Below are 144,179 nucleotides of genomic sequence, written 5' to 3' on the forward strand. Positions count from 1 at the left end.
TCTGATTTTGACCTGATTCTTCCATTAAATGGGGATAAGAGCATCTGCCCTGCTGGTCACCCGCCCAGGGCCTCAAAGGATAGCTCACATGGAAAATGAATGAATCGGGACTCTGTCCATTTGGGAACTTTGCTCTGTAACTTGCAGAGTAACTGTGGGCCCCAAAGAACTTCATCCTCCTGGGGACATTCTGGGGCTGAGCCCCTCCAGAGCCCCTGGGCCCATATCCCAATGATTCCTTTCCAGGAGCTATGCTCTGCCATGGCCTTCATTGACAAAGCTTTGAGAGAATCCCCATGTCACCAAGATGCATTGAGAGAGGGCTGGGAGAGAGAGAGAGAGAGAGAGAGAGAGAGAGAGAGAGAGAGAGAGAGAGAGAGAGAGAGAGAGAATCCTAACACTTAAAAAACAAACCATTGGCATCATTAGGTAAAACAACTCGTGGATTGACCGAATTATTCACTTTTCAATTGACTTTTTAACTGTTGAGTAAACAGATACAACTTCAGAGTATCTCGAAAGAAATATTTTTCCCTACACAAGTCACAGTCAAGGGCAGAGCTAATTCAGACTATATATTGACTCTAGATCTCAGGGCCTGCTTATTTTTAATCAATCTCGCCTTCTTTTTTAGTTCTCCCTAATTTTAATTCTATTTACAGTAAACAGAAAGTATTGGTATCCTTTCATTTCTACAAATTTAAAGGGGCAACTGGATGGCACAGTGGATAGAGGTCTAGACTGGGAATCAGGAAGACGTGAATTCATATATTCATATCCGGCCTCAGCTCTACACAATCATTTAATCTTTGTCTGTCTCAGTTTTCTCATCTGTAAAAGGGGGGATAATAGGCTATCTCATTGGTAGCTATTACAATGATCTGTAAAACTTACTTTTCCTAAAATGAAAAATATGGGGGAGAGCTACTGCTTGGCCTTTAAGCTCGAACCAATGAAGAATATTGGCGTTGTTGCTGGCCCTAACCATTCATAAGTAGGTATTTAAGAGTACTATGGACAAGCACCATATTATAAAAGGAGTTGTGATTAACCTAGAAAGAAGCCTTAGGGGGCAAGCATTTTCATCAATAAATGCCTGGGTTGTAGACCAGAATTTCCTACCAAATGGGTTCCAGAAGTAGTGGCGGGGGGTGGGGATATAGGCAATAGTCACTTTAATTTTAGATCATCACTGACTGGGCTGGTGCTGAACCAGCCAATGACAGAAGGAGGAACAAGAATAGTTCTACCTCCATCCTATAGGCCAGGTGTCAGGCATCACTCTAAAGCTCACAAAGCTATAAAATCATGGAATTTTCATACAGGGAATAAAGTCCGTTACTGCTCCGGAGTTCTTTACTTCCAGCTGTCTCCTGTAAGTAACTGTGGTGTGAATGAGAGAAAGGTTTCTTTCTGGGGTTTTGGGGGTGGGAAAAGTGCTTCCCAATACCTCAGTGTGCTAACAACATAACTGAATTGAACCATAGTTGAATCAAAATATGGGAAAAGGCCTCCATATTGTATGTAACTAGAGGGCAGACAAGGATTTATGAGTAAAGGGAAACAGATTTGGGAGCCAAGAGAAAGGAAAGACAGAGGTAATCAAGTTTAGCACCTTCATCTTACAGATGAAGAACCAGAAACCCAGAGAAGGTTGAGGACTTACCTAATGTTATGTGAACAATATCAGCCTGGACTTGAACCCCGTTGCCTTTGACTCCAGTTATTACCCTCTTTCCACGATGCTTTATTGACTCTAGTATGAGATAAGAGAATAGCCAAGATGAGTTGCAAAATCTATGAAACAGAATACCCCCTCCCAAATCTTTTCTGACTTCTTGGTATAGTCCTTAATATCTTATAAAAAGGTATATAGTATAATAATAATGATGATTATATAATATATGCTATTATGTATATATTATATATTACATATATATTGTACAATATATTAAAATACATTTATTGTAGAGTATTATACTTGATCATAATAGTCTAATTAGCATAAACAGTATGAGAATATTATACTATCTATAACATACTATATAATTTTTTTTTGGAAAGGCAATGGGGTTAAGTGGCTTGCCCAAGGTCACACAGCTAGGTCATCATGAAGTGTCTGAGGACAGATTTGAACTCAGGTGCTCCTGACTCCAGGGCCGGTGCTCTATCCACTGCTCCACCTAGCCACCCCAACATGCTATAATTATATAATAATAGTGTAATAAATCTGGTGATGTCTACGGAATAAAAATAGGCTCTGTTTTTGTTCCTTCTCTGGGTTTGTTTCCCTTTTGTACAAGGGGAATAATGCTAGCTGTACTCTCTACCTTATGAGCTTGTGGGGAAGATATATTGGAAACCTTAATGTGCTTGACAAAGCCGTTATTGACAGGCCCGGGACTAATGTTGTCTTCCCCTTGTTTTCTGCAGATCTTTTTTCTCATGTGTTGTTTACAGAAGCAGCATAAATATTCAAGATGGAAGGGAACAGTACAGAAGTAAATTGTGCTGGTCTTCACCTACCATTTCAGTATACCCTATATGCTATCACATACATTGTAGTCTTCATCCCAGGCCTTCTGGCCAACAGTACAGGTCTCTGGGTCTTATGGAGTTTCATCAGCAAGAAGAACAAGGCCATCATCTTCATGATCAACCTGGCTATTGCTGACCTTGCCCATGTTCTCTCTCTGCCACTTCGAATCTATTACTACATTAACCACCACTGGCCCTTCCCAAGGATCCTGTGCCTTCTCTGCTTCTACCTGAAGTATCTCAACATGTATGCGAGTATCTGTTTCCTGACATGTATTAGTCTGCAGCGGTGCTTCTTCCTTCTCAAGCCCTTCAAGGCCCGAAACTGGAAGCGCAGGTATGATATAGCCATCAGTGCCACCATCTGGATCACCGTGGGCACCGCCTGCATGCCTTTGCTTATCATGAGAAGTGACAACCTGGACAATGCCTCCAGTGAGACCTGCTTTGCTGATCTGGCAGTTCGTCCCATCACCATGGCTTCTTCCATTGCCATGATCACCATAGCTGAACTGGGAGGCTTTGTGATCCCTGTTGGCATTATTGCTTTTTGCACCTGGAAGACAATGAAATCCTTACAGGATTACCAAATGCCCCCCCAGAACAACAGTGAGAAAGAAAAAGCCTTGCGGATGGTCCTGATGTGTGCCATGGTCTTCTTCATTTGTTTCACCCCATACCATCTCAATTTCCCAATCTTCATGATGCTGAAACAAAACCTCTTTTCCAGCTGCTCCTTTAAGAAAAGCATTCTGTGTTTCCACATCATCTCTTTGTGCCTCGCTAGTATGAACTGTTGCCTTGACCCCCCTGGTGTATTATTTTATGACAGCTGAGTTTCGGGATCGGTTGTCTCCCCGTGGCCTCATGAATGCCCTGTCCCGTTTCACATTCAAGAGCAACAACTTTGGCTTTAATCGAAGACAAGATGAGCTTCAAACCATTACATTCGAGCTGCTGGATGACTTCAAGCCACTTTAATCCTATTATGAGCGAGCAAAATATATTCAATTTTGCACATTGATGAGGATTGACTTAGAGACATTGTCAACCACCAATCTTTCTTAGAAAGTACTATTAAAGAAATTCAAAAATTTCTCTCATGTTTACATAAATACTTATATATGTATTGATTGGCGACAGAGAGAATGAGAGAGAGAGAGAGAGAGAGAGAGAGAGAGAGAGAGAGAGAGAATGTGAATGAGATTTCTTCACCTACACATTTTGCATATGATTGCCAGATGACTCTTAGGTATTGATCTTATCACATTGCTTCCCTACTCAAAACCTTCATTAGTTTCCCATTGCTTAATAAAATTTAAACTCCTTGGGCTAATGTTAAGGGTCCTTCATGATTTGGCCCAAACCCATTTTTTTTCAGCTGTATCTACCACCAAACCCTTTCATACACTTGATGTTTCAACCAAACTATACACACCCTGCAATCATATACCTGTCTTTTCTCAATGTCATTCTCTCTAGGTGGAATTCTTTCTTCTCATATCTAGCTAATGAAAACCTACTCCATATTTTAAGAACTCACTTAAAAATTCCACTTGCTCCATGAAGGCCTGCAGGGGATCTCTCCAATCAGAATTAGCCTCATTCTTCCCTGAACCGCAGTAACCCTCTGTGCTATTGCACTTGTTGCCTCATCATTTTTGGCATACAGATCTTGTGTCAGAGCCTCCTTCTTGACACAAATATCATAGGTACACTTTGGAGAACTATCTTCTCTGGTTCATTGCCCCACTGAGATAATCTGGGACCTTCAGCATCTGGCAAACCTCTACCTCGTTCTGGGAATGTTATCTTCCTCTTGTAAGTACAAGGGTTCATGAGCATAGTTTATTTACAGGCTAAGGGAAACAAATAACATCAAAACCCATCGAAGAAAATAATACTCAAAAGTGAGTAATTCTTCTCCCCACTTGCCCTACCCCACCCCCCAACCAGATCCAGAGAATTGGATCTCCTTTATTGCTGACAATAAAAATAGATAAAATTACATTTAAAAACCAAGTCAATATGCAGTCCAAAGAGTGTCCCAGTTTCTATTTGAGTTTGACTCTGACTTCTAGCATTGCCTTCCCTAAGGCTTTGATGAGAGTCCTAGAGATCCATTGTCTGTATGGCCCTTCTGGCTGACTTTGTAAAGTTGCTTTTCATGCCACTCTTAGTGGTAGTCCCTGGTTGTCCGTCCCCAAATCAGTTCCTTTAGCTTATATTTCCTCCAGTTCTCTTCAGCTCCTGGAAAATAGTGGCCATCTCTTTTCCAGGAAACCAACTCTTTTCTAGAATCTCTGACAACCTACTTCATGGGTTCATTTTTGAAAGCTTCTCTTATACCTTGGTTCTGTGGCCCATGAACTGACTGACCATTCTGAGGTCTCAAGGAATCATCTCCTTTTGTACCTTACAAGTTGGTCTCTCTCCAATTTCATGCTGGCCTATAAATGACTTATCAGAGTTTGATATCTTCTCTTTCCCTGCACCCAGACTAATCATCTCCCTCCTGTGCCAGTGACTTTCATGGGTTTTAAAAATGTATGAAAGTACCCTGATCTCTCTCTAATGGCCTCGGTCTACCACCATGCCCTTGGGAACAACTGGGCAGGATTATCCTCAATCCCTATTGCTGCTTCTTCAAATTTTTGTGGCAAAGGGTAGAGCACACACTTTCTAACCATGTAGCTACACACCAGACAAGGAAAAGGATAGACCCTGAAACCTTTGTATAACTCTTATCCATCTTTCCTACAAAATTATAAGGCTGGAACTATGTCTTCCTCGTTTGTGTATTGCCTACTCCCTACCAAGGAGCAAGCACAGTACCCTCCACTGTGTAGGTACTCTATAAATACTTACTGAATGAATGAACAGACTAAGCAATGTTATCATAAACAGAGGAAAGAATTGCAGATTTCTGGGGAGGTAGGCTTGTTCCTCATAAACATATAAAATTTTCATAAACATATTTTTCTATTTTCCTGGGACTTTGAAAAATCAAGGTACAATTCAGAAAAGAAATATAAATTAAGTCTGTTTCTTTTACATATAGAGTCAGTATTAGGGATCTTTGAGATCATCAGGGCCAACCTCCTCATTTGGCAGGTATGGAAAGTGAGACTTGCCCATAGTCACAATAGCTAGTCAGAAGCAGAGCCAGCATTCAAAGTTAAATCTTGAGAATCATGAAGCATCCCCAGGTTTAGTTTCTTTTTTTAAAAAAGATGAGCCTTGGGGGTGGCTAGGTTGCATAGTAGATAAAGCACCGGCCCTGGAGTCAGGAGTACCTGGGTCTAAATCTGGTCTCAGACACTTAATAATTACCTAGCTGTGTGGCCTTGGGCAAGCCATTTAACTCCGTTTGCATTGCAAAAACCTAAAAAAAAAGATGAGCCTTATTGGGTTTAATATTAGTCATTAAAATAATAATATTAGAAGATTTTATAATACGGGTTTATACCAAAGTAGTATTTTAACCAAAGGATTCTATTACTGCCCACAGTTTGAAAGCCCCTCCCCTCCACCATGCTTTCGGCCCCTTTCCTTGTTACAACATGGCTGCCATTTTCCCTTTCCCACTTGATGGGAAACAACCTTTGCTTAGGTTCCCTAGGGTACAAGTAAGCTAACTCTACCTTTGATTTTCGATTTCTGTTCTCAGTTCTCCATATGGAATCCTAGGATCATAGATTGAGAGCTGGGTGAAACTTTAGAGACAAACAAAATCCAGCCCTCTCATTTTACATAGGAAGAAACTGAGGCTTTGTGATTTGGTCACACAGCTAGCTAGTGACTGCCTATGGGCAAAATTGAACTCTGATCTTCCTGCCTCTTAAGTCCAGTGCCCTGGTCATTTTGCCAAGTTGGTTCTGAAACATTTGAATTTTACATAATGAATTTTTGCTTAAGTTTGAGTGCACCTGTTTCCTATTGAAAGAGTTAAGAATTACTTTGGAAAGGGGGGGAGAAAAGATCCACAGGCTACTTTTATCAAAGCATTAAGACTTTGTCCAATTTTCCATTACTTTCTTCCCAGATTCTTAAAGTCTTTTCATAAACCCCAGGAAATTTAAATGGTGAGTCATATCAAAGCCCCCACAGCACTTAACATAACAAGAAATGCTGGTTGTTTTGTTGACACCTGGGGTTTCTGGGAATACATTTTCCCTTGGCTTCCAAGACTCACACTTGCCAGCACAAGTCATTGGTTATTTTTAGTTTTATAAATTATTAAAAATTATACTCCCAGAAGCAGTACTTATCTCTCTAGAAAAAGGGAATGAGTTCCAAACTGTTTTAATGATCTTGAAATGGGTAATTTTCCTCCTTGCTTTTAAGAAAATGGCTGGCGAAACTTAACTTGTTTCTTTCCCTTTGAAAAGGACTCAGTATTCCCCGTTGTGATTGTAATAGACTTTTAGATGTTAATCTTTCTTTTGGAGGCTACTGAAATGGGGAAAGTACAGTTCCTCTAAGCCACCCAGGGATCTGGTAGGTTTACAAATGAGGCCTACCCCACCACCTCTCTGGGCACCAGCTAGTAACTGAAGGAGAGGAGTTATGGGTTTGCTAACTTTGCCACCTTGTGGCCTTATCTTAGAACTGCAGCTTCATACTTCCAGCTTCCTCCTAGGACTTGGGAGAAGCAGCTGATCGATAAGTTTGGACCTTCTTGATGTTACCAAGTTGAAAACTCAGAATGTGAAAGCTGGAAGAATTCTTGGAGGCCCTCTAGGCCATTCCTCTCATCTTATGATTGGCTTCTACTTTACAGCCCAAAGAGGGGGAAGATACCTGCCCAAGATTCCAGCTGAGGTGACCAATTGTTTTTTTTCTTCTCTCCCTTACTATCTCCTTCCCTCTAAACAAAGTTTCCCAGAATAGGACTGAAGCTCAATGTGTCTTTCTATCCCTGCTACACAGGACAGGATTCTGAGCATGGCTTGGTGGTTTTGAATTGGATTGGTAGACCTAAATCCAAAGCCCTTCCTCTGTTGCTTCTAATTCTACCAGAGCCATAAAAGGGGAGAGAATCAAGATGCACGCTCTTTATTAGATATTAGATACATAAATGAAAAGATCTCAGTAGTGGAGGAAGGAAGGGAATAAGCTTATATTAAGCAATATTTGCTGGGCTGGTAGTTAGGTGGTGAAATGGCTAGAGCACTGGCCTGGAAAATAGGAAGATTTATCTTCAGGAGTCTAAATAGAAAGTCAATCACTTCCTGGCTGTGTGACCCTGACCAAGTCACGTCGGCCCGAATGCCTTAGTTTCCTCATCTATAAAATGAGCTGGAGAAGGCAATGGCCGACTACTCCAGTATTTTTGCCAAGAAAATCCCAAAGGAGTTCACAAAGAGTCAGAAAATCCCAAATGAGATCACAGTTAGACATGACTGAAATGACTCAACAAGTATGTGCCGACCACCATGCTCTCTATACAGCTTTCTCTTTACAACTATTATTACATTTGATGCTCACAACAACCCTGACAGGTAGGTTCCACTTTTATCCCCATTTGGCAGTAAGGAAATTGAGACAACTAGAGGTGAAATGACTTGCCCAGAGCCACACGATTCTCATAAGTGTCTGAGACTTGCTTTGAACTCAGGTCTTCTTGCCTCTGAGCCCAGAATACTGTCTACTGTGCCAACCCACTGTCCCTTTCTGCTGTGGTCATTGGACAAGGGAAGGGAAGAGGAAGGAAACAAGCATTTAGAAAGTGCCTACTACATATCAGACACTGTACAATTATCTGATCCTCATGATAAACCTGGGAGGTATGTGCTATTCTTATCCCTGTTTTATAGTTGAGGAAACTGAGGCAGGCAGAGGCTAAATGCCCTACGCAAATTAGTAAGTGTCTGAAATTTGAACTCAGCTTCCTGACTCTAGACCCAGCACTACTCTCTACTGTGCTGCCTAACTAGGCCTATGTGTCCGAACCATCATGCCATAGGGAATGGGGGGGGGAGCTTCCTCTTCTCTCTCCATGGGGGAGCAGCTAATTCTAGAAGAATGAGAAATTGATCAAATTGATTCTCACATAAACTGTCCTTTGAGGTCCCTGAATCTTGTGATGACACCTTTAGTGTTGTCAGATCACTCATTTGTCACTTTGCTTGCATAGGGGACCGACATATCACAGGTGATGTCTTAACTCACACACATGAATTGGATTTCAGTGAGGTAGAGTTAAACAAAGTTATCAACCTCACTCTCTCAGAGTCATCCAAGCCTAGTGACAAGACAGAAGTTAAGATTATTGGTGATAGCTTGGGATGGGTATAACCAACAGGTCTCAAACCCATCAGCAAATTAGGGGGTGTCTACCCCAAGCATGTAAAAACTTCCCCTGGTAAAAAGGGTGGTTTAGAACATTTGTTTCAATTGCCATGAAAGAGACTGAAGCAAGCGCTTTGGCGTGCTTACAGTTTGGTCAGACATCAAAGACACCCAGGTCATCACAGGTCATTTTACTGACTTAAGAAGCAAGCAGAGAACAAATACATGGACTGTGGCTAGAAGTCAGATAGTCCTGGTCAGGTCACCTAAGGGGTAAAACAAGAAGAATTTGGCCTAATCTAACCACAAAGTCTGTCACAAGAGTCAGCCAATCAGAATGGCCTGGGGAACAGAGAGGTTGAGACTGGGTGAGGGAGTGATGGTGAGCTGAGGACACAATTGGCAATCAGTGAAATGTAAGGAAGATGTGAGATCAGGGGGAACATAGCCCTAAATTCTGAGAATGTGAGGATTCTGGGTCTGAAACTGTTGAGGAAAATAAGGGTCCAGAATATATTCTCAAAAAAAAAGGCTATGTCCTGTTCTTACTGACCTAATTAGGCAGTTCTTGTCATCCAGTCTTCCACCCTCATCACACCCACCTAAGCTGCTAAATGCAATTTCCTTCTCTCTGAGATTACAGTAGCTCCCACTGTTATTCAGTCACATCTGACTCTTTCTGAACCTTTTGGGAGTTTTCTTGGCAAAGATACTTGAGTGGTTTGCTGATTGCTTCTCCAACTCATTTTGCAGATACAAAAACTGAGGAAAACAGGGTTAAGTGACTTTCCTAGTGTCACCTAGCTAGTGAATGTCTGAGGTCAGATTTGAATTTAGGTCTTCCTGATTCCAAGCCCAGCATTCTGTCCTCTGTGGCATCATCTAGCTGTTGTCCTATTGCCTTCCTATGCATTTAATAGTATAGTAGTCTATATAATTCATAAATTAGGAAATACGTATATATTGGAAGAAAGGCTCAATTTTTTTTAATTGAAGAAATTCATTTTCCCTGATCTATGGGACATTGTAACAGCCCTTGTTTGACTCCAGGCTTGTTCCCCTGCCCGCCCCTTCTACACATACACACACAGACACACAGACACACACACACACACACACACACACACACACACACACACACAAACACACACACACACGCATACAATCTAACCTCTCTTGTTAATCTTTTGTTCCACTTGTACACACTCTTTGCCCTTCAAATATTCATTCCTTAAGCAAACTCTTCAAAGCAGCCAAACTGGTCTCCAGAACAGGTCTTTGGCTCACCCACCTTGCTACCTTTGTTTACCCTGAAGACCTTCAGTTTGATTCCAAGGTTGATGCCATGCTGCCTTGGTATAGAACCCCATCTGGTGCCTCATCTTGCCACTACATGAAGATTCAATGAGATGATTCATGTGATTTCGGAGGGGTGGAGTTCATTGGAAAACTCTTCCTTGACATTGAAATCTACCATAGTCTATCCATTAGTCTTAGTTTCAGCCTCTGGGGTCAAGGAAAGCAGTACCAGTCCCTTTTCTGCATGACTGCTTCCCAAATATTTAAGGACAGCATCATGTGTCCCCACCTTATTCCCACAGTCTTCTGGAGATTGGGCATTCACAGTTTTAGAGCTGGAAGGAACCTTAGAAATCACTTGGTGATCATCTTACAAAGGAAGAAATTAAGGACCAGAGAAGGGAAGTGACTTACTCAAGACCATGAAACAAGTTAATGCCTAGTCAGGATTTGAACCAGGTCTGAACCACAGTATCACAGATGTGTAGCTGAAAGTGATCTCGAAGACCCTGATTTTACAGAAGAGAAAACTGAGGCCCAGGTAAGTTCAGCAACTTGCCCTAGTTCATACATAGGATCAAAGTTTGGGAAGCCAAAGGGATCTCAGAGGTCAGCTAGTCCAACCTTCCCATTTTACAGATGAGAAAATTGAGTCCAGAGAGGTGCTTACTTGCCCTAGATAACACAGGTAGGATTTGAACCCAGGTCCAAGTCTGATTATTCTCTCTACTATACCACATGAATCTCATATCACCATCTCTACTAATAACTAACATTGCCTCATCTGTCCAACGGGAATGATGATAGTTCCAATGTCCCTGGGTTATTATGAAGTTTACATGAGATCGTTATAAAGCATTGGGCCCTGACACATGGCAGGTGTTATGTAAATGCTAGCTATCATCTTCATCACCATCACTACCATCATCATCATCACCATTATCATCATCATTTGTTGAGCACTTCTTTGATGATACCCACATTCTCTCACTAGATCTTCCAAGGGGTATTGCCAATTACACAGGAGATACCAGATCCTCCCTATTTCTGAGCTACCCCAAAACATTGTTTTGGCTTGTCTTTGTATCTCCAATGCTTAGAACAGGACCTGATGTATTATAACCACTTAAGAAATGTTGTTGATGTAATGATTGACTGAAATTGATTTTCCAGCAACCCCTAAGAAGACCAAATAGCTACTCCCACTTTGCTGCTTCACTTTTCCACAATTGCTTCAAAAGAAGTAAAACTCCACACCCAGAGACTTAGGTCCTGGTTAATGAGGGGTGTTCCCTGAGATGACAGGGAGAGGAGCCCTGTCTGAGACTTTGATGAAATCTTTCTCTAAAGGGTGTGGGCAAGCCCACTGACAGACAACCTATTGAGAGGCTCTGGGGTGGCCATATCCTGGGGGTGGGACCAGCATGGAAGGGGCCCTGCTACTGCCTTCTGCTCTAGCCTAGCAGGGGCATGAAAGCACAGGTTCATGCCTCAAGGCTGATATAGGAACTGCAGACTGGGGGATGGCTGGTAAGAGGCTACAGATACATGCACAATTTTTCCCCCCTTTCCCCAACCTGGGACCTTGGCTCTTTAGCTCTGCTGCTTTTTGCTCAGCACTCATGCTTCCATGGAAAGCCCACTGGCTCTGGAGTAGTCAGAAACTTCTGATCTTACCTTGGAAGTATACCAACTTTATGGTCCTAGACAAATCACTAAATTTTCTTGAGGTTCAGTTTCTACATAATTCTGTTTTTTGTGGGTTCATGGGGTAAAGTGACTTGACCAAGGTCACCCATCTAGTAAGTATCAAGTATCTGAGGTCAGATTTGAAATCAGGCCCTCCTGACTCCAGGACCACTGTGTCACTTACATGCTCAGTTTCTTCCTCTTTAAAATGAAGGAAGTGGATTAAATGGCCTGATCCTCTGATCCCCTTTCTTTTTTTTTGCAAGGCAGTAGAGTAAAGTGGCTTGCCCAAGGACACACAGCTAGGTAACTTTTAAGTGTCTGAGTCCGGATTTGAACTCAGGTACTCCTGACTCCAGGGCCAGTGCTCTATCCACTGTGCCACCTAGCCTCCCTCTGATCCCTTTTCTTATCAGACCCAGTAAAAATGTGGATCTGAGTCACTTTCTGGGAATGAGATGGGAAAAGCAATTTCACCTGCTCTGGGCCTCAGTTTCCTCATCTACAAAGCAAAAGGTCTGATCTTGATGACCTCTTAAAGACCCTTCCATCTCTGAACTGATGACCATAAGTCCTCACTCTTAGTAAAGTGTCACTGGCTCCCAGTGGACTTGCTCACACTTTTTTTTTTTTACTTTTTAAAGATTTTATCTATTTTGAGCTTTACAATTTTCCCTCTAATCTTGCTTCCCTCCCCCCCCACCCCCCACAGAAGGCAATTTGCCAGTCTTTACATTGTTTCCATGACATACATTGATCCAAATTGAGTGTGATGAGAGAGAAATCACATCCTTAAGGAAGAAACATAAAGTATAAGAGATAGCAAGATCAGACAATAAGATATCAGGTTTTTTTTTTTTTCGAAATTAAAGCTAGTAGTCCTTGGTCTTTGTTCAAACTCCACAGTTCTTTCTCTGGATACAGATGGTATTCTCCATCGCAGATATCCCCAAATTGTTCCCGATTGTTGCACTGATGGAAAGAGCGAGTCCTTCAAGGTTGGTCATCACCCCCATGTTGCTGTTCAGGTGTACAGTGTTTTTCTGGTTCTGCTCATCTCACTCAGCATCAATTCATGCAAATCCCTCCAGGCTTCCCTGAAATCCCATCCCTCCTGGTTTCTAATAGAACAATAGTGTTCCATGACATACATTGACCACAGTTTGCTAAGCCATTCCCAAGTTGAAGGACATTTACTTAATTTCCAATTCTTTGCCACCACAAACAGGGCTGCTATGAATATTTTTGTACAAGTGGTGTTTTTACCCTTTTTCATCATCTCTTCATGGTATAGACCCAGTAGTGGCATTGCTGGATCAAATGGGATGCACATTTTTATTGCCCTTTGCTGCCCACACTTTCCAGAGCGACTTGCAATCAGAGTCCCAGGCAAGGCTTCCCTCTCTGTCTAACTAATCAAGGACCTTGTTACTTCATATTGGGTAAGCTCTGGTATTTTCATATTTATCATTGCTCCTAAATTTTTCCCTCAGTTTCTCTGGAGTCCTACTTAGGCTATCCAGGTCTGACTTCAAGCTCTGGTTACCTCATTTTCCCCAAAATGCAAGGTGGAGAGGAGGGCACACATGTGTTGGCTCAGACCCCCGTTGCCAAGTTCACTCTGGAAGGCTTCAGTATTGTTCTGTTCATATCTATAATCAGAGCCTGAGATTGAAAGGAGAAAAGGAAATAAAAAGGGGGGGGAGAATGGTTGCCTGGCTCCCTCTTCCCAACCCCACTTTCCCCTCCCGCCCAACTTTGACCTTGCCTCCTCGCCAGCCTCCCCCATTCACCACCTCAAGAGTGTAGCTTGAGGAGAAGAGGCAGGAAGAGTGTGTGGGAGCACTTTGTACCTGCCAACAAGTGGGAAGGGACTGGATTAAAGCCACCCAAAAGAGGGCCCTTCTCTCCCAACTGCCTTCCCTTCTGTCTGTTTTAAGGCCCCTCTCTCGTTTAGCATCCTCCGGTTCTGCTGAGGGATGCCAATTTACCAGCAGAGTCTAGGGTTGAGTTTCCATGGAAACAGGCCCAGGCTCTCACTTAAATCCCTTTCCTGCATTACCTGTAAATGTGGCTCCCCGGTGATCTCTTCTTTTGACTCATTTGGCACATTTGGTGGTTAGTGAGAACTCTACTTGACTCAGGATGCCCAAATCCAGAAAGCAGTTGGACAGAGTGACCCAGGGGAAAATACAAAGCGTTGCCTAGGAAACCTGGAAGTAGGCGAGGAGAAACTAGCTTCCAAACTAAAGCTCTCTGCCAGGCCCACCTCTTATCACTGGACTGGAAAGCAAGAAAATGACTTTACTTTCCATCTGGCTTTCTTTCTTTTTTTTAAATATTGTATTTGTTTTTTCCAACTACTCGCAGTGGTCGTTCTTACCAATCAATTTTTTTGGTTATGTTCCCTCTCCCCTCCTCCTGACAGAAAGAAATCCGATATGGTCTCTACATCTGTAACCATGCCAAACAAAAGATCCATATTGATCATATTGTGAGAGATCAGATCCCAAACATTAGAGAGGAAAAAATGACATAACACATAAGATGACTTTTAAAGAATTGAAGAGCTTTGGGTCTGCATTTAAACTCCACAGTTCCTTCTCAGGACATGGATGGTATTTTCCTTCACAAATCTTTTAGAATTGTCTTTGCTTATTGTCCTGCTGAAATGTACAAGTCCATTATGGTTGATCATCACCCCATGTTGCTGTTAGGGTGTACAATGTGAATTGTACCACATTAATGTCCACATTAATTCATGTAAGTCTTTCCAGACTTTTCTGAAATCCCATTCCTCGTGATTTCTTATAGAATAATAGTATTCCATCACATACATATACCACAATTTGTTCAGCCATTCCCCAATGGATGGGTATCCCCTTAATTTCCAATCCTTTGCCACTACAAAAAGAGCTGCTGTGAATGTGAGATTTTTCCCTTTTTATGATCTCTTCAGGGTAAAGATCCAGTAGTGGTATTGTTGGATCAAAGGGGATGCACATTTTTACATTTTTATTACCCTTTGGTCATAATTCCAAATTACCCTCCAGAAAGGCTGGATTAGTTCATAGCTCCACCAACAGCGCATTAGTGTCATAGATTTCCCACATCCCCCCCTCAACATTGATCATTTTCCTTTCTAGTCATCTTGGCCTATCTGAGAGGTGTGAGGTGGTACCTCAGAGATGTTTTAATTTGTATTTCTCTAATCAATAATGATTTACAACAATTTTTCATCTGACTATAGGTAGCTTTGATTTCTTCTCCTGTAAACTGCCTTTCCCTATCCTTGGACCATTTAGCAGTTGAGTAATGACTTGGTTTTTGTTTTTTAAAAAAATAAGTTTGACTTAGTTCTCTGTATATTTTAGAAATGAGTCCTTTGTCAGAAACATTAGTTGTAAAGATTGTTTCCCAACTTTTCATATTCTTTTAATTCTTGGTTGCAATAGTTTTGTTTATGCAAAAACTTTTAAAATTTAATGTAATTGGGGCAGCTGGGTGGTGCAGTGAATAGAGTAATGGCCCTGGAGTCAGGAGTGCCTGAATTCAGACCTGGCCTCAGACACAATAATTGCCTAGCTGTGTGACCTTGGGCAAACCACTTTACCTCATTGACTTAAATAAATTTAAAAAAAATTAATGTAATCAAAATTGTCTGGTTTGTTTTTTATAACTTTCATCTAGTTGTCAGAGGATTTCTGTCTCTCTCAGTCTCTGTTCCTGGTCCTTTCTCTGTCTTATCTCTGTCTTTGTCCTTGTCTCTGCTCTGATAACTATATGTTTATGCTTGTGGGAGAGAAAGGATATGGATTTTGGGCTGGGAGTCAGGAGACTCCAATTCTAGTCTCAGCTTGGTTCCTTGCTAGCTATGGGGTTTTAGACAAGTCCCTGTCCACCTCTCAATTCCAGCTTCTTCCTGAATAGAGATAAGGGGCAGAATCTCTGAAGTCCTTTCAAGCTCTACCATTGGATAATTCTTTGGGGGGAAAGGGGATTATTCACCTGGACAGGACAAGAGTGAAGGGGTTTGAGTGAATCTGAAAATCAAAATTGATAGAGTTTAAGGTATAAAGATCAAGGGGACAGAGGAGGCTGATTTAACAGACAGAGCCCAACAAGATCACCACTATCACCTGTGAGTGTTTCTACTTATATTAACATCCCACCTTGGCAGGACCTCAGCTTCTAGGGTGCTGGGAAAGTGATCTGGCCAGTCTGGAGAAAATGGGGACCAGGTAGGGAAAAGGGGACTTGTTAATAGAAGAGAAAAGAAGATAAAGAGAGAGAGGAGGGGACAAAGGGGGAAGGGAAGAAGAGGAAAGGAGAGAAAGCATAAGAAGAGAGAAAAGAAGATGAAGATAGAAGGGGAGAGGAGGGAAGGGGAGAGAAGAGGTGATAAAAGGGCAGAAGGCAAAAGGAGAGAAGGGGAGAAAAGGGGGAGACGAGGAGAGAAGATAAGATGAAAGAGGAGAAGGGAAGAAGAGATCAAAGAAGAGAAGGGAAGAGAAGAGATCAAAAAAGAGAAGGGGAGAGATGAGGATAGAAGACAAAGGAAAAAGGGGGAGAGGAGAGAAGATGAAAGGAGAGAGGACAAAGGGAGAGGAGAGAAGATGAAAGGAGAGGAGAGGGAAAAGAGAAAATGAGAGTGATTACAATGGACAGGATGACTTTAGAAAAACTGCAAAGGCTGCTGCTGAAACCTTTTGCATTCCCCTCCTGTTTCCCACACCATCTCTCACCTCCTGGTGGTGCTCCAGCTCCAGCGCAGCTCTTCTCCTTCCCACCAGCCCTTAGTCCCAGCTAACTGGCAACAAATAGCAGCTTAGGGCTTGGCTGCTCAGGCCCTCCTAGGAGTCTGGATCGTCTCATAGGGGTGACTGGAAAGCCTTGAGGACCCCCAAAGGGACCCACTTTAAGATTCTGCAAAGCTCTTGACTTGTATTCTTTGAATCCTTCCAAGCCCACTGGAAGGCAGGGTCCTCTTATTGTCTCCATCTTAGAAAGGGGAATGGGAAAGCCATGAAATAGCTTGTCCAGGTCCCACATCTAATCAGAATCAGAATGCAGAGCCAGGACCCTCTTGATTTCAGTCCCTGTGGTCTATCCACTTCACTGCCTTGCAGCCTTAATACTGGATTTCAGCACTCTCAGATCAAGGAGCTCTCAAACCTGATCACCCTGGTGTCTGAGAGGCTCCCTGTTTGGTGGAGAGAGAACAGGGCCTGGAGTCAGGAAGACTTGCATTTCGAATCCATCCTTAGACACTTATTAGCTGTGGGTCCCTGGATAAGTCACTTAAGCTCTGTTTGACTCAGTTTCCTCAACCATAAAATGGGGATAATAACAATATTCCCTTGCAGGGTTGTTAGGAAGATCAAATGAGACAATATTGGAAAAATACTTAACACAGTGTGTGGCTCATGGCAGCTGCTATGTAAGTGATTGTTCGCCCTTTCCCTTCTGGCAGCAGCCCATTGAACTTCAGAGCATGAGTCAGAAGAGCCGGATTCTAATTCTGACTCTGCCCTTGCCCGGTGGATGACTAGCCAATCACTTATATAGGAGAGATTAAGTGGCTGTACTATTAACTGCCAGCCTGAAAAAGACAGAAAGGATCAGGAAGGAGATAGGAAGATAGCCCTTATGAGGAGTTCAACTCAAGAGTCCTTGGTGTAGTCCAGTATTAAGAAAATTAAGTCAGGGAGCGTGAGTTCAAATCTCAGTTCTGACCTCTCCTGATTATATGATCTTAAGCAAGTAATTCTACCCCACAGTCGCTCAGTTTTCTCATCTGAAAAGTAAAAGGTTTACAGTTTTGCTGTGGTTGAGTTATTTTTCAGTTGTGTCTGACTCTCTGTTCCCCTATTTGGGGTTTTCTTGGTAAAGATCCTGGAATGGTTTGCCATTTCCTTTTCAGCTCATTTTACAGAAGAGGAAACCGAGGCAAAGGAGGGTCAGTGACTTGCTAGCAAATATCTGAGACTCAGGTCTTCCTGACTCCAGGCCAGGCACTCTATTCACTCCTTCCATGCCACAAAGAGCCAGAGAGGCTTTGTCAAGCACAAGTTATACCAGGCTTCCTTCATTTCCTTTTTTTGGGGGGGCAGGGATGCAAGACAAGTCAATCAAAGGAACACCATAGATTTTAGCAAAATATTTGCCAAAGTAGGGCAGTTAGGTGGCAAAACAGACAGCACAGAATCGGGATAGACCTGAGTTCAAATCCAGGCTCAAACAGGTCCTGGCTGTGTGACCCTGGGCAAGTCACTTTACCCTGTTTGCCTTAGTTTCCTCATCTGTAAAATAAGCTGGAGAAGGAAATGGCAAATCACTCCAGTATCTTTGCCAAGAAAACCCCAAGTGGGGTCACAGAGAACAGAACAAGACTGAGAAAATCTGAACAACATTCAACAAAGTGACTGATGCTGCTTTTGTGGACAAGCTAAAGAGATACTGGCTGGAAGACTGTATGATGTGGTAAATGGAGAAAGAGCACAGAGGACCTGGGCCCCTTAGCAAGTCCCTTGACCTCCATGGGTTTGTTTTCCTCTCTGGAAAATAAAGGGATTGGATCAGATGGCCTCTGAGGGCTAGGAATCTTTGTTCTGAGGATGAGGTTCAGTGATCTAAGTGACTGGACCCCACGTTTTCTACTTCTAAAGAACGAGATCTGAAGTAGATAGGTGACTTCGCTTGTCTCCTCAGTGTTTCTGGGCTGAAGGACATGAGGGCTGTGAACTGTAAACTGTCCAGGGCTATAATATCAGAAGACTTTTGGATAAGTAGAAGTCATCCCAATAAGGTGGACCCACTCAATTAGCATTCTCCATAGGGCAGAGGAAATTCGCCATTGAGGGAGTCAAATAGCAAATCTCAAGCAAGGTCTCCCTCTGGTGACTAGGCTGTTGCCCCACACCTTTTTTCTATGCAAACATATATGGGACTGTGTCTTGTACAGTGGGGCCTTGTTTCCCAAACCCACGGGGAACAAAGCTTCTTTTAACTGTGCTGGCTGGCCATGGAGGGAACCGAAGACATTCCAGGCTCCATGGCATCCGGTGGGCAGCTGCTATCCCCTGAGGAACAGGCCACGGGGCTCTCCCACATAGGAGCTTCTTGCAGTCAGACTCAGAGAAGAGCCAGAGCCTTGGGGGTCCATGGGCCACATTATTTAAGTACCAAGACCAAATAAAGTCCATTTTGAGGAGGGGGAAATTGCCCCTCTCAAATTGGGGAGACCTAACCTAGAAGAAGGGAAAGAGGAATGAGGAAAGAAATGCTGCTCCCCCTTCAACACACCTCTCTTCTACTATCTCCTTGGGGCAGGGTGAGACTTGGGTGACCCTGCACAAGTTACTTCCCTTCCATTGTCCTCAGTTACACTCTGAACTAAAGGGACTGCACTTTCCAAAGACTATCTTCCTTTTTTTCACTTAGCCATATCTAGAATTCTTTTTCCTTTTCTTTCAAGTTCCTTTCTCCGTCATTTTTTTCAACCTAACCCAACCCAGTCTCAGATAACCTGGTTTGAAGACAACAAAATGTAGCTTTTCTGTAGTGCTCATGAAGTAGAGGCAGAGAATGTGTCTCCTCACCCAGGGGTTTTGGGACAAAAGGAATCACAGGTCCAGCTTTTAGCCTCATCCCTTAAAGTTTGGAAATCAGTATCTCAATTGAGTCCTGTTACTTACAGGTGAGGAAATTGAGATTCAAAAAGGTTGAGTGACTTACCCATGGTCACACAGCAAGTGTCAGAGGCAAGATTTGAACAATAATGATAATAATAATAATAATAATTGTTAATAATAATGAATAACATTTCTATGGTTCCTTAAGGTCTACAAAGCACTGTGCATATATTCTCTCCTTTGATTTGAACCCAACTCTGCTTGATGCCAAATCAGCAGGCTGTCACTCTTCCTCTCAAGGACGAGGTTGGAAATGGGAGAATCGTCTTCACAGCTTCCCTTAAGCCATTATCAAGGTTGAGATCCTTGAACCTGAGTTGTTTCTTGTCTGAGGCTATCTCATTGACCCTAGTCTTTAACCAATCAAATCTCTCTCCATCATTAGCTGATTACTTTTACATATGATAGAGGGGATTCTTTATTTCAAAATAAAATTTCTTTTGAAGTCATTTGTTTTCAATCAACAATCAAATGTTCACCTGCATTTCTCAGTGTATCCCTCTCCACACCAGAGAACCACCCCTTAGAACAAAGAAGAAAAAATAGCAACCAAAACAACCACATATTGGAAATATGTTTACAGTATTCTAGCACCCATAGTTCTCCACCTCTGCAAAGGAGGAACCAATGTGCCTTCTCATATTTCTGCTTCAGGGCTGAAAGTGATATTTATAATTTCTCCACATTTTGTGGCCATCCTGTTGCTGTTGTTCTTTCCATTTTCCTTTATATGATCAGAGAGAGGGTTCTCATTTGGAGGCAGATTGGCCTGGGGGCTACTCTGGAGACATTGATTCAGTGGGTGATTCTTCAGACCCCTTCCAGTCCCTCCCCCATGATCCTAAGAGTATATGCTATGGTAGCCACACAGAGTAGACACTTGATCAATCTTTCTGTCTTATTTCCACTTCCTGAAATTAGAGTTTGCATAATAATTTTAATAATCATAATTATTTTAATAATCACAAAATTTAAATAATCATAATAGTAAAATAATAAGAATCAACTTTTTATCACTTTAAGGTTTGCAAAACTCTTTCCAAACATTATGTCATTTGATCTCCCCCAATCCTGTGATGTTGATATGATGATGATGATGATGATGATGATGATGATGATGATGATGATTATCTTCATTTTGTCAATGAGATAATGAGCCTGAAAGATGCCCAGGATCATGTAGCTAGTAAGTGTAAGAGGTAGGATTCAAACTCAGGTCTTTCTGACTCCAAATCTAAGACTCCATCCACTATGCCACCTCCAAGGGATCTTAGAGGGCAGAGGGAGGAATGAATGAAAGAAGGTAGGGAAGGAAAGAAGGGAAGAAGGAAAGAGAAGGAGGGAGAAAAGGAAAGAAGGATAGGAAAGAGGAAGGGAGGAAGAAGGAAGGAAGAAAGGAAGGAAGGAAGGAAGGCAGAGGAGGAAGGGAAGGAAGGAGGAAGGGACAGAGGGAGGGAAGAAGGAAGGAAGGAAGGAAGGAAGGAAGGAAGGAAGGAAGGAAGGAAGGGAGGGAGGGGAGGAGGAAAGAAAGGGGGAAGAAAGGAAGGAAGGTAGAGATGGAGGAAGGGAAGAAGGAAGGAAGGAAGGAAGGAAGGAAGGAAGGAAGGAAGGAAGGAAGGAAGGGAGGGAGGGAGGGAGGGGAGGAGGAAAGAAAGGGGGAAGAAAGGAAGGAAGGTAGAGATGGAGGAAGGGAAGAAGGAAGGAAGGAAGGAAGGAAGGAAGGAAGGAAGGAAGGAAGGGAGGGAGGGAGGGAGGGAGGAAGGGAGGGGAGGAGGAAAGAAAGAGGGAAGAAAGGAAGGAAGGTAGAGAGGGAGGAAGGGAGGAAGGGAGGAAGGGAGGACGGAAGGGAGGGAGGGAGGGAGGGAGGGAGGTAGTGGGGAGGGAGGGAGGGAGGGAGGGAGGAAGGCATTCCAGGAAGAGTCCCACTGCCCTGCATACATTTCTCTGACAAATGGAAAGAAGTCTCCGGTGCCTATTTTCTGCCCTCTGCCCTCTGACCATCTTCCACTCTTAGCCTCCATGGAACAAAATATCCAGAGGAACTTTAAGTGTGGGGGCTGCTTCTGCTCAGCACCATCAGCCACATTTGGGAGCTAACCATTAAGTCTGGGGCATCAGGAGGAGCCTGACATTTTGATCCTAGGAGTGTCCACTGGATCAGGTGCCCCAAAGGGCTCATGTCTGGGCAAAATGGAAGTAGACAACCCCCAAACGATGTCTTGGAATTCCTGGGCAGTGAGGAGGAGCTCAGGCTGGAACTTTTGGAGTCCCGGGCCTAAGGGGCCACAGAGTTTGGAGAACACTGGAGCAATGGGTTAATCTTTCCAGCCAAGAACTAGAACTTGACCTCTTTCTTGTCTTCAACTTGGGAAATCTGGAGGTCCCCCCCAATGACCCACCCCAGAGGCAGTAGGCCATGTTCAAGCTGGTCCCTGAGGAAGGGGCTTTCCTACACCCCAATGCTTTGCCTTGGTCTGCCTCAGCCCCTCCTAAGGATGAACTTTGCTTTGAAAAAAAATGATTATAATGGATGAAAACAGGTGCCATACTGGAAAGGAATGTGGGATGGCAGTTAGAGACCTGCTCTCACGGTGTCTTAGAGGGAGAAAAAGTGGGTGGAAATGCAATCCCCGTGACAGTCAGAAGTCTGAACAATCTTCCCTCAGAAAATACAAATTACAGCATTTCTCCCTCACCCTGGGCCCAGCTGTCCAGTCAAGTGGCCTGTGTGTACCAGTGGAACCAGGCAATTTGTTGATTAATCTTAAAGGATATTTTCTGTAATGCTGTTGGGTAATTCCAAAGAGATTCTGCAAAGTGACAAGCAGGAGACATGGCCTTGGTGAAATTGTGACTTACCCCTAATCCTCCATGAGACGTTCGCAGGGATGATAGCAGCCGCCTCCCACCCCCCAAACTCTTGCCAAAGCAAAAAAAAAAATCGAGGGTACACACACACAGAGAGAGAGAGAGAGAGAGAGAGAGAGAGAGAGAGAGAGAGAGAGAGAGAGAGAGAAATCCAGGAAGGGAAATAGGGGTGGGGTGGGGGTGGGGTGGGGTAAGGGTAGGTATTTCAAGGCCAACAACTCAGTGAAGAAGGTTCTCTTTTTTTCTCAGTACAGGAGGGAGTCCCTGACTGGGAATAAGGCAGGTACTTAAGGGGCCTCATTCCCTCTCTCAGGTCTCTAGGGCTCTCTGTGGGGGTATTTATGGCTGAGGCAATGTCTTCCAGATGGGAAAGTGAGCACCCAGGCCTAGTGAGACCTGGGGACATCCCACCCCCAAGCCCCACCCAAATCTCTCCAAGGCTATGTGACTGTCTAGACAAAGCCAGGTGACCTGGTGGAATTAACCGACAACCAGGATACCCGTAACCTCTGATCTACTAACCAGGCAGCTGAATCACAAAGAACCAGTCGGTTCAGTGTGTAGACACAGTTTGTTCACAGCATTGGTGGGGAGAGGGGGAAGAATCTTAGGGGTCATCTGGTCCAGACCATCTAGTTGGTGCAGTGGAGACAGCAAGGGCTGGAATCAGGAAAACCCGAGTTCAAATTCGACCTCTGACACTGTGTGTGATCTTGGGCAAGTCATTTAACTCCATCTATTTCATTTTCCTCATCGGTAAAATGAGCTGAAGAAGGAAATGACAAACCACTTTAGTATCTTTGCCTTAAAAACCCCAAGAATCCAACAAAGAGTTGGACTGAAAAATGACCAAAACAAAGTCCAAAGCCATCTTTTCTTTTATTTTTTTAAACTAAGAAGGAAATTGAGGTACAGAGAAGGAAGAGGACTTAGGAGTGTAGGTTTTACACCTAGAAGGAAGTTTAAAGATCATTCGGTGTGGAAGTGACTTGACCAAGATCACATAGTCAGTATGATCCATAGTAGATATTGGAACTCAGGTCCCCAGACTCCAAATCAAACTTTCTTTCCACCCTATGTGGTGACTGGGAATTTCTCACATGGTGAAGGGATGAAGAGTAAAAGAACAAAAATCTTTCTTTTCTGATGAGCCGCCAAATGGAGATTTTGTGGGCCCTGAGCAACACGACTCCCAAAGACTGAAACATGAATGAATGAACAAATGAAAAAAAATTAAATGCAAAGCATGAAACCAGGGAACCAGTACATGATTGGTTTTCTGACTTGTTTAATAATCCTTGCAGATATATAAACAATCCCTTTTTAGCTATTCATTTTATCAATAGAAGGCAGCATGGTATAATAGATAAGAGCTGACCTCCGAATCAAGAAGCCCTGAGTTCAAATCCTGCCTCTGACATACATCCTGACTATTTGACCCTGGGCAAGTCACTTAAAACTCTCAGTACTCTAGGTAATTCTCTAAGATTCTTAGATATTGAGATGATGATCTGAATCATAATGGAAGGTAATGAGGGTTATCCCCTCACTCAGTTCTTTAAGCTTTGAAATCAGGTCTAGACCCAATCCAATTTGATCTATAGAAAAAGAATCTATGAACTGTAAGCTCCCTGAAGACAGGAAAAGGCCATATATAGCTTTTATCTAGCACAGTGTACTACTGTGCATAACAGGTCTATTTTTGATTCCCAAAGTTCTTACTTTGGCTCTTTCATCAGTATCTTTTATCACAAGAAAACATGTTTACAAATATTATTTAAATTTAATATTTAAAAAAACAAATTTCTATCATGGTAAAGCAAATTTGCAGCTGCTGTTCCAAACCATCTTCAAAAATGCAAGCTTGGGATGGTTAGGTGGAGCAGTAGATAGAGCACCGGCCCTGGAGTCAGGAGTGCTTGAGTTCAAATCCGGCCTCAGACACTTAATAATTACATAACTGTGTGGCCTTGGGCAAGCCACTTAACCCCATTTGCCTAGCAAAAAACTAAAAATATTAAAATAAAATAAAATTTCAAAAATGCCAGCTCAAAATATTTCTGTATAGAAACTGAAACTTTACATATTTAATGCATGTCTAATGATTGAAGAAATGAAAGTTACCCTACCAAACTATAAGCTCCCTGAGGGCAGGGTCTTCTCCATGTCCAACCCCCTCATTTCACATGTGTAAATTTGTCTACAGAGAGGTGGTGACTTATCCAGAACACATAGGCAATTTGTGACTGAGTCCCAACTTGAATTCACCTAACTCCTAGGCTAGTGCACTAACCACTAGGAAATCTTGTTTCCCTCTAAGTGGTACCTAGTCCAAAGAAAGGAACATTGCTATTATTCCCAACTAACTTTGTCCAGATGAACCAACTTCTTGATTCAATGGTTTCCTTAAGGCAACGGTTTCAAATGCTGTCCTGAAATATAAAATATGAAACATGAAGGGCCTTGGAGGATGCTTTCTCAACCCCTCAGGCTTTAGTGTAGGTTGCACTGTGTGTGTGTGTGTGTGTGTGTGTGTGTGTGTGTGTGTGTGTGTGTGTGTGTCCTTCCAATGCCCCCTCTTCCTGGGGCAGGGGGATAGGAGCCTACTCTCCCAAATGGGCCAGGAGATCCAGGCTCCATAATTTCTGTGTTGTAAAGCATTTGAAGTTGAAGGCAATAAGGGTCATTATAAATAACTAATGGAATGAAAGGCAACAGACAATATTGATGGAACCAATTTGCCCAAAGTCATTGCTCAGCTTCAGATGAGTCTTGCCTGGGCCCAGCTTCTGCACTTACTTAGATCTACAAAGGAAACTGAATGCCAGAGCTCATTTGTAAGTATCTCTGAACTCAGCCAAAAAGACTTTCAACAATGATTTCACTCTTTTGCCTTCCATTTTCGGAGATGTATCAAGATTGAAACCCTCTGGAATCCTCTTGCAACCTTCCCTAATCTCTCAGCTAGAAATCATCCCCTAGGTTTAGTTTCTCATTTTTACCTAACTGTAAAGTGGGCAAGTCTTGTTCAGTTTGGGGTCCTCTCTAGCCTTTGCCACTCCTTAGACTGTAAACTCCTTGAGGATGGGAACGGTTTTCTTAACACGTTGAGTCTCCCCCGTAACTACCATATCACCCCTTGCAATAAATGTTTACTGTATCTATCATATAGTAAATAGTTCTTGGATTCCAGTCCATTCCATTCTATTCATCGAGTCAACTAGAATGCATTAAGCATGTCCTGAGTATCATATAATTTTCATGGTAAGAACACTGGAACTTGAATCAAAGCCTGGGTTTGCATCCTGCCTCTAACACTTGCAATCTATAGAGCCTTGAGAGACAATATTATGTTGGGGATATGTCAGGAAAAAAATGGAGTCAAGTCTTGCCTCTCACACTGACTAGCTGAGTGACCTTGAGCAAGGAATTTCACTTTTTGAAGCCTCAGTTTCTTCATTTGCAAAATGGAGGTAAGATTTGTAAGATCTGGATGTGAAGCTCAAATGAAATATAAGTAAAATGTTTTGAAAACCTTCAAGTCAATTAGCTTAGGCGATTGTCAGTTTTAGTTTTTTTTAATTTATTTATTTAAGGCAATGGGGTTAAGTGACTTGCCCAAGGTCACGCAAACAGGCAATTATTAAGTGTCTGAGGCCAGATTTGAACTCAGGTCCTCCTGACTCCAGGGCCAGTGCTCTGTCCACTGTGCCACCTAGCTGCCCCTGATTGTCATTTTTAAAAATAGTAACCCTTTTCTCTCAATGACCCTGGAAGAGAAGTCCTGACCCATAGGGTTTTGAATTAAATTATCATACCCATTTTACAGATGAGGAAATGAAATCTCACTGAGATTAAGGGACTTGCCTGTAATCCCAAAGCTGGTAAGTGTCAGAGTTGGGATAAGAGGCCCAGGACTCAGTAAACTCCTAGATTCCAGGGCAATGGGAACTAACCAGAGCACACAAACATTAAAAGTTACCCTAGGCATGTTTTTTGGCATAGAAGACGTTTTGGTAGACCTAAGAGGCAATGTGGCCTTGGCGAGGCATAGCAGTTTAATGGAAAAGCCCAGAGGAATGGACCTCAGGAAGAAGAAAGGAAAGGAACAAGCAAGCATCGATGAAGTGCCCACTGTAGGCCAAGGCACTGTGCTCGCTACTTGATCAATACTATCTACAAAATACTATCTCCTGGGGCCTGGGCCTGGCTTTGTTGTGCCAGCCAGCGCAGGTCCCTTTCCCTGTGGACATCAATCCCCACTTCTGTATGATGAGCGGGGTGACCTCAAAGATCCAAAAATTCATTCCCTCCACAATTCTGCCCTAGATGACCATATATAATTAGGATGCTAGCCCTTGGATGCTGGGAGCATTACTGGGTGGAGGCCAGAAGTGTTCTTCTGCCTTGTCCAAGCCACTTGGCTCTAGTCACACTTGTTTTCTGAGTTGTTTCAGCTTCCACAAGGCAACTGAACAGTTTAGATTCTCTCTCCTGGTTCAGGTGACAAGCAAGCTCACTTGGCTGCCCAGTGCCTTTTGGGTACTGTACATAACCGCTGGCAAAAACAGGATATGGCATCACTTCCTTGAGCTTCAGAAGGCTGATTAAAACAAAAATCCCCTAAGAGAATAAACAGCGCCTTCAAAATATACATATGAGGCTAGGCACTTCAATGCTTAGGTTCTCCTAAGGCAATTTGCCCTGCTAACAGATACCTTCAGGGTCAGAAAACCGCTTGAAGAGACCCTCTAAATGCATCCAGGACAATTCTGGTAGAACACCCCAGTCTGATTCTAACCGGGTTTCCTGCCCTGCCCCACCCTCACCCACCTCATGCACAGCCTTTCACGAGTAAATAGCAGAAGAACGTTCTCCCAAGCCCCATTGCAAAGGAACCCAGTCAATCTGCTTATCTGTCAAGCCTGGTCTCAAACCCGGATAGAACATCCTCCTCTGGCCACTAGGGAAATATTCTCCTGCATTGAGGGGAATCTGCCTGCAAAATAAACCAGGATGTTTATATAGTCTAATAAAGGAGGCTCATTAGCTTTTGGGGTTTTCTCCAACTCCAGGGGAGGATGTCAAGGTTAAAAATTCTACAGTTCGTGTCCCACATCATAAATTCTGATGCGAATTGCTCTGTCCTGGGGACACAACCACCTACCAAACCCTTGTCTCATACCCATGATGTTCCCAGCCTGGTGTTAAGATCTATGGGGGGTTCCAAAGATGAGTGACACAGTTCTAGGACCAGTAGAGGATTCATAGCTTAATAAGGGGAGATCAAACCAAAGTTCATGGAACAACAGAAACTAATACAGGGAAGTATAGGACTATAGACTTTGCAGGGATTCAGAGGAGAGAATGATGGGAAGCCTAGTCTAGGTAAAAATGATAGATTTGGAACCAGAAGAGCTGGGTTCATATCTTACTTTTGACTAAGTCACTTAGTTTCTCTAGAGCTCAGTTTCCACATTCAGTTTCTAATAAGATTCTGAGTTTCAAAGTCTTCTCCCTCCTGCCCTTCCCCCCAACCCACCCCCCACCCACTCCAAGACAGCAAGCAATCTGATATAAGCTATACATGTGCAATCATGGAAACATATTTCCACATTAGTCATGTTGTGAAAGAAGAAATGGGGCAAAAGGGAAAAGTCACAAAAAAGTGAAAATAATATGCTTCCATTAAGACATCATAGTTCTTTATATATGGGTGACATTTTCCATCATGAGTCTTTTTGAAAGGGACTCAGTTTCCATATCTGTAAAATGAAGTAATTGAATTAAATGGTTTCTGAAGTCACTTCCAAGTCTAAATCCCATGATCCTAGGAGATCAAAAGTGAAAAGAGCACCAGCTGGGGGGACCAAAGACAAAGAAGAATTATGTCTTACACATAAGTAGCTCATGAGCCTATCTTAGAGTCAATTCCATCATTTCAGTTGAGATTGGTCAACCACATTGTTGGAAATTCACTCTCCTTTTGTCCCCTGAGATACAATAATCTATCAAGGGACACCATGCTATCCTAGGCATGGGTCCTCTCTCCAAGATGCAGATAGTTCCCTACCAGACCTCGGAGATGGTCTTGGAGAACGATTGGAGCTTCAGGATTTGTCAAATAGGTGCCCATTGATTCCAGATCCTGTGACAAACTGGAGCTGCATCTCTTTGTCCTTAACTACATAGGACCTTGGACAACAGACGCACAACTCATTGCTGAATCAAGACACAGGTCCAGGACCTGCTAGAATTTGTCGTTCATTGATGTAGCCTTTGAGAGATCTTAGCTACTTCCATGCTGAATTGGAGCATCTATGAAGGCTGGAGAAGGGGGCCTCCAAGGACCAATTTAAATGATTCTAATTAGTAAATTTTTTAAAAATTGATTTTTCTGTGGAGAAAGAGTGGAAAAAGTCCAAAATGCCATTGGATCTCTGATCTTAACAATGTAAATAGGTCATCCACCCATGTGGATCTATCTATCTGTGGACCTTCATCCATGTCCTCCCATAAGTTCTCCCTAGAGGTTTTCTAAATGAGCTTGGGACATTCCTCTCATCCTCTTGACACTTCAAGGCTACCAGCATATATGCTGCTCCCATATCATTCTTAGTCATCATCCCATGGCCAGTCCATCTTCATTGAGAATGCCTCTCTTTGATGAGAGCCTATGTGGTATAGCAGATAAAGTACTGACCTCAGAGCCAGGAAGACCATTCAAGGTCCAACTCTGACACCTCCTGGCTGTATGACCCTGGGTAATTCATTTAACCTGTCAGTGCTCCCTAAGATTGCAAGTGACCAAAAACATGCCCACTGCACTGATGGAAGGCATTTCCTGATCCAGGAATTCCCCATACCAATGAAAATTATAGGTCCAGTCTCTACTTTATTTCTTTTACCACATCCTTTACCACTTCTCTTGAATGATTCCTCATTTGGCACCTGCTCATTCTCACTGTGCACCTCTCTATTGTCCTGTGTATAATGTCACCTTCGGTTCTTCAGAATACAATGTTTCAGGGCTCACAGTCACACAACATCACTGGAATAGTAATGATGTTAAAAAGATGGCCTTTCACCTAGGAAATAAACTACAGGGTCATGAAAAGCATTGCATTCTTTTGTAAATCCAACTTATTCTCCTCCTCCTATTTAACTGTGGTCCTAACTCATTGTCCACCTATTTATGTATGAGGTTCATGGTCTATCTGCCCAACTGCAGATCAGAGTCAAGATCATAGACATTCTTCATCCACTTTGTTTTCTTAGTGTGGATAGTTAGATCTCACACTTTGGGGGGGGAATTGAGGATCTCATAATACAATCACGACAAGTCATGCCTCAGATGCCATCAAACTCTTCCAGATGAGTATGGATTAAAGTGAATAACTAAGTACACTTCAGCTGAGTGTGAACTAAACTGAATAATTACGCCTCTTATTTCTGTAGTGCTTCAAGTTTGCAAAACATTTAAATCACAGTGACACTCTTGGTTAGGGAACATAAGTGTCAGTAAACCTCTTTTACAGATTTTACAGATTTGGGAACTGAGACCCAGAGAAACAACACAATTTGCCCTCCAAGGTTATACAGCAAGGAAATGTGAGCGCCAACACTGGAACACGGATCTCCTAACTCCGGATCCAATGTTCTTTCCACTATGCCTGCCACGCTGTCCCTCCTTGTCGGAAAACAAGGCGAATCCTTGTTTGAAAAAAAAAGGAGCCAAGGAAAAAATAAAATCCTTTGGACTCATTTGCTTTTTGGTTTTTCTCCAAAGCAGGGAGGCGTTCAAAGTTAAAACCTATAAATTTAATGTGGAAACAAAATTCCCCATAGCAGCCAGGGCCACCTGTATTTACACAGCCCTCCCCAGCAAGACTGCCCAGCATGGGCCAAGCAGCCAAGTCCATGGCAGACAGCTTCAGCCCAGGGAGAGATGAGCCATGGTCTCTGGGATTTAAGTCAATTTGATCCAATAAATATTTATGAAACTCCTACTATGCATCAGGAATCTGAAAGGGCACCTGGAATATAAAGGCAAAAAAAAAATTCCTAATTGAATTAATTCTAATGGGGGTTGGGGGTGGGGTGGAGCCAGAATAACTCCAAAGTCTATACAAAGTGCATTGGCAAAACTGTCATCCACTCAAAGATTCCCAACTTCAATCCACTGGTGGAACTCTCCAAAAATGTGATCTACAAGGTCACCCTTGAAGATGAAATTCAATTAAAATTTGAAAACTCAGCACCTCTGATCTCTAAGTTAAACCCTTGAAATAAGGGAGATTTTATTGCAAGGTAATAAACTGAAATCAAATAAATGCCCCGGAAAAGGGGACGTTATGTTCTTTATGTCAATTCCTGGAAATTGGATTTTTTTAATCCTATAAAAATGACACCAATGGTTACCAAGGTAGAAATTCCATTTCCCCCATGAATCATCCTGGCAAGTCCAGATGCTCAAGGGTCCAAGCTAAAGTAGCAGCTCCTGGGGATGGTGGACTTGAGGAAGCAGAGGGAAAAGCCATTTCCCTGACCCAGAACTGGTAACAGTGACTGGGGCAAACCAGTAGGGACCGTGGGAAGGGGGGCAAATTTCCATGGAGTAGGAGACCACCTCACCATGGTGGGTGCAAGATGGCAGACAAGAAGGTAGAGTGGGGGTAAGAAGTCCCAGGGAGTAGAGCTTCATGGGAACAGGACCCAGAGGGCAACAGTCTAAGTTACCTTCAGAGGACAATGAGGCAAAGTGGAGGGAAGGAAACAATACCTTTAGGGAGGAAAGAATTCCATGATGGCACCCCCTTGTGTCTTGAGCTTGGTATAGTCTACTCTGACCCTCCTCAGCACCCAGACTATGTGAACCTAAAGCCTAATCATGCCAGAAGCCATTAGCCCCATCTCAACTTTAGTCCTTCCAGTCCTTCTAGATCCTTTTCCTCATTTCCCCTGGAGTCCTCTCTTCCTCATGTACTTGGTACCCTCTCCTCTCCTCTGCTTTCTGGGCACCTATTCTGGGGTCTTTTATTCACAATGAGAGAGCAACTGGCAAAGTATAAGGACCCTTGAAGATGATCTAGGCATAGTTTCAGAGCTGCACTCGGCCTCAAAGGGCATCTTGTGCAACCTCCTCTTTGAACAGACAAGGAAATCAAGACCCAGAGACAAGTGACTTGCCCAGGATCTCACAAGTAAAAAGTACCAGAGTTGGAACTAGAACCCAGGTCTCTGGGGATTTTTTTTTTCACTCTCCATTATCTTAAATGGGTCCTTGAGATTTTGTTTATACTGATCATAACTGTTCACTTACAGACAAAAGTCACAACCAAATACTTATCTAGCAAAATGCTTTGCTTGCACAATTTGACCTGGAGGTGGTGGTGGGGGGGATTTCAGACCTCTAAAGGAAAGGCCAGAGCTTGGGATGGGAGAGACAGCAGCCAACAGCTGTGGAAGGAGAACAAGGCTGCACATCAACCTTGGAATTTATTGACTTTGGGGCCAAATTGGCAGTGTCCAGAGACCAGGCTGAGAACAGAGCCTGGGAAACTGGACTCTGAGGATCTGGGCCTACAAGGGACCTTGGAGATGAGCCCCTCATTTTACCAAGGAGGATACCCAGAGCCAGAAAGCTGCAAGAATTTGTCCAGGGTCACATGAGAAGCAACAATTCAAATCCCAAGCCAGGTGCTTGGTCTCCTAGCCAAGGCTCTCTCTCTCTCTCTCCTCAGGATGAGTCTCAAGGCCTTTTGAGGAGGTGAGGGGGGGCCACTCAAAATCCAACCAGCTACAATCCTGAAGGATAGGGCCCAAAGACAGTGTCACAGCCCAGGGACAAGAAAGCAAACATCTAGTGGAAGCCACCAAAACAATTTTCACTTTTTCTTTCTGTTGTGATCTTATTTCCATCATCCGCATGGGTTAGTAAGCAAAGGTACCTAACTAACTTCAGAATGCCAAAAGTCCCCACACCAGCAGCCCAGTCCTCCCAAGGGGAAACAAAGACCTTGCTTTATCAATGGTTACTTTTTTATTTATTTTATTTTTACCAATAACATTTTTAAAAAATTTGCATTTCTTGTAAACTGCTCCCCTGGGACAGGAAGTGGTTAAAAATGGGATCACCAATCAGGAGCAGCCTGAGAATCATCTCCCAGTTAGATAACTGGGGTGTAAAGGCAAAGGTAGCTCTTAGAACAACTGGGTATCAACCAGCCTCCAGGCTACTCCAGAAGAGGCCTTCGAAGCCTCAAGCTGCTAGGAGGAAAGATTCAACTCCAGATCTGGGCCTCTTAACCTAGGATCCATGGGGAGATTTCAAGAGGTCCATGACCTTGGATGGGGAAAAAAAAATATAACTTTATTTCAATCCAACTGGTTCTCTTTCAATTTTATTTTATGCATTTAAAGACATTACTCTGAGAAGGGACTGCCAGTAGGTTTCACCAAACTGCCAAAGTGGGGCCATAAGACAGTGAAGGGAAAGATCCTCCAATAGAATTCATTCTACAATAACCCTTTGTAGCAAAGATGAGGGGTGCTTTAAACCAGTTTGAAGGCAGAATGTTCTTCCAGGTGACAGACTATTTCAAGGAGAGAAGGAAGAGGATATGGGAGGTAGGAGAACCCCCTTAGCTTCCCAGTCTCCTCAAGTTTCTCTCTGGGCCTCTAAATTACCAAGAACTCAAAAGACCATTATTTTACAGTTAAGCAAATTGAGGCCCAGGGAAATAAAGTGACTTCTACCCATTTTGCTCTCAATTTGTTTCTCTGTGGCCAAGGAGAACAAATCCTTTTGCTCCTGTCAAGCCTTCAAATACTTGAAAAGAGTCAGCATGGCCTGAAGCTTCCTTCCAAGTCCACCCCCACTTCAGTTCTCTTCTCCAACTAAACCTCAGACCCTCCAATTAAGTCCTTGCATGGTCTATTCTCCATCTTCCGATTCAAGGTCACGCCTGCTATATTCCTGGTTCAGGATGAGCCAGATGTTCCCTTCGTCAAGCCCTTTTCTGAGGAAGAAGAAGACTGCCATCCAAGGCCAGGACCTCTAGTGTAAATCTCCTGCTCAGTCAGAAGAGGAAAGGGAGGACTTGGTACAACTGGAGCAATCCCCTCCCCCAGTGGAATCTCAGATCTAGAGCAATTAAAATAAAAATAGTGGACAGGAAGTCATAGACTCACAACTCTCAGAGCCCAGACCACAGAGGGCGGCACGTCCAACCCATTCCTGAACAGGAATCCCTTATTCTGCAGCTCTGACAAGTGGTCACCCAACCTCTTCGGAAACAGCCTTTACTACCTCCCTGGGCAACCCAGCCCACTTTTGAACAACTTGGATTGTTAGAAAGTTTTGCCTTACCTTGAGTTAAAACTGTCGTTTAGCAGTTCCCCAGGCCCTTCCACCCCCTTTTCATATGACATGGTTTCTCTTCTCTGGACTAAAGTTCCATCAACAAACAGTAATAATAATAATAATAATAATAATAATAATAACAGCAACAACATTGATGCCAACCATCACTGGCATTCAGATGGAGTCTTCAACTTGGCAAAACATCCCACATACATTTTCTTATGCAATCTGCTTGGGGAAGACTAAGAGAAGGGACTGGCCCTAACTCGCCAGAGTCACCAGTGTTCTTTTTGCTAAATGGATTATGGGCAGAAAAGAGGAAAGTCCCCAGGGGCAGGAGGAAGAAGGGACAGGAGAGTCAGTTAGGCAGCACTTAAAGACTCTGAACTCCAAAGGATGGCTGAGTTACACCAGAGGAAGGACTTTCTTCTCCCATTGTCCATAGTGAGGAAATGCCCCAGAGAGGGGAAGAACCAATCAGTGCTGGTCTAAGGTCCAAGTGGCTTGAGATCCAGGGAGATTGGGGCAGGCTGTTTGAATTGGGGATGTCTGGGAGGATCAGAAAGAGATAAAGAGGGAAAAAGAAAGGGTTGGTGCCCTCACAGGAGACTGCCTGCCTGGAGTTAGGGAGAGTGGTGGGGACAAGCCTTTAGGAGTCCTCTGGTTGGAGCTCAGTTGGCCAGTCAGGAAAATTCAGGGACACTTTCACATTGATTTATATATCACTTTTCATAGATTTTCTCATTTGAGCTTTCTAACAACCCTGTGAAGTAGATGCTATTATTATGCCCATTTTACATATGAGAAAAGTGAAATGGACAAAGCTTCAGTGACTTGCCCAGGGTCACATAGTTGAATATGAGGTGGAATTTGAATCCTAGTCTTCCTAACCTTCCTTCCAAGACCAAAAGCATCCATTGGGTTCACCGAGTTATTCTAGCAACAGTTGGGGGGGGGGCTCATTCTCTCTGGGACAAGCCTAAGTAACCCCCAGACTGTCTCTGGAGAGGCTGGCTGCCATAAGATGCTAGATCTGTCCCTTCTCTGTAGCCCTAAATTAGGACTTCCTTAAAGGGACAGGGACCGGACCCACTGAATAGAAAGCGGCATTCTTTGTTGGACTATACCAGGTCATGCAAGAAGGCCTTTCGAGACAGGAGCTCTCTCTCTCTCTCATACACATATTTCCAAACCAAGAACCATCTGCAGGGAGAAGGCCATCCCCTGAGCCAGGGACCCGAGTGAAATTGGCTGCATCTCTCTGATCTCTAGAGTCGGCTGAAGTTTGCTCCCTGTGGTTGGAGGAAAATGAAATTGATTGGAGGCCATCTGTTAGTTGGGAATATTCCAGTCCAGCTTGGCCATTAGATCTCCCCCTAATGAGGCCACACAGGTTTTCTGTTCTACACAGTCTGTCCCTGTCTTTGAAAACTGGGACTGTTCCCACATACTTACTTTGGAGCCACGTTCCTGGTTGCACTGGAAGAAGAATTCTTTTTGGCAGCAGAGCCAAGGGGCTCATTTGGGGCGGCTCTCAAATTTGTTTTAGATCAAAGGTACTTACTTGAAAACTATTTATTATCAATTGTCTCCTAATTTTTCAAGTTATTAACCTATTTTAAAAAGCCCATCAACTCCCCGATTCATCACAGCTTCTAATAGTTCCAGGCTCACCACGAAGGAGAATAATCTCCCCCCTCTAGTCTGCTCAGTTTGAAGGCCTGCAGGTGCTGGAAACTCAGGAGAACTGACTGTCCAAAAGGTTAATCCTATTCCTCCTACACAGCATTAGAAGGTACATTAAGGACCGGGTTGTTGTTGTATTTTGAATTTCTCCTTTTTTTATTGTGACCTTACTTAGTACTGAAGTGAGGCAAGTCCATGAGACTGCAAATCTCTGTGCTATACAGCTTGAGTTTCCTTTTTAGGATATAATAAGACTAGCCTATGACTTTCCAAAGTATTCCTGCCTGGTTGACATTCTTCTTTTGGACCTTCCTCCTGTTCTTTTCTCTTTCTGCCTCAATGACCTTCTCTTTTTTTTTGGCACCCTCTCCTCATACCCCCTTACTCTCTCACTCATCACATTTGTTTAAAAAACCCAAACTGAAATCTCTTCTAAAAAGTCTATTTAAGCAAGCAAAACAAATCCCCACATTGGTTAGGCCTGGAAATGTACATCTCATTCATTCTGCATCCTGAGTCCACCATCTTTGTCAGGAGATGGGCAGCATGAGGACTTTGTCTGTCAGTATTTTTTTCCGGCCATCTCAGATCTCTTTCCTTTCCCTCTCCTTCATTCCTATCCTCTTCAGACACCCGTTGCTTTTGTCATTCAGCTTTCCATTCTATTCTCCTCTTGATCACTATAGGCAATCTTCTCAGACCTTGGTCTTCCTCTAATGAATTTTCCAAGTTTGAAATTCAAAAGAGGGAGCTTCCTTTCAGATGGGGCCCTGCCTGCATTCACTCCATGAAAACAGCAGCTCTGCGGAGGAGAGAAATGTTCCAGAGGAACTTTGGTTTAGGTGATCTCTTTGAATCTACAAAGGCAGATCTGGGAAGCTTCCTCCTCACAAAGGATCCAGCTAATTCTAGTATGCTCTCGCACCTTGGGGGTAACAATGGGGAAGTCCCCATTTTAACTTCAAAGACAGACTTTAGCACAAGTCTCTGAATTGTCACATTTCTAGTTCTGTCTATAAATTTTAAAAACTTATTTTCTTGCTACCTCACTGTTTAAGGCAATGGGAAGAGGGTTTTGACTCCGGGGACCCAGGTTTACATCCTATCTCTACTATTTTCTTCCTGGGTGGTCTTAGTCAAGTCCCTTCCCCACTTCTGGATCTCAGTTTGCTCCTCTGTAAAATGAAGACATTGATATAGATGAGAAAAGCAAACTTGTAGTTATTTATTAAAACACCTTGCTGCTTGTCCTTCATTTTCAAAGATGACTAATGACATCAGAGGTGATGTCTTGATTTTCAAGTGAATTGGATTTAAATGAGGCAAAGTTACATGACATCATCAGCCTCACTCTCTCTTCCTGAGTCACTGAAGGCCCGTGGCAAGACAAAAGTCAGGATGCCTGGCAATGATCCAGGATGCAGTGAATGAACTTGGTGTCTTTGAGGTCTTGACGTCTTACAAAGTTGGCTAAGTTCTAAGCACTCCATATCACCCTTGGAATAAACTGTTCTCATCCACCCATTCCACCAGGCTGTCTTCAGATGCTTGGAGTAGACATCCTCCTAACTTCCCAACAGACTTGTCACTTTCCATTCACCTGATTTAGCCCTTCTGCCTACCATGACACTGTGCTCTGCAAACACTTTACATGTTCATCTCATTTAATTCCCATACCAACTCTACAAGGTAGGTGCTGTTATCATTTCTATTTTATAGATGAGGAAACCGAGACAAAGAGCTAATCTGAAGTCCGATTTGAATTCAGGTTTTCCATACTCCAGGCCCTCTACTCTATCCATTATGTCACCTGACTGTCTTGGTAAATGACATCAGAGGTCCTGAAAAGCTTCACAAAAATTTATATTACTTTGTAGTACCAACTAAACAAGGTAGAAAAGCAGCAGATGAAACTCCCTAAGTTTAGAACCATTTACTTAGAGCAAGGTATTAGGTTGAAAGATAATTACTTTATGGAATAATTAAGAAAAGAAAAGACTTGGCCCTGGCCTTCATCAGGAGGTCCCAGGGAAATTCAGATCTATGACGGCTTTACCATTCATGGTCCTATTGAGTTGGCTTGGGGCTCTGAGACTTTATAGGATTTACCCAGGGCTCCACTGTGAGAATTTGTCATAGGTGACCTTGAACCTGTGTCCCTCTCTAGAGGGGTCCCTCTCTAGTCACTACCCAGTGCTCCCAAAAAGAAAACCTCTTTTTCTTCAACCTTTCCTTTCCTGATGCTTGTCCCATTCAAGGGTTTCAGATTTTGAAAGTCATCCATTTCATAGACAAAGAAGGTGAGATTTAGAGAGGAGAAAGGACTAGCCCAAGGTCTCATCACTAGGAACACAACTGAGATTTGAACCTGGGTCATAATGTCATCTATTTAGAGCTATGCAAGAGAAGTTGGAATTCTACCTCAGAACTTCTAACTTCTTTTTTTGCAAGGCAATGGAGTGCAGTGGCTTGCCCAAGGCCACACAGCTAGGTAATTATTAAGTGTCTGATGCCGGATTTGAACTCAGGTCCTCCTGACTCCAGGGCCGGCGCTCTATCCACTGTGCCACCTAGCAGCCCCCAGAACTTCTAACTTCAAATGCAGTGCTCTTTTTGCTAAATACTGCCTATTATCATATTCAGTCCTTCAGTAAAGAAAATGACCAAGAATGCAATTTATGTACATGTGCAAACCACTCTGATTAATTTAACTTCTTTTTTTTTTCTAGCTTGACCAAAAAAAATCACTCAGAACATTTTGTGTAAGAGATGCAATAATAGGTTAGTGGGAAGTAGGGAAAAGAACTGACTTTATATCCTGTCTCTGACACTCCCTAGTTCTGTGACCAAGGAGAAATTTTGTGACCTCTCTGAGCCTTGGTTTCTTCATCTGTATAACAGGGATAATACTATCTATTATGTTGACCCTGAAAACAAAGTATAAACCCTTCTTGTGCCATGAACTCCTCTGGCAGGATGGTGAAATCTATGGAAGTATGTAATGGGTTTTTTTTTAAACCATAATTGAAAAAAATGCTAATTTTTGGTGAGAGGTTAACAAAAATTAAGTTGCAATTTTTTTTCTCAATCACGTTTATGGACTCCCTGAAATCTATTGATGAAAGTTGAGGGATTCCAGGTAAAACCCCCCTGTTTAAGAGCTATGAGATCCAAATGAAATCACATCAAGCTAGACTCCTTTGAGTTTGGCAGATTAATTAGTGTCATCCAACTCAAAAGTCTTGACATTTGGCATCTCATTATAATGAAATATGGGGTGTTCAGGGAGTACAAGCTTCTTTGGGGTGAGAGCTGCTGAGCCCTTTTCAGGGCTACTTTCCACCTTTGGCATTCACCTGTTACCCAACTCTCTCTCACCTGTGGCTCCAAAAAGTTATAACATGGACAGTGGCCACATGCTAGTAAACTGTCTCAATAAATGGGCTAAACCAGATTGAAGGACTTCAAACCCATCGATGACCTAGAGGGATGTCTACCCCAAGTATGTGAAAACTTCCCCCAGTAGAATGAGTAGATGAGAACAATTTATTCCAATGACCACAAAGGTGATTGAAGTAGGTTCTGTGGAACACTTAGAGTTTGGTCAGGTATAGAAGATACCCAAGTTCATCCACTACATGCCGAGCCATTGACAGTTATGTTGACTTTTGTCCCACCCCTGGTCTTTGATGATTCAGAAACAGAGTGAAATGGATGATCTTGTGCAACTCTACCTCACTTAAATCCAATCCCCTTACAAGTCAAGATATCGTCCTGTGATGTTATTGGTCCTCTTTGAAAATGGAGGTCAAACACCAACAATAATGTAGATTTTATATCCAGTTCCTACAAAGTTATATATGTTCCACACCCAAGTTCTCACCAGAGGCTCAGGCTTACACAAAAAAGAAAAGGGATTGTATTTGGATATATGAACATCAAATCTTCATCATGGTGTGCAGAGGATTTTGGATTTTCAAAGGTTCAGTCAAGGAAAACGAGTTCTGGTAAGTTATATCATGCTGGGAAGGCTCCTTGCCTTCAACGAACAGTCGACCAGCCAAAGGGAAAGAGGCTTACTAGCTCTAGGTGGCCACGGGGGTCAGAGACTATTTGGTCACAACTCAGGAAAACCTTTAACATCAGACAAGACATTATCTACTTTGATGAAGAGAAGTGAGTATCCTCCCTGATGAAATCACAGCTCCTTGGTGGATTATCTACTTCTTGTCCCTCTCTCTTTTTTGCAGGGCCATGGGGGTTAAGTGGCTTGCCCAAGGCCACGTAACTAGGTAATTATGAGGTGTCTGAGGTCGTATTTGAACTCAGGCACTCCTGACTCCAGGACTGGGTCCTCTCTTTTTTCCATCCATCTTCCACACAACTATTAAAATCACATTCCTTAAATATGACTCTCTCACTCCTCTGCTCATAAACCTTAAGGGCTCCCTATTGCCTTTGAAAGAGAATAGAAATTTTGGGTGGCTAGGTGGCCCAATGGATAGAGCACCAGCCCTGGAGTCAGGAGTCCCTGAGTTCAAATCCGGCCTCAGACACCTCATAATGACCTAGCTGCCTGGCCTTGGGCAAGCCACTTAACCCCATTGCCTTGCGAAAACCTAAAAAAAAAAAAAAAAAAAAGAAATAGAATGGAAATTCCTCAGTCTAGCTTTGAAAGTCCTCCACAATCTGCCTCTGACCTAACTTAAATTATATTTATAAGATGATGGACTATTCCACTTATGTCTAATGTATTGGAGAGAACAAGGACCTTAGAATTAGAAATCTTGGGTTTAATCAAGTTATTTTATTCCCCTGACCTTTGATTTTGCTCATCTGTAAAATGAGAATGGTACTTATCCTCCATTATCCACAGTTGTTGTAAAGCTCAAATAAGAGACTTAACATATTTTGTAATCACATGAGAGATATTTATTCATATGTATGAGACAGCTTAGAGGAGTGTTGGACTTGGAGTTGGGAAGGGAAGCCCTGCATTGGAATCCTGTCTAAAACACTTGCTAGCTGTGTGTGACTCTGAGTAAGTCAATGTAACCGCTCCATGCCTCAGTTTCCCTCAATGTAAAATGGAGATAATGGCACCTTCCTCAAATGGTCATAGTAAGGATCAAATGAGACAGCATGTCAAGCATTTTGAAAACTTTAAAGCACCATATAAATGTTATTATTTGATTTTAATATATCAAGGATCCAAGGCAGTGTGGTGCAATAGAATGAATATTGGCTCTGGAATCTGGAATCCCACCTTTGACACTGCCTGTGTGACCTTGAGAAAGTCACTTTACCATTGAATGCCTCAGTTTCTTTATCTTTAAAATGAGAGCATTGAACTAGTTGGCTTCTGAGTTCCCTTTCAGCTACAACCCTCTTCCACCGACAGAGATCCAGTCCCTGCTGAGTGAGTTTCTGCATCCAGAAGCAATTCCCCCACTGCGACTGAGCCTATCTACATTGAGTTAAACCAATCCTCAGATGAGGACTTGCTCAATCCCTCCTCAAAGATTCTCAGTATCCTAGGGCTTTTACTAATGATAACAATAATGTTTTCCCTTCATTTTCGAAGAAGACCATGACATCAGGGAGGTGACGCCATGACAAGCACATGAATTGGATTGGGGGGGGGGGCTGTGCTCAGTCATCAGTCTCACTTTCTCCTTTAGAGTCATCTGGGTCCAATGGTCAGATATGAATCAGGATGACTGGAGATGACCCTGGATGCAAGGCAATCAGGGTGAAGTGACTCGCCCAAGGTCACACAGCTAATAAGTGGGTCACACAGCTAATAAGTGGCAAGTGTCTGAGGCTGGATTCAAACTCCTGTCCTTTTTTTTGAGGTTTTTGCAAGGCAAACAGGGTTAAGTGGCTTGCCCAAGGCCACACAGCTAGGTAATTATTACCGTGTCTGAGATCGGATTTGAACCCAGGTCCTCCTGACTCCAGGGCCAGTGCTTTCTCCACTACGCCACCTAGCCGCCCCACTCCTGTCCTTTTGACTCCAAAACCAGCGCTCTATCCATTGTGCCATCTACCTGTGCCTTAGGGCTTGTACTCCATTAACATAGCTTTCTGGAGCCTGGGATCAAATTTACATACAGCATAATGAAATTGGGGTAGGTGAGGAAATGAGTGAAATGGAAGGAAGGCAGGAAACTCTAGCGAATGGGTCTATGTAAGATGAACTCTTCTTTTTTAATAAAAACCATCTTTTGATACTTTCTTAAGCAGTCCTGTGAAGACTATCTTTTTCTCCAAACTTAACAGTAGAAACTACGTAGTAGGTTTGGGATCTCAATGTCCCATGACTTGTTCTTTGGCATAGGGAGTTATAGTGGTAGTGTGGGGGCCTATGAAGTTGCTGGGTTAGAGCTGCAGCCCTCCTGATGGCACAAGCCCCCAAGTTCTAGGATGTTCCGAAGGCCCAAGGTAGTCAGACTGGTACCTGAGAGCCTCTAGGCACCTGTAACCTCTGGAGGGTGGGAGAGCTAGGGATCCACTCTGAGTCTCTGATCTAAGGGTCCAAGGGGTTGGAAGAAGCAGACTAGAAGCTGTTTAGGTCCCTCCAAATGAGATTCTAAATCAGTCTTGGGAAAGAGAGGAAATATATTGCTGTCCCCTCAAATTGAGACTCCCTTGAGCATAGCATGGAGTTAGGAGAGCGAAATTTGGAATTAGAGGACATATACTTGTAATCTGCCTCTGCTTCTTTCTCTCTGGGCCTCATTTTCCTCTTCTGTCAAATGAGGAGGCTGGCCTAGAGGAGGTGTCTTCCATTTCCAATATTCTAGGTCCTGACTTAGGGAGCAAAATAGTGCAGCTATTCCCTTTGAGAGCTACTTCTTAGCCATCCTAAGAGAAGTGAAACCCAAAGCACCCAAGGGCTGCTGGGAGTTTGGCGTACCCCACTTAGAGGTTCTGCTCTCTCAGTGGAACATACCAAAATTTACCCAGCCACAGAGCCCATCTCCAGATAGAAGGAGACTGGGCGATACCACAAAACCTTGAATGTGACCACACATTTAGAAGACAATACACTCTGGCCTTATAAATAGAAAAGATAGTTGAGCACCCCCCCCCCTCCAAGTGTTAAGCTGTATGGCCTCATCTCATGGGTCCCAGGGCGCAGCCCAGCCTCATTAATCAGAGAGAGGGAGCTGCCCCCTGGGAAACGGAAATGCTCAACGTGCACTCAGTCTCTTGTAGATCTCGCTCTGACATTTCCCTGCCATGTTTTATAACATGGTAGGAGGTTGAAAGCTGTGAGCTTTTTTTTTTTTTTTGGTGAAGGAAGGAAGGAAGACCCACAGTCCCTCTCGAGCAAAGGAGCCAGAATCGATGAACAGATCAGACTGTCAGGTCCGACTGGTTGTTGGATGAGCCCTTTGGGGAGCAGGGGGAGGACTCACTGAAGAAGAAAACTGAGAGAAGTCGCACGGTAGGCATCTCCTTTCTTTCCTGTCTTTTTCTCAAGATGCCCCATCCATAGGGCCCTGTCCCCAACTTGCTCCATCAACTCCCAGGAGCATTTGAGGTATTTACTCAAGGTATTTACCTTGAGTCTGGATTGACCATGGGGATCATTTCCTCTGGATTTGTCTTAATGGGGTGAGTCTGGTGACTGGGTGACTGCTGAGGGGTAGATGGGCCCTTGGGGAGATGAGAATTTTATAGACTCTTGCGGGGGGGGGGCTCTTTTCTGACCTCTCTCCCAATGGTTCTCAAGCAACTGATGCTCTTGGAACGGCCCTAATGGATTTTCCTCTGCAAGGCAGCCATGTGTGGTCTGAGTATCACATACAGAGAGCTGATGCTTGTCCAAAATACTATGTCTTGGACCACAATGCTGGGGGTAACTACAGGTTCTCTTTTGATCATCTACAGAGTAACTAAAATACATAATCTACTTTCCCAACCATTCTCTTTTTTTTCCAGATTTTTATCCATAATAAAAAAATTCGATTGGGCAAATTCTATTGTCTAGGGACCCCAATCTACATGGCTGAAGCTCCCTCACATCCTACCCTATACGTTGAACTCCTGAACTGTTAAAACTCATTGCTTTGGACAAGGCTATCTGAAGAAATTCTTTGAAAAGAGAGGAGGGTAAGGGTGTAAAGACTAAAACAAACCATTTTTTTATAATGAGAGAGGGGAAATAAGACAGATTCCTGCTGTTCTGTTCTTTGTAGATAAGCTTTATCTATTGGAAGAAATATTCAGCGGGGGCCAAAAAAAGAAAACTCAACAACGAATAAAAGGAATTGAGCTTCAGTTTGCAGCTTGCAAACACTTAAACAGTCTTAATTTGTTTGGACTAAACCTAAGTGTCAGTTTACCAGTTTTCTCAAGAGATTTATCTGTGAAAATTCCCTTTAATTTGAAACCAAATGAGTCAAGTTGGAAAGGATGGGGGCTGAGAGCTGCAAAAAGAGGAGAAGGGTAGATTTCTCCTCATTGGGAGGGGACAATGCTGTATTCCTCCCCACCACCCACAAAAGCACTCCCATACTTCTCAGTTCCACTGTCAACTGGGCCACACCAGAACTGCCGGCTAGTATTTTCTATTCTTGCCTGAGAAGGAGAAAATAGCAAACCTTCATAAATGTGAGTTGTTGCTATTGCTCTGCTTTTTGTCATTGGCATGATCGTTGTTGCTGTGGCTGCTGCTGCTGTTGTCGTTTTTATTCAATTCAGTTAGCAGGGCTAATTAGATACACGAATCAGCCAAAGGGCAGCCACAAGAATTTTCAGGTACATGTCTTAGATATGTGGGAGGCGGATCTCCATTCAGCCCCCATCCCCAAGCTGAGTGTGTGAAGTACCAGTTAGCCAATATTCTGAGTCTAAAAATCAAGCCTCTTAGAGAAAAGGCTATGTCCGGTTGAGGGATGATGCTGAATTGTTTGGTCATTTGACTTTGACAAGACTCCACTCCAAGTAATCTGGTTTCTCATCCCAGCTGTACAACTTCCAACTTTCTGACTTGGAGTTATGGTACCTCCTTTGCCTAGGTCTCAGTTTCCTCATCTATCAAAGGAGAGTGTTGAGCTAGTTGATTTAATAAGGTCCCTCCAGCTCTATGAAAATCTATGAAAACCTTGGAAATAGAACCATCAGGACCTCCTTTCTGTTGGGACCACTGGCTTCTGGTGTTGTATACTACCAAGGGGCATAACCAGGCAGTAGATCATCAAGCCAGTTCCATGACATGGAACAAGTGAAATTCCTATTGAAAAATTGAGCAATGAACAAACTAAACTCACCTCTCATTTATAGGTGAGGAAACTTGCCCAAGGTCATATAACTGTTAAGTGTCTGACACTGGATTTTTAACACCCTATGCCATGCTGCCTGAACATAGGGTTTGGTAATCTGAAAATGTGCTCAGCTCTAGGAAAAGAATTCCCCTCCTAATGCCAATGGTTTACCTAAGAGCCACAATAGGTGTCCTGGTAAGGCGGGAAATAACCCCCAGAGCTTTCTGAGCATCAGATTGGAGATGGAGGTCCAGTAGCCCCAGGAACAATTTCCCATCTTTTGAATTTCAGTATCAATGTCTGCTTGAATGACAGAATAGGTTTATAGCCACTGTTTCATTTCTTCCTCACTACAATCCTTTAGATTTGATTTTGAGAAATACTAAGACCCAAGGAAATTGGGTGACTTGACTAGAGTGAGTTATTTAAGAGAACGAGGACTAAAACCCTGTCATCCAGGGTTTTTAACAACTTATGCCAATGCTGCCCAGCAAGGTAAGCAGAAAATGGCACACAGGCAAGACTGCCTGGTTCCAAATGCTGCCTTACTTCTTGCCTCCTGTGTGACCTTGGGCAAGTGTTTTCCCTGCCCTCGGTTTCATCATCTGGACAGTATGGGTATCAGACTAGGTGACTTCTGTACTTTGTTTCCATTCTCCATCTTTGATTTTCTGATGCTAGTCATTGAGAAAAGTGAAAGGAGCTCATTGTAAATCCCCCTCAGCAACCTCTCCAAATAGGGAGTTTCTCCCCATAGTCTGGTCAATGCAGCCTTCATTCCTATTCATTCATTCATTCATTCACTCATTCATCCAATCTATCCATCTATTCATCCATCCCTTCATCCAGTGAGTATTTATTAGGTATCTGTTGTACAAGGTTCTAGAGATGTAAAGCCAAAAAGGAAATGATGCTTGCTCTCAATGAGCTTCCATTGTTTAGAGTGGGGACATAGATGAATAATTCCAAATATGAACAGAATAAAGTCAGTCATTTGGGGAAGAAGGGCACTAACAACCAAGAGGAGGGAATGAAGTCTTGAAGGAATGTGTTCAGGGGCAGGGTTTTGGTGATGGCAGGGTTGGAGTCAGGTAATCAGGGTTGGAATTCCAGTTCTGCCACTTACTATCTGTGTGAGCTTGGGCAGGTCATTTCACCTTTGTAGGCCTCGGTTTCCTCATCTGTAAAGGGAGGAAGTCAGCCTATATGGCTTCTGATGTTCCTTCAAGGACATCCTCTGATGTCCAAGCTGGCTATCTCTTGCTTCCAAGGTCTGCTCCTATGGCAGAGGTGGCCTTCCAAAGGTTCTGCCAGCAAAGGACTTGGCCTGACAGGTCTTGCCAAGTATCAGAAGCCTGGCCATTAGCTGATGAATTTTTCATGGACCATTACTCATAAAACCAGCTCTGGCAATGTGGAGGGGCTGTTGTCTGTGTCAGAGGAGGGAACTCTTACTCATATGGAACCCCACATGCTGAGGGGGAGGAGATGCCAAGTGCCTCATAATCAAATGAGCAAAGATTGGGAGGAAGGATGATTGCTTCCTCTGCTTGATTCTATATTTATTTCAACTAGCTCTGTAAGTCTGAGATACCCGATTGAGACTTGAGGGAGCAGCCCTATCTCCTCACCAAGGCAGACATCTTCTTCCAAGTCTAGTGGGTTCTGAACTGTCTGACTCCCACACTTATCTTTGCTGACTTTAACTTTGGGTTACACATCTGATAAATGGAGAGCATTAAGCAGCCTGTGGTGGACCCCTAGTCCCTAAGAATTCCCATGAGTTTGACTTTGGGAAATATAGATTGTTTGGGGGCTTCTGGCTGTGTAGAGTCAGAGATCACAAAAGGAAAGACCTTAGAGTTCATCCAGTACAACCTTATCATTTTATAGATGAGGAGATGATCCAGAGTCATTCAGATAATAAGTGACAGGATCAGGATTTGAACCCCAAATTTTAGAGTTTAGAAAGCTCTTTTGTACCCATCCTTTCATTTGAGTCTTATAACAGCCCTATGAAATGCAAGCAGTACAGGAAATATTATCCCTATTTTTAATGGGCAGAAACTGAGTCTTAGAGGAAATGAAGTGACTTGCCCAAGGCCACACAGTTAGTGGTAGTATCAGGACTAGAGTCTAGGCCTTCCCGACTCTACCACTTACTATCTGTGTGACCTTGGGCAAGTCCTTTCCCTTCCTCCAAGACTGTTTCCACCTCAGAAAAATGAGAAGGCTGTTCGAAATTTCTCCAAGGTCCCTTCTAATTGTAACACTGTGTTTTCTGAGACCTCTTCCGATTCTTCTATTTTCTGTTCTAAGGTCTCTCCCAGTTCTGAGTTCATGCTCTAAGATTCCTCTCAGCTTTGACATTTTCTGCCCTTATGTCCCTTCTCTCTATGACATTCTCTTGCCTAGGGTCCCCTCCACTCCTAGTATTTTGTAGTCTATTTCTTGATTTCTTGAATTTTCATATCAACAGATAATGGGAAGTCAGATTGATTGTACAAATGATAACTGGCAAGAAAATTCCTCCAAACTGTTGAAACATCTTTTTTTTCATTTTGAATTAAAAAAAAATAAGATTCCTCTTTCTTCTTCCAGGAAGGCAAAAGCTATTGAGACTAATGTACATTTGGCACTGGGACAGGTCTAGTGGATTAAGTTTAAGCATCAAGGAGCTGCCCTGGACAGATTTGTAAACAAGCCCTCCCCTTCCCAGTAAAGGGAACTGGAATTATCTTTAACACAATGTGGCAATAAAACTCCTTAGAATTTTACTATCAAATTAAAAACTGTCAGCTGTGCAGAAAATGCTGCCGGAAATGAGGTTGGGTTGAAATTTGCCAAGCTCCTTGAAGTGATGAGGGATTATCCAATTCATTTGGTCATTGGAGAAAGAGGAATTGAACAATCCAGGGCAATTAACCACACATTTGTCCTTACTGGGAAGAGGAAAATAGCATCATCATTCTGGACAAAAAAAAAATCAGAGGATGCTCAAAAAAAACCAGATTACAAGTAGAAATTTTGAAGCTTTAAAAAAATCTAGTCAAAGATAATTTCTTGTTTCTTTGATGCCAAAGAGGATCACCTACTTGATTCCATAAGAACTGAACCCTTTGCCCTTCTGGTGACCTATTCTCTTCCCTGCACTTTTCTTCCCTCTCCTCTTCATGGGCCTATAATGACAAAAATTCAATGTCTTGGATGTTACTTAAGCATCTGCTGTATGCAAAGTATTCACCCAGATTCTGGGATCTCAAAGACAAAATGCAAAAACAACCCTGGACCTTGAAAAGCTTATATTCCATTGGAGATTCCTGAGTCTGGGATGGAACCCCTCTACAATGTGGCTCTCTCATCTGATTTCATCTGATTTCTCTTCATGCACTCTCATTCCATTCAAACTAGTCAGTTTGAATCTCCATTGCTTCCTCCTGTAGGATGCCCTTCCCAAATAGAGATATATATCTATGCATGTTTGTTTTTAGCCTGCTTCATTCATGTCTAACTCAAAATGTCCCTGTTTGGGGTTTTCTTGGCAGATACTAGAGTAGTTTGCCATTTCCTTCTCCAGCTTATTTTATACACGAGGAAACTGAGGCAAATGGGGTGAAGTGACTTGCCTAGGTCACACAGCTAGTAAGTATCTGAGGCCAAATTTGAACTCAGGAAGAGGAGTTTTCTGACTTCAGGCCCAGTATTCTATCTAGTATACCACTTAGGTGCTATAGCTGGATAGATGGAAAGATATTGCTATCTATATCTATGAATATATGTCTACATATATCATATACATATATGTGTGTGTATGTGTTCATATATCTATCTATATGTATGTCTGATTCCTAGTGCTAGTACACAGTAGATAATAAATGTTTGTTGAATGGAATTGAATTTTGGAGGGGGAAGATGACAACATGTAAAGAGACAGTCCTCTGAAATAAGGGAACTGGCTCGGGCAACAATATGAAATCTTGATTGGATTGGAGAGAATAAAGACTTAGGAAGACTTGGGAGAAAAGGAATTGCCATATTCTGGGCAGGTGATAATACAGTTCTCTTCTAGGGAGATTGCAGAGGAAATCACAAGGGGGTAGACTGGAGAGACTTTAGAGGTAGGATTAGTAGGAGCTAGTAAACGATTGAATGGGAGGAGAAAGGACCTGTGATCCTTGAATTTTTGGACACTGGAGAATGATGGAGCTATTTGCAACTGGGAGAAATAGTGATAGTCCTAAAAAAAGCAGTTAAAGCGAAATGATAAGGAGTCAAGTTTGGGACCAGTTGAATGTATGGAGGCAGAATGACATCCAGGGAAAGATGTCCTAGAGGCAGTTGGAAATAAAAGGTCTAAAGCTTTGGAGTTAAGGAGAGCTCTAATAATATCGACCTGAGAATTATCTACACAGAGAGAATACTTGAAGCTCTGGGAGTATAAAAGATAGAGAGTTATGGGAGGGAAAAAGGGAGAGGAGGAGAGGAGAAGAGAGGTGAGGAGAGGAAGGGAGAAGAGGAAAGGAGAAGAGAGGAGAGGAAAGGGGAGGACAACTGTAGAGAAGGAATTGCTAGAAGGAATTCTACCAGTGAAACCACCACAGCAGCCCTGAGCTGTCTCCCTATCTCCTTATTGCCTAGTTTGCATGGTGGGGGGGGGGGGTAGGACAAGTGGGGAAAAGGTGTTCCAAAGGTATCACTTTGGAAATGTTTGCAATTGGGCTTACAAGGACAAGATCAAGATGGCAGGGTTGGGTGGGTGGTTTGGGGGCTGCTTGGAGTCATTGCTCAGACTTCCAAAGAGGGGCGGACCAGGAGATATGAGGGACACAGTTAATTTTGTCCAGTTCTGGGCTCATGTAATTAATTGTACAGCTTTGAGAACATTGTGTGATCTGCTGAGAACAGTGCTATTTCTCAGAATAAATAAAGTATGACCCAGGTCATACTGTACACAAGGTAATAAGCATCACTACAGGAGAAATAATTGCATCGCATGTGGAGAAATATTTGTACCCAATTATGTCTTTCCAAAGGGAACGGAAAAAAAAGAATTCTGGGAACATTAAAATGGAAAGTTTCTGTGACATGACCACCGTTTTTTATCTGGCCTTATGATTTTATTGAGGTAGGGGAATCAATCAATCAACAAGCATTTCTTAAAGGTCAGATCTTGTGTCATTAGCAAACACAAAAAGGGCAACAATTCCTAATATCACAAGTCTTATGTTCCATTGGAGGAACACAATGTATATATGCATGGATATCTCCAAAAGCGAATGCCTAGTAACTGGAAGGAGGGCACCAGCAGCTGGGAGGGTGAAAAAAAAAACTTCATGATTATAGGAGGTAGCATTTGCCTTGAGTTTTGAAAAAACTTTGGAATTTGAAGAGGTAGAGATGCGGAAGGAGAGCATTCCAAGCATGGAGATCCAGTCAGTGTAGACATGGAGTTGGGAAATGGAACATGCTCTGGTAGGAACATTAAGAAGGCTGCTTTGGGTGGACCAGAGAGTGTCCTTCTGAAGGGGAGGAAGATACACTGAAACTGAGTTGTGAAACTGTCAATGGGCAACTAGCCTCCACTAAATCCAGGTCTATAACTCTTACCTTCCAATCTCCCAGGATCCCCTGGGGGTACTGACACAGGAAGTGATCTCCCTGCAGCCACACAATGTAGCACAAGGACCTAAACCTAGGTCTTCCTAATTCAAGGCCAATATACTAGGTAGCCTCATGGAGCAAAAGCAGGGTTAATTATCCAAGTTTGCAAGTTATTTCCTGGCTGTCATTTGCTCAAAAAATGTAGCTAAAAGGGCAGGCAGCCAATATCTGGAGGCTGTGAGCAGGCCTCCCCACACCTCCAATTCATGCAGTTCTACAGGTTGAGTTCCCTGGTTAGGAGCACAATCCGAGTTCAGTTTTCTCTTTTGCTAACCCTACCCAACACACACAAACAGACACACATGCATACACATACAGACACACACATATATGTGTGTATATATAATATATATATATATATTATATACACACACACACCCATGGATTCACACACTTTTCTTTTCTTCACTTTTTCCTTCTATGATGCATCTGAGCCCTTGATACATTTAACCAGGATCAGATGCAAGGAGACAGGACCAGGCTAGTGGGAAGCCCCAAGCTAACAACTAGATGGGGAACATACCCTGAAGCTCAAGAAGACTGTCCTTTTATCGGGGTCTGGGAACCTGAATCCAAACATAACCCCATACATGTGCAGACATGCCGCCCTGTCTCATTTTGAGTAGCCCTAGAAGGAGGTGAGAAAAGTTCATTCTCCATCTGTAAAACATCAGGGTCCTTTCAATTTAACAGCCAACAGGATTTAATTCCCAAATTCAAAACTTGATTTGGGAAGCCAGGTTTGATTTTTGGCAAAGTTTCTCTTTGCTCAGTTGAAAATAATTTCTCAGGGCTTGGGATATGAAGGGGCTTTTATTTGCCCACCCAGTCTCCCTGGCACTGCTGGTAACCTTGTCTACTGACTCAGGGTGCCAGCCTAGAATCTGGGTGAAGCAGCTGGCAGCAGCTGCTGGTAAGAGCCACTGGCTGCTACCAAAGGATGGAGAGGAAAGAACTAGAGGGCAGTAGATTACCACAGAAAAAATACAGAGAGGTGATAGAAATAGAGAAGGAAAGGGAATAAGCATTTATATAGCCCAGTTGAGAAACTGAGGAAAACAGACGTTAAGTGACTTTACCCAGGGTCACATAGCTAGTAAGAGTCTGAGGTAAAAGCTTGACTCCCAATCGTCCTGATTCCAGACCCAGCACTCTCTCCACTGTAGCACCACCTAGCTACCCCAAATTAAATGGAAGGCATGAACCCTCAGAGAGATGACTGCTAGGAGCAAGGAGGCCCAGGCCATTGGCACACTTCTACTGTCCCTTCCATTAAGTGTCTCTATGGTTGACCTCTTTAGTCCAAACTTCATTCCTTTTGATTGTACAACCTTATATAGACCAACCATGTGAGTGGCAGAATGCTTCATAGGACCACTGAGTTAGAACTGAAAGGGACCTCAGACTGTCTAATCCAATGCCTTCCATTTACAAATGAGGAAATAGATACACAGAAACAGAGAAAGACTTGTCCAAGATTACACAGCTAGTTAATAGCAGACTTGGAATTTGAACCCATGCCCTCTGACATCAAACTGTCTTCTTTTCCACTGTTCCATGCTACAGATAGCTGTTTTGGCTTGTCTAGATTTCATCTCACTTTGGGAAATAAACTTATTACTTTAGACTGCTTTAATATAACATAGTTTTCCCCTCAGTGACTGGAAGCAGCAGGCAGACCTTACTTTAGTAGGGAACTTACTGGGTGCCTGTGGGGCTGGACCAGATCAGGAAATCAAACAATTATCCAGGGTGGGAAGGCAACTCGGAAGACATTCATCTCAATCTCTTCTGGAACAGGAGTGCCCACTCAATCCCTTGCAGTAAATTAATTATCTTCCATTCTCTATATGGAGACCTCCAGCAAGATGGAGCCCTCTCCCTCTCAAGGAAATTCCTCTTTGCAACCACTCCACTTTGGGACCATCCCAATTATTGGGAAGTATTCTCCTTCCTTCGAGCGGAAATTGGTCTCCATCTAGAAATTCCAATTCAGTTCTAGCCAATGAGCATTTAGGAAGCTTACTCTATGTGCCAGCTGCTAGGCATTCAGGGACAAAGAATGGACCCATTCTTATGCTCAAGGAGCTTACATCTTCAGAGGAGATTCTAACAGTGCACAAAGGAGATGCAATATCATCTACAGGGGAAAGAGCATCATCAATGGAAATCAATCCATGGGAATAGTTGTGGTCCTGCCCCCAGGTTCTCAACTGTATCACCTTCCATCTACTCTGAATCTGTCTTACATAGTTGCTTAATGATCATCTTCCCCATTAGAATGCAAGCTCCTTGAGGACAGAGGCTGGGTTTGCCTTTTCTTTGTAGCCTCAGCCCTTAGCACAGTGCCTGAATACAGTAAGCACTTAATGAAACTTATTGACTCTCTCTCTCTGCCCTGAATTAGGAAACTAGTTAGCCTAAACCACACAAGGAAATGGGAAAAGATTTATGTAAATACATCTTGTTTGAAATCATTCAGAAATGAAGGAGAAGGAGAAACCAAAAAGGAGACCAAACAGAACAAGTCTAAAACTTTCTTCCATATGACACCCCTCCTGAATACTTAAGGACAGCTATCAGGACCCCCTGGAATATTTTTTTTCCTCCAGCCCAAATATCCCCAGGTCCTTTGACTGATCCTCATATGATACAAAAAAGCAGCTAGATGGCACTGCAGTGGATCAAGTACAGGGCCTAAAGTCAGGAAGACCTGAGTTCAAATCCAGCCCCATACACTTACTAGTTGTGTGACCTGGGCAAGTCACCGAGTTTTACTCAGTTGCCTCATTTTTAAATGAACTGGAGAAAAAAAATAGTAAACTACTCTGGTACCTTTGCCAAAAATCCCCAAAATGACTCACAAAGAATCGGATGACTGAAAAAAAGATTGAACAACAATAAGATATGACCCATGGACTCAAGCCTCTCATGAATAAATATTTTTTGGAGTTCCCAAAGAGGAAATAGTTGACTCATTATTAGGACAAAGTAAGAATATAAGATAGAAAGAAAGAGAAAGGGGGAAAGGAAAGGAAAGAAAACAGCCCCAAACTGGTACAATTTCTGAAAAACTAGAAGAAAATGTAGACCCCAAACAAGCCATTTATTTATTTGTTGTTTATTCCTTAGGTTCTGCCTTACAAAAGGCCAAGGACAAGATCTTGGCTTGTATTTTCCATGTTTGTTTTTGTTGATGTTTATTAAGTTTATTTAAAATTTTAAAAGAAAATAGGGACTAAAACAGGCTGAAATAACAAGTATAGATTCACACTGTTTCCCTCCAGTGGATGGACTATTAAGTGTTTCTTATGCCCCCAAGAAAGATGGCCACTGGTCTTATAGAGTATAGTACAATAGAAAGTGCCATACTTGAAGACAAGGAGGTCTAGGTTTCAATCCCAAGAATGCCACTTAGTTGCTGTGTGACTTCACTAAGCCCCTCGGCCTCTCTAAGCTTCAGTTTCCTCATCCGTAAAATAGGAACAGTAATACTTGAACTACCAACCTCCTAGGTGTGTTGCCAGCAAAGTGCTTTGTAAGCTAAAAAGTGTTAGAGAAAGATTAATGGCTTAGGAAAAGATTACGTATCAAAGTGCCGGTCTTCTTGCTTTGTAGAGGTCATAGGATTTTAAAGCGACTGCTAGGAGGGACTTTAGGGATCATGAAGTCCAATCCTTTCATTCAAAAAGGAAGAAACTGGGGCCCAGGGAGAGGAAGTAACTTTTTCAAGGTCACATAACTGGAACAAGTCAAAGAAGTTGGCTTGTTTTTTGCTAATCAAGTGGCTGATTTTTTCAAAGTTGAAGCCTTGTTGCTCCCAGATCCAGCCTTAGGATTTTATCATTGAGTATGGCAGAAGAGAGGATTTCACTCTAGAGAAGAAGCTAGATGAGATCAAAGGGAATCTTTCATTTCCAAAAGAAGTAAGAGGAAGGAAGGATGAGAAAAGTGATACAGAAACAAAAAAAACAAAGAATTGTGCCTTGCACTGTCCCTCCTGGAGATTCTTAATCTGGGGGTTGGGAGTTAGAGTTATAGAAAAAATATACTCTCCTTCATATACAAAAACAGAAGGAGGAGGAGGAGGGGCAGGAAGAAAAGGAGGAAGCATGGAGAAAAAAGAGGAGAAGGAAGGAAGAAAAGAAAAGAGGAAGAAGAGGAGGAGGAAGATGAGGAGGAGGAAGAAGAGGGAGTAAGAAAAGGAGGAGAAAGAACAGGAACAGAGAGGAAGATGAGAAGAAGAAGAAAAAGGAGGAGGAAGAAGAAGGAGGCGAAGGAGGAATATAGAGAGGAGGAGGAAAAAGAAAAGGGACAGGGAGGAAGAGGAGAAGGAAGAAGGAAGAGGAGGAGGAGGAAAAAGAAGAAAATCATTACATTTCTCAGTGCTCTAGGTCCTCAACACTCCCAAGTATGTCAGAATCAGATTAAAACATAAAAGGTAGTACCTAACAAAGTAAATAAAAATGTAGGAGATAATGTTAGCATGTGGTTTTCAAAGTCAATATGCAGCAAGCAGGGTCCTTATGTACAGTTTAGTGACCCGTGTTTCTCGTTGACACCGCTGCTGTAGGCAACTCTTTTAAGACGTAGTTGTACAGCCGAGCTGATCTGAGTTAGTTGAGGGAATTTCCTCACCTATGAAGAGAGAAGAAGGGATTGTGTACTTCTAATGCACCAACTTTTTACTAGGTGCTGTGCTAATCGATTTCCAAACATTAGCACATGTGATAAAAGCATAGGTCTGGCCGACAGTGACAATAACATCACCCCAATAACTACAGGTATTTCTAGCATCTTAAAGTCTCCACAGCACCTTCCCATCATGGTCACCACTGATCTCAGAAACTGCAGAGGAAGGTTGCCCTAAACCCAAGCAGCCCATTCCCAATGGCACACCCCTGTTCATTAGGGAGTTTTTCCTTAGACCAAACAAAAATTCCCTTCCCACTAATAGACATCATTTTTAAGAACTGTAAGTTTTCCAATGTGTCTTCCTCCCAACAGTTTAAGTGCTAGGCAGGTGGTGTAAGTATTATGACATTAGCTCCATTTTCGAGCAAGGGATTATCCATCCTTATGGTTCAGAAAGGTGAGCTGACTTGCCCAGGGTCACAGAGTCGGTGAGCTTTCCAGCTGGGGCTCAGGGCCGGGTCTCCTGACTCCAAATCTAACACTCTTTCCTCTGTTCTACACTAGGGAGTTGGAGGGGGTGGGGGAGCACAGTGGGTGTGCCTCTGTGCAAATTTCCGATCTGTTGCACGCTGGGCTTTATCCATTTAAACACACCCCAGAGAGTTCTGTTGCATCTGTTGAACTAAATTCATCTGTCTTTTACCTGTTATTCTAAACCAAATTATAGTGTAAAACTCATGGGAAGCAACTGCTGCCTTCCCTCCCTCTCTCTCTCTTTCCCTCTCTCTCTCTTTTTTTTTCTTTTAGCTGAAAGGTTTCTTTCAGCATACAGGGACAGCACACTTGGCAAGGCTTATAATGGGGGATGCCAGGGAGAGAGCAAATGGTTAAAAGGTTTGCAGCTGGAGGAGCAAGGAGGATCATGGGAGCATGGTTAATCCATATGCAGGAGAATTGAGAGCCAAGTGCTGTTTATGGTCTTTATGGTCTTGAATTTTCCAAATTGCACACTGAGGGGCCCCATGTTGCTCCAGATTAAAACTGGACTTTTGCCCTAAGCCTGGTAGCCCAAGTCCTTCTACAGAGCCGAATAATTCCTCTACAAGGAACACTTGGCACTTTCCAGTTTGAGTGTTTCCCCCACAATCTAGCATGATGAAATGCTTCTTCGATACCTCAAACTCCTCAAAGACAAAGGCTGTTTCATTTTCTGCTTCTGTGTCCCCAGTGTCTAAACTGGTGTCTGACCCATAGTAGGTCCTTAATAAGTGGATTGGATTGGTTGGACCTACAAGCTCAGTGATTGATATGAGTGTGTCCCCAGTGAGAAAGATCATAATCAATCCATTCTTTTGCTTCTATCTCCTCATGGAAGTCCTATGGTAGGAAGTCCACCCAATTTCTGGAAGACCACCTCTGAGTCTTTTACCACTCTGTAGGTCAAAACAGCTATAGCTCAATCCCTTTAGGATTATGGCCTCTCACTGGCCAATGGGGAAGGGAAGGGAAGGGAAGGGAAAAGGGAGAACAAGAATGTGTATTTGCTATGTATCAGTTGCTATGCTAAGCACTTCACAAATATTTGATTTTCATAACCTATGGGGACAGGTCCCATTATTAACCCATTTGATAGCAAGAAAAACTGAGGCAACTAGAGATTAAATGAATTGCACAATGTCACACAGCTAATACGTGTTAACTCCTGATGTGAATGAAATCCCAGGTCCACTCCCTATCCCTATAGACATATTTGTCCTGAACTTGTGTTTTCTTCAATAAACATGGGAATTAGTTTGGAGACCCCTGTCTCTGATGCATTAATTTCCAGGCATAGGCAGAGGTGTCAAACACATGAGTGCGGAGGTCTCACTCCCATGTGAGGTCTCACTCCCAAATTCAACCTGGACCAGATTAAAATGTAATTGGAGAGGACTGAACAAAATAAACACAAATACAATCAATGAAAGCTAACATCACATTTTAAGACTAAATTCATCTGTGGTCCATGGGGGTCTTTCTGTATGGATTACTGGTCCCTTTCTATTTGAGTTGGACACCACTGGTCTTAGAGAATTGCCTGGGACACAGAGAGATTAGGTGGCTTTCTCAAGGTCATACAACTAGCATGTGTCAGACAGGTCTTAAACCCATGTCTTCTCACCCTGAGACCATGCCTCCCTTTTTGCCTTAGACTGCCCAGAACAAGGACTAAATGAGCCAAAAGATTGAAGATCTTCTTTCAGTAGTTTGTTTCTCTAAAGGACCTGGTATTTCATCAGTGTGGGCACTCCCTCCTTTGGCACAAATCATACCCTCTTTTTTTGTAGGGCAATGAGGTTTGATAATTGACCCAAGGTCACACAGCTAGTAAGTATCAAGTGTCTGAGGTTGGATTTGAACTCAGGTCTTCCTGACTCCAGGACCAGTGCTCTATCCACTGTGCTATCTAGCTATATCATACCCTCTTGATGCCTAAGTAGATTATTTTCATGAACTGTTTGGGGGGGGGGGGGCGGGGATGGCTTTCTGGTGTTGAAATTCTTTAAGGATAACATGGCTAGTCCCTGGCTGGTTGCTAGAATATTCTAGAAGCCTTTCCAGCTTGGTTGAAGCTACAGAGGTTTTGCTTCAATACTGTAGCCTTCAAGAATTTATCTTGAAGGAGGAGACATCTCCATGGTACCACGAGGCATCAGAGGAGAAAAAGATTCACTTATTCTCTTTTTAAAATGGAGTAGAGAGCAGCTAAGTGGCACAGTGGATAGAGCACTACCCCGGAGTCAGAAAGGCCTGAGTTCAAATGTGACCTCAGCCACTTAATATTTACCTATCTTGTGACTTTGAGAAAGTCACTTAACCCTATTGCCTTAAATAAATTTTAAAAAAATGAATTAGATGCAGAAAACCAGAACCTATGCTGCCAGGCTCTCATCTCTAGCATCCACTCAAGGGATGAGCCATTTTAATAGGAATGTCTGAGAACAACTAGCTATGTTTCTTTGGTGTTTATTCAATGGCAAAGATGAATTCAATAGCTCTCAATTCTGTCCCTGTGAACTCTGCTCTGGACTGTGCCTACTGATCTGCTCTGTTTAGGTGGCATCTGGCCAGTCCTCACACAAGAAAGGAAGGATTAAGTACCAAGTTAATTTTCACCTTCTCCACCTAAATTTCCTTTTCTAACCAGAATTAAAATCACAGAATTTCTAAGTTGAAAAAGGAGCTCAAAGTCTCTCTCTCTGATCCAGCCAGTCCTCAGACAGGACTTTCCCCCATACCATCCTGATCGAGGGGTCAGTGACTGGATGGAAAGCTCATTTCCTCTTGAGGTGACCCATTCGATTTGGGGGCAGCTTCCTCAGGAGGCCATTTTCTTACCACAAGGCTTAATGAATTTGCCTCTTTGCAACTTCTATATAGGACATGGTTAACTTCTCTTCCCTTCAGGTACTGAAAGATAACTACCATGTCCAAGTCCAAGTCTGGCCTTAGCATTCCTTGTTCTTTCACTTGTTGATGACTTGGTGCTTAAGTTACAGCATTCCTGAGGCTGGTTCCTTTTCTAGAAAAGGAAGGGTTTGAGATATTTTGTCTCTGAAGTCCCTTCTAGCTCTTGATTGACCATCTTATATGCAACCTTGAACGAGTGACTTCATCTCCCTGGATCTCAGTTTCCTCATCTGTAAAAGGAGGGTGTTGAGATAGATGGTCTCGGAGCTGCTCTCTACCCCCCAATATGGGATAGTCTTCAGATCTCTCGCTATGTTGATCACTTTCTTCTGGATGGGCTCAAGTTTATCAATGGCTTTCCTAAAATGTGTGGCCTAGAACTTAGCACAATTGGCCAGATATGGCCAGACCATGGTGGTACTTCCTGGGCAAGCAGTCAAACAGAGCTTCTTCAGACCTGGCTTTGTGGTTTGCTCAGTGGCTGGGCTGGTGCGGGTCGGGCACACTCTTATAACTCCTTTGCTGGACCCTTCTCATAGGGACAGCAGATTTGAGAAAAGAGCTTTTGTCTAGTTTGGCCTCTCCCCCTGCTCTCACCACTTAGCAGGCACCTGTTCTATATCCATTCCTGTGCCATGTTCTAGAAGATTCAACAAAGAAAGGAGCTTATGTTCTACCGGATAGGCACAGTTGGATATTGCCCACCCTCTCTCTCATGCCTTTCTCCTCCTCCAAGATCCACTCCCCCAACATTATCTTCCCAAGGAAGGCAAAATCACTTACTGAGCTTCCCCAAATGGACCTATCGTCGCCACACACTGGTGATATTATAGAAGAAGATATTATAGAGAAGGTGTCACATGCTTAATAAATGTTTGCTGACTTGACTTAACCTCATAATAACCCTAGGAGGTAAGGGCTATAGTTATTACCCTTATTTAACAGTGGAGAAACTGAGGCTTAGAGATTACATTGACTTTATGATGATCACATAACTAGCAAGATCTGAGGGCAGGTCTGAAGACAAACGGAACACTCTCCCAGCTCCATTAGGCTGTCTCTCCCTCCTCTCCCCTGCTCTTTTCTCTTGCCAGCCTTGGATCCCATGGTCTCAGGGTCCTGATCTCTGTTTTCTAAGGTGAAATTCATAAGGACCTCCTGGTGACACAAAACCTCAACCCAAATAGATGACTCTTTAATGATGGGATTTCCAGTCCAGTAGGGGAGATATTTGTGGGCACAGGGACCTTTTGGTGACCCTCCAATCAAGTCATACAGACTACAGCCTATTCTGTTTGCACATCAGGCTGGGAAAATTTGGGGTACAAAATGTATATTATAACACAGCTGTACTGACAGGCTGCTAGGCCTTAATCCACTCAATCAACAGGCATTGAAACAGCTGTGGTCGTGAGAACTTCCTCCTAAGAAGATTCCTGACTGAGAAAACACATTTGCTGTCCTCCAGTCACAATGAGAGGGGGGGGGGGCTGTGGAATTCTTTTACAGTAGATCTGAGTAGCTGAGAGCCTTGGGAATCACAAGGGACCCTCCAGCTGTCCCATGTTTCAGGGCTTTACCTGTCTTTCACTCTTCCCTAGGCCTTCTCTAAGCCCAGGGGGACTCCTAGAGGCAAGGGGAATTCTTCTCTCCTCCATGTTAGCCAGCCTCTCCCAAACTACCTCCCCTAACCCCCTTGCATCAGGATTCTATGTGTCCAGCAGGTAGTGGACCTGGAACCAGGAGGTCTGCCTGACAATCCTGCCTCAGCTGGGGAACTCCTGGAACAAGTCATTTCAGTTGGAGAGTTTTGTTCTATAATCCTTTGATTTCCAACATAGAAACTTGGGTTGTGGAACTATCAGGGACCTCTGAGATCATCTAGATTTTTAGATGAAGAAAATGAGACTCCCCAGAAATGGCACAGCTTAACCAAAGTGCCAAGCTTGGATTGGAATTCAAGGGTTTCTTGAATCCAAGTCTAGTACTCTCCTAGTGATATGAGCTCTCTTGTCTGAGCCTCAGTTTTCTCATCTGTTGAAAGGGTTTGTTGTGAGAGAAAGAAGTAGGTGGCAGCTAGTTGGTGCAGTGGTTAGAACACTCCACCTCGAATCAAAAAGTTTTCGTTGAGTCATTTTTCAGTTGTGCCCAACTCCTTGTGATCCCATTGAGGGCTTTCTTAGTAAAAATACTGAAATGCTTTGCCATTTTCTTTTCCATTTCATTTCACTGAGGCAAACAGGATTAAGTGACTTTCCCAGGGTCCCACAGTTAGGCCAGATTTGAACTCAGGAAGGTGAATCTTTCCAATTCCAGGCTCAAAACTCTATCCACTGCAGTGCCACTTAACTGCCCTTGAAGGAATCTAGGGATCCTATAAATCAGAGCTGAGGAATAAATGCTGTCTTGGTTCAACCTACAGAAACACTTAGAATCAAGAAATGAGGTGCCCATGATGGGGAATGGCATAAAGGCCAATTGGGCTGGACTATGGAGCATCCAAAGTGTAGCCAGGCTAGAAAAGACTAGAAGGGTTGACTACAGTCAAACTGGGAAAGCTTGCAAATGCTAGGCTAAAGGGACCTCTTGCTGCAAACCTACTGGGTTTGCATCTCCTCATGAAAATGTTCCCATACAATGAAGTAGGTCACATTCCAACGGGATCATGCAGGCTGGGTGCAGATCACTAGTTCTGTGATACTGTCTTCTCTTTCCCAGTCTCCAAAGGGGGATACCAGAAAATGTGGAGACCCAATCCATTGTTCCCCTTTCTGAAAGTGAGCATCTCTAACATAGATGGTCTCACTGTCAGCCATCAGATCCAGGTTTCTTTTCCTATTAATGCATTTGAAAGAAAGAACATACAGAGGGGGAAATGCATTACATTCTGGGAAGGAAAATTCAAATCCATCACTAAAGGCCTGATGATGGGACCAACACAACTGGGACCCTGAACTGGGCAGTGAAAACTGGGTTAGCTCAAATACCAGGTCATCAGTGGTTCACCGATGCCCCAAGGTGGGAGGAACTGAGCAGGGGGCAGAATTTGAAGGGAGTATTATCAACTCATTTTTGTGAGAAAGTGTTTTTATAACCATGATCTGAGGATACTAAATGCTTTCTAGAAGTGCAGTCAGGAGAGAGAAAGAGACAAAGACAGAGACAGAGACAGAGACAGAGACAGAAAGAGATAAAGAGAGTAATCTAATAACCTAGAAAACTTAGAAGGCCAACCTTCCAGTGCTGAAAAAGACAGTCATTTAGTAGCAATGAATCGGCTATTCTGGAAACAACTGGGGTTTGAGGAAGTGGAGTATAATGGATAGAGGGCAGCTCTGAGAGTCAGAAAGACCTAGATACCAGGTCCATCCTGGCTGTGTGACCCTGGACAAGTCACCTAAGCTCTTGCCTCAGGCAACTCTCTAAGACTAACTTTCAGAGAAGGTGCTGAATTACATTTATAGGGGGAATTTCTTCTACTCCAAAGTTCTCTATACCAGTGAAATAATTTGTAGTCCCTATCTCCATATATAGAGATATATACATTTATATTAACCAGTTCATATTTATAAATATACTTTTTAAAGATATTCTACCATTTCTGGGCTGAGTATCATAGATGTATCATGCATACATAGTCTATTTTGGGTCATCTAATTCAACTGAGTGATCTTACAGCATCTTATGACTTCTGGAAGTTGGATCAGAATCTTACAGAACAGAATATTTAGCTAATTCTCTGATTATACAGAGGAAGACATTATAAGGCCAATTCACCAGGACCAGGTCAACCCAGGGTGCTGGATTTTAAGGGTACTGACAGCATGTATAGTCACACACCAGGGAATCACAAAAGCTGAGAGTTGGAAGGAACTCCAGTGACCATCTAGTCCAATTTAATGCATGAAAGGAATGTCTATTATGAGGTTCTTGACAAGAGGTCATCACATCTCCTTGATAGAGGGGGATCCCACCATCCCTCAAGGTAGCCTATTCTACTTGGACTCCCATCATTAGGAAGTGTTTCCTGACAATAAGTCTAAATTTGTTGCTGTAACCTCTCTCCATCTATCCTGATTTTTAATCTTCCAAACAGAACAAGTCTAAGGGAAGGCAGCTCTCATGCCCCCCACCCTGAATTTTTCATTACTTTTCATTCCCAGTTTTTTTCAACTTATCTTCTATTTGAGACCCTTCACCATCCTGGTTGAGCTTAGCCCAGAGTTAGCAAGAATCATCAGTTGGGAGAGGAGGCTAACAGACTATGCGCTGGGGTATTCTTCCTTTTTTTTCCCCCAACCTTGTTCCATTTAGCTAAGGCTAGACTTTGGGCCACCCATCCTGAACAATGTCCTGGAGCCCCAGATGTGAAAATTTGCTATTTTAGCTCTGTTTTGATCATTTCCAAAATCCAAGAATGAACATTTGCTATTATTGAAGCTTTGAGAATAGTTCCCAAGGAGAATCTTTGATTTAGAGCTAGAAGAGACATTGGCAGCCCATTGTCTCCAACTCTCTCATTTGTAGATGAGGGAACCGAAACTGGAAGAGTGACAGCTAAAATGTCTGAGGCAGGATTTGAACTCCTATCTACTCCAACATGGAGGATTTAACGTTATAAAGAGGCCTGAGATAGAATTTACCTCTACTTTCTCAGTTAGAAATGAAATGCTGGTTTTTGATTTCACAGCTAGTGAACAATTGAACTGAGATTTGAACCAAGTGCTCTCTCCCTGACAGCAGATTACATATTTGGGGAAATGGAAGCATGACTAGAATAACAGTTATGTCTTTTCCCACCCCCGGCCCTTAAACCCTATTCAATCCTTAAGAGGAAACATTTATTTGGCTACCTTGCCATTTTTGTATTATCTATTTGAAAAAAAAAAACTTTACATTTTATAGACTCTCCTCATACAAGGTAGAGGCCAGAGAGATTTTGTGGGGGAGGGGGGAAAAGCAGAAGGGAAGGTGTTGTGACCTCTCTCTCTCAGATGATGAGTTTGCCTCCTGGGGAAATCCCCCTACCCTCTCTGCTGAAGGGGTTTTCCTTGGGTAGGTATTTGCTACCATATGTAGGCTATATGGATGGGGTAGGTGGCAAGGTTGTGACCACAATCTAGGAGTGAGGGGGTTCAAGCAAGACAAAAGACTCTAGCTACATATAAAAAAAGAGCAGAACTACTGAGAAACTGTGGCAAGGAGGAAGTAGCAGGTCTGTATTTAAGGATGGTCTGCATGTGGGGGAGGTGATAGGGAAGGAGCATCAAAGATGATTTCATGGTTTCCACTCTGGGGGACTGATAAGACAGTGTTAGCACTGATGAGAGAACAGGTTGAGGAAGGCTATCTCAGCTTAGTTTGAAATAAACTGTTTGGATTTTCTGGCTATCTGTTTTCATTTCCGTCAAAATGACTTGGATAAAAACTCTTAGAATCCAGTGCCCATCAATGCCCAATCAATAATCTAGATTGATTTGATGGTCTGTAAGCCAATGGCCAAAAAGATAGTGAGATGGGTGATGATTGGGTTGTTTGCTATCTTCATATTTATCAGCAGGGTAGCCTAAGTAGGAAAACACTGAATTTGTAGGCAGAAGACCAGAGTTAGATTCCCAGCTCAGTCATTTACCTAGATGTGTGACTCTAAGAAAGATCTTTCCTCTTCTCTTTCAACTTCAATTTCCTCTTGTAAAATGAAAATTGAACTTGATGACCTTTGAAAGTCATTTCAGCTCCCATGTTCTGTCATGTGCAATTGTTTGGTGGCCACTTATCAGAAAAACCAAGGACAGTCCATTAGACCCTATCTTTGGTAAACTAGAGGCAAGAGCCTTCTCTACCAGCAAAGGTGTTATTTGTATTCTTCTGACTGGGAAAGATAGGGATCCACAAATTAAGAAAATTCACTTTCTGTATGGGCATGAGAAACATTTTCCAACTTCCATCCCCTCCTCCCCCCCATTACACCTAGTGGAAGGAAGTTTGGTAGTAGCAGTAGCAGTGATCGGGGACAACCCATCCCAGTTTAAGATTTAAGAAACTGGACTAGCCAATTTCTACTAGTATAGGGGCTCTTAATTTGTGTGTGTGTGTGTGTGTGTGTGTGTGTGTGTGTGTCTGTGTCTGTGTGTGTCTGTGTCTGTGTGTCTGTGTGTCAATGATGAAGTCTATGGATTTTTAAATATATAAAATAAAATACAGAGAATTACAATGGAAATTGATTCCACTGAAATACAGTTCTCAAAAAATTTTTATAAAATCATGGATAAGGGCAGCTTGGTGATACAATAGATAGAGCACTAACCCTGAAGTCAGGAGGACCTGAGTTCAAATCTGGCCTCAGACACTTCCCACTCACTATCTGTGCGACCTTGGGCAAATCACTTAACCCTATCTGCCTTGCATCCAGGGCCATCTCCAGTCACCCTGATTCATATCTGGCCACTGGACCCAGATGGCTCCAGAGGAGAAAGTGAGACTGGTGATTTCACACAGCCCCCTCCCTCCAATCCCATTTTTTTTCCTTGTCATGACATCACCTTCCTGATGTCATGGTCTTCTTCAAGAACACAGGACAAATATCATTACCTTACCGAAATAATTTTTAAAAATAATGGATTGCAGGTTAAGAACATCTGCCCTAAAGTCACCTTGAGAGGCAACAGGATAGAATGGACAGCATTCACTACTTGGTGCTAAGAAGTTCTGGGCTTGTTTATACCTATTTGTTTGCCTGTTGTCTTCCCCATTAGATATGAACCCCTTGAGGGCAGGGACTGTCTTGTGCCTCTCTTTGTATTCCCAGCACTTAATATAGTGCCTTATACATGTAAGATGTTTAATAAATGCCTAATGATTGACTAATTCAAAACCCCTATCAGACACTTACTATTAACTGTGTGATCCTGGGCAAGTCTCAATCTCTCCTGCCTCAGTTTCTCACCTGTAAAATGAAGGCAGTGTACTCAATGATCTCTATGGTCCCTTCAAGCTCTCTATCTGTGGTCCCATGTTCCTGTTCTTTGGTGGGGTGACCAGGTCCGGTCTCTATCTTGCGGAAGAGAGAAATTTCTGGAAAATAAAGCTAAACAATGGGGAAAATTGGCTGCCAGAGCTAATGTTGGCTCCATCAGATTCCTGCCTCAACTCTCTCCTCCTCTTGGATTGGTTAAGTCATCTTTGGGTCATCATGCCATCCTCATGGCCTATCCTTCGGCTAGGCAAGGAGTCACTTCTTTTTATGGAGAGCAGGCCACCCTGATCAAGGTCCTACACTGGCTTCTAAGTGGTTTCTGTTGGTTCTTTTCTTTAAACTCTTTCTGCTTTTTTTATTTTCTCTACTCTATTTTGGAGGTCCATGAAGGAAATACCATTCAAATGTTATACATATATATAAATATATATATATATATGTATATATATATATATATATATATATATATATATATATATGGACAGAGAGAGATTCTGAAGACTTAAGAATGATTTTAAGTTCACTACTCTCCCCCATTTATCTCTTCTGATTTTGCAGAATACTGAGAGTTCGATTATAGATAAAAATGAAGTCCTTCAATTACTTTGCTTTTGTTCAGTTGGTTTAGTCATATCTGACTCTCCATGACCCCATTTGGGGTTTTCTTGACAAAGATACTGGAGTGGTTTGCCATTTCCTTACCCAATTCATTTTACAGATGAAGAGACTGAGGCAAACAGGATGAAGACACTTGCCCACGATCTCACAGTAAGTCAGATTTGAACACAGTAACACGAGTCTTCTTGACACCAGGCTCAGCGCTCTACCCACTGTACTACCCCTAGGTGCCTGTCTGATTTTAGCTAGATTCAAAAATGCAAAGACCCGCTTGAAGCAGGTGAGAAAACACTTTGCATGGGAGATGTTCCTGACGTCTAATTTAAAAATTTTTGCATTTTCATTCCCAGTCACTGATACCAAAGTCAACCTGGGTTCAAATCCTAACTCTTCTACTTCTGTGCCCTTCAGAAAGCTACCTAAACCTCTCCGGCCTCAGTTTCTTTCTGTGTGAAGTGAATGCATTGGATTGGGTTTTCCCTCAGCTTAAAAGTCTCTGATCCTATCAGTAGACCAACTGGGAAGTCTACCCAGAAGCCCCTAGGGAGCCCTAATTAGTCAAGTGGCGTAGGGTCCAGGTCTGTGTTTATTTTTATCCCTTGGCAGATAACTATTGAGGAAAAGCAAATTTCCCATTTTAAAAGACAAGCCTAGTCAGGGAAATAGTAATGTAACCTGCTCACTAGGAGGAAAGGGGGGGGGGGGGGAAGTCTCCCAAAAGTTGGCCTATACCATGGCCCAAGGCCTCCCAAAGGCAGACAACCAGTGATTAAAACAACAGCTGGGAAGTTGCTAAATAAAGTGCTATCATGGGGTTTTACAAGGGGAGTGACCTTCAGACTGGCGACAGAGGTGCTTTTCACACCGAATACCTCTCAGACCTAAGAATACACTGAGCCCCAATGGGCTTGGTGCTTGGCTATTGTCTAATGGAGAACAAAGACAAATGCGCTGAAGAGGTCTGGCAACTCCAGGGAGAAGTTCTGCTCATTAAACATCATTTTTTTTAAAAAAGGAAGTTAAGGCAGTACTATTAAGCCAGAGCAAAGGGTTGGTCCTCAGTTAGATAAGAGAGTTCCCCCATTGGATACCAGTTCCGCTTTTGGAAAGATTACTAACACAAGTAACTTTGGTCCAGAAAGAAACAGAGAAGTTGGAATAATTGCTGGAGTTATCCTCAGTAGTAGGAGTAAGAATAATCAAGGTGGAATAATAATAGTAATAGCTGGTATTTAGCAGTAAGAAGAAGAAGAAGAAGAAGAAGAGATAGTATTATTATCCCAATTTTACAGATGAGGAAACTGGGACTGGGAGCGTTTAGGGGATTAGCTGATGGTTGCACAACTAAGGATCTGTAGCCAGATTTCCAGTCAGGTCTTTCCGAGTCCCAGGTCAGCATTCTATCTACTATGTATTGATAGCTGATTTGTTTCAAATGTTGACATTCATTGGCCGGCATAGTCAGTCTTCTTCGAGACTCTCTGTTCAATTCTTGGTTGGGTGGAAGACGTCGCTGTGTCCCTGCCAATTTCTAAGATCCCCTCTTTGGGAACAGCTGATGACTCGAGGGCAGAAAAGAAAAGGGTTGCTGAGATTTTTGCTCTTCTCAGCTATCTTGTCCACCTCAAAATGGACAGGAGGAATGACAGACATGGACAAAAGGGGGAGATACATTTCTACTTTTGGAGCCAACTGGACAAAAGCCAATGCCTTATACCCAATAGGTTAGCCTTTCTGCTGACCTTGAGTCTAAATAATATCCAGTGACAACAGTTGTCATTAGCTGTCCCCCTCTGGTGCCTCTTTGTAGCATGAACAGCAGCCTGGGTTCTTGAAGGCAATGCCAAGCAAGGGAGGGCAAGCTCTGGCAGGTCCTACTAAATTGGAAAAGTTTTGAGTACAGTCCAGTACTGGACATCTCTTGTCCAAAGTTCAGCCTGGCAAAGTACACAATGCCGCAGCACCAAGATGGCTACAGGACTTTTGAAGATTGCCCATAGATGTGCAAGGAGAAGGGCTAACAGTTAATGCTTACACCATGCATAGGAAGGCACTCTATTAAAACATGGAGAAGTTGTGAGCAGCTATTGGAAGAAGGGTCCCAACACCAAGGAAATCATGGCTTCTTGATGGTTTGAAGCAAGGGATCCAGTGGAAGGAGAACCATTTTTGGACTCAGAGAACCCAAGTTCAAATCCCCCAAAATGTCTGGTGGGTGGTACCCATTACCCAATTTCCAGAGTTTGAGTGGGTCCTAGGATATTCAATGTACAGCACTTTACCTTGCCCAGAGCAAGATTTCCTGAGGACTGTAGATGGGTGAATCTTCTAAACTCAGAGCCCATGAGGTATGGAGAAGAGAGGGGCTAAAATTGGTCCAGTCATTCTCTATTTGTCACTCTATGGTGATATTTGTAAGGGATACAAATCCAATGAATGAAATAGTTCTTGCTCTCAAGGAGCTTACATTCTAATGGGAAAGATGACTGAACATAGAAGTATATGTAGAATAAATGTAAGCATAGAGAAAGAAGTTGTCTTGGAACAACAAAAAAAGGTAGTTCGGGAGAGAGGGCACTAGCAGGCTTCTTGTAGAAGATGATGGTGCCTGATCTGCATCTTCAAGAAGAAGCTGAAGAGTGGGTGTTGGTTGAATAGTATTGGAAGGCATGCCCAGTCAATATTTCCATGCCCAGAAGCAGCCTTTGTGCCAGTGGAGGAAACCATTTGACTTGGAATCAGAAAATCTTGTTCAAATCCTGCCTCTAAGACTTACTACCTCTAGAACAGGGGTGGGGAAACTTTTTTTTTTTTTTGCCAAGGGCCATTTGAATATTTATACCATCATTCACAGACTATATTTGGTCAAACATTTAATTAATTCACCTCAACAAATTGAATTTCAAGTCTCACCTGCAGTTACCCTGGAAATGTCAGATCAATATGACCCATGGGCCAAATGTACCCCATCCCTGCTCTTGAACTTCAGGCAAATCACTTCCATCTCTCTGAGCCTGTTTTCACATTTGCAAAATGAGGTGTTGTGGGGACGATCTCTGAGGGTCCCTTCTAGATTTAGACTTATGAACCTCTGGACCGCTGATTCTAGAAGCCTGGCCAATGGCTTCCTAACAAGAAAGGGTCCAAGTCTCCTTGGTATTCTCAAAGCCTTGCCACTGCCATTGAGTCATAATGTGAGTAACCAGCTGGGCTGATTGCTAATAATGGGGTTCTTAGTCAGAAGACTCAGTGATGGGGGAAGATTTCTGCAGGAGCCAAAAGATGCCATGAGCAGGCACTTGGCTCCAAGAGTCAGCCAGGGTTTAACAGTAAGATCATTGGTTCAGAATCAGGAGACCTGGGTTCTAGTCTCAGCTCATCACCCTTCCTCTCCTTAAGTCTCAATTTCCTTAAACTGAGGCAGCTATGGTGTAATAGGAAAGGCCATTTGATTTTGAATCCCTCCCATCTCTTCTCCTTACTCTCTGTATGATCTTAGGAAATTTTCTTCCCTTCTTTGGGTCTCATGTTCCACATTTGTAAAAATGAAAGTATTGGGGTAGAAAACCTCTGTCCTTTCCAGCTTTAATATTCATTCCATTTCCGTGCAAGTGTGATGACCCTTTAGAACCAGGGTGCTTTGAGAAAGGGTACCTGAGACTTAAAGTTCTGTCTTATGAAGGGGCCCCACCACCACCACCACCTAAGGACCCAAGTGTGGGTCTAAGGTAAAGAAGGAAATGGGGAAATATTCCTATACCTTTGCTTCATTTGTGGATTCCTCTATCTAGTCTCAAAAAGAATGATGAAGGCTTGAGGACCGCCCAATCAGCTAGAGACATCGTGACCAGTCTACACAGAAGCAGGCGAACCTGATATGGCTACACTGTAGGAAGCTCATTTTTCCCACCAGAGAACTTTTCTCTTTTGCATTTCTCCAAGGACTTGGAGTTTGGGGGATAGCATTCTTCTTCCCATTCCTCAAAGCCTGTTCTCTGAAAAGGTTCCAAGCCACAGAATCTCAGAGGTAACCTAGGGTCTTGGGCTTAGTAGGTGCTTAATGAAGACTTTGGGGGTTGAACTGGAAGACCTCTCGGGGTCCACTTAGTCCTACCCATGCCAGGACATCATATCAATCAATGGTCATCCAACCTTGACTTAAAGCATCCTCTTTCATAGTGGGAAAGCTTTTCTTGTTAGGAAACTTAAATCTATTTCTCTTCAGATTCCACTCATTGGTTCCGTTTTTGCTCTCTGGGGTCAAATGGAGCAAGCCTAGTCCCTCTTCCACATGACTGGCCTTGTCCTTATGTCTTCCCTCACACCACCCAAGTCTTCTCTCCTTGAGGCTAAACCTCCCCAGTTCCTTCCACCAAGTCTTGCATGGCCCAGGCTCAAGGCCTTTCCCCTTCCTGCCCTCCCTTGGATGCTCTCCAGAATATCAATGTCCCTCCTAGGCTGTGGCGCCCAGAGTTGAAGCCAGCCCTCCAGCTGTGGTCTGCCCAGAGTAGCAGAAGACAGCCGGACCATCAGCCTGGACACTGAGCCTCTCTGAATGCGACCCAAGGGGGCATTAGCATTTTTGGCTGCCACCCTCACACTGTTGACTCAACAAGCCAACCCAGGGCTGGCATCTGTTCCTCTGGGTGAATGTAAGGCCCTGTGTTTCCTCTCTCGGGATATTTGCATTTCAAGGCTGTCTCATGGAATGAATGGCTTTGTCCCCAGGTAGAAAAAAAAAATTCAGGCCTCAGTGAACAGGTGGAGGGAGGCATTAGAGAGGGGACAAGAGGGGCTTTGGGCCCCTGAAATCCCACCAGAAGGCAGCTGCCCGATCTGCCTCATTCTCAAGCTGGCTCTTAGAGAAGAACACCAAAGACTACTTCCATTGTGGTGTTTTTGCCTCATCTCCTCTGCCCTTTTAGCTCCCAGTTCTAATACTCCAGCTTATGTCTCCCAACTCTGAGTTCTGCAGTCAGAGTGAAGGGTCCAAAGCACCGGACCTGTCCTCAGGAGCCCTGTCTTCTAATTTCTCCTCTTACTTACTAGCCATGTGATCACCAACAAATTACATTACCTCTCAAAGCCTGTGTCCTCATCTGTCAAATTGGCATAATTAATCCCAGAGTTGAAGAACTAGGAGGCAGTAATAGATGTGGGGAATAAGTATAAACTAGACCAAGACTGAAAAAGACAGTGGTCTGCTGTGGGCATGAGTTTGCCACTGTGGTCATCGCAGTGAACATCAATATAAAGTGAAAAGAGTACGTTGACCAAAGGCACAGAAGAAGTCCCAACTCTTCCACTCACTTCTCTTATGACCTTGGGCAAGTCACTCATCATTTTGTTTATGAAATGGAAATTATTTGTTCCTGGTCTCCCAACCCCTCAATTTGGATGAAGAGAAAGTGGGCCATAACCTGTAAAGTACTATAGAAATGTCAGTTAACATTATTATTATTTCCAAGGCCCCTTCCAATCCAAAATCCTCCACTTACCTGGGTGAAGTCTCTGTTTTCTTGCTCCCACTGAGTAGTGGGTGAGTCCTGTAAGTCCAAGAGGGCAGGCCCCAGAAGGCCTGTAGAAAGGTAAGGCCTACCCACAGGGCTCGATTATCTTGGAACCAAGTCTATTTTCTATAAGTGTGAAAGCTCATAACTTGGCCCCCCCACCCCCCACCCTAGATTCCCCCTTCTTGTCCAAACGTTCCCGTCTGGCCCCAAACATAAAGCAAGTATTCAAGAGGGCTGAGGACAGGAAATATGTACACTTTCCCCACTGTAAACAGACCTTGTGATCTTTACATCAGCTTCTCCAAACGAAAAGGCTGGAATCTTGAAACTTAAAAGGGGCAGACAAGGTGAGCTGTCCTCGAAGAAGAGAGTATTCATTACAAAATTTGGTGTGTTTACAACACACACACACACACACACACACACACACACACACACACAAGTGCAATGGAGCAAGTCACTGGGGTTTGAAAATATGGTGTGCCTTGACAAGCAAATATTTGGCTACCTTTAGTTTTAATCTATCTGCCTCAGTGTCTTATAGGCCGACCTCAATACTTTCCCTGGCTTGCTAGTGATGCATAAAAAGAAGAGAAAAAATTTATAGAGTCAAGGAAGCAGTGCTTCTACTTACTAGCTCTGGGCAAGTCATACAAGTCTCTTTGAGTCTCAGTTTCCCCTTTTGTCCAATAAGGGGGTTGGATTGGTAAGCCTCTAAAGTCCCCCCATCCCAGTTTTAAGTCATGGTGCCTCATCAATGGAATGGAATAGTCAATCCTTCAATCTTGAGCTGCCCGTTGAAGGCTACAGATAGAGGTGCCCCAAGTCCAAAAGAGAAGATAACTTTCCCACCCTTTTCAGCCTTACTAGATGGTTCCATCCCCAAAGAGGAGAGCCTTGTCACCAAAATCTTAGGATCATAGGATCCTAAGGGACTTGAGAAGCCATCTACTTTTACAAATAGGGAAACTAAGGTTCAAGGAGGTTAAGAACCTAATCCAAGGTCATACGAGTTGGAAGTATCAAAGGTAGATTTCCACCCTAGGTCTTCTAACCCCAGAGTCAGAGTGCTTTCCACTCTAGTTTAGTGGACTTTCAGATACCAGAATTGAGTTTAGAAGCAATCTGAAAAAAAATAGTCTAAGCAAAACAGTCTAAGCAGAGCCTAATATAGTGACCCAATGATGGGACATGAAGGTAGAGAGGGGCAGGATCTATGTAAGAGGAAGTCTCACCATTGCCTGCCTGCCCCACCCCCTGCTTTTTTAAAGTCCCCTGTCAACCCTTGGGGGGGGGGGTGACTTTCTAGGAAAAGGAGCAGCTTATGGTCAGATTCATGCCAGTGTGCCAGTTTCCAAGTCCCAAAACTTCTGGTGTGTAGCCATGGCCGCCTCCCCAATAACACTAGCTTTGCCATGGTTGGAAAATAGACTATTCTGCAGGAGCAAGGCAGCCCAGCCCCACTTTGCCTAACAATGCCAGGCCAAGGGATGACCCCGTCATGGGCTTCAAGTGCAATAATCTCATGACATCAAGTGGAGTGGTCAGATGTACTCTTTCTCTCCCAGAGGAGGAGGGAACAAGAGGAAATGATTTTTGCCTGTAGCCAGTGGAATGTAGATTAGCCACATGGAAGACCTTCCGGTCCGACAAGGGCTGCCTTGACAATATTGTATTGTTTGACCTCCAACATTTTTGTCCTCTTTCCATTGCTCCATGGGGCCCTAGAGGAGGTGTTAAAAATAATACTGGCTGGGAACCTGCTTGGCTTTGACCATTGGCCCCCAGTTGGGAGGCTTGGGTCGAGAAAGGCAGCCCAGACCTGTTTGAACAAACACTAAGATGACCCCGTGAGTGGGGCAGAGCTGGTTAACTCCCAAGGAGGCATGGTCTGGTTAATTGCTTCCCAGGCTGTTTAGGCGCCATCCTGTACACACTGCCTTGGGGCTGTTTTAACTGCTGGAATGGGTTTCCAAGAAAAGATTGTGTGAACTATCCCTTCCAGGGATCTTGAAAAGAGAAGAAAGCTGTGCCCTCCAAACTGCAGAGGGGACCAAGGTTAACGGGCAGCTCTGTCTGAGGTCAAGAGTCAGGACTAAGCACTCTCAGAAGGTCTCTTCTAGCTCTCCCATGGTAGGATTCCATAGAAGGTGTGACTCTGGGGATGAGTGAAGGATCTTAAATGCTAATCAATCAATAATCCTCCAGCCTTGCTGGGGCATGTGATGGGTCCTCACTCACAAATGGAAGAGTGACTTTGTTCAGCAAAGCTTACTCGGTGGATTAATGGACTGTTCCTGAGGCCCCCAGGGCCAGAAAGATCCCTTGATTACAGTCATTCCTGGCTTAAAGAAACATCAATCCTTCTTATCCAAGTGGTATTTCAACTTGATTCAACAGAGCATCCATTTGGCATATGCCACAAAATTATTTTATTACCACATATCTTCATTGGCAAGAGGTGTAAATGGGGCAGACAGCATAAGTTACCCATTTCATTGAGTTTTGAGTCACAGGGTGAACAGGTAAATGGTTAACTCTATTATAAACAGAGGCCTTCCCATGGAAAATTCTCACCCCCACCTCCACCTCCATCCCTCACTTCTCCTCTTCAAATTATTCATAGTTTGTTAAAGTTGGAAGAAATCCAATGGATCCCTTAAACCTTCCTTTGCCACAGACAGAAAACTGAGACTCCGAGAAAGTAAAGGCTTGTCTAAGGTCAAACAGGAAGTAACAAAGCCAAGATTCAACCCAGGTACCGTGGATGGTGTGGTATATTGTAGAGGCTGTTCTTTGTAAGGCTCAGGCTGGACTCAGCGGCCATTCAGTCGCTGGAATTTGGGCCCTCCTAAATCAGTGCTATCCTTCCTATGCCACAGCTTTCTCTACTAGCTCTGAAACAAGATGGAAAACACCTTTTTCTGTAAAGGAAATTTCCCTAAAGAAAATGTTTCTCTCACCACTCCTCAATACATGCACAAAGAGAACTGAGCCTCAGTCTGTGTGGCATTCTTTTTGATCATTTGGTGGCATCGTGCCAAGACTCTTTTAAGGAAAGAGAGCAAAAGAAGGGGGCAGAGTTGTCCAAATGGTAGACTGATACACATAGGCAAATCCCAAAGCCTTTCAGGAGCAATCTCCAAGACAATTGCTGATACCACAAATCTCTTTCCACCATGCCAAGCAAGCTTTGCCATGATCCTCACAAGCAGGGTGGGAACTCAACTGGCAAGACCTACTAGTTCCTCACTCTTCTCAGAGACTGTACTGATACCTTCTTTCTGCTCCCTCAAGTTGATCCTAATCAACCTCCTTGAGGGAAAGAAATGGTCCCTTTTTGTCTCTGTATCCCTACTGCCTAGTTCAGAACCTGGGACCTACTGGGATTTGATTGAAAATGAAAAATACCTTTGTTTTTTCTTTCAGTGCTTAAAAAATATGAATTTGACAGTCATCAACAAACATAAACATTTCCATTTACAAAAGACTGAAAAAAGACTGCAAAGGAAATTGAGTGTACTATGTACAATTTGTATTTCCAACACTGTCCTTGTTTGTATACCATTATGGACTTTCCTCAGTATATTCTGATTATGTTCAATTGACACTCTTCTTTCTTTTCTTCTTCGTTTTTAGTACCATTAGCACTCTCCTTATGCCCGCCCCCAAATACTTTTTAAAGGTTTGGAAACCCCCGCAAATAAGCTTCTTGGTTTAACAGGTGAATGAAGGCTTGCTCACATCTCAGGTCTATCTTGTTGAGTATAAAAATGCAAATACTGAGTGACTTAATCTCATTCACATTCAGCAATAGGCTCTCATTAGAGTTTCATGCTTTCATGAGTTGGAAGAGACATCAAGTCCAAAGTCACCCAACTAGTGAGTGCAAAGGTTAATACCCAGCCCCTTCAGCAGTGCGATACCCTGGTACCCTGGAGAAGTTGAATCAAGACCTCTGATGTGAGATTCAGTATTTTTCTGATAGCTTGTCCAACAGAATTTAAGAGTTGACCTGATTCTGCTATTGACTGGGAAGACTGTCACTACATGGGCAAAAGTGAAGATGGGAGCATGGAAGTTCTGACAGGAATGTCCTTGGCACAGGCAGCTAACTTGTTGGATTGGGGCCACAAACACCTCTTTTTGATATCAAACAGGAGGATGGAAGGTCTCCATGAGCCAGGGAGTTGGATCTTAGAGTTGGATGTCTAACTCAAATCTGAACCAGAATCTTCTCTACTAATCTTTTTGGGCCTAACCTTTCATATCTTCCAGTTCAGACCCTATCTACCCATCCTGCAATTCTTCTCTAAGCAAAACATTCCCAGTTCCTTCAGTCAACTCCTCTACGGCATAGCCCTTCCACTTATTCTGAATAAATATCCCTGTTCATTTTGTGAGGGTTATGGGGGTCACCTCAGTTGCTAACAGCTATGCTGGCCTCACAAATAACCAAAAGGTACATTAATGTTTAAGCCAACACATCTTATGTTGGCATGTAGACGTCACCTGTGCCCGAGTCTCCACATCTATAAAAACTCTGATATTAATGTCGGCTTTTTGCCTGCCTTGCCAGGATCTTGTTGAAGGTTAAACAAAACCATTAGGTTTAAGGCACTTGATGAATAAAGTACTATTTGAAATTTAAGGATGAGGCTAGGCCAATTCCCTGGTGGGTATAAATTGAAGAATGGTTGACCGGACTCCTGCCTCCCTTCCCCAAAATATTCCTGCTTCCCATACCTAGCTTGGCATGGCACCTGAAAACCCACCATTCAAGATATTCAATGCTTTATTAAGAATTTTCCAGACCCTATCAAAATGCAAATCTTTCCCTGAGAGAAAAAAACACCTTAATCAGGAAAAAGGCTCTGAGGGAAACCATAGAGGTAGAGGAGGAAAAATCCCTAATTCTGCGTCAGAAGCCTGATGTTCAAGACTCCTTGGCTTTGAACATTTGGGGGCCTCTATAAAATGGCAGGGTGGAATCAGATGAATTCCCAGGTACTTTGTGACTCTAAATCTATGACCCAATGAATGGGAAGGCAGAATTGCTATCTAAGGGTTAAGGGGAAAGAGGAAAGAAAAAGACAAGGACAAACTGTGCCAAATTTTCAGCTTTAATGAAGGGTTCCATGTTCTAGAAAAGCTCGTTCTGTTCCCCAAACCTCTCTCCTAAGATGACAGAGAGGCTGCCATAGTCCCTAGAGAAATGCAGTAAGCAGGGCATGATAGAAACAGTGTTAGGCTTGGCTTCATGAATAACATGAGTTCAAACCCCAACTCTGACAGTCCTAGTGTGACTATAGGCAAATCAGTTAATCCCCTCAAGCCTCAGTTTCTTCATAAATGAGGACTCTAGAAAAGGGCAAGCATAACACCTGTGCCAGCCAGTCTCTGAGTTGCTATGAAGATCAAATGAGCTAATGCATATAAAGTGTCTTGCAATGCCTAAAGCCCTATGTAAATGTCAGCTATTATTATTGCTCACCCTTTTTCATCAGAGCCATCTGTAGGGTATGTCCAATTAGGGTCATGGGAGAGGGGACACTGTGGCTATTTCAGATAGCTAGAATGACTGAGAAGGAGGTAACTCTACCAGCTGGTGCTAAAAATGATCCAAGTCTTTGCTGCACACATTCAAACTATATAGGGAGGAGCTTGTGTCCTGGTCCAGGGCAGAGAGCTAAGGAACTTAGGAACCACCATTACTAGTCCTGACCTTGAACAAGTCAGTTGACTTCTCTGTCCTTCAGCATCCCTCTCTGTGAGACACATGACCCTATGACCCCAGAGTTTCACCTCAAAGAATATCTAGCTTCCTCCAAAGCTCAACTCAAATATTACCTCCTTTAGGCCACAAATCCTGATTCCCTCTCTCATTAGGTCCTTCTCTCTTCCAGAGAATAGCAGTTATTCAAAGACTGTTGAATAGTATTCGAGCCAAGTTCAAAAAATTCCTTCTTTCCTTGATTGTTGGTGACATTAGGTGTCCAGGATGACAGATGGTGACTTGGAACCAGGGGTTCTTCTGTTCTTTCAAATGAGGGAGTCACTTAAGGGTCCCACTTGCATCCAGGGGCCCTTGGGTTAATAAGCCCATTGAACCAGAGCATAAGTCAATTTAAGTTATACTTTAGAAGGCTTGGGTGAAAAGATCAATAAATATTAATAATTAACAGTCATAACTGCTGACCACAGCTCAGTCTGAACCAGCTTCAGTCCTTGGGGGATTTTTGGCCAACTTGACAGGCTGTGTTTTGGTCCATTTTCATTTTTGTTGCAGAAGCAACTTTGGATTTATGAGGGAAAACTCCGGAGAGCAGGGGGAAAAAATGTACCTCCCTATTTGAATGGGGACGCTTCCTTCAAATCATTATCTCATTCAGGCTGAGCCCCTTACAATGTGGATGCTTTCCTGAGGAAGGAAAGTCTCAAAGAATAGTGGCCCGCCCTAGAAAACCAGCTCCATAGTCTTTTGTCTGCCTTAAAGACAGATAAGGGACTGTTTATATTCAGCTCTGAGCTCAGATGGTGAGGAGAGTTCTCTTTATTCAAAAGTGCTTAGAGCTTTGGTTATTCATTGTTAAGTCCCCTTTTCCTTAGAGGAGAAGGTTTGCCAGGAGGGTGGGGAGGAAGCATTTGAAGCAGCAGATCTCCTAAGGAGAAGCATCCAGTTCTCCTGGATAGGCCCTGCTATACAACTTCTCTCCTGAGAAGAAGGGCCGATGTACACTCTGGGGAGTTCTCTCACTGTTAAGCTCATAGCACCCACCCAGGAAGCTTGGGCCAGTATATGCATGGGATCTCCAGCATATCCTCTACTGGCGAGCACATACTTTACAGTGTTGGGGGAAACTTGGAATGCTTCCTTCAAAGAGTGAAAGCAAACAGATACTTGTCCCAATAGCTTGGTAAATCCTAACTAGGAGCCATTCCTCTCCCCAAGTCCTGTTCCCTTCAGCTTGAGGATGGAGAGAAGAGATGCTCCTCTCACTTCAACCCCTCCAATGCAAACTTCGATTTTCATGTGGCCCAGGTCATGGCATGTTTTGGAAGCCCTTCAATCTTTGGATGTCATCTCACCAGTTCAAGATTAAGGCAAAACTGCTGAAGTCCTTTGTTTTTCCCCCACCTTGCTACTGCTTGTTCCCCATAAACCTTTCCTATTTTCTCTCTTCTTCAGTCTTTTCCAGTTGCCAGCCTTGTCCATCACTCTGTGCGTCCCTTGGAGTTGACACTTTCTTTTCCCAAAAAAAGTGAGGGTGATAGATCACATACACAATTTGGGACAAGAGAGGGGTTCAGGGGATGGGGGCTCCCGGTGGGGTTGTGAGGAGAAGGGTGGAGGAGATGGGACTAGAAAAGGTGAATGAAATCAGAAAGGACAAGCACATAGACAAAGAAGGGGAATCCAGTCAGGAGACTATAACTGAGAGTGCCACAAAGGAAAAATGGATCTGGAAGGAAATTGGAGAGAGAGCAAAGTAGGAGCAAAGATAAAGAGGCAGGAATGAGCAAGACCTATCTCTATGTCTCCAGGACCTAACCCAGTACTCTTCTCATACTAGGTGCTTAATAAACGTGTTCACTGAATGGTACAGCCTGGAGACAGCGGGAGTTTGGTTGAACTAAAGCAAAGTGGGAATGTGGGGAACAGTGGGAGATATAGTTGAATTGCCAGGCTAGGGCATATTATGAGGAGCCCTGAAAGCCAGGCAGAGAACTTGATGGATTAAGCCTCTTGAAGAGGCCTTTGGGAGAGGAAAGATTTAAAGAGTAATTATTAGAGTAACTATTAGAGTAATGCAAGAATGCAGTGATGAGAGCCTGGTCCACCAAGGAGGTAGGATTTGAAAAGGTGACGTTTTGAACAAAGAACCAAAGAAGATTGATGAAATGGAAGGAACAGCAGAATAGGAGGTAGACGAGCTGGATTCTATTCCCAGCTCTGTGACTTGCTGGGTGACCTTGGGTAAATCATTTGCCCCCTATAAAGTTCAGGTTCCTCATTTGTAAAATAAATCGACTGGAACCTTCCAGTTCTAATATTCCATAATTCACCTGTGTTCCCTTACAGAAACTTTGACCTCTTCCAAAAATGATCCTCACAACTATTTGATGTTTTGTTTTGTTTTATCTTTTCCTTGCAGTTCTGCATGTCCTCGGGTTTCCAGCCTTAAAGATTCCATGGAAATAGCCCCAGAGAAATGAGCTGGATTAGTTAATTTGCCCTGAAGCGTGATGGACACACCCTTCTCCCACTTTCACAAACCAGTATCCAATATGGTATTTTTCTCCAACATGGTCACAAACAACTCCATTCTTGTAAGAAACTTGGGAGTCTCCCAGAGAGTCCTAAGAGAGCATCCCACCACCATATCATACGTTAATACCTGCCAAGAGATATCTGTCACCCTGTGGGGCTTGGAGGAGTCCTTACATGATACATTCAGAATCCTACAAGGAGGGAATCGACAGTTATAACGTCCCAGAAAGCCTTGCCACCATAGCAGCAAGAAGGAAAACTCATAGATGTTTGTCAGTGGCTCATACAGACTACACTTTCATATCCATGAATACTGAATGCTAATCCAAGGCAAATGTCCACATAATTCTATGAAAAGCGCCCAAATCATGTACAGGGGCTCAAGCAGAGGCAATGAAAGGAGAACATTATTCGATGCCTTTAGATTTCCCAGCCCATCCATTATCTGTCACTGAAAAAGCTCTGCAGTTGGCAGTGGACTTAGGCGTTGACCAGAGGGAGTCTCTGGAGGGAAACATGAGTAGTACCAATTCATGTACCCCAGCAGATACAGGCAACACAGATTTTCGGTACTTTATTTATGCCGTCACGTACACAGTCATCTTGGTGCCCGGTCTCATAGGAAACATCCTAGCTCTCTGGGTTTTCTATGGCTATATGAAAGAGACCAAACGAGCTGTGATATTTATGATCAACTTGGCCATTGCAGACTTACTACAAGTACTCTCCCTACCCTTGAGGATCTTTTATTACCTGAATCACAAGTGGCCTTTTGGAGAAGGCCTCTGCATGTTTTGCTTCTACCTGAAGTATGTGAACATGTATGCCAGCATCTACTTCTTAGTGTGCATTAGCGTGCGGAGGTTCTGGTTCCTCATGTACCCCTTTCGCTTCACTGACTGCAAGAGGAAATGTGATCTGTACATCAGCGTAGCTGGTTGGCTCACCATCTGCCTCGTTTGCCTCCTTTTCCCCTTTCTCCGGATCAACCACGAGAAAGCTAGCAACCAGACCAAATGCTTTGTGGATCTGCCCACCAGGAATGTGAACTTGGCGCAGTCCATTGTCATGGTGACAGTGGGGGAACTGGTGGGCTTCATCACCCCCCTCATCATTGTTCTCTACTGTTCCTGGAAGACAGTGTTATCACTAAGGGAAAAGTACCCAGTGTCCCAGGACCTTGGGGAGAAGAAGAAGGCTCTAAAAATGATCTTAACCTGTGCAGTAGTTTTTTTGATTTGCTTTGCACCCTATCATTTCAGCTTTCCTTTAGATTTCCTGGTCAAAGCTGACAAAATCCAAAGCTGTGGGGCTCAGAAGGTGATTCTGATATTCCACTCGGTGGCCTTGTGCCTGGCAAGTCTGAATTCCTGCCTGGATCCAGTCATCTACTACTTCACCACCAATGAGTTTCGGAGGCGGCTATCCAGACAAGATTTGCAAGACAGCATCCAACTCCATAGTAAAAATTATGCAGGCAGCCATGCCTCAACAGTGGGGTCAGGACTATGTTGAAATCTGAATGCTTGCACTGATTGAAAGCTCAAAGATTAAAACAACTTTTCAGCACCCCAACCAGGATTATTACAGCTACTGCATGTGTGCCGGTATCTTCTCCAGTTATGTCCTAGCCCGTCCATGTGGGTGTATGTAGATCCTAGTCTTGGTTCCCATTCAGAACACAGTGCCTCTTTCCATCACCAGACTTGGCTTGGGAACTCATTACATTGCCCATCAACTCTCTGTAAAGTCTGTGCTGACAATAGCCATTGTTTACAATGACTTGTCATTCATGTCGACATTCAAGAGTCAGCAGAGGGTGGTTGGGCCATTAACAGAAGGATTTTTTTTTTACATAAGAATTGTTAGTTCTACCACATTAGGCCATTGAGGCTGCCTATATTGAAGTGCAGGACAATTGTCCAGTTACTCTACCAAACACAGGCTTATGGGATAGTATTTTATTTGTGGGAAAGACAACCTTTGCCAAAGTTGATCAAGTGCTGGCCTTGGAGACGGGAAAATCTGGGTTCAAATCTCAGCTCTGATAAATTGTGACACTGGGCAAGTCATTTGCCTTCTCTGACATACTAAGTTAAAGACAGATTTCAATCTTAATCAAAATCACAGATGCTCAACAGTACCCATGATATTTGTGCTATATTCTGGAAATGAATTATAACCTTTTATTCTATGACTCATATGTCAACTCATCCAAATTTGGGAGCTTGGAGATTTGCTTTGCCCCTAATCTGTGACCTCCTGGGTCAGAAGCACCATATTGTTCCTTTAGGAGCATGAACCCTGGCCCCTGTCCTGACTTCATAACACAGGAGGAATCATTGATCCCCCTGGAATAGCCAGTCCTAGCCTTGCCACTTAGGGAATTGTGTTTGCCATCTTTACCCCTAGCTGCTGGGAAAAGCAAAGCAAGTCCCACCCCTACCCCCTACCTCATGGGAAGAATGCAGAAGCTCTTTCTGGGAAACCTGGGTCCTCCTACAAGATCTTAATGAAGAAGAAGATGATGATAATGAGCTGATGGCTCCCATTTCTATAGTCTGAGAGTTTGCAAAGAATTGTAAGAACTCTATGAGGTAGGGTATTTGTGAGAAGCAACACAATCTGAGAATACAAAAGACAGTGTGGGGGAAAGAGCAGCACCACACACATATTTGACTCCCACTCTTAACAGGTGTGACCCTGGCAGTGTCTTTGAGTCCCTCTCTGAGCTTCAATTTTCTCATCTGTTAAATGGGGAAAATATACTTATAGTACTGATCTCATAGGGTTGCTATGAAACTCAAATGAGATTATGCATGTAAGGTGCATCCTTTGCAACCTTAAAGTCTATCCATGTGCTAGCTATTCCTAGCTGATGTGCTACTTTTCATGCCTTTTAAAAAAAAGAAACATATATTTATGACATAGGGGAAAATTGTTTCCCTGGAATCAGGAAGACCTGGGTTTAAAACTTTTCCCTGAACCCTTCTGGCTCTGGGCAAGTCATTTCACCTCTCAGTAACCTTAGGTAACTGTAAATGAGTTCCCCATCTCCATCAATGTAGGGCAATTCCACACCAAGAATTCCCTGTCTAAAGAAGTATTGTTGTTTGTCTTTCCTTCTCAAGGAAGACTGACATCAGGGAGGTAAAACCATGAAGTGCAAGTGAATTGGATTTCACTGAGGGGGGCCTGTGCTAAATCCCCAGCCTCACTTTCTCCTCTGGAGCCATCTGGGTCCAGTGGCCAGATAGGAATCTGGACAATGAGAGATGGCCCTGGATGGGAGACAATCAGGATAAAATGACTTGCCCAAGGTCACATAGCTAGTAAGTGGCAAGTGTCTGAGGGATTCAAACTCCCATCCTCCTGATTCTAGGGCCATGAAAAGCTGCCCCATGATGAGTGAAGTTCCTTAAGAACAAATATACATATATTTACATATATAAACACACAGACACATGTATATATGCACATGAGCACAGTCACATATATAAGCACACACATATAGATCCACCTATATATTCATACAAAACATATATGATATGTATGCTCATCATCCAGAAAGACTGTGTAGAGCACCTGAAGGCTAGGTTTTCTTGACAGCTCAGAATATTTTGAGACAAAGGAATCAGAACTTAATAAGTATCATTGAAAAATCGGAAATAGGAATATAAATATGAGACAAGGGTTTTAATTTAAGGAAAAAGTTTTATGGCTATTTTTTGTTTTCACATTGGATCTATCACCAACCCTACCAAGCAAGTTTTCCATTATATCCAAGATATCTAAAAAAAACAGTTTATCAAAACCACCAGACATATTAATGAGGTCTGTCAGCTTCTACAATATTCTATACACATAGTCCTTCACTTCTGAATGAAGGAAGGAGGTACAGCTTCTCATCTCTTTTCTGGGGCCAAATTTCATCATCTTATCTATATAACATTCAGTTTTGTTGTATTTGCTCCATTTACCTGATTGTAGTCATTGTGTATACTGTTTGCTTGGAGTCACTGACTTTGCTATGCATCAGTTTATAGAAATCTTTTGATGCTTCTCTGAATCTCTCATCTTTCGTTATTTCTTATGTCACAGTAATATTTGACATTTGTGTACCATGATTTGTGGCATAGAGAGCACTATGTTTGGCACTGGAGAAGAGCTAAAGTTCAGTTAAAATGTAGTCACTGCCCTCATTTGTCTCCCAAGTAGTCTTTGGGGGCTGGGGGGGGGGCAGATAAACCACAAATGCAGATAACTCTAATACATAAAATTCCATAGTAAGTAAATGGGAAAAGTGCAAAGTACTGTGAAGAGGGCCTGAGGGGAATGGTAATTACTGAGTGAAGGGGTTGGGGATAGTGCTAGAATCCGAAAGACTATCTGGAAGAGCTGGCCATTGAGTTGCACCTTAAGCAGAGCAATCCAAACAAGAAGGAAGGTATTGTTATAGCTGTCTGCTTCTCTTTGAACCTCCTTTCTCATAGGATATTGAAACCACAGAACATTCAGAATTAGAAGTTCTCTTTGAGGTCATCCAGTCCAACTTTCTTATTTTACAGATGAGGAAACTGAGACCCCAGAGATGGCAAATGATTATGTAATCAGCAGTTGGCAAAGTTAGTGGGTACCCAGGGCTTCTGACTCCCATTTATTTTTCCCACAATTTGCATAACAATCTTCTATTGCTCCTTACTTAGCATGACTCTTGAGGCCTTCTCCAATCTGGCCCAATTTATTCTTAAAGAAATGGACTGACCTGCATTTGGGAGAGTGTTGCACTTCTGCTTCTGATACCCACTAGTTGTGTAACTATGGACAAGGTCCCCCCTCTAAATAACACCAACATCTTCCTCTCAGGATTGTCTGAGGATAAAGGAAATAATGGTTATTAGTGTACCACAAGTCTTAAAGCACTATATCAGTACTAAGTATTATTATCATTACTAACCTCAGTTTCCTCATCTGCAAAATAGGAATATTCATAAGAATAGCAGCTACCTCACAGGATGCTGTGAGGATCAAGATAGATAATGTATTGGAAGTGGTCTCTAACTGTTAAGGTGCTTCATACCTGTTAGATGTTATTATTTATATCATCTGCAATTTATTTGGAGTTCTCTCTTGGCCCACTAAGAGTTTCTTGAGGTTGGAGGAGTATAAAGAGAACTCTTCGTCTACAGAATTGATTAAGGTGAAAGAGCTCTTTGTCCCAGGAGAGACAGGAGAAAGCTGCTTGACTTTTGGTTCTGAAGCCTCAAATGTGAATCTGAAGATGGGAGAATTTGAAAATGGGATGACATGTCAACAGATTGTCCTTTTCCCATTTGGGGATCAATGAGACAACTCATTGTGCTCAGCACTGGATCTCTAAAGTGGAGCCTCTTGTCCCAAGGACCAAGGAATCTTGGCCTGAGTGGGATTTGGGGAGGAACTTGGGGGCAAGTGAATTTCCAGGTCAAAGTTTTGGTTCATAGAAGTCAGTATTGCCTTGTGGCAAAAAGTATTAGATTTGGAATCAGGACTTAGTTGTAATTTCACTGCCTGAGTGACCTTGCCCAAGTGATTTAACATCTCTGGACCTCAATTTCTTCCTCTATATAATAAAAGAGATGACCTCTAAGATCCTACAGAGCTCTAAATCCTATAGTTAGTTTTTTCATGAAGTACTGTGAAAATGTATTTTAGCATAATTCACTGCTATAATTTATAAAGTGCATTTTGTCTCAAAAAGAGTCGTTGTGCTACTTATTGCTATGGGACCTTCAGCAAACCACCTCTGGGCCTCAGTTTCCTCAACTCTAAAATGAGGAGCTTGGACTCAGTGGCCTCTTTGATTCTTTTCAGCTCTAGGTCTGTGATGTGAGAGTAATCATTGGCATCCAATGTTTTGGCATCCAAAAGTCCTGAGTCCATAGATTTATACTTTCACAAACTGAGAAACACCTCCTTCACTGTTGGGCTTCCTTTTTTTCCAATAGACATCTGAGTGTTCAACAGACCCTATTATCTAACAGGGAAGGCCCCCTTCTGTTCTCCTTTCCCCTCCCAGAATGGTCGTCTGCCATGCTTTGGAACACCATTCCCCCTTGGGCCAAATGGTCTAAGCTTATTCTGACTTGACTCCTCCATAGCTATACCTAGCAATTATGGGTCATAGGGACCACCAGTGTCCTCATTTCAGTTTTTAAAAAAGCAAATCAGTTTTTTTTTTTTAGGGAGAGAGGAGAACTTGGTCTTCAGAACACATGATCTTATGCAGCGAAGGAGCTCAGGATGCCCCACTATGGAGGACCAACAGTTCCTGGGACCTCAGAACCCATGAGTAAAGACCCCATAATGGTGAGAGAGAAAGACTACTCTGAAAGAAGAAACATGATGAGGCCAAATAAGGCTGAGTCATCAGTGAGAAGACCCCATTTGGTAGCTCCCATTTGAACTCATATCTAGACAGCTCCCTAAGTCTCCAAATTGCTGAGAACTGGCCAACCTACATTGATAGAGACTCAGGAGTCCTTTATACCAATGAAACCACAGGTCCAAATCCTTCTCGTAGACTTGCAAAGCATTGGCAGAGCCCAATTGTTTCTCTGGTAGTTGAGGGGTGCTGAAGTAAAGGCCAGACTCGGCCCTGCTCTGCTCTATAGCAGAGTGAAGCCTGGTTCCTTCAATCCCCTGGCTCCAAAGGCTTCCTGAGGTCTCTAGTTGGCAGTCCTCTCTTGTATACAGACAGCCTGGAGGCAGAAAAGCGAGTCAGCTTCGTTAGTGAGAGCTGAGACTAAGTAAAACTGCCAGACAGGAAGAAAAAAAAAAGCTCCATTTCCAGAAAGCCATTTAATTACATGGAATGATATTCCATTTTCTAATTGGTATCCGCTTCATTCTTTCCATCTCCTGCAGTGGCTGAATCCCCCCCTGCCTGGCGCTGGGATGGAGGGGGCAACTTACCCTTTCTAGGACACCAGGAGAATGACTGGAGAGGAACCTGCCCCCCAAAGAGGCTGGAAAGACAGCCTCACTTCCTGGTTTGGGAACTTTGGATGCTCGGCCCTGGGCCAAATTGGGAAGTAGGGGCAATGTGTGGTTTTTGGCTCCTGCTTTCCCTTCCTGTGTCCTTTCCCGAATTCTAACTCCCCTCTTTCCCTTACAATCCTAGGGACCCTGGCCAGAGGCTCTCTGGAGAAGATAATGTCATTTGCTCTAGTGTTGGCACTTACCAGGCCACTAAGTCCCTTCTCAGCACTCCTTACCTCCCAGCCCATCTCCTGCTAAGCCTTGTTCTGCTCTTGGCCTCTAATCATCAGGATCAGCCAGATGATTGGCAAGGTGCTGTCTAGGCTAGTGGTCAATCTAGTGGTGGGGGGTGGGGAACCACCTGGGTTTGGTACTGAACGGACCACTGGCTCTGGTGGTTTCTGGGACACTGCTTAGAGAAGAATCTCAGTTTGCATTTTGGCCCCAGTAGGGCCCAAGAGGGCAACTGTTAGCCTCCCAGGCCCTAGTTTCTAGGCTTGAACAGGCTTGGAAACCCTCCTTCATTTCTGGCCAATGGCTCCTTGGCCTTGGTTTCCAACAGTTGGCATTGGATTAGTTTCAAACCTGGACGAGAAGGGTTTGGTGCCCACATAGGCCAGTGTATTCTGAGGAAGCAGACAGGGAAGGTCATCAGGATTGTGATGATTTAGAGAAAGAGAAAGGACGGGCTTCCCGGGGGGGAAGCCTGATGAGGGACGTTCCCAAGTCAATTCTCAAGTCCCCATTGGAATAGTGAAGGGGTCACTCACAAAACCACTCCCCCAAATTAATGGTGGGTTTCAGGGGAGGTTCTTTCTCCAGGAGGGTTCATTCTGCTCTTCCAGCCCATCTCAGAATTAGTATACACCTTCTCTAATTTTCCTCTTAATAATAACCACAGAACTACAGTGCCCACCAGAACCCTATGAAGGAGACAGTGCCAGCCCAATTGTCCCCCTCTTTTACAGAGGAGGAAACTGAGTCCCAGAGAGGTTACATAAGACGTAGGTATTCAAAGTCAGAACTCAAACCCAGGTCTTTTGACTCTGAATCCAGGCTTTGGAGTCTGATGGAGAGCAGAAAAACCTTTTACTTTCTCAAGACCAAAGGTGAAAAAAACCCAAAAGTATTAACACAACATATCCAACCTAGAATAGTTTGTCTTAGAATAAGCAAATGCCCACATGGGCTGATGCTCTGGGTTCTAGCTTGAGCCTTGAATTGCAGGCATAACTAGAGCCAGGTGACTGAATGTTTATCCCAAAGAGGAAAATTCAGAGGGTTTTTCATCCTCTATGGAAGAAGGTGAAGATATAGTTCAGTGGTCGGGTGGAGCTGCTGTAGGGCAATCTGATGACAAGATGGTAAGAGTTGACTTTATCTCAGGGTATCATGTTAGTAAGGGGAAGGGAAGGAGTCCCCACGGCTCTGTATCCTGAGTTTGAACCTGGCCTAGGAAGTGGGAGGAACCATAGTATCCTTAGCCTTACAACATTTAGTTAGACCTCATCCCTCAAACACAAAGATACTTATGCTCATGTTGTAACATGATACGGTGGAAAGAGTGTTGCATTTGGAGTCAAAAGACCTGGATCCTTCTTCCACTTATTACTTGTGTGACCTTGGATAAGTCATTTAACCTCCCTGGACCTCAATTCCTCCATTTGTAAAATGATGGGGTTAGCCTAAATCAGGTACATTGAACATGCAGACAGCAGCCACAGCACTTCCCAGTAGATATTAAGCTAGATTAGTATGAGGAAAGAGAAGCTCAGAGACTTGTACAAGGTCAGTCCTTAAGTAGCAGAGTCAGTATTTGAACACAGGTCCTCAGATTCCAAATATAGAAGTCCTTCCTCTGCTCCACACCAGCCCACTCCCCACTCTGAATGCAAACCCAGGAAGTCTGTTCCCTTACAAGCAGCGGTGGCAGCCCAATTTCCTGAACAACCAACAGAATGGGGAAGAAAGGTGGGGGGTATACTTATGTCTGAAGCCAGCAGTCCCATTTTCTTTTTTTATGCCATCCTGTCCTATGTTTGCCTAGTCCCGGGCTTCTGTTCCTCCTAAAGAAGCCTGTGGGGCCTCCCACCTGCTATACACATCTTGGGGCCAGTATGTCTGGGAAATACCAAGGGGCTCCATTCCCATTCAGCTATACAAATTGTGCCAAGAGATATGGGCTGGTTCTCAGAAAGGACTAGCAGCCTCAGTGAGCCTTGTTGGACTGGCTATCATCAAACCACTGGCTTTAAGAGTTGGAAGTGACCTCAGCGGCCATTCTCGCTCATACCTTCAAGGTGGGCAAATACCCCACCTCCATTCCACTTGGAGTTCCTTCTAGTCATTAGGGTGCTTTTCATTTTTTTTATTAATTTTTAAAATTTTGTGTTTAGTTTTTTGCAAGGCAAATGGGGTTAAGTGGCTTGCCCAAGGCCACACAGCTAGGTCATTAGTAAGTGTCTGAGGCTGGATTTGAACTCAGGTCCTCCTGACTCTACGACTGGCTCTATCCACTGTGCCACCTAGCCGCCCTGCTTTTCATTCTTCCTGATATTAAACCGGACTCTTCCCCCTCCACTCATTGACCCTGGTTTTGTCCTTATGAGGCCAATCAGAAGAAGTCTAGTCCCTTCCACACAATGCCCTTCAAGTCTATGAAGACAGCTAGTGCCTCCTGAGTCTTCTCCAGGCAACCATACCCAGGCAAAAGATCTGGGTTCCAGTTCCTATTCTGATGCTAATTCTGATCTTTTCTTACTTCCTTTATAAAATAAGATGTTTAGATGGGGTTCCGCAAAGGTATCCCCCAGATATTCCTTCTTTAATCTCCTTCCCTCTTAGTGCTTTCCTTCCCAACTTTCCTTCTACTTTAATTATTTGTTGTACCTCTCCCCACAACCCCCACTACTGCTCCTTCCCATCTTGGGATAAGGGCTAGAGATCAATTCTCAACATGGCGAAGACTGGGGCTCAAGATTCATCTCTGACATCCTGGCTGTGTGATCTTGGAAAAATCATTTGACCTCTAAGACGAACTGTTTTTGTCCTTCATTTTCTAAGAAGACCATGACATCAGGGAGATGATGCCATGACAAGCACTTGACCTGGATTTGAGTGGGAGGGGCTGTGGGGGGGGGGGACTCCCATCAGCCTCACTCTTTCCTCTAGAGCCATCTGGGTTCAGTGGCCAGACAGGAATCAGGATGGCTGGAGATTGCCCCAGGCAGTTAGGGTTAAGTGACTTGCCCAAGGTCACACAGCTAATAGGAGTCAATCCTATCCTCCTGACTCCTAGGCCAGTGTTCTATCCACTGTACCATCTATGTTACAGAGAAAGTGCTGAACTGCATTGGCAAAGGGAGTTTTGTTCCCTGGGAATTCTCTGCACTGGTAAAAATCACAAATCTGGCAAACACAAAGATACTTATGCTCATGTTGTAACGTGATACAGTGGAAAGAGTGTTGCATTTGGAGTCAAAAGACCTGGATTCAAATCCTGGTTCTTCCACTTATTACTTGCATGACCTTGGATAAGTCATTTAACCTCCCTGGGCCTCAATTCCCCCATATGTAAAATGACGGGGTTAGACTAAATCAGGTACATGGAACATGCAGACAGCTAGCCACAGCACTTCCCAGTAGATACTAAGCTAGATTAGAATGTAAATGGGAAATATTTAGCAAAAAATGCAACAGAATATAGATAATGCTAATGTGTGATTGTCTAAGACAAAATATGCCTGCAGGGATCCGTAAGTATTGTTTAGTGGCCCCCGTTTCCAGTTGAGTTTGATATCACTGGAATGGATGAAAGACCTCCAAGATCCCTTTCAAAGTCCCTTTCACAAACAAGGATTCTAGGATAGTATAGGCATTTAATATTCAGGTAGTTGGCGAATTGGACTGTTAAATTTAAAATTGTTAAATGATCATAAAATTATGGAGAGAGGAATAAGGAGAGATAGTTATTCACAGATTAACTTGATATGAATAGAGTAGGTGCCAGGTAACTAGAAGATGCCTATCCCAGCATGTTAATATCCCCTATTAGGGAAATTATCCTTCCTTGCCCCCCATAGTCTTAAGCCTCAGTTGGACCTTTTTCTGAGCATGATGGGTGAATGATAAGGAAAGGTAGCAGGGAATAGAGACCCCGGGGTCCTTACTGGAACAACTAGCTGGCAGTCACAAGAGCCCACCAGGGATCCAGCTTGTCTCCTGAGGCCTGGCTAGAGCTAGCTCCCATCTCCTCTGAGGTCCTGCTACCTGGACAAGTGGCTTCCCCTCTATGGGTCTCAAATTCCTCCCCAATAAAATGAGGAAGTTTGACTAAACAGCTTGAAAGATGCCTTCTAGGCTTAGATCTATGACCCTGTGGTCTCTTCCAATTCTGACCCACAGTGATTTGATAGTTCTGGGTTACCTGATGCCTACAGGAATGCTCCAAAGTAAGAATGGAATGGAAAATACTCAAGTGACATGGAAGAAGGGCGACTCCTTGCCCACAAGCCAATAGCAACAATAACCAAACCGAGGAGCTCTGATTCCCATCTCTCAGCAGGTCTCAAACATGTTGAACTCTTCCATCATTTCAGCTTGGATTTTCATTTCCTTCCAGTCTGTGGCTTCTGGAAGGGAGACATATTAGTCTTACTATCATTATTGATGATAATAAGCTAACAATTCTTACATTACTACTTCAATACTTCATGGAGCCATGATTTCATCCATATGACTATACCCTTTGGTGCTAAGCATAACACACATCTTCTCATCCAATGCACTTCTTACCTCTGTTCTCCCCAGAGGCTTCTCAGAAGATTTCTCCAACAAACAAAAAGTTTTCCTCCTTTGGGTTCTGGTACACGCCATCTTTCATCATCTCCCAATCTCCCCACCATATTTGGTCCACCTCCTTTTCTGATGATACATTTCTCCTTTTACTGTTGCGAGTACCATCATCCTCTCAGTCTTTAAGGTTCACAACCTAGAAATCATCCTTGACTTATCATTCTCTCTCACCACCCCACATCCTATCTGCTGCCAGGGCCAGTTTCTATCTTTGCAACATCTCTCATCCCCACATCTATGGTTCTTTGAGGCTATGACCCACAACTGTGATTCTCTGGGATTGTGATGATCTAAGAATCATAAGCACACAGAATCAGTGGGAGACCATTTATGTTCCAAAGATGAATCTCTTTCAAAATTATTTTTGAAAAAATTTCATTAATCACGATGTTATATGACAATTAAATGTTATTCATTATTAAATTAAATTATTTACAATAGATGTGTAAATAGACAAATAATTTTATAAAATAACAAAAACACATTTAAACTAAGTGTTGTCATTGGGGGGAAACGACACTCTGGTGAGGTCTGTAATGTCAGTATTACTATCTCTTCAGCCACCTATTATCTGGGTGACCTTGGCCATGTTACTTAACCTCTGTAGATTGCACTTCCTTTTCTGTACAAAGAGGAGAATTGGATTGCTAAAGCCCCATGTGGCCCTAATCTCTGATTCCATTCACTTATGATCACTGTTTTACAGCCGTGTCTTGCCCCAGGTCACAAAACTTGGAAAACCCTTCCGGAGCCAGGATTCCCTGCCAAGGCTCCTTCAAATAGAAGGAGCCACCCATTAATCATCATTGGCATCATCCCCATTCACAGCAAACGTCCATTAAGAACCTGAATGAGCCGGGGGCCCCTTGGCCAGGTACTGGTCCCACTAGGCCCTGATTTCAGGGAGTTTAATGATATGGTGGGGAGAGAGGACATTGAAGCGAGAAGTTAAAGAACACTCCTGGATAGCACGTGCTCTATGGCCCCGGAGTAACCCATGCACAGGTAATATGGGAGTCATTCATTCCGGAGCCTGGTATTTAGTTTAGCTAATTATTTACACATTTGGAAGGGCATTGACCTTCAAAGGGGAAAGAGAGGAAATGCAATGGGGTTAGAAGGGCCATCAGGTGTGACTCAGTCCATTCTCTCTCCTGAAACTTAGGGACTTATGAGCTGAATGAGATCTTCAGAGGTCACTAAAGATGGAATTGGAGCCAAGATTGGAACTGAGACTTTTGGTCCCAAGAAGTCCCTTCTTCAGGCTTCTGTTTCCCAGAGCTATTTTTCTGGCCCATGTTTATAGTTTGTCAGCCTACAAAAGGTAGGCATAGGCTGTGACTTGAAGTTAGGAGTCTAGGATTCAAATCTCAGGCATTACACCTACTAACTGTGAGACCATGGCCAAGAGTTTTTACCTCTCAAAGAATGAATGAATGAGCATTTATTAAGTGCTTATTGTATGGAAAGCAGTATGTTAAGGGCTGGGCATATGAATAGAAAAAGTTCTTGTATTCCTGGAACTCATATTCTTATAGGGGAGACAACACAGTTCCCATAATCCTTAAGGTCTATGGCAAAGCCAGTGGTAATATCTTTGAGAGTAAGAACTCTCTTTTCTCACACATTCAGTAGCTTTGGGCTGCAGTACTCAAAGGTACCCATGGGCAGATCACATCTCCATGGGGGTTGCTTCCCAGGGTAGTGGCTGAGGACCCTGGTCTGGACTCATGGCTATCCCAAAGCTCTTGGGTTCAGGGTCCTGGGCTGCCTCCATTGGAATCTGAGAGAGAAAGACGGTGGTCAGTGCAGTGGTGATGGTCATAGTTAGATCTGCTCACTATATGCTGTCTCCTGTCTCCAACACAGGATGCCCTGATGCTTCAGAAACATTGACTTGCTTGCCATTTTGGGTGGCAATTGGCTGTCAGTGGATGGAGATAGCTGACCCCTTCTCCAAGAGGTGCTCATTCCCTGGCTGATAGCTGGGAGGGCTAGGCTGGAAGCAGGACCAGTTCTGGGAGGTGATGCCATTGCCATAACTCCTTGTCTAAATCTCTGAGCTTTCGTTTCCTCAGTTATAAAATGAGAATAACAATGTATTTTAGGGCTACTTTGTAAAGTTTAAGAAGCTATAGAAACTTGAGTTGTTATTTGTTAGCAAATGGATTGATGGCCCTGACCTCGGAGCCTGTTTCAGCAGCTCAGTTTCCATAGCTATCTAAGGTTCACAAAATATTTGTGTGTATGTGTGTGTATAGATTTGTCTGCATGTCTTCTGCAATCCCTAGTTGATAGGGCCCCTCTTTGACTCCAGGTTGTGCCACCAAAATAGCTTTGGACATTAGAGACCTCCTCTCCCTCTGTCTTTGATGCCCCTGGGGTTATGGTTAATAATAATATCATAACTCAGAGTTATATAGTGCTCTGAATAAAATGTATTTACTCATTTGAGCCTCACAACAAGACTTTGAGGTCATGGTACCATTGTTATCTTCCTTCTACAGAAAAGGAAACTGAGGTTGTGAAAGATTTCTTGCCAAGAATCACACAGCTGGAAAGAAGTCATGGGGGAAACCAAAGTCAGTTGTTCTTGGGAATCTAGGGTAAGAACACTCTTGTCCAAGTGGGGTCCAGTTCTGTTATTTTTCTCTGCCTTTCTAAATTATCCAAATCAAATCTTTCAGCCTGAATTTCTTCCAAGCAATCATTCTTGATGTTTGTTTAATCGTGCTTATCACTGGCCTCTACCAGCAGGTGACTGGTCATTTGCATCATTAACAGATCTCTGCCAAAGTATCTTGACAGCTGAATGATTTTTTTTTTTATTTGAATAGGACCAACTGACCCATTCCTCTATGTAATTTCCATAAATGGACTGTACCCACTAAGTTACATCTGAGGGCCTGCTAAGGGAAATAAAAAAGGAGAGGGGGTTACTGACAATTAGACAGGCTGGTGAGATGTTCCCCAGAGAGCAGCAGATGTTTTGGAATGTTGGGCCTTCATTCAGATAGCCCTCAACCAACTGATCTGCCCAAATTAGCAGGAAGAAGGGAGAAAGAGACAATCTCTTTCTTTGTATTATATGATCTTTAAGGTTCCTTTCAGCTCTGACATTCACTGTAGGAAAATATGACTAACAGTCATAGTATCATAGGATTTAGAGTTGGCAGGAACTTTGGAGAACATGTCATCCAACCCACTTATTTTACAGAAGAGGAAACTGAGGCTCATATAAGAATAGGGAGTTGCTCACACACAGGTAAATAGCAGAGTCAGTAATTCAATACATTTCAAAAAACCATTCATTAAATGTCAACTTCCAAGGTTCTTGAACTTTTTTGATCATACCACAGTCTTCTTCTTTGCCATATAGGAGAATCAGGAGACTCACATGCCCGGGGGTGGAGGATGGGGATAGGAAGCAGAAATTCCATACAGTTGGCAGGAGAGTGCCATATGCATTGAGATGGCATGGGTAGATTCCATACCATTAGCTGGAGGCTCTCCTGCCAGGTGGTAGATAAGCACTATCCAATTTCCAGGATACTCAGAGAAGTCAGGGCACACCCTGAGGTCTGCTATGCTCCCAGCACTAGGGATACTGAGTGAAAACAACAAGACGGGCCCTGCCCTCAAGGAGCTTTCATTGTGTTGGAATCCTAGTAATGGGTGAGTCATTGTCTTATGTGTCTATTAAGTGAGCCGGAAAGTGTAATCATTTAGAAATTAGGGAGGTGAGCTGGATAGACTCCAAGATCCCTTTAAGCTCCAACTGGGGATCCTGTGTGTGTGATCCTTGAGTGGGTGGCTTTGCCACCCTGGGACTCTGTTTCCCTCTCTGTCAAATGAAGGGATTGGGTAGGATGGCCTCCAAGGTCTTCTAGCTCTAACTTATGATAAATAAAAAAGTAAGGTTCTTCCATGTGGGTGTGAGGCCCTACTGGGACTCACCCATAAGGCCTAAGCTCCCCTAGTCTGCTGACTTTCACTCTGGGCAACCCCCAAGGAAAACAAGGCAGGAGGCATCTTGAGCCAGGTCAAGCACATTCTGTGTTGCTTCTCACAGCAGCTGAAAAAGGTGAAATGAATCTCTGGACAGCTCAGTGATTATTATCATTGCTTTTCGGCCTGCTGGCTGTTTCCTGGGACTCTGGCCCTGATCCCAGCTGCCCCCCACAGCCCCGCCCAATCTCCCCTCCAGCTTGTGCCATCAGTCCTATGTGGGATGAGGTCAGGAGCTTTTAATGGCTATGGCAATCAGTATTCAGGACATATATGGAACCCCCCCACCTCCCCCACCCCCAGCTCTGTTCTTCTCCACTGCAGCAGAAGGCAGGCTGCAGGTGTTACTGGGAGAGTAGGGAGGCAGACATGCCCATCATAGGGGCCCTTAGGCATACAGAGTCCACTTGTACCTCTCAGCAACCTCTGAAAGTAGGCAAATTCTACTTTTCTACCAAACTTACTTTGAATTATTCTCTTAAGCATCAACAAACATGACCATTCCATATGACTAGATGACTATATATGTATCTCTTGGGTACAGCTTCGGGTTTTTTTTTAAGTATATAGTAGATAAATTGGTAGTGCCAACATTGCCCCTCTTTCCTGGGTTCTCTCTTTTATGTATTTTTAAAATGTTTTAATTATACTCTTGTCTTCCTTCCTTCCTTCCTTCCTTCCTTCCTTCCTTCCTTCCTTCCTTCCTTCCTTCCTTCCTTTCTTTCTTTCTTTCTTTCTTCCTTTCTTCCTTTCTTCCTTTCTTCCTTTCTTCCTTTCTTCTTCTTCTTTCTTTTTTCTCATTATTCCTAGTCACTCAGGGCTCCTTCCCCAAAAACAATATATAAAAGTGTTCCCTTTTTACAAATCCATAGTCAAAGAAGAGCACATTCATCAATCATGTAATGTGAAGTTGTCTCTCTTACTACCCTTCTATTTTGTACCTCTCTCCCAAAAGATAGGAAATACTTGCACATTAATCTAAGTGGAATTATGGTTGAGCATGGGAATGTTCACAGGTCTTAAGTCACAGTTGTCGTCCTTCCTAATTTTCTAATCATAGACATCGGCCGGGTTCTACTTGCTTTATTCGCCTTCATTTTTGACAAGTCCTCCCAGGTTTCTTTGAATAAGTCTTTTTTTTCCCTTACAGCTCAGTGATATTCGAGGGTATTCATAAAAAAGGATTGTTGCTTTGAATACTTTGCTGCATATATGGGTCCTTTCACTTCCTTTGATCTCTTTAGGATGTATGCTTCCTAGGTTTCACCTAGTTAGGCTTCAGTGTAGGCACAGTCTATTGACTTCGGGTGGAGTTCCAAATAACTTTCCAGAAAGATTGGATCAGCTTACAGCTCTGACATATGTGTCTGTCCTCCTTCCTTTCCAACAACTGTCCTTTTCCTTTTTTATCATTTTTTGGGCCAATCTGAGGGATGTGAGGCAGAAGCTCAGAGTTGCTTTAATTTGCAGTTCTTTTGTTGTTAATGATTTGGAACATTTTTCTATGTGGTTGTTGATAGTTTACCTTTCTTCTTCTGAGAACTGCTAGACCTAAATATCTATTAGGGAGTAGGTCTTGTTCTCATATGTATATAGAAATTCTGTATATGTCTTAGATAGTAATGCCTTTGTTGGAGAAATAGTGCAAAGACGTTTTTCCCAGTTAACTTCCCTTCTAAATCTAATTAAAAGATTTACTTCAATGTTTTATAATCAAAAAGTAACTTTCTTCTTTCGTGATCTTCTCTATGCCCTTATTTAGCCAAGAACACCCCCTTCTCCATAGCTTTGTGTAAAGGCGTAAAGTAAATGTGAGATGGATCCCCTTCTCTTTTCCTTTAATTTGCTTAGTATATCAGCTCATCTTCAAGGCCCCGTAGCTATTTAGAGAATGTGGCATGTGGCATGGAATGTTGGTCTATATCTGATTTCTATCAGTTGATCTTCTAGTTTTTTCCAGCAGTTTTTGTTGAGTTGTTACTCTTGTTGTGAAGCAATGGGGTTAAGTGACTTGTCCAAGGTCACCCAGCTAGTGAGTAGCAAGCATCTGAGGCTGAATTTGAACTCAGGTCCTCCTGACTCCAGGACTGTGCTCTATCCACTGTGCCACCTAGCTGCCCCTGTTGTTGAGTTTTAAACCCAGTCGGTACAATCCTTAGGTTTATGGAACACTTTGTTTCTCGCTTCAGTTGCTTCTGGGTCTTGAGGACCTAACTATTCCACTGATCAACTTTTTTATTTTTTAACCAGTGTTAAACTATGATTCGGTGATAGTTACTTTATAATATATTTTGAGATCTGATACTGCTACTCCTCCCCTTTTCCATTGAGATTCTTGACCTTGGGAGTTGGCGCTATGCCCTCTTGGGATCCAAATAGGTCGTAATCATATATCAAAGATGGTCCTGGGTTCTGGATTTCTGGAAGTTTACCAGACTTGCAGGTTGCTCTATCTCTTGCTATAGTTCCAACACGAGTACTGACTTCAGGCTTCCTGGAGTGGCCCTAGTCCTGTCTCCTTCCTCAATAGCCTACTGGGGACTGACTCCACCCCCTTGTTGCTGCTCCAACAAGCCAGGGCCCAGATCCCACTGACTTCAGTGGGAGGACATGCTGGCTCCTGCCTCACCCTCTCTAATTGCCGGAAGGCTTCTGGTTTTCTACTGATGCAGTCAGTAGATGTTTCTGTTTGGCTTTCTTGACTATCCTTCCTTTGGGCATCTGTTTAGGTTTTTACTGGAGTGTTTATGGGAGGGCTGGACTCCTTATCCAGAAGTCTCAGTGCTGCTTTGGGGACCCCCACTCTGACCCACATAGACCTCCTCCACACCCATTGTGCTGCCCTCAGACTACTTGCCCACCCAAGTGCCAGTCCGTCAAGAGTGGCTACAGCCCAGTACTTCCAGGGTAGTGGAAAGAGCTAAAGACAAGAGTCAAAAGGGACAAGTTCAGCAAGGGGACAAAGAATCTAACTCCAGAAGCACTGGAGAAAGAGCACCTGTGTTCCAGTCATCTGCTTGATGCTAGAGACCTAGGTAAGTTGCTTGGCTTCCATCAGTCTCAGTCTCCTCATTCGTCAAATGCAAGTGGTGTGCTGCTTGGCCTCAGAGATCCCTAGAGCAGGGCTCTCCACCTATTTTGTAGCTTTTGGGTCCTCTGAATCATATTTCTAAATGTCTAAAATAAAAACCACAGGATTACAACAGAAACCAAATCTATTGAAATAAAATTGTCAAAATAGTAAAACCAAAACAAGACTATCCAAGTTCCAGGTGAAAAACTCCTACCATACATTTTTGATCTAACTGTTGAAGGTGTGACTCTGACATGAGCTATGTGACCCTCTTCCCCAATCTGCACCTTCATCTCCCTTTCCGTAAAAAGGGGACAATAAAGCTTGCATTGCATGAGATGGAGGAAAGGGGGGGGGGTGATCAGCTTAAATGTTAGTTAACTATCACTAACTGAACAAATGTGAGTTATTACTATGAACTTCTGCCTGGGACCATAGAGCTTGGTTCTCAATCTGTTAACCTCCAATGAAAGAGAACTCACTACCTCACTAGCCTTTGGTAAGCCAGCAAGCCAAAATCGGCCCATCAGCAACATTCCCCAACTTGGGTTAGGTGGTAGCTATGGGTGGGGGTGGGAGTGGGAGAGAATTGGATCCTCCTGAGGTTGTGAGGACAGGTGGGGGCTGGGGTGGGAGTGGGGGAGAATTGGATCCTTCTGAGCCCTCAAAATAGACTGTGTTCAGCGGTCTACTCTGCTTGTCTCTAAAAGCAATTCTTTACAAGTGACCTTGAGGAAGGTCCTTCCTCCCTCTAAGCCTCAAAAAATTCCCTGGGAAAAGGAAACAATTGGACTTAAAAGATCTCTTCAAGCTGGAAAATGATTATCAGGAAAGCCCCCAAAGGGAAGGGAATAAGAATTTCCTAAGTATCTGATATGTCTCAGGCTCTGCTTACCACTTTACAAATATTATCTCATTTGAAATCAAGACTAAGTTAAGAAACTTTCTTTTTTTTTCTTTTCCTTTTTTTTTTTTTTAGTTTTTGCAAAGTGTTAAATGGTTTGTCCAAGGCCACACAGCTAGGTCATTATTAAGTGTCTGAGGCGGATTGGAACTCAGGTTCTCCTGACTCCAGGGCCGGTGCTCTATCCACTGCACCACCTAGCTGCCCCCTAGAAACTTTCTTCTAACCCAATTTTTCCCATTATTTTCATGATTAGTTTCTCTCTTCTCAAATTCTCATAATCCAGATGCAAGTAGTTCATTAAAGTCTCAGAATGGATGATCCAAAAGGGCCCTCCTCATTCTAAATCTATGACACTAAGGTTTGACATATTCAATATAGGAGGAATAGTTTAGGGAGATCCAAGACCCTCCTTGGACCCAAACTTCTCCCAATAGCTTCCTGAAATTTTACCATTAGTGATCCATTTCCCTTGGTTTAAGGACTTGCCTTCTCCTCCCATTCCACCTTCTACCCCTTCCAGTCATTTTTTAAAAAGTCAATCAATTGCCCTAGGAGAAAGTGGAATACTAGTCCCTAACTCCATTCTGTGGGTGGAGGTCTTTATCAGCCTTGGCAGCTAGGTGGTGCTGTGGTAGAACAAGGACCACTGGAGTCCAGAAGAGCTGTATTCAGATCCTGCCTCAGGCAAGTATTAGCTGTGTGACCCTGAGAAAGTGACTTAACCTCTCTCAGCCTCAGATTCCTCTTCTGTATGATGAGAGCGTGGGGCTGGATGGTTTCTAAGGACCCTTCCAACTCGGAATGTGTGCTTTTGTGATCCTAGACAAGTCCAGGATGCCTGGTGTGCAGGGTGGAGGAAGCTGCCCAAGCTTGGAGCTCGCAGTTCTACCCGCCCACAGGCTGGCCCTGCCTAGGAAGCCCACCCTGGGAAAGACAAGAGGGCCCCTTTCCTTTACCACTGAATTTAGCTCCAGTGGCAGCCCCTCGACTTCTCAGGCCACATTTGGAGAGTCAATCACATTCTCGGGGGATGGTGTAATCCCAGAGTAGGGTATTTCTTCCTCTTTTTTAATGGCTGTAGAATCAATTACACTCAGGAGCAGAGAGAAGTCAAAGCGTGCAAAGCTCTGCCTCTCTCTGTAGAGGGCTCAGGCCACTTCCCAAAGGGCAGAGCTGTCCCAACGGACAGGGTTAAGTTACCCTGGGCTGAGGGGGAACAAAGACGCAGCAGGAAGTTGGAATGCCTGGCGTGGAGGCCCACACATCTGTTGCAGCTGCAGCAGCTCACCCCAGCCTCCCTGTCCAAAAGGGATCAAAGGGAAGAAAGGCTTGAACCCCGTGAAAATCTCCCATTATGGATGGGGTGTCATTTCTCTGCCTTAGTCTGGCTCACTGAGGCCATCTGTGTCTGCTTCCCAAAGCCACCAAGTTCCAGGAGTGTTGATCTGGGGGATGGGACCCTGTTGTGGAAGAGAGGGAGCATTCCAAAATTGGCCCTTAAGGTGACAAAGCCCCAAAGTGGACCATATATAATGGAAAAAATGAAGCTGTGTCCAGAGGATGAGCAGTAGTGGCCATGGGGCTCTCTAGCTCAGAAACATTCAGAGGGTCTTGATTTCACCTACACAATTATTCATTTCAAAATTCTTAACTTGGCATTCAAGGCCCTTTAAAACCAGACTCAAACAGCATTACTACTCATTTTTCCTGAAGGCTCCAAGACAGTCAACTGGGCCTCCTCCCTCTGCCCCTGATACCTTTGCTCATGTATTCCCTCCAGATCAGAATGGGTTTCCCCTTTCCACAACCTACCCAAGCCTTTCAACCCTTATTCTAGTCCCAGATCACTCCGTTTGATAGATGTCCCTTAAGGGCCTTCTGTATGCAAGGCCTGATAGAGGTTTACCAGATAATCAACCCCCAATCAGTCAACAAGAATCCAAGCCTGTTTCATTTATGTACTGCCGAATTGAAGAAGTCATGCTGAGGCAATAGAAAAAGCCGAGAGATTTGGACTGTGTTACATTAGGCAAGTCCCTTAGCCTCTCTGAAACTGTTTCCTCCTCTGTAGAATAGGTTAACACCGGATAAACCAAAGATAACATTTGCAGTATCTAACAGGATTGTTTGAGATAAACACTTTGCAAACCCCTTTACTAAAAATGCTGACTTGTTTCTCTTGTATTATTTTTTCCCCCTTTTTTTTGGATTGCTCCTCAGAGGGTGGACATGAGACCTTTTTTATCTCTACATCCCAGTGTGGAACACAAGGTTCAAGACACAGTGTCCGTTTCCCAATGACCAAAGCAGAGGCAGCACAGTATTCCAGAATGGCTTTCATTTAAAGATGTTCAGATGCAGGTGAGGAGATGCTGAAGGCAATCTACACACGTGTACCTCGGGAAAGTACTGTGTGAAGAGACAAAGAAGAGTGGGGATCATCACGTGAGTTTCCAAGAGCAGGTGGGGGCCCCTGGTGGGAGCCTTGTTATGTGGGCACCCTGCTAAGAATGTGGTTTGTACACATTAACACAAGCATTTCTTTTTACAGGAAGCAGCGTCTAGGGTTCCTTGTGGCTCCCATCCTTCTTACCCAGAGAAGGTCTGGCAGAGCCTGCACAAAAATCCAAGGCTTTAGAAAAGCCTGCTGGGTATTTTGTTTTTGAAACATGCTCAACTGTGTTGAATTAAGGACTTTCAGCAGGGGGCTTCAGTTTAAATTTGGGCCCCCTCAAACTGTACTTGGCAAAGGCTCCTTCTCTAGGGAAAAAAGAACTAGCTTAGGGCAGGGGGGGCTTAACCTCTTATGTGGCTTGGACCCTTTTGGCAATCTGCTGAAGTCTGTGGAGTTGTTCTCAGAATAAGATTTGTAAATGTGAAAAATACAGTACATAAGATTATAAAGGAAAGCAATTATCTTGAAATTCACTTGGTTAATATATTCAAACAACTGTTCTAATGACTCTAGGTTAAAATCCCTTAGACTAGGAAGGCAGATGATTGAGGGGCTAGTCAGTCCTGTGTGACTCTGGGCAAGTCACCTTCCTGAGCCTCTGATGTGTCCTTTTAAAATGAAAATAAAATGAGATCACCTAGTCTTAGAGCCAGAAGATCCCTTGGAGATGCTTTAGTCCAAAGCTGAGAGTCATAGCAAATTGTAGGCTCATCACACCAGAGTTTTATAGGATTATAAAACTGAAAGGAAACTTGGGAAACAGCTGGTCAACCCCACTTCAACCTCCCCTCAGAAATCCCACACTTTAAATAGGACACAGAGACTCCAGGAAGGACAAGTAGTTTGTCTAAAGTCACATAGGTAACAAGGAAAAGAACTAAAATTCAAATTGAGGTCCCCCCAACGCCACATCCAACATGTTGTTTGTTTGACTTTTTACTAAGTGTTCAATCCAGCAAATTCATTATTAAAAATTATTGAGAACTTTCTTAAACATCACCTTCATTTCTGAACATATTCTTCTCTGCTCCGTAATCCAGAGAACCATCCCCTGAAACACAATTTTTAAATAAGAAAAACAAAATCTTTTAGCAATACTAAGCAACATATCAATTGAGGCTGATAGTTCCATACCCCTAGTCCTCTATTTCTTCAAAGAAAGGAAGAGGTACATTTCTCCTCTAGTCTTTGGGACCAAACATAATTGGACAGAATTCCATTTAATTTCTTTTTATTGACTTTTCCACTCATATTGTTGTAGTTATTGTGTGTCATCCCCCCACCCATTCTATTTATTTCCCTATACATCAATCCATATAAGTCTTCTCATGCTTCTCTGAATTCTTTATGCTGATTATGTCTTATAGCACAGTAGGATTATATTATATTCATGCTTTGCAATTTGTTTAACCTTTCCCTCAACCCACTGGCACTTATTTTGTTTCTAGTTCTTTTCAACAATTTAATATTATTAAATATGATATATCTTCATGTAGAGGGGTTCAAAGCCTAGGATTCTTGTCACTGGGCATAAATACAAATATATTTGAAACAAGGTATTGAGGTACAGCAATCTGCTTTGTGGAGGGTTTCACCTGATTTTGTTTTTTGTCCTCATCCCCCCACCCCCAATTTCATTTGCATGGAAGACACAAAGTCTCTTAAAAGGGTTGTGAAAATCCACAAGCTTCAGGGGCTTCAGACACAGACATCTGGTGGAAAAACAATTTCTAAAAATGATTTTCAAGGGGTTCAGGTTGACAAATGGAAACTGGTGCAAGTTAAAGACCCCTTTGTAACCCCAAATCAGAGACTTGCCCCCATAAGCAAGAGAATGAAATATTTGTGACTTCATTTTAGCTAACTTGCTATTCTATGCTTTAAAAGACTGAGCCTCTTCTCTCTTTTTTGGGGGGTGGGGAATAGGGAGGGAAGTTATGAAGAAAAGCTAAGACTGAGAAGACAGGTTCTTCTTGTTATGGAGATACAGTAGGTGAAGATTTCTTCCAGATCTGATGACTGGTTAAATGAAGGGTCTACCTCTCTCAATGAAAGATCTAAAACTTTCTAATCTAAGAGAGAGATGGTAGAATTCTCCTTCTCTTATTAAGAAGCAGTACCTCAACCCAGAAGCTGGTAATCGATAGAAGCATAAGAACCAACTTCCAGTACAGAAACCAATGCCATGAGAGCTGGAAAAGCCCAGGCCAGAGTAGCAGGGAACATCACCTGGGAGAGACCATCACCCCACGAAATGGTGAACAGGCCCAGTAGACTTTTCTAAAGAATAGTAGTGTGCAAGGGAGGGGTTGGGTTAGGCCCAATGGACAGGATGATGATGCCATGGAAGACACGGCAGCCCTATAGCATGAGAGGCATGAATTATCCTTCTGCTTGGATGTCCTGGACAAACATGTGCCCTATATGTATTTATTCCCGTTACATATATTTTCTACCAAAGACATATACATTCTCCCCATTCATGACATGTGTATTTGTGGAAGACCCCAGATTTAGGGGGAAGAAATAGCATATCACCATTTTTCCCTATGTTATTCATTCAATGTCTTTGCTTTCAGTGTCTTCTGTTTGAATAGGAAAACATTGGTGAGGGGTTTGTGAGCTATGATGTTAAGTGATTGGGCATCCACAGAATACCTCAAACACAATCCGACTTTCCTGGGGAATCTATTTTTAGAAGAAGGTTTTCTTTAGGAGCTGCATTTCTTTACTCTGATCATTTGAACCCAGACAGGCTAAGGGGAGATTCTTCTGCCTTGAGTCAAAGGGTCAGGGAGGAAGTGGATGGGGTAGAAGGCCACAGGAAGGGGAGCCATGAACCACCAAACACTTATCTCACCAACTTGACAATTTGGCCCTGCCCCCTGCACTATATCTATTCATCTAGGTGCTGATAAGCTAGGGAACAAAAGTGCATATCCTTGGTTGGGGTACTGTTTTCAGGGTAAGCCCAGACATTCTCCAGGTATCCCCTGGAAAAGCAAGTTTTCACCTCCATCACAAAGTGAGGTGAGGGATTCAGTTCCTGTCTGTAGTCAAAAACACTCCTTGCAGAGACACTGGAACTGAGAGATAAAGAGGGATTGACCCAAGGTTAACAACTGACCCAATGTCACCCATTGGCCAAGGTCAATTGCTGTAGAATCTGGCCTTTTGAGAGAGTAGTATAGGTGGTCCCATTCATGGTTTTAGGATTTCCCTCCCTGGCCATGAAGGTCAGGACTAGAAACAATGTCTGGAAGTTTGAAAGACCCAAATTTAGGCTTGATGTCAGAAAACCTTTCCTAATAATGAGATTGGAAATTGAAAGTGTTTGACTCAGTTGGAAACTGAATCCCATCCTATGTCATTAAGAGTGAAGAAGAAGGTGGTGTACTAAAAGGATCAAGTTTTTATAATCAGGGCACCTGAGTACAGATCCCAGCCTTACCACTATCTGACATTAGGCAAATCATTTCTCTTGGCCTCAGTTTCCTTATCTGTAAACTAAGGAGGTTGGCTGATGACTCTTCCACTTCTAATATATGACTAAATAGTTTTCTTTCTTCATATCTATCAGTTTTTCTTAGTTTCATTTCTCACCAACAAAACTAGTCCATCTTTCTGTGTCTTGTCTGCAAATAAACAAGCAAACCAAAAAGAGTGGACCACCCGACAGAGGCTGCAGGAAGTACCTAAAGGGAAGAGACTTGGTTTCCCTTTTCTGCAAAGTGGAGGATCAGCTGACCTGATTGGGCCCTCCTCGGAAGGGTTAGAGAAAGAAGAATCGATTGCCCCTCAATGATCTTTCTCAAGTAATCAAGTCCTTGAAGTGTCCCTTTCTTGGAGAAAAGGAAAAGCAAAGCCCATTCATTTTTCTTTGTATGTGAGAGCACAGACTCATAATACCCAATTTCTTCTCAGTACTAATGACATCTTGATGAGTTCAATTTAAAAGGGGGGGGCAACTTGACATACTTGAAAAACCCTAACTTAAGAGAAGACATTGGGTTTGAATCCATGTTTTGCTCTTGAAAATCCTCCAAGATCTCGGGGAAAATAGTAGACTGGAGCAGATTTTCCGGTCTCTAAGCTCTGTCATGCATCCGATGCAGTCCCACAACACTATTGACGCAGAATTTTGGTCATATGGTCATCAAGAGGGCATGAGTTCCTGAAAGTGATTGCCTGGGGTCACCTGTATTGCTGTGGCTATTAGTATGATGTGGGAAAAGGCAAAGGAATGAACATTTATATGGCACCTATTGTCTGTTAGAACCTGTGCTCACCACTTTCCATATATTATCTGATTTGGCCCTCACAACAACCCTGGGAGGTAGATATTTTTTCTTATCTACATTTTGCAGTTGAGGAAACTGAGGCAAAAACTCAGGGTCACACAAGCTGGTAAGTATCTAAGGCTGGATTTGACTGGAGGTCTTCCTGACTCCTAGCATCCTGTCCACTGAATCACCTTAATGCAGAGAACACCTCATGCAGAGAATGGGATCTGAGAAAGTGATTTAGATTTCTGGTCAATATATGAATGATGGGCTTTTGGCCAGGAATGGAGTCCACCTTAAACAAACAAGAGCCAGTAAGAATGTATGTGCCTGGTAATTTGCCAAGCTAATCAAAAGGGCTTTAAAGTGAAAGGGAAGGGGAGGAAGAAAACTGCCTTTGTTGATCCACCAGCTCTATGCTGCAGAGAGTATCTACACTGTAGCAACAGAAATTGCAATAAAGACAGTCAGTTCACAGCAGATAAAAATCCGAGAGAGAATTCAGTGATAAAACTGTCTACACATCTCTCTATCCACAGTGCACAAACAAGATGAACTAGAGATATTGGTACACTGAGGCAAATTTGATCTCACAGTTATATCATCATTGAGACTCAGTGGGATGAGACTCCTGATGATAGTATAGCTCAATTTCAAATGAAACAGAACTGGTTGAAGGGGAGTATGGGAGACCGGTCACATTGTATATTAAGAAGGTAACAACAAATGCTTGTGGATGGTTTAATTAAATACACACACACACATGTGAAGGAATCTAGGCACCAGAGGGAGAAGGCGTGGTAGATAGTTTCTAAATAACAATCAATGGAGAGGAAAACAGAAATGATATTTCCATTGGAATATAATATAGGCAACCTGGTAAGAAGGAAGAAATAGATGAGTTCAAACTAGGTGCAGAGGCAAGATATAATGCAGTGATGGGAGGCTTTAGTTGTCCCAACAAAGAGCACATTTCACTGCTATCCCCAAAACAGTGGCTAATAATGTCTTTACTTACCATCAAGATCATTTCATCCTTTAAAAAGTAAAACAATCAATAAGAGAAACATCTATTCTGGATCTTATTCTCAGCAGTAAGGAGAATCTAGCTGCTGCATTTGAATGATGGTAAACAGGAAGGCAAGGCACTCCAACTTAGAATTTATAATGGGAGAGACAAGGAAAGGATGTTTTAAGAGAACAAATTTCAAAGTGTTCAGAAAAATGATCCCTTGGACTACAGTTCTTCAGGGGAAGTTATCCCAGTGCGGGATGTTAAGTTTTCAGGAAATGAAAGCTTAAAGACACAATTAAACAATTTTGATGAAGCACAAAGTGGGAGCTGTCAAAACATACTGATGTGATGTTTGGGGAACTGGTTGACTAACTTTAGATTGCTTTAAAAAAGAGCAAGAGTAGGTAAGAAAAGATGAACATAGATAATCATGTGGTCTTGTAAGAATAGTGTCAGGAAGGTAGGGCAGCTAGGTGGTGCAATGGATAGAGCACCAGCCTTGGAGTCAGGAGGAGGGTAGTTTGAATCCAACCTCAGACATTTGACTCTTACTAGCTGTGTGAACTTGGGCAAGTCACTTCACCCCGACTGCCTCCCATCCAGGGCCATCTCCAGTCATCCTGATTCATATTGGACCACTGGATCCAGAAGCCTCTGGAGGAGAAAGTGAGGTTGGTGACTTAGCACAGCACCCCGCACTTAAATCCAATTCATGTGTTTGTCATGGCATCACCTCCCTGATGTCTTCTTGGAGAATGAAGGACAAACATTATTATTAGTGTCAGGAAAGGTGAAAGCTCAGAATGGATGAAAGGTTCTAGGTGCTTTTGAGTTTGGTAGTCAGTCAACAAATATTGATGAAGCGCCTACTAGGTGCCAGGCACTATGCAAATTGCTGGGGATACCAAGAAAGACAACAGTTGAAGTCAGCAAACTGAGATGAACTCCATCTCAAGGTACGCCATGCAAGTACTGGCCGATGTGATTGACAAGACACTTTAGGTACTAGAGAGAAAGCACAAGACTAATGGAAGGTAAATGTCCTGCTTATTCCAAAAAGGGAATGAGGGCAATTGAGAGCAATCTACAGAGTACTTGCCATTTGGTGAGCTTTACTTTTACTCTTGGTAATATTCTCAAGTGTAACATTGAAGAAATGGTGAATTTCTAGGAAAGAAAGCAGTGAAGAGCCAGCACGGCATTTCCAAGAGCAGGTTGTACTAAACTCACATCATTTTCTTTTGAATTTGGGCTACTGGACTAGTCAATCACAGGGATGTTGTCAATGTGATTTACCTACGCATTTGACAAAACGTCTTATACTATTTTCTTGTGGTTTAGATGAAGAGATGTGGGCTAGACAATAGTATAATTAGATGGATTTGGAGCTGGTTTGTTGGTCAAACCCAAATAGTTTAATGTCACCTTGGAAGATGTTTCAAGTGGTCCCCAGAGATCTCTAGTTGGCCCTGTGCCACACATTCTATCATTGCCTTGCACAGTAGGCAAGTTTAGGAAATTTACAGATGCTGCAGAGCCAGGAGATATAGCTCAGTCTTTTGATGATCATCAGGTTCCAAATAAGTCTCAGCATCTATAAATTTGGATTGAATCTATATGTCTACGACAAATAGGAATTGATGTAAAGTCATAAACTTGAGTTCAAAAACATTATTTCCCAAGTATAACATGTGTTAGGCATGGCTAGACAGCAGTTCATTGGAAAAAAGTTCAGATTCTTAGCAGATTGAAGTACAATATGATTCATCAGTGCGATATGATAGTAAAAAACAAACAAAAAGTAAAAAAAAAAATTAGAGGCAATCTAAGATACATTAAGAGAGGCATAATGTTCCAGACTAAGGAAATGACAGTCTCTGCCACTGTCAAACTAAATATGAGATATTATTAATGATTTCTTAATTACCAAATTGAATGCTCTTTTCCTCAGTCCCTTATCCTTCTGGACTTCTCAGCTGCATTTGATGCTATTGATCCCCAAGAAATTTCCCCCCAACCTTACTAGGTTTCCAAAATATGAAGGTCTCTTCTCTCTGTCTCTTTCCTTCCCCATTTCTTCCCCCCCCCTCCCTTCTCTCTAAGCTCTAATCTCTCTTCCTGTCCTCTCCCTTTCTTCCTTTCCCTCTCATCAATTCCCATGGGTTCAACTATCATCCTTATGCAGATAACTTTCAGATCTATATATCCAACCTTAGTATCTACTAAACTCCAACCCCACATCACCAATTGACTAATGAGCAATTCCAACTGGATATCCTACATGCATTTTAAAGCCCAAATATTCAAAATTGGAACTGCCCTTTCCTCAACTTGCCCACTTCTGTTGAGAGGGGCACCATCCTTCCAATCATCAACTTCTCCCTTGCCCTCATCCCCCATATCCAATCTACTGTCAGGTCTTGTCAGCTCCCAATACACTATAGACTGCTTGAGAGCAGTAGACTTTTTCTCTTGCATCCCTAGACTCTAACACAGTGCCTGGAAACCATCTCACATGTCATAAATGTGCATTAAGTAATGGAGTATTGCATTCAGCTCTGGGAACTGCATTTTCAGAAGGACTTTGTTAAGCTACAGCATCCATCCTGAAGAGGACCACAGAACAATAAAAACGTTCAGAGGATTGTGATATATGAAGCAGGTTGAAGGAACTAGGAATGTCCAGCCTGGAGAAGAGATGATTTAAGGAAGACATGAGTCCTCTTAATCATAAAGTATTTGAAGGCCTTCCACATGAAAGATTTTCTTCTTGTCCCCTGGAGTTGAAACTAGGGGCAAAGTGTAGATGTGGCAAAAAAGGGACAGATTTGTGCTCTGAGTAAGCAAGGTAAGAACTTTCAATGATTTGAACGATCCAGAAGTCAAATGAACTGCCTTGGAAAACAGTAGATTCACTTTCTTCAGAGATCTTTGATCAAGATAGGGTGTGCTGCAGTAAGGATTCTAATTTGGATCTAAGTTGAACTTGAGAGCAACTGAGGTTCTGTGATTCTGTAATGGATGAGCATCAGACCTGACCTCAGAAGGTCTGAGCTGAAATCTTGACTCTTCTGTTTACTGTTGTTGGAAATAGGAACATAAACTCTGGTCTCATTTTCCCTATCTGTAAAATGAGGGCTTCCCTTCCAGCTTTAAATCTGATAAATACACTCAGTTCCAGGAAGAGCAGATGTTCACAGGCTCTTGTGGAGAACAGGTTTTGCTGAACACAATGGCAACCAGTCATCATTTTCAAAGATCATTAAATGGTGCCAAAGGGCTTGCCTGGTGAACCTCTTCCTCTTGCCCTCTGGGACTTAGCTCCAAGCTCTATGTCATTCCAAAGGCAGAGAAGGTCTTGGGAATGGAGGTTCTTGCCTTGGATCTCAGCTGGAATGCTAACTCCTCAATCCTGTCTTGGGCTCAGAAATCGACAATCCTAAGATGCCTTTAAAGTCTGTTATCACAATTCGACCATATCTGGTTGCGTGACATCTGACAACTCCTTTGGGGAAAAGTTGAACATTCTGGCTCAGCAGGTTTGTTTAAATTTCAACAACATAAAAAACTACTTTCTTTAGCTTCCCCTTGTAGACCACCCCCCCCCCCAATAACAAAAGGAAGATGGCTGCAGGGAAATGCTAATCAAATCTCTTTCAGACCCGTTATCTTCATGTGCTATGCCAACAGAACACTGCTCCACCCTGTCAGCTGCATTGCATGACATTTTAGAATACAGCTGCCTCTATATAAGGCCAAACCTTAGCTAAAAGAAGCAGGAACAATTCCGTCAATCACTTGGATGCTCTAGCCCCATGACACCCAACACCTGGATATTTATAAACACCGAGAGACTGAATATACCACTTTCCATCCAGATGTTGAGTGCCACATAGACTTACTGCCTGTGGCCAGCACTATCTGTAATAGAACTAATTAGATGACATTAATTTAACATTTAATGTTCTTTCCATGCTTGCTGCTCTGTAAATAAAAGTTAACTTTAAAAATATTAATGAGTATTTAGTTTCCATGATTCATGCTCTTTTCAGGTGCTCACATATACACATACACACTCCCAAAGTATCATCAGGGGATATGAGGGAATTTCCTAGGTAACTAAAACTGGCTCATTTAAGAGCCAAGACATTTTATGCTTTAAGCATTTTGATGGAAATCTTGCCTGCTCCTTAAAACTAGGAAAGGTCAGAGGAAGCCTTGTTTAGTGGCAACAGTGTTAGAAGTAACATCAGGAAGGTCTGGGTTCGAATCCTTTCTCTTAAACTGATTGCATGAGGCCAGGTAAATTAAATTATTTCACTGAGTCTCAGGTTCTTTATCTGCAAAATGGACACAATAGGACCTACTTCCCACAATCATTGTGAGGCTCAACAGAGATGACATACAGAGATAGAGAAGAGATAAGAGATAGAGATAGAGATAGAGGGGGCTAGGTGGTGCAGGGGATAGAGCACAGGCCTTGGAGTCAGGAGTACCTGGGTTCAAATCTGGTCTCAGACACTTAATAATTACCTAGCTGTGTGTCCTTGGGCAAGTCACTTTAACCCCATTTGCCTTGCAAAATCCTAAAGAGAGAGAGAGTGCTTTTCAATTTTTGAAGAGCTATATAAGTTATTAAAGTATATTAACGGTGTGAATATTTTTAAGAGTATCATTGTTATAAATTCCAGTTATCATCCTATTGGTGATCTGTGAAGGGGATTGTTGCCTTAGTGGAAATTTAGACTAGTAACCTCTGATCCCTTCCAACGCTGAGATGTGTGATCTCGACTGGGGACCCTATTATATACAAGTTAAAGTATATGGGCTTTATGATATTAATTTTGACTATTTAGAATTCTTTTTCCATTTAACTTTGGGTTCTCAGTCTGAGGTTACTGATAGCTTGAACTTTAGATAAGTAGATTATTGCTATGTATAGTTTGTGGATCTGTAATTTAAAATTTAAAAGCAGACGATTTGCAAATGGGCTGGCCCACCTACAAATTGGCAAATAGAATATATCCAAGTATGGAGAAAAAATGAGATTCTGGGCTTTAAGAAAAAGTTTTGTTGATATTAGTAAGATTTTAAAAATCAATTTTAAAACTCTAACTTCATTAACAGTGAATTAAAAACAATGAAGAGTTTGAACTAATCATTCACACAGGAAAAGTCAAGTGGATGAAGAATGTCTGATGTCCAGATTAGTATATGCAGTTAAATAGAAAACCTATAGAGCAAATCTATCAGTAGAAATCTTGAACAGATACTTCAAATGGACAGTGAGGTGGGCCCAGAAGAAAGCAAGAGGAGAACAGGCCCGATTGTGACCCCATACCTTTCCCTGAAACAAGGGTTCATCTTCATAATGCCAGTTTTCAGGCGGCTAGGTGGCACAGTGGATAGAGCACTGGCCTTGGAGTCAGGAGTACCTGAGTTCCAATCCGGCCTCAGACACTTAATAATTACCTAGTTGTATGACCTTGGGCAAGCCACTTAACCCCATTGCCTTGCAAAAACTATAAAAAAATCAAACATAATACCAGTTTTCTATCTGAGCTGCCATATTTTTTTAAGTCATAGACTACTCTAGTCTATGAGGAATTAAAAATGAGTCTCATTCAGAAGGCAATGGAAAGGGAATGAGGAGTTATGAAGAACTAGAGTAAAGCATATCAAAAAAGATGAATGATTATAAAAGATGGATTGGGCACATGACAAGAACCAAAGATGGCCAATGTATGGCCCCTGCATTATGTGATTATGCAATGTTATAGAAGGGCCAAGATAACAGTGGCCCCATAGTGGCAGGAATGGATGGATTGTGATATGTACCCTAGTCTTGGTGCTGTGCTTTATAAAGGACATTAACAAGCTAAAACAATTTCAGAGGAGGGTGGCCAGATTGATAAGGGGACTGTAAGCCATATCACATGAAGCCCAATTGAGAAAACTGGAAATGTCTTGCTAAGAGAAGATTTAGGAAGGATGATTGTGTCCAGGTATTTGAAGGGCTGTCACATGGAAGACAGATTAGTTCTGTTTGTCACCAGAGGGCAAGACCAGAACCAATGAGTATGAGTTGCAGAGAGGACTATTTAGTGCCTACCTAACCCTTAGAGAGAGGTTCCTCAGTGGATTTGGGCTGGCTTGTGAAGGTAGTGACCTTCACCTGTGGTGGGTCTTTAAGAAGAAGATGAGAGATCATTTGTCAGAGATGTTAGAGGGATTCCTATTCAATTATGGGTCAGCCTTGAGGGTCCCTATGGTCTCTTTTGACTCTGAGATTCTAAGATTCACCCCCCCTCAGTGGAGTCCCCAGACTTAAAACACTTGAGTCCTTCCTCACTGATTTGTTCTGCTTCTGTCACTAACCATGTGACCTTGGAAAAATCTCAGGGTGTATTTTATTCCTCAATTTTCCCATCTGTAAAATAGGAATCATAAAAATATCCTGATTATGTGAATAGTGCTGGTACAATGATCTGAGTGCCCTCTTAAAAATGACAAGTGGTTTTGAGTAGCTGAAGATATGCTGTAGTTTAGCAATAAAACTCTACATGGGAGATACTTAATAGATGGAAAAAAACTTCTGAAAAATGTAAAAAGTACCATCCAGGCAAATGTAAGACTTTATTAGTCAACTCAATCTTCTAAGTTGTGGGCTGGCAATTTGGCAGTTGTGAATATTTGGCAGGAAGCCTTCCCTCCCCAGGTTTGTGTGGGGGTGGGTGAACTCAACTCAGCATTATGCTCTCCAACACTCCCGAGGCTGCCTCTGTTGGAAACATGAGATCATTTGTTGTCCCTGGAGCCCTCAGAGCCCTCCAGACGCAAATGAACTACCCCCTATGGGTCATTTGTGAGCAGCCACCTTCTTGGTAGAATAAGGAGCATGGCTTTGTGGGCTGCCTCTGAACAGATGGGGAAGCTTGCTGTCAGCCTCCATCTTGGGATGGGAATACTTGGAAACCTCTCCCTATGTCCCCCAAGGGGGTCTTTATAAAGGTCAAGGGTCATGGCAAATGTGTAAAAGTGTTGTCTGCTCTGGGACTTTCTCAAGAAGTGTGGCATGCTGCCTCTGTCACTCATTGAGCAGACTGGTAAGATGTAATTGTGTTAGGAAAAGAAATACCATCCCTGGAATTGGCATAGAAGGGGCCTACAATGACCTGGGTGCCCTCTTGAAAATGATCAGTGGCAAAACCCATTCTAACTGTGTCAAGGGTAGCAATGGGAACTACAGAGGAAAAAAAAGAGATTGAATGTGCCTTAGCACTTCTAAGATTCAGAGAACACTGAGAAATCGATGGTGGTTACCATTGACCACTGAGACCCCTTCCCACTTCTAAATCTATGGTTCTATGATTCTAGTAATGATCCTCCTGACTCCACATCTATATCTTACCCCTGGACCAAAAGTGTTCCCCAAGGTTCTGCCCGAGGCCTTTCTCTTCTCCCTCTACATTCATTGTATCTCAGTGTTCTCATCATCTTCCATGAGTTTAATCATCTCTATGAAGATGTCTACTGGATCTGTACTTCTTTCCTTAGTTCTGGTACCACATCTTCAGTCACCTATTGGACATTGCCCAGTTCCCCATAAGCATCTCCAACTCAAAATATCTTCTCCCACAATCCCCAAATCTCTCCTTTTCCAAAATTCTCAGTAGAATAGGAGGTCCTTGACAGGATGGATTATTTTTTTATTTGGTCTTGGTAACCCCAGTACCTAACACAGTTTCTTGCCCACAGTTACTTAATAAATGATTGTTGAATGCAATTGAATGAATGTAGAGACAGAAACAAGGCAAAAATAGAATAACAGACCCCATCTCTTTGACCAGGGTTAGAATAAGCATTCAGTAACTAATACCATGTCTTTGGGTGGACACTGAATAGTTGGAGAATGTCCGGAGGAAGGCAACAGGATGATGGGAGAAATGGTATTTGACTGTAAGCTCCTTTAGGACAGAAACCATCTTTTGCCTATTTTTTTTGTATCCCAAGAGCTTAGCATAGTACTTGGAAGATAGTAGGTACTTAATAAATATTTATTGATGAACTGACTCATATCAGCATTGCTTGAAGGAACTGGGAATGGTTAGTCTAGGAAGAGAAGAACTAAGAAAGGATATTTATATTTTTAAGGTTTTTTTTGCAAGGCTAATGGGGTTAAGTGGCTTGCCCAAAGCCACACAGCTAGATAATTATTGTGTCACCACCTAGCCACCCTTGAGGATATTTATATTTTAAGGGAAGAATTTTTCTGCTTGGCCTCAGTGGGTAGACTTGAGTTCAAATTCTGATTTTTTGACTTGATAGCAGTATGACCTTAGGTAAGTCACTCTATCTCTGAGCTTCAATTTCCCTATCTGTAAAATGAAGGATTTGGACTCAACAATCTCTAAGGGTCTTTTACAATTCCAAATTTCATCTCAGTGGAAGGAGCTAGTTAAGTGGAACAGGCTGCCTCTGAAGATAATGAATTCTCTGTCACTTGCACTGTTCAAACCAATGTGTCAGATCAGAAGGGTTGTACCAGGTGACTTATAATGTCCCTCCTGATTTTGAGATTCTGTGAATGTACATCTAAGGCAATGGGGTGAAGTGACTTGCCCAAGGCCACACAGCTAGGCAATTATTAAATGTATGAGGCCAAATTTGAACTCAGGTCTTCCTGACTCCAGGGCCAGTGCTCTCTCTACTGTGCCACCTAGATGCCCCCTATGTCACCTAGCTGCCCCAAATAGATCTTTCATGGGAAAAAGCCATGATCTGTCCCATCTGACACTGTATGGGGAGCTCTTTCTTGACAGGCATCAATATTTATGGGATCTAAGCAATAGGATGGAGGAATTACAGAGAAAAAGTCAGGGAAAGGACTTGAGTAGGTAAACATTTTGTGGCGTCTGTTACATTGCAGGTACTATGATAGGAAGTGGGAAAACAGAGATCAAAATAAAAGAGTTCCTGCTTTCAAGAAGGTCACATTCCTTAGAAGAAAAATTATATTATGCACATAAGCAAATGTAAAATATATACAAAGCATTTGGGGGAGGATGGGGGAACGTGACCAGCTGGGACTGGGGAGAATCAGAAGAGACCTCATGTAGGTAGTGGCATTTGAGCTATACCTTCAAATGAGCCAGTGATTCAAAAAGCCAGTGGAGAGGGATCAGCATCACTAGAGTTTTCTATTTGATCCTTGAAGCCAAAGGGAGCTATTGAAGCTTCTTGAGCAGGTGAGTGACATGGTCAGACCTGTGTAAGAAAATTGATGAAGAGATGGCATACCCAGGGAAGAAATGCAATTGATTTACTCAGTTAACAGAAGGAAAAACAGACACTTAGACCCATTTAGAACTTTCTTGACAACCTTCAGGGATAACGCATCAACTCAGAGTCCAAACTGCTCATTAGCTACTACTGAAGAGGTTCATGGCAGGGAAATCCTAGGGCAAGAAGAGCTAAGTTATTACTCTGATTTCCATCATTCTCAGAATGCTATTGCTGCTGTGTAGTTATGAAATCTGCAAAGCTTTAACAAGGGTGGGACAAATAGGGCTTTGGGCCAGGGCACAGAAATTTAAGTGTATACTAATAGCACATGTATTCTTTAACCAGTCTAGAAGCAACTGAGCTTATTATCTATGAAGCAAAAATTGGAATAGGGTCAAGTCCTGTGATTCCATTAAGATAGAGAATTTCTAGATGACAAAAGGCCTTCTCCCAATGCAGGCCAGCACCTTCTCTATAACATGGAATCTTAGAGAGCTGTCTAGAACAGCTGGGGAGTTAAGTGACTCACCCAGGGTCACCCAACCAGGATATGTATCTACCACATTAAGCTGACCCTTAAAACAAGAATAATTAGTTCAAAAAAGGAAGTTGCCAACTGGTTTGCTTCCTCTGGCTGTTACCCCGCCCCTCCTATTCACATCCCACCTCACCTAGCATTTTCACCTTCTCTCCCCCATGTCTTAGGGTCTTCTCTCCACCCCACCTGTATGTGCCATTAAATGTTGATCCAGGATGAGCTTCCTGCTGCTTATACAGGCATCCCCATTGTTACTTAGAGTCTTGAAATCCTCAGGTTTCAAGGAGGGTTTGTTTTTCTTCCAGGAAGCAAGATCTCCCTGTATTCCTCAGCAATCATAAAACCTCGGGATTAAGAGCTGAAGGGGGCTTTCGAAATGGTCTAGAACAGGCCGGGACACAGACAGCCACTGAGTACTTCCAGAAGGGACTTTGAGACTGGTCAGTTGGAGGCTATAGCCTCAAGGCTGACCACCCACCCCAAGGCCAGGAGAGACTTGGAAGGGGCTCATGGGTGCCCTGATTCCCATGAGGCAAGCCCTGGGGGGAGCATCTGTCATCACTCTTGGAGACAGGGGTTGGCCCTCCATCTTTACAAGGCGGTTTCTATATGTCTCACCTCACAAATATTCGGGTGACTGTTTCCATAGACACCCACACGAGTTTCCCAGCTTAACCACACTTGCTTAAGAACTTAGGCATTGGTTAAAGCAGCTGTGAACTGTTTCCCCCCGAGTCTCACAGGCCCTGCTTATCTGTCTTCCTTTGAGGTGCAGTAGGGCCGGGTGAAAAATGGAAAAAAAAAGTAAACATGAGACATATCTGCCAAAAGCCTGCCACTGTCAGAACTTGAGAGACACATGATCAGTTCCCTAGAAGAGTGGAGGGAGAAAGGGAAACTCAATGGCCTTCACCCTGGGCAGCAGGCTTGGTGGAATGGGATGGATGGTAGTGGATCCTGGACAGTTTCACAAGTTTCAAAAGAAAGCCATCTTTCTGCATCAGAAACTATACTGTGGGTCCCAAAGACCACGCGGTCAGCCAACGAGGGAAAGGTTGTGGGGTGTGGGAGGCTTGTGTGGGCTCTGGGGGAAACCTTGAAAAAGAAAAAAAGACCTATGAAATTGACAGCCCACTAGGCTAAATTTAATTCCAGCCTTGTACTCAGAGCATAAAGACAAGTCAAATAGAAACACTTATATTGTGAAAAGTTGGGGAGAAAGAGGGTGGGAGAAGTAGTCCAGTAGAAAGAGGACTAGAATTGGAGTCGAAAGACCTGTGTTCAAATCTCACCTTTGGCACTCAGTACTTGTATAAGCTTAGGTAAGTCAATCAACTTCTGTGGACTTCAGTATCCTTACAGGTAAAATAAGAGCATTAGAACCAAGAGACTTTTAATGTTCTAACTATTTAGAGAGGAAAATAATGATAAGAATGAAATTGTCCATGGGTGTAATATATCTTACAGTTGATGGAGTGCTTTGGCACCATTTATTTTATTAGATGCTTAGGCCAATCCAGTGGGGACGGGTGACACAGGCATCAGCCCAATTTTATAGATGAGGAACTTGATATGAGTGAGATGATGGTGATAGACAAGCTAGAAACATGTACATGTGAGCATACCAAAAGTCATCTTATATTCCAGTATGATCAACCAGGCTGGCCAGTTCTGACATGTCCAGAATCATGTTATGAGGAAATTAGTCAAAATCACCTGCTGAGTCAATAGGGCCTTCAGAGGAAAGGTGGAAAGTCTGACTTTGGGGTAATAAATTAGAAAGTGAAGAGTTTGAAACTCAGTGACAGAAACATCAGCAACACATAGTTTCCTTCTTTTCCCTTTGCTTCCAAGTTTCTGGGCCTTGAAGGAGGGAGTCAGTGTTTCGTTGGGATTGCTTAGGGGCCTTGGCTATTTGGACTAAGGAGTGATGGAGCAGACTGGTGAAAGATTTGAGAAGCAGCTCTTGAGTGGCCATAATTGAGTTTCCATCTCTCTTAGTTTAGCATCCTCATTTGTGCAAGAAGGGACTAGATGATCCCAAAAGTCCCTTCTAACTCTAACCCCTCTAAGCACATGAAAGATAGTTGCTATTTAGTGGAGGACCCAAAGAACACCTCTGAAATTTTGGTCCCATGATCCTTTGGACACTAGAAAATTCATAATGGTGTCTTCCCCACCCCACCCCCTGCTTTCCAATTCCAATACATAGAGCATATTCTCTGGTACTTTCCTCAACCAGCTGCTCTGTGGCCAAAGACTAGAGAAAACACTTGTTGTACAGGATGATTTGTTGTAAAGACTTCATTGTGACTAGACCAACAAGCTGCTTTTGCTATGGGCCTTGCACTAAGCCCTGAAACCAGCTTAGTTATCAGGGCCCCATTCTTGGTAATGGGATATGTTATAATGGGACTTTTGTCTGTAATATCAATGTTTGGGGGCTAGCCAATCAGTTCATTATCATTTAGTGTGGGCAGATTAAGCCACTCTTGATGTAATCAGTCTGATTCCTTTCTCCTCCAAGCACAAAGACAGCTGTCCCCAGCCGGTTGAGCCTGAGCAGAGGTTCACATCGTCCTCTGTCATTAAACTTTTCTCCCACCAGTGGTTGGCCAATGAGAACTTCTTCCCATCAGATGCCATATGGCAGGCAGTAAAGTCGCTCGGAGTCAATGGAAAGGTGGTTTGCGTTAAACAGAAGTCAAAGGGCAGGACTTTAAATGCACCAGGGATTCTCCACTCCCTACCCATGTGTAATGGAAGTCAAATGACAGAGAGTGATGAGAGCAAGAGCTTTGAATTGAGAGGTCAGGAGATCTGGATTCTGGTCATGGCCTTTAACTTCATGTATGACCTTGGACAAAAAAAGTGATCCAATTGCACGCTTTTCTTTGCCTCCATTTCCTGACCCATAAAATGAGGGAGTTGTATGAAATGATTTCTGCAGTTCCTTCTATTCCTATGATCCTATTATTCAATAATCTCATGGTACCATGGCAACTGTCTATGTGAATTGTTGCCCTTTCATTTGCTTGTAAGGCTCAGTAGGGAACACAGAGGAAGCAAGAAGCTCAGTATGAGGAAGGACTTCCTTACAATTAGAATCAGTCAGAAGTGGACTTGGTAGCCTGAAGGTAGGGAGTTCCTTTACCTGGGAAGTCATTTCACCTCATCGATGTGAGTATTTTTCTCATGACTCTAATGACAACTCATCTCTGGTGACTCTTGTCCACTCCTCAGTCTTTCAGAGGGGGTGTGCCCAACATGGTAAGAGCTTTCCTCTATGCCCTTTTTTTGGTGTTTTAGGAGCTTTTTCAGAATGCTATTTTGTTATTTACGTTGATAATTAAAGGAAATGCTAAAATTCAGCTAGAGGTTAGGGAAAACAAGGATATAATTATTTGCCAATCCAAGTACATGGATTCCATGCCACGGACTCCAGGACCTAGATTTCTAGATTTCTTAACAGTGGGTACCAAAGGAACAGAGTACGTTTTGAGAAAGAGAGAGAGAGAGAGAGAGAGAGAGAGAGAGAGAGAGAGATTGAGATGGTCTCTTTGTCTCCATCTCTCTCCCCTTCCTTTCTCTCTCTCCCCACCCCCATCACCAGCTTATATATTTTTGTAGATAATCACTTTCTGCTGATACCTTTTTAATAATATTTCAACCAATGAGCATTTATTAAATGTTTACTATGAGTCAAGTAGCATGCTAGCTACTGGAAATTCAAAGAAAAAGTGAAAAACTATCCCTGCCCTCAAGGAGCTTACACTTTAATAGAGGAAGCAACATGTAGCTAAAAAAGTAGGTATAAGATTCAGATGATATAAGACGCCTAATATGGGAAGACGCTGATAGTTGGTGAGACTGGGAAAAGCTCCCTGCTGATGGTAGAAATTAAGCTGAGTCTTGAATGAAGCTAGAGATTCTAAAAGATGGGGAAGTGAGGATAGAGTTCTTTGAAGGGGTGAGGAACAGACAGTCCAAAGGGATAGAGACAAGAAATGAAGTATCATGTTTTTAGTTTAAAAAGACTAGTAAGGGGGCGGCTAGGTGGCGCAGTGGATAAAGCACCGGCCCTGGAGTCAGGAGTACCTGGGTTCAAATCCGGTCTCAGATACTTAATAATTAATTACCTAGCTGTGTGGCCTTGGGCAAGCCACTTAACCCCATTTGCCTTGCAAAAAAAAAAAAAACTAAAAAAAAGACTAGTAAGAAAGCCAGTTTGACTGGAACTGTAAAATATGGGAAGCATAGTAACAAATAATATGTCTCGAAAGTGTGGAAATTATACTGACCAGCAACTGGAATCTTTCAGAATTTCATGGAGATTCTGAGAGATAAACAGGTTTGTTCAGGATCACACAGCTAGTATGTATAGCATTCCTTCTGGGGGCTTCCTTCCCAGCTCCTGCCTACTGGAGCAGGCCTGATTCCCAGAAGGTAGTTAAATACTCATATTCAAGGTCCTAGAGGTAACTATGAGAAAACTGGGTTTCTAGAACTATTGCTTAGGAGCCCCCATTGGTGTGCTTTTCATGGATGATCAACCAATAGTCTCAATTAACATTTAGAAAAGGTATTTATTAAAAAGTATAATAATAATAATAATAATAATAATAATAATAATAATAGCTGGTACAGAATGTTGTTCCTAAATACACACATCCCTGGGGAGAGTGGGTTCAACCTTAAATCACAATGCTGGTGAGACATACATGTAAGGCACACTTAAACAAGTGCCTAGAAGTTAGTAAGCACATAAAAATATTACATGATTGATTGACAAAATGTAACAATGAGATAAGAAAGCCTTTCTGATGTGGTACAAAAGGAGCAAAAAAGAATTAAAACACTAGACACAGTGACTACACTATGTAGAAAGTGATGACAGCATATGGAAATGTTCATATTTGTTGATGAATTTCTAGTTCTTAATGAAAAAATAACAATAAAATTGTAAATTCATAGGTGAAAAAAGATTGGAAGGGAATACATGGAAAAAAGTTACTATTGCAACTATTTTAAAAATAGTATTTTTCCTTTAGCAGTGAGTATTTTATGGCTTTATTTAGGTTTTTATCCCTCATTTTGATTGTTTCTATAATTACTGAGATTTTCATTAGGTTTATAGTAAAACTTATGTTAAAAAGAAGTACATAGGATCATAGCTTTAGGACTGGAAAATATTTTAGAGTTCATCTAGTTCAACACTATCATACAAAACTGAGACCCAGATAGGTGACATAACTTGCCAAAGGTCACACAGGTACTACGTGGCTGACCTGGCATTTGAATTTAGGTCCTCTGAATTGAAACATATTGCTCTTCTCACATTCTCTGCCTATGTGACAGTAGCTCTCATTGCTTACAGTCTGGTTAGGGAGTCAAGACTAGCACATGTGAAAAGACAAACTTGTGAATGATGATAAAATATGAAACTAAGAATAACCATGAGACCAAACTATGGATTATTAAGAAATGGCCCGATCAGCATTGGGTAGAGTCATGGAGAAGACATCATAGAGGAGATAATGGTTTATCTCAGCTTGGAAGTAAGAGGGAGAACTGCCTCGAGCGGAGCAGAAGGGTTGTCATGCTAAAGTCTAGACAACAGTGCTGCTCTCATGGGAATGGCAGTCAAGAACAAGTCAGGACAATGTCAGGGGTCAAAATTAGCAGGAGTCAGGGCCAATCTGGGTCCAGAAGTCAGAACCAAGCATAAGGTCTGGGAACTATTGATTCAAGGACCAATTATTCCCAGGGCTTTGACTATGCTTCTTAAAGAACAGCAGGAAGTTTCTTAGGAGATGATATAGGCTATGAAATAGTTGGAAAAGGATATTGAAACATTGAAAGGAAGAAGTAAGGATAGAGGGCTAAATGATAGCACATGTGTAGGATGCTTGAGAGTTGGAGAGGCAGGAAAGATTAAGAGTGGTAGCAGAGAGAGAACGGGAGAGCTCAGTGTATATAGGAGAGATAGTGACTGGAATGGGAGTCTAGAGTGAGTTTTTCATTGAACCCAATCTGATCAGAGAATTGTGTTCGGAAGTCTCAGTCCTAGAATGCCATCTACCTCCACATCCCACACAGTGTATATTCTGACTTGGAGGAACAGTGATCAGAAGCTGTTAGCCAGATTTGGTAGCCTAATATTTAACTGAAGAGATCATTTTCTGAGCTCTTCTTCAGCTGTTTGGGGAAGAGAATGCCTGAAAAAGTAAAGGATAACTTAGAATTTGCAGTGTGGAACTGTGAGTGATGATTTGAGACAGGTGGTTTTCCAAATTTGAGTGATGGTTTGAGACAGATGGTTTTCTTGAAATCCCACTATATAGGTAGCCTCCCATTTCACCTATAGAATACAGAAGTTAACTCAAATGCGTCATCCCTTGTAATTCATCAGTCTCGCCTAGAATGACAAACTGGCTCAGAGGACTCAACAAGACCCAGAGCTGGTAGCCCTCCAAGGAGGGTCTCTTGTAGATTCAGGGAAAGCTCATGGTATTCTGAGGTCAAGTTATTCCAAGAAGAGAAAAGAGGCTTTTGCTATATAGGCTTTTGATCCTACTTTGTAAGTAATAAAAAGTGAAAATCTGTGGTTTAGTTAACCTCAAGGCAAAAGAGAAACCATGTTAAGTGGTCCTGTGTGTGCTGACTCCGTCTAGTCCTGGAACATTGTAGAACCTCCTAAATGAAATCCACAAACACTCAAAAGTTAGCTTTTACTATCTACACTGGAAAAATCAAGTGGATGAAGAATTCCAATTGTTCAAGCTGACATGCAATTGGAGAGACAGCCCAGAGAGCTTTTTTTTTAATTAGGTACATCTATCTTGGACAACACAGGAAGACAATGAACTGAACACATTGTTAAACAGAGGAGAAAGGGATAAATTGACTTTGGGAAGTTGTTCATTGCTTTTACTATTGCCAAACTTCTCCCTGAAACAAAGGCCCATCTTTTTAGCACCAATTACTTTCCAATGATGCTTGTTGTCTGGCTGCAAATTATGGAATACTATAGTCTCCCAAGAATTGAAGTTAAAAATCACCCAAAAGGTATTGGAGAGACACAGGGTGGGCATGAGGGGGCTGCAACATATTCAGATGTTATTGTGTAGGAGGGATAGGGCTGGTTAATGAACTCAGAAATTTGCATGGTCTACACATTGAGGAATTATGAAAAAGAAGCAGGAAAGTATATGATCCAAAAATATGGGCAGAATATAACCAGCAGACGATCCATGTTGTCCATTGATAACCTTATAATTGTCAGAAGAAAGCAAGGAATACCCCCATAAGTTGAGCAGGGCACTGGGGAAAACTTATGGAAAGTCATAAACAAAAATTGCCCAGGATGGGCAGGCAATGAATGGGTAACAATTTCCCTTGCTGGAAGCAATACCTCCAATGAAATCACAGATTTCCTGAAAGTCTTGAGTATAGGGATCTTTTCACATGACTTCTTAGACTGCTTGAGTGTATTAGAGACTGGGCTCTCATAAACCACAAAAGGCTCAACTCCACTGGTTTGCATAGGGGTAGGATATCATTCTGTTCTATAGCCTATAGGTAGCTAGATGATAGAGCACTGGCCTTGGAATCAGGAGGGCAGGAGTTCCAAACCGGCCTCAGACACTTGACTCTTACTAGCTGTGTGATCTTGGGTAAATCACTTCACCCTAACTGTCTAGAATCCAAGGCCATCTCTAGTCATCCTGATTCCTATCTGGCCACTAGACCCAGCAGGCTCTGGAGGAGAAAGTGAGGTTGGTGACTTAGCACAGCCCCCTCTCACTCAAATCTAATTCATGTGCTTGTCATTGCATCACCTCCCTGATGTTGTGGTCTTTCTTGAAAATGAAGGAAAAAACATTATTAGCTAGGTGGCACAGTGGCCAGTGTACTGGACCTGGAGTCAGGAAGACCTGAGTTCATATCTGATCTTAGCCACTTACTAGTTGTGTAACCTTGACTAAGTCAGTACTAGTTTTACTTATTCAATTTTTTAAACTTTCAGTTTTATTCATTTTTCCTTTGATTTTCAGGATTTCTATTTTGGTATTTAATTGGAGATGTTAAATTTGTTCTTTTTATAGTTTTTTTAGCTACATGTCCAATTCATTGATCTGCTCTTTTATTGATGCATGCATTTACAGATACATAATTTTCCTCTAAGTGCTGCTTTGGTTTCATCCCTCAAATTTTGGCATGCTGTCTTATTGTTGTCCTTCTCTTTGATGAAATTGTTATTTTTATGATTTGTTCTCTTATCCATTTGATTTTAGAATTCTATTATTTAGTTTACAATTCATTTTTAATTTGTGTTTCCAATGTCCTTTACTGAGTTTATTTTTATTATATTGTGGTCGGAAAAGGTTGCATTTGATATTTCTGCTTTTCTGTATTTGATTGTGAGGTTTTTATGCCACAATGCATGATCAAATTCTGTGAAAGTGACATATAAAACTGAGAAAAAGTGAAGTTCAAGCACTGCCTATCCTCTCTCCATTTCCCCCTTTATTATAAAAACATCCTTGCTTTCCTCTTTTATGTGAGAGAATTTTTTCCATTCCCTTCCCCCTTTTCCTTTAGATCCCTCCTTCTCAGCCTTTCATTTTTCTTTTGAGATCATCCTAGCATAATAGACTCACACCATGCCCTCTAAGTTGACTCCTTCTCCCTGCCCTAATGATGATAAAGTTCTTAGGGGTTACATGCATCATCTTCCCATTTGGGAACATAAACAGAGAAACCCTATTAAATTCTTCATGATTTATCATTCATGTGTATCTTTTTATGCTTCTCTCAAGTCTTGTGTTTTAGTGTCAAATTTTCTGTTTATCTCTGGTCTTCTCATCAGAAATGACTGGAAGTTCTCTATTTCATTAAATGTCCATGTTTCTTCCTGAAGGATTTTTATACTCAGATTTGGGAGTAGGTTATTCTTAGTTTAATCCCAGCTCCTTTGACTGCTGTAATCTCATATTCCAAGCCTTCTGCTCTTTTGTAGTGAAGCTGCTAAATCTTGTGTGATCCCAACTGTGACTTGATCATCTCTGATTTTCTTCTTCCTGCCTCCTTGCAAAAGTTTTCCTTGTTCAGGAAACTTTAGAACTTGATTATGATATTCTTGGGACTTTTCATTTTGAGATCTCTTTCAGGAGTTGGTCAGTAGATTCTTTCCTTTCCTATTTTGTCCTCTGGTTCTAAGATATCCAGGCAGTTTTCCTTTCTAATTTCTTGAAATATGATTATCTACATTTTCTTTTAAAGTATGGATTTCAGGTAGTCAAATAATTCTTAAATTATCTCTTCTTGATTTATTTTCTAGTTAGTTGTTTTTCCAGTGAGATAGTTCATATTTTCTTCTATTTTTTGTCTTTCATTTTTAATTTCTTGATATCTCAAGAAGTTATTAGCTTTCACTTGACTGATTCTCCTTTTAAGAAGTTATTTTCTTCAGTGAGGTTTTGTATTCTTTTTGTATTTCCTTTGTATTCCTTTTACCATTTATATAATTCTGTTTTAGTACTTTTCTGTGTATCTTTTGCCAAACTGTTAATTCTCCTTTCATGAGTTTCTTTCATTATTTTCATTTCTTTCCCCATTTTTTCTACCTCTCTTATTTGATTTTTAAATTTTTTAAAAATCTCTTTCTTTAGCTTCTAGGCATTCTTGTTGATCTTGTGTCCAAACTGAACTTTTCTTTGAGGCTTTGCTTGTAGATGTATTCATGTCATTATATTCTTCTGAGTTTGTCTTAAGCTTCCCCGTTACCACAGTAGCTTTCTATGATGAAGTTCTTTTTTTATTTGGTTTTTACTCATTTTTTCAGCATATTTCTTGACACTCAACTTTACATTATAGTTGAACTCTGCTCAGCTAGGGTGGGGGTCCCACTGTCCTGAACTTCAAGATTTTTGCCCAGCTATTTTTTCATCTAGTTTTGGTGGCCTGTAAGTTTTTAATGTTTCCAAGGAAAAGGTGTGGTGCTCTCCTGGTCTGTGCTCTGGTTCTTATCCTTGTAGGACCTGTGCTCTCATATGACCATAACTCTTCTCCTTCTTGGAACTATAACCTAGAACTATGATTCCTACTCCCTTGTGAGTGCAAGTACTCCTCTCTGTCCTGGAACTGGGTAATGGGCCATGGTTTTGTTAAATGGGCCTAGTCCATACTCACATAGGGATCCTCTGGAGTCTTTTTCTGACCAAGTGTTCAATTCCCTTACCATCTCTGGGCAGCGAAAATTCTTAATACTGTTATTGCTTACTGCTGCTGCTGCCCCTTACAATGTTCAAGCTGGTGTTGCTTCCACACTGTACAACCAGCCAATTCCCAACGTAGTGCCCTAGACCCCTCAGACCCCTCTCAACTTGTCCTGGGCCAGAAAATATGTCTCACCTTGACCTTTTGTTGATTATGCCTCTTTAAAATTCAATTTAACATGTTATTTTAAAGTCGTTTAGAGGAGAATTTGGGGAGAATTTGACTCAAATACACCTTTTATGCCGTCATCTTGGCTGCACCTTAAATCATTTATTTGTAAAGTACCTGACATAGTGACTGACATATAATATAGGAAGTGCTCAAGAAATGCTTTCTTTTCTTCAGGCCAGAATGAAATGAGAAATGTAAGTATTGCTCCAGAGTTCTCTGAATAAATAGCACTACACATACACACACACACACACACACACACACACACACACACACACAAACACACACAGACCACCACCACCACCACCACCATCACCACCACCATTACCATCCCCTCGGTTTCCTGCCTTTGAGTTTATGCTGACAATCCACTCTTAGCATAAGCTCAGATTTGAACAATTTTTGAAGAAGAGACAAGGGAGGGTGACAGGTGTGATTCAAGAAATGATTGCTTGGTGTGTAAAGCAAAGAAGAAGGGAACCTGATGAACTTGAAGAAACAATTGTTGATCTGCTAATGATGAGATCTGAACACACTGACCAGGGGCCCAATATCCACAGATCAGTGTCAGTTTTTCCCCAGTTTTCTGGCCTCCTGGAACTGAAGCCTTCTTTGGAGTTCAGATTTGTTTGTCCCTGGCCACTCTGCATTCCAAAATACGTGGCCTTAAGAGCAAAAATGACTGTTGTTATCCTCCATTCTGTATTACTGAGTAGTCGTAGTTTTCTTTTTTTCTTTTTAATGATCTTTTAATATGCTGTTCTTCATACTGTGATGTTGATACTAGAAAAACTCCAGAGACACTACAGAGACCTGTGTCCCCCAAGATGACAAGATAATTGTAAAAGGTAGAGTCTGACTTTGATTTCTCCCTGTCCTCTTTAGTGCCTCCTTCTGTTCATTGCTTCCTTTCCACTACTCCATGGCACCCACTCCCATCATACCTCTCCCCCAGCTGTCTGACTAGAACCCAACTTCTACTGGAGTGTTTCTCCCATGCTCTTCCCTCCCCTTATAATCAAATACTCCAATGTTTCTGTGATTCCATTGATAAGGCTATTCCCAGGATGCAAATAACAATCCATCTGATGCCTACACTTTCTACACATGCTATTCAGGCTCGCGTCCTCCAATAACATCAGAGGACTATTGGGAGTCTACCCAAATGTTCTCTCTTCTGATGTTTCAAGAACACCACATACACTATCAGTTATCCTTTCCTCTTACCACATGACCAACCTAACTGTTTTTTTCAATCATGCATCTCTTTAATGACATTCTTTACCCTAGTGGTTCTTAATGGGGTTTTCTTTTTTTATGGTAACAGCCTTCCCCTGCCCACCACATACCCTAGAGTGCCCTCTGAGCGAGGCTCATTTTTCATTCTTCAGAGACTGTACTGTTCTATAGCTCCCAGCGATACAACAATCATGTGTTTGTTTCAGGGAGAAGGTTGGGGTCAATAACGGGGGTCTGCAGTTGCCCAAAGACAGTACAGTCATTTTGCCTCCTCTTTTAATTCTTGGCTCAGCTTTGTATCCATTTGCAAGTCAAAAAGCATTTATGCACCTCATACCGAGTGCAGAAGTATCTATCAAAGAGATATAGCTAGACAGATAGACACAGATAAATAGATAAATAATGCATATGATGTATAATATGTATCTATATACTTGTCTTACGTCCTCCAGAGCAGCCAGGTGGTGCAGTGACTAAAGCACTGGCCTTAGAGTCAGGAAGACAGGAATTCGAATCCAGCCTCAGACACTTGACTTTGACTAGCTGTGCGACCTTGGGCAAGTCACTTAACTCTGATTGCCTGGCATTTAGGGCCATCTCCAGTCGTCCTGATTCCTATCTGACCACAGGCTCCAGGTGACTCTAGAGGAAAAGGTGAGACTGGTGACTTAGCACAGGCTCCCCTCACTCAAATCCAGTTCACGTACTTGTCATGATATCACCTCCCTGTTGTGTCTTCTTTGAAAATAAAGGACAAATTATTATTATTATTATTATTATTATTTCCTCTACACCTCTGCTCCCAAGGTAACAGCTAATTAATAGGACATCCATTTGCCTAAGGTTCTTAAAACAGACTACCATTACCCCTCCAGGTAATAAATAGGTATACGTGTGGGAGCGTAGGAGTGTGTATACGTGGATGTGGGTTCATATGTGAGCGTGTATGTGAATCAATAGGGCTATTTTGGAAAATATGGTGGGTTTTCATGAACCTGGGCAAATTTACAGGATAACTCTTTTAGGGAAGGTGAAAAATTCCATATATCTTAATTTATAACACATGAGTTTCCAAAGCACTTTCATCTGCATTGTCTCATTAGATCCCCAAATTATCCCTGTGAAGGGCAGCAATTGATATCCACATTTGACAGATGAGGAAACTGAGACCCAGAGACTTTAGATGAGAATTTTAAGTTATTTGGCAAACTTTGAAATATGGAAATATCAAAAAGAAATGCAAAAAGTGAGTTAATAATAATAATAATAATGTATCCATTATACCCGTGAATTATCTTTGGACTATCTTCTTGCTCAGTTGAACAAATAATTTTCTCTAGGTCTCAGTTGCCTTAGCTGATCACTTGATGTCTATTCTAGTTCTAACATGTATGGTCCTTGTGATTGTTCTGTCATTTTTCCAGTCATGTCTGATGCTTTGTGACTCCATTTGGGGTTTTCTTGGTAGAGGTACTGGAATAGTTTGACATTTCCTTCTCTAGCTCATTTTACAGATAAGGAAACTGAGGTAAATAAGGTTAAGTGCAAACTCATAGCTAGTGAACATCTAAGGCAAGATTTGAACTCAGATCGTCCTCACTTCAGGCTCAATGTTCTATCCACCTGGCTGCCCACGTATGGTGTCCTAAGTGCTTTGTTTATACAACTTGGCCTAGAGAAGGTAAGCTGGAGAAGAGGGCAATAGAGGATAGTGAATGGTCTCTAGTTCTTGTCATACGAAGATCCATTGAAGGAACTAGGGGTGGTTAATCTGAAGGAGAGAAGGCCCAGGGCAGCAGGATGATGGTCTTCAAGCATCTGAAGGGCTGTCCTGGTGGATTTCAAGGGCAGATTCAGGAATAACAAGTTAAAGTTTCAAAGAAGAAAATTCAGACCTGATGTCAGCAACAATAACAGCTAGCATTTATATGACACGTTAAGATTAGCAAAATGCGTTACAACTTTTCTCGCATTTCATCCTTCCAACATCCCTGTAGATGCTTATTATCACTCCCCTTTTACATAGGAAGAACTGAGGCAAACCAGCAAGGGTCCAAGATTAAATCTGAACTCAGAGCTTCCTGCCTCCAGGTCAAGCATTCTAGCTACTGTGCCATATAGCTGCAAGGAAAACCTTACCAATTCAAGCTATGGAAAAGTGGAATAGTCTTTACTTGGAGGGTGTGTCTCTTCCGTCATTGGAATGACGGTTACATGATTCTAATGGAGGCTATATCAAATATGGAATCCTTTTCTCAGGTTGAACTTGATGGTTGCTGAGTTTCCTTCCAATCCTGAAATTCCTTGATTTTTGTGATTCATAGACATTCTTCAAAAGGTATCTTCCTATTGACTATGATTCCCATTTTGCTGTTTGTAGTATTCGTTTATCCATTCATTCAGCAGACATTTTGCTAAGCACCTGTAAGACAGGGTGTCCCAAAAATCTTAGGTCAGTTTTAGTGGTGTAAGACCCAGCATGTGTAAGTCATTGTGTATGACACCAAATCAAATTAGCATGACCTACTTCCCTTAAGGAATTTTGACAATATAGTAAGTTCTTACAATCCTGTACATTTTGATGGATAAATTTTAATATGGTTGTTTAAAAACAAAAGCTTCCAAGCTTGGTAAACATTTAGTAATTAGCTCTCTAAAAGAATTATGCCCAACATACTTTTAAGCTTAATTTTCATTTTTTTGCAAGATAAATGGGGTTAAATGGCTTGCCCAAGGCCACACAGCTAGGTAATTAAGTGTCTGAGTTCAGATTTGAACTCAGGTCTTCCTGACTCCAGGGCCGGTGCTTTATCCACTGCGCTACCTAGCCACCCTTAATTTTCATTATTGACATTATCTCCATAACTTTTTAAAAGACTAGATAATAAACAAAACAACAAATTTCCAGTGCTATAAATGTTCTCATTAAAAATTAGGCTCCAGGGCAGGCTAGGTGGCGCAGTGGATAAAGCACCGGCCCTGGACCTGGGTTCAAATCTGGTCTCAGACACTTAATAATTACCTAACTGTGTGGCCTTGGGCAAGCCACTTAACCCCATTTGCCTTGAAAAAAAAATTAGGCTCCAAAAAAAAAAGTCTTTTAAAAAATCATGCTCCAACTTCTGCTTCTAGCTCTGGACCCCTGATTTAATGATCCTTTGACGTCATTGCCAATCCTTGAATATGGCTGACAAAAGAAGAAAGCAAAAACTTAATGGTGATCCAATAAGAGATAGATTGCAGAAATGTTGTGGATGGAAAAAGCTATGGATTCTAGGGATTCTGGATCAAGCACGAGTTTGGGGCCATTGAACTTGGTCTCCATCCATGACAGAGCATTGAGGTTTCTTGATACTATGAAACCACAATGGGGTGATGAATCAAAGGAGGAAAAAACGTAGTCCTGAAGAGAGTTGTATCATGCATTTTAAAAGCTGACTCTGCCCTACAAAATGTAACATCGGGAGCCAAGATGAAACTGTTTATGTTGATGAAATAGTTACTCAAAAAAGCAAAAAAGTAATTCTGTTTTCAAACCCGACAAACAGGCCTACATCTGACTATACTAGTTGCTACAAGAAAATTTATGATGAATGAATGAGGGCAAGCAATGTGGACATTCCAGAAATGGGTTTCTCCAAAAGCCATCCAGCAGACCCAAGCCTCCCCAAAAGTCCCCCAAAGCAGCCCTTCAGAATTGAAGAATTAAATCCTGGTCCCCAGGCAAAAGTCCAAGGACATCCTTCCCTCAAACTAAGCAAATTGGCAGTACTCTGGGGAAGTTGGAGGAAGTAACCTTTCAATTTAGTGGGTGCATGAGTTGTTTCTATATCTCTGCTAGAAATACACTTGCCTAAAAATGCATCTGCCTTCTGTTGGATTTCTCACCAAGATATTCTTCTACCGGCCACTTTAATCTGTCCTTGGGCTTTTATTGCTCTAGAGAGACAAAAAAGGAACAATGGAATAAGTCTTGAACTGGATGGCAAGATGGCAGCATTCTAACATTACAATACACTTTTTTTTTGTATTTGTAAGACAACAGGGTTAGGTGACTTGCCCAAGGTCACACAGCTAGGCAATTATTAAGCAACTGAGGCTGGATTTGAACTTGGATCCTTCTGCCTACAGGGCTGGTACTCTATCCACTGCATATAATGTACTTTCATGAGCCCTATATTTGTAGTTACAGGACTTGAGTTCAAATCCTAGCTGGGTGGCCCAGCACAAATCATTTAGTGTCTATGCATTACAGTATAAAATAAGGGAAGCGAATTTAATGGCCACTAAGTTTCCTTCTACATCTTAAAAAATCTGCATCTCCAAATCAGGGATTCTTAATCCTGGAGTCTGTGAACTTAAAAAAAAAAATACACTGCTAACTATATTTCAGTAGGATTGGTTTTCTTTGTAATCCTATGAATTTTATCTTTAAAATCATGATTCTAGAAAGGAGTTGACTGAATTACCCCCCAGGGATTCATGACCTCACCTGGTTAACCTTTCATCTGGCTTTGCTCAGTGTGACCCTAGGCAAATCACTTAACTATTTTTGTGCCTCATTTTCTCCCTCCATAAAAGATGGTTGAACCAGATGTTCTATCTCGAGGGTCCCTTACAATGCTAAAATTCAGTGATTCCCCTCAATCACTTAACTTCCACTGAAGTTCCAACTGTGTGCAAGGGACCAGATTTTGTATTTACAGTGACTTTTCCTCCTGTTGCAAATTCCCAAAGACACTGTCCCAAGGCCACTCTCCCCAGGTTCCCATTGGAGACAAACATCTGAAAATATTTACTCGGTTCTACACCAGTTTGCAAAGCAAACGTACAGTCCTAGGCCATTGGCTCTTATTTCAGGCCACTTGCTGTCAATGACATTTCTGGCACCTGACCTCAGTATGTCCATGTGGACCGTGAACTTGACTTCATGGCCTCCTCCTGTGGCTTTAATGCCTTTGGAGGACTGTGTGCTTATTTCCTGGGGCTTTGGTCTCAGGCATTTCCGAGCAGAGCAATATCAACAGATGGTTAAAACAAAACAAAACAAAAAAACAACAGAAAAAAGGAAAAGCTTTTCATCTGAGAACAGAGCAATTCTTTCTGAGGAAAGTACTCTTAGGGCTGTGGGAACGTGAACCCTTAGCTGCTTTGTGACTGGGACTCTGAGCCTCAGTTTCCCCATTAAAAATAGGACTGAGAGGAAGCATGGGGTAGGAGAAGGTGGATCTTGGAGCCAGAGAAACCTGAGTTCAAATTCTGACCCTTATCGTTCTTCTAAGACTATAAAATACAGTGAAGTTTTTGATCTGTGATGAGGAAGGGAGTTTTCATACTGGAGATCACCCAATACCAATGAAATTATAGGTCTAGACAAGGAAAAAAAAACATCTCAGAGTTGTTGGTGAGGAAAACACTTGATATGTCTTAAAGATGTTAGAAGTAGGAATTATGATGATAATTGTCAAACCTTCAGCCCTGATTTACAGTGGGATAATGGGGTTGGGGGTAGGTGGGGGAAAAGGAGAAGAACCAGAAAAATAGAACTCTTAGAAATCATCTAGCCCAATTTCCTGTTTTTACAGACTAGGAAACTGAGGCCCAGAGAAGGGCAATGACTTGCCCAAGGCTGTTGAGCCATTTGGGTCCTTGAGAAGAATAGGTACACAAAACCACTTTGGTTGTTTTGCCATATGAAAGCAAAGCCTGCATTCAATGACCCAGTCTACTGTTCTGACCTCTCTTGACCTATCCAGTTGACAAATACTTTTTTTATGCTGAAGCCCTGATCACTTGCTACATAGACTCGTATATGAATGTGATGGAGTACTATTATTCTGAAGGAAATTGTGAGTGGCTAAATTTCAGAAAAGTATGGAGAGACTTACATTAACTGAAGCCTAGTAAAGCGAGCAGAACCAGAACATTGTACACATTAACAGCAACATTGTGTGATGATAACTCTGATAGACTTAGCTTTTCTCAACAGTACAATGATCAAAGACACTTCTAGAGAACTTAGGATGTAAAATATCATCCACATCTAGAGAAAGAACTATGAAGTCTGAATGTAGACCAAAGAATACTATTTTCAATTTGTTTTATATTTTATGTCTTTTTCCTCTCATGGTTTTTTTCCCCTTTTATTCTGATGTTTCCTTCACAATATGACTAATATAGAAACATGTTTAATATGGTTATGTATAACATGTATAACCTTCTATCAGTTTACTTTATGTCAAGGGGAGGGGGGAGGAAGGGAGAATAAGGTGGAACTCAAAATTTTACCAAAAATGAGTGGTTGTATGTAATTGGAAAAAATAAATACACTTAATTTTTTAAAAAAATGATCTTAAAGACCTGTAAATCCCTAATTGCTCATTACTCTTATCTCATAACCCTTCAGAAGAACACAAATTCTAAATGAAGGCATAACCAGAGCAACAACTTTTAAAGCAGTTAACATTATGATGAAGATAATAATGTTAACTTTCATCCAAAGGGAAAATTCTACTCAGTTGCATATTCAGATGCCATTTTGGATGATTGTCCTGGAAGCCATGAAGTATTCCAGAACAAGGAGGGTAGATGGTCAGACTTGTGCCTTAAGAGGATTATTTCTGCCTCCTCATAGAAGAGCTCCAGACCAATTTGGAAGCTACTAGAATAATCCAGTTAAAAGGGGCTAAAGGTCTGACCTGGGCTATTGGCCTTGAACGTACAGAAATGGAGAAGATGTTAGAGGTGTTAGGGACCATAAGGCAGCAGACAGATGGGAGATTCTTTTAGTGGGCACTGAAAGGAACTTCTGTCCCTTAAGAAATAAGTGAAGTACTAAGTGAGAGAGCAGAGGGAAAAAGGGTTAATTTACAGAACCTTAGCTTCCTTTCAAGATAAAACAGTAAGGTTGTGGTTGGTTGAAGGTTACTTAATTTCAAGCTATTTCTCTTAGCTGAGGGTAGGTGAATAGCAAATGGAGTTTATTTTTGCAAACTTTGATCATGTTGTCCCCAGGGAAGTGCTTGGACAGGAAGAGAAAGCTCCCTGAGAATTGTTTTCTTTATGGTCAGCAAATCTCCCGATTCAGCATTAGAAACAGTGGTTGGTAATGTGGAGAGAGCAGCAGGTTTTCCCCCTCCCCCCTCTCCCTTCCCCCATCTTGGAGACATATTTTGCTTCTGAGTTTTATGCTGCAAGGCCCATGAAGATGGTTACTGGCAGTAACAAGCTTCTTTGTGCATAAACCATCCTAGCACCAACCATCAGAAGGAGCTGAAATGCTCAACAAGCCAAGGCTTATAGATAGATGCTTCAGGTGGATCTTCTCAATTAGAAAATGACAGGACCCCCTAGCCATAGGCAAAGTTCACCTGGGACTTCCAGTTCAGAGCCACGGAGGAATGGCTACTTTGAATGGAGGGCTCCACCTTGAAAGATCAGGTTTGTGTGACTCAAGAGGCCATTTGTGATTTGGAATCCATAGTAGGCCATCTTGTTCCTTGTAGCATCTGAACATGACTTGGAACACCAGTGTGCTCTAAAAATGGAGAGCATTTTGGATCAAGAGAGAGCTAGGAGCCTAGCTTCTCTCCCACTTATTGGAGTGTGTGACTCTGTCATCATCTCTCAGGACCTCTAGCATGTCATCTAGAAAATGAGAGGCTTGGGCTGGCTTCAGTTCAATTCAATAAATGGTTTCTATGTGAAGCATCCTGTTCTTTGTGATCAGATCTGGGGGTTCTGCCCTCAGGGAAGTTACAGTTAAGTAGGGGGAGGAAACAAGTATCTGACCATCTACCTCCCCTGTTCTGGAATGACTCCCTCTTGTCTCCAGGAGAAAATCCTCTAGGTTGTCATCTAAATATTCTACTATGTAGAATTTTCCAATTGGATAAAAGTTAACATCATCATCTTCATCATAACAACTATCTTAAAAATTACGTGCTTTAGTTAACCTCCAATTTGAATTTGTGTTTTTCTAAAGGGCCATGAGACAAGAATGGGGGGGGGGAATTAGTGATTTACAAGCCTTTAAGATTGAGATCACTTTTTTAAATTTATTTTTATTTATTTAAGGCAAAGGGGTTAAGTGACTTGCCCAAGGTCACATAGGCAATTATTAAATGCCTGAGACTGGATTTGACCTCAGGACCTCCTGACTCTAGGGTTGGTACTTTATCCACTGCACCACCCAGCTGCTCCTATTTTTTTATTTTTTAAAAATGTATTTTTTCCAACTACATGCAAAAATAGTTTTCAACATGGTTTTGGGGGTAAGATTTTGAGTTCCACATTTTTCTCCCTCCCCTCTCCCAAGTGAGCAAACATGTTCAGAAGTCAGTGGCTCAAGATAATCAAGGAAGGGGGTGGCTAGTACATAGAGCACCCGATCTGGAGTCAGGAGTACCTGGGTTCCAATCTGGCCTCAGACACTTAATAATTACCTAGCTGTGTGGCCTTAGGCAAGCCACTTAACCCCATCACCTTGCAAAAAGAAACTAAAAAAAACCAAGATAATCAAGGAGGAAGGACACACTTCTACCTAGATAGTTCACAGAAGTCATCATAGAGGAAGTGGAGGACTTCAATGGGCAGAAATAGGTAGTAGGGAGAATTCATTCTGTGTAAAGGTTCAGAGGTGGGAAAAGGCAGGATGAAGTCAGGTAACAGCTGTAAGTCCAGTTGGTCTGGAAAACAGAATGAGTAAAGTGAGTAATAAGGCCAGAAAGATAGATGGAAAATCTAAGCACATCTTTATTACAATAATCCCAGCAGAAATGATGAAGACCATGTTGACTTAGAAGACAATGGAACCATTTTGTCAGATGCTTTATTGGATGATATAGAACTAAAAAGTTGAAAATAGTTATGCCATCTCCAGTCAGGTGATTGAAATGATCTTGTCACCCTCAACAAAAAGTAAAGTCATAAGGAGGTGCAAATTTGGGGGTTGGGGGAAGGATGTCATCTGGTCATCTGATGGAATGAAAAGAACAATGGATTTGGATTTAGAGGAGTTGGGTTCAAATCTTAGATTTACTAGTAACCCTGGGCTTGTCCCTTCCTCTCTATAGACCTCAATTTTCTTCATCTTTCAAATGAAGAGGTTGGATTAGATGACTCAAAAAATGACTCAAAATCTATGACTCCAAATTCCATTCTCTGTCCGCTGTCCCTTGCAAAGTCACATGGCTAATCAAGTCCATCATGCCATGATTGTCTTGGTCATCATAACTAGAAATATTAGAAACATCCTTAATTTATCGGTGCCTTTTCATAGTCACAAGATACAGGGGTAGCCTAGGTAACTCCCATAGTTAAACCAGACTTCATACTTCTTATTAGCTAAACACTTCCTTCTACCCCTTCTCCTTCTCCTCCCTCCACCCTGCAAATGTTTTAGGAAAGGCGCTAAGGAGTAACAAAATATTTTGAAATTGTTCTTATTAAAAAATTAATTCCACAAGGTCTCCCATAAGGCAAAGGCATTTTATTCACCCACTCCTGCTAGATAGTAATATTCTTGAACGTGGGCAACCATATTGGCATGGAGGCATGAGAAGTGCTCCATTCAGAGTCAGCAGAGGCCGTCTTTGTATCTCACTTTCCTACCCACTAGCTGAGTGACCCTTGGTGAGTTATTACTCCATTGTTATAAGCATCATTTTCCACATCTGTCAAATGAAAATCATAATAATGATAGTGGCCACCCTGCAGGATTGTTGAGATCCAAATGAGCCGATATGGGCAAAACACATGTCAAGTTGAAAGTACTCTGGAAATGTTGCCTTATTCTATGTCTCGGTATAAGTCGATTGAAAAGGAGTTGGGGAGCTTTAACCCCAGTCCTAAACCTCAAAATGTGTCGGTACTGCAGACTTCAGTTCTGGGCAGGGAACATTTTTTTTCTGTTCAATAGAAATAGCCAGGGCTGAAACTCAGGTTGCTATCTTCGGAGGAAGTGTTTCCTGTAACTGCTTAAACAGGAACACCCAATAATTATTTGAAAACAGTAATAATGTGGTTTCATCATTGTGTCTTTGAACCATGGAAAGATTTAGTAGTGGCAGCCCCAGAAAAGGTACGAGTGCCCCCTTCTGACTTCTCACACAAAAGGGAGCATATCTCAGAAGTTTGGAGCTACCCAACAATCCTTTCTCTTGGTACTCCATTCAAGTCAACAATCAAAAGACAAATATGGGGGCAGCTAAGTGGCTAGTGGATAAAGCACCGGCCCGGAGTCAGGAGTATCTGGGTTCAAATCCTGTCTCAGACACTTAATAATTACCTAGCTGTGTGGCCTTGGGCAGCCACTTAACCTCGTTTGCCTTGCAAAAAAAAAAAAAAAAGACAAATTTGAAACTGCCCCTGCCGTCAAAGGGCTTCCATCTCTTTTATTTTGGTCTCCAAGATTCTTAGACTTCAGTCAATCAATCAACAACCATTTATTACAAAGTAACTGGCATTATGCTGAGCCCTGGGGATACAAAGAAAAAAGAAAAACAAAAAAAAAAACCAAAATGAAACAAAACCAAAATAAAAAAACTGGTCCCTGCTGTCAAGGAGCTTGCCTTCTAATGAGGGAGACCACATATGGATAAGTACAAAATCAAACAAAGTAGAAAAATAGAAGTTAACCTTAGAGGGCAAGGCACTCACTGCTGGGAAGCACCCATAGAGGCCTTGTGAAGAAGATGGTGCTTGAAGTGAGTCTTGTGGGAAGCCAGAGATTCTGAGAGGTTGAGATGAGGAGAGAGAACATTCCAGTCTTGGGGGACAGCCAGTAGTAAGGCATGGAGACTGGAACTCGAGTATTATGTATGAGAAACAATAATTGATCATGTAGAGTGCATACAAGGGAGAGATGTATAACAAAAAGAAAAAATGAAATCTTGAAAAGGGACAGATATGAGTAGATTTAGATACCAGAGAAGTTTAGATTTGATCCTAGAGATAATAGTCATTGGATTTTATTGAATAGAAGGGTAGCTTAGTCATGTCTGAACTATAGGAAAAATCACTTTTGTAGCCAAGTGCAGGATGGATTGAAGTAGGGAGAGGCCTGAGGCAAGGCAACCATTTTGGAGGCTCTTGGAAAATGAGAGGTGATGAGATGACCTGAGTTAGTGTGATGGTCATGTGAATAGAGAGAAGGGGGCACATATAAATGTTGTGGAGAAAGAAACAAGATTGGCAGCAGAATGGATACATGAGGCCAGAAAGAATAAGGAGTTGAAGATGTCACTTAAGGTTGTGACCCTAGGCAAACAGAAGGAGTGTAGTTAATTTCACATTAATAAAGTTTCTGAAGAGGGATATTGTTTTTCTTTAGTCATTTGGTTGTGTCTGATTCTTTGTGCCCCATTTGTTGTTTTCTTGGAAATGATCCTGGAGTAGTTAGCCATTTTCTTCTCCAGGTCATTTTAAAGATGAGGAAACTTAGGCAAATGGGGTTAAATGACTTGTCCAGGGTCACACAGCTATTTAGTGTCTAAGGCCAGATTTAAACCCTGATTTCTGGCTGGGCACTTTATCCCCTACACCACCTAGCTTCCTGAAAAGGGGTGAGTTTTGGGTAAAAGATAATGAGTTCAGTTTTAGATATGCTGAGCTTTAGATACCCATGGAACATTCAGATTAAAATGTCCAATAAATAGTTGGCAATGATAGACTGTAGGTCGAGAACCAAGGGTTATATGGATAGATCTAGGAATCATCTGCATGTAGATACGAATTGAACTCATGCTAGTGATAAAAGAGAGAAAAGAAGAGAAAGCCCAGGGCAATTCCTTGGGGGACACCCATGGTGAGTGGACAATGACACTGATGAAGAACCAACAAAAGAGACTGAGGAGGATGAAAGGTAGGAGAACCAAGGGAGATCAGTATTGAGAAAACCTAGAAGAAAGAGTATCAGGAGAAGCTGGTTGTTAACATCAAAGGCTGCAGGTAGGAGGAGGGTTGAGAAAAGGCCCTAAGATTTAGCAATTGAAGAGATCTTCAGTAACATTAGAAAAAGAAGTTTCAGCTGAATGATGAAATTAGAAGCCAAATCATATCACAAATATAAATTTTCTGAAGTTTCAAAACAAATCAGGTCTTCTGTGCCCCAATGTCCTATGGGCAGGTTTGACTCACTTTGTGAAGTAGATGCACATTCCTGATAAATCCAAGCATTCTTGTTTTGCCAGTACAATGCCTATAGTGTATACAGTAAATGCTAAACAAATGCTTGCTGATAGATGCTAAAATTTTACAACCTACAATGCCGTGTTGCCTCAATTCTACCATTTCCTTGAATACTCTACAGTGATCATTAAGTTTGGGTTCCTTAAAGAGAATCCTGTAATTTCTGGTAACAATAAACTGGTCCTGAATTGCCATCATAAATCTTTCCATTTCCACAAACAAACCCATGTGACTCAGTCAATGAAGGAGTTGTTCTATGCATTCTGCCATGGGGCCAAATAATTTGATGTCATTCACGTACATTTAGTTACTAAATAAAAATTGTTTTCATTCAGCTCCCTCTTTAATTTAAAAAGCCATATTTAGTTCTATTTAGGGAAAATGACCGTGAATTTAAAGCTTGGCAGAACCATAATGATTTTAAACTGTCTCCCTGAAAAAAGATGCCTTGTTTTCCATCAATTTTTCCTTGACATGATTCTTATGGTGGCATATTTTCAATAAAAAAGTTTCCCTTGTAGGCATACCCTATAGGCTTTCTCCCTATACTTAGGTTGTTTTTTATATATTTATAGGACTTGAATCATAAGTGAGAAAACCAGTCAAAGGTGTCATGAAAACCACCTAAGATACTCTATTCATATTATTGTATTTTATGGACACTTGTCTAATTTTTGCTTTCAATTACAAGCTGGTGTTTACACCATTTTTCTGGCATCCCTTTTTGGTCCTCAGTCAATATATTGTTGTTCTTGAAAGTGTTTATGTGTTATTCTTTTTTTAAAGTTTTTTTTTGCAAGGCAATGGGGTTAAGTGGCTTGCCCAAGGCCACACAGCTAGGTAACTATGAAGTGTCTGAGGTCAGATTTGAACTCAGGTAGTCCCGACTCCAGGGCAGGTGCTCTATCCACTTTACCATCTAGCTGCCCCTATGTGTTATTCTTTTTAAATTATACAAATTAAATGCTAAGAATGAATTACATGATTGTGACCTCTATTTGGAGGGGTTGCTTGTGTTCTCACCTTCTGGAAATGCTAATCCAGTGTCTTCTGTTGAGAAAGATAGGGTCAGTTTTGCATCTGAGGGAAAACTGGCTAAGCACATTCTAATAATTCCGGTGCATCTGTGAAGTATTTGAGCCAATATCATGGATCTCATCCAGTCTGATATTTTTCCACTTTTTTAGAGAAACTAGTTTGTTTCCTCCCTTGACAGAACCATTCTGTTGTTTATTATATTAGCTGTTATGGGAGCTTTCTATTTTTCACCTGATCCAATTTGTGTTTTTATAGCTTTAGCTCTTCAGGCTATGTAGAAAACCTGAATTTTTCTACATCCCCCCTTTTTTGAGGGTTGTTTCTTGCCTCTTTTTTCAGGTTTGTTTTGCAAGGCAATGGGGTTAAGTGGCTTGCCCAAGGCCACACAGCTAGGTAATTATTACTTGTCTGAGGCCGGATTTGAACTCAGGTAGTCCTGACTCCAGGGCAAGTGCTCTATCTACTTCGCCACCTAGCTGCCCCTTCTTGCCTCTTTTTTTTAAATTCTTAAGTTTCTGTAGCAAAATTTTTGAGTGATGTTGCATTGTTTACTTTGTTCTTTATGCTACTTTTTCTCTATGTACTACCTTGTTTTCAATTGTTGATTAAGGAAAATTCAAAATTTTATCTACTGATGCTTTCTGCATTCCTTTCCATAAGTTTATTGTTGCATTGATTTGGATAATTTAGCATTCACATACTTTACCATGTGGACCAAGTAGACACTGGTGCCATCTCATGCCTTTCTATACGTCTTCAATAACTCTCACGCTTCCTGTCTTTGCTGCAGTGGTGCTTGGTCTCCATTCTTAGGAGTATTCTTTGATACTTTCACTTTTCATCTTTTGGTTCTTACCATAGCAATGTCTGCTACATATACTACTGGTCCTAAACTATTTTTTTACACTTTCTGTCAAATTCTATGAGAGAATGTATTTGTTCATGATGGATATAGAAGAAAACTTTCTATTCAACATTATTCTGTTAGGGTACAATGGTTTGGCTAGTGGATTTATTGTGTCGAACCTTAAAAGATCTTTTTGGAATCCCATTCTAAGTATTCCCATCTCCTTTTCACAGCCCTCTCAAATATCAGTGCTGCTTTTGTCGTTTGTTTGATGAAGTATCATCATTTCACTTTCATCTTTTTAATGGAGTTCAGATAGAAAAAGTCCTGGAACAAGCAACTGTCCTATTATTAGTACTGTTTTAACATTTAATGTTCAGGGAACTCTCGTAGAGATGGATTTAAAAATACCTGATTTTTGTAGTTTAATAAAAGTAATAGAGTAGGGAGATGATGATTATGATTTTTGTATTGATGCATATTTGTGATTTCCATTGTATGTGGAAACTTCTTGAGCCAGGAACATCAGCAGGTTAGAGAGTTGCCAAGGACATTGAAAGTGTGGGAGACTTGCTGAGGATCACTGGACCTGGATATCTCAGAAGCACGATTGTAACTCACTGACATCCTGTCTCCCAGGGTGGCCCTCTATCCATTTCGTCACAATGCCTTTCATTTTAATAACCATCATCCCTCATTTATCAATGATGATATATAAAGAGGTTAAATGATCTGCTCTAAGATCCACAGCTAGTGTTTTATTTAGCTCAATTGTTCCTAAAGTCCCTTCTTCTCTTCACTTCAGTTGGTCTAAGAGATTATTACTATCATTAGTAATAATAATAATAATAATAAGTCCAAAATCTATGAATGCAAATGAAACATTTGATATTGCTAAAACAACTAATGACCTGGATGCTTATTGTGCCCTTGAAATTATTTTCCTGATAGGTGTTAGAAGGCAGACTAGGGTAATTAGCACTTTTCATTTATTACATTCACATAGAATGTAAGCTTCTTGAGGGCAGGGACTGATTCGTTCTTGTTTTTCTATTCCCAGTGCTGAGTATATGCTTGTGGAAATGAATTCTAATGAATGTGATAAGGTTAAAACGATCAAATAATGGCTTTCTTTAGTGTAAT

General features: G+C 42.4%; 2 protein-coding genes across 3 annotated transcripts in view; both read left to right on the forward strand.

Moving 5' to 3' along the window:
* The window catches only part of LOC141498681 (putative P2Y purinoceptor 10), an 18,932-nt gene extending 15,345 nt beyond the window's left edge, over positions 1 to 3,587 (forward strand). Inside the window, 2 exon segments of the mRNA XM_074201847.1 lie at positions 2,434 to 3,344; positions 3,346 to 3,587. Of these exon segments, the coding sequence (XP_074057948.1) occupies positions 2,481 to 3,344; positions 3,346 to 3,519 (1,038 nt within the window). The 5' untranslated portion in view covers positions 2,434 to 2,480 and the 3' untranslated portion in view covers positions 3,520 to 3,587.
* Positions 3,588 to 42,664: 39,077 nt separating this feature from the next.
* On the forward strand, positions 42,665 to 85,957 carry LOC141498125 (putative G-protein coupled receptor 174). 2 transcript variants are annotated; one of them, XM_074201086.1, is made up of 2 exons: positions 42,665 to 42,886; positions 79,718 to 85,957. In XM_074201086.1, the coding sequence occupies exon 2, from the start codon at positions 80,227 to 80,229 to the stop codon at positions 81,346 to 81,348; it is 1,122 nt and encodes a 373-aa protein (XP_074057187.1). In that variant the 5' UTR covers positions 42,665 to 42,886; positions 79,718 to 80,226; the 3' UTR covers positions 81,349 to 85,957. The 2 variants fall into 2 exon arrangements, with proteins under 2 accessions (XP_074057187.1, XP_074057188.1); XM_074201087.1 differs by lacking the exon at positions 42,665 to 42,886 and adding an exon at positions 42,903 to 44,055.
* Positions 85,958 to 144,179: the final 58,222 nt, after the last annotated feature.

This window comes from Macrotis lagotis, chromosome X (assembly GCF_037893015.1).
Source record: "Macrotis lagotis isolate mMagLag1 chromosome X, bilby.v1.9.chrom.fasta, whole genome shotgun sequence".
NCBI classification, from domain to species: Eukaryota; Metazoa; Chordata; class Mammalia; order Peramelemorphia; family Peramelidae; genus Macrotis; species Macrotis lagotis.

Coding starts and splice junctions, on each gene's coding strand:
- LOC141498125 (XM_074201086.1), top strand. CDS start 80,227: ATGAAAGGAGAACATTATTCGATGCCTTTAGATTTCCCAGCCCATCCA.